At 41.0% G+C, this 144,179-nt stretch overlaps 7 protein-coding genes across 8 annotated transcripts; 4 read left to right on the top strand and 3 right to left on the bottom strand.

Moving 5' to 3' along the window:
- The first annotated feature begins 4,572 nt into the window (after positions 1-4,572).
- Positions 4,573-24,124, top strand: LOC133459590 (clathrin interactor 1-like). The gene is made up of 12 exons (XM_061739693.1): positions 4,573-4,800; positions 11,405-11,509; positions 13,511-13,607; positions 15,528-15,636; positions 15,929-16,105; positions 17,159-17,327; positions 18,847-19,063; positions 19,148-19,229; positions 19,321-19,398; positions 20,347-20,669; positions 21,019-21,202; positions 22,055-24,124. Exons 1-12 carry the CDS (start codon positions 4,760-4,762, stop codon positions 22,429-22,431), a joined length of 1,959 nt encoding a protein of 652 aa, XP_061595677.1. The 5' UTR covers positions 4,573-4,759; the 3' UTR covers positions 22,432-24,124.
- A 3,620-nt stretch (positions 24,125-27,744) lies between these two features.
- On the top strand, positions 27,745-33,417 carry prdx4 (peroxiredoxin 4). Its single transcript, XM_061740842.1, has 7 exons — positions 27,745-28,021; positions 30,903-31,020; positions 32,057-32,173; positions 32,335-32,457; positions 32,647-32,777; positions 32,958-32,992; positions 33,306-33,417. The coding sequence occupies exons 1-7, from the start codon at positions 27,826-27,828 to the stop codon at positions 33,351-33,353; spliced, it is 768 nt and encodes a 255-aa protein (XP_061596826.1). The 5' UTR covers positions 27,745-27,825; the 3' UTR covers positions 33,354-33,417.
- Positions 33,418-36,212: 2,795 nt separating this feature from the next.
- Positions 36,213-37,869, top strand: LOC133460250 (diamine acetyltransferase 1-like). Its single transcript, XM_061740841.1, has 6 exons — positions 36,213-36,447; positions 36,573-36,624; positions 36,715-36,795; positions 36,877-36,978; positions 37,090-37,130; positions 37,247-37,869. Exons 1-6 carry the CDS (start codon positions 36,382-36,384, stop codon positions 37,412-37,414), a joined length of 510 nt encoding a protein of 169 aa, XP_061596825.1. The 5' UTR covers positions 36,213-36,381; the 3' UTR covers positions 37,415-37,869.
- A 6,380-nt stretch (positions 37,870-44,249) lies between these two features.
- On the top strand, positions 44,250-64,158 carry LOC133459588 (zinc finger Y-chromosomal protein). Its single transcript, XM_061739690.1, has 7 exons — positions 44,250-44,513; positions 51,895-51,991; positions 52,143-52,457; positions 56,295-56,444; positions 57,216-57,344; positions 59,453-59,596; positions 61,541-64,158. The coding sequence occupies exons 2-7, from the start codon at positions 51,925-51,927 to the stop codon at positions 62,839-62,841; spliced, it is 2,106 nt and encodes a 701-aa protein (XP_061595674.1). The 5' UTR covers positions 44,250-44,513; positions 51,895-51,924; the 3' UTR covers positions 62,842-64,158.
- Positions 64,140-86,992, bottom strand: zdhhc23a (zinc finger DHHC-type palmitoyltransferase 23a). 2 transcript variants are annotated; one of them, XM_061739692.1, is made up of 9 exons: positions 85,356-85,480; positions 82,747-83,382; positions 80,648-80,815; positions 77,174-77,411; positions 66,136-66,275; positions 65,958-66,037; positions 65,034-65,144; positions 64,830-64,931; positions 64,140-64,368 (listed from the first exon to the last, which is right to left on the bottom strand). In XM_061739692.1, exons 1-9 carry the CDS (start codon positions 85,472-85,474, stop codon positions 64,349-64,351), a joined length of 1,614 nt encoding a protein of 537 aa, XP_061595676.1. In that variant the 5' UTR covers positions 85,475-85,480; the 3' UTR covers positions 64,140-64,348. The 2 variants fall into 2 exon arrangements, with proteins under 2 accessions (XP_061595676.1, XP_061595675.1); XM_061739691.1 differs by lacking the exons at positions 64,140-64,368; positions 64,830-64,931; positions 65,034-65,144; positions 65,958-66,037; positions 66,136-66,275 and adding an exon at positions 86,856-86,992 and having other exon boundaries at positions 76,758-77,411.
- A 5,432-nt stretch (positions 86,993-92,424) lies between these two features.
- Positions 92,425-109,283, bottom strand: LOC133459587 (V-type proton ATPase catalytic subunit A-like). Its single transcript, XM_061739689.1, has 15 exons — positions 109,184-109,283; positions 107,934-108,041; positions 106,433-106,561; positions 106,028-106,242; positions 105,801-105,938; positions 105,572-105,723; positions 104,207-104,369; positions 103,137-103,245; positions 102,888-103,010; positions 101,789-101,903; positions 101,520-101,583; positions 101,193-101,396; positions 100,491-100,585; positions 95,382-95,553; positions 92,425-94,608 (listed from the first exon to the last, which is right to left on the bottom strand). Exons 2-15 carry the CDS (start codon positions 108,013-108,015, stop codon positions 94,516-94,518), a joined length of 1,854 nt encoding a protein of 617 aa, XP_061595673.1. The 5' UTR covers positions 108,016-108,041; positions 109,184-109,283; the 3' UTR covers positions 92,425-94,515.
- A 3,877-nt stretch (positions 109,284-113,160) lies between these two features.
- On the bottom strand, positions 113,161-137,382 carry LOC133460249 (actin-binding protein WASF3-like). The gene is made up of 9 exons (XM_061740840.1): positions 137,161-137,382; positions 132,810-133,004; positions 121,000-121,134; positions 120,742-120,895; positions 120,535-120,652; positions 120,252-120,433; positions 114,855-115,067; positions 114,459-114,748; positions 113,161-113,668 (listed from the first exon to the last, which is right to left on the bottom strand). The coding sequence occupies exons 2-9, from the start codon at positions 132,940-132,942 to the stop codon at positions 113,511-113,513; spliced, it is 1,383 nt and encodes a 460-aa protein (XP_061596824.1). The 5' UTR covers positions 132,943-133,004; positions 137,161-137,382; the 3' UTR covers positions 113,161-113,510.
- Positions 137,383-144,179: the final 6,797 nt, after the last annotated feature.

Here is a 144,179-nt window from a genome sequence, read left to right as displayed (position 1 = left end):
TGACACGACCCAACTGCTGCTATGGAGCAGAACACAGTACCGTTTAAAGCACAGCAGAGAGAGACACCAGTGATACAACCCCAACAGCTAAACAAGTCAGATATCACACTGAGAAGAAAGTAGCAGCATTACAGACTTTAACATTAGAACCAATGTCCACAATCAAAACAATCAAAATGTTCAATATACAGTAGACTTCTGAACCTCATTTTAAATGAAAATATCACTTTTATACAAATGCATAAGATTCACAACAACAGTCGCCCATATCAGCATCTGGGCTCCATGTAAACCAGCTGTTGCATTTATAAGAACTTTATTCCTTCATTATTTTCTCTCTCTCTCTCTCTCTCTCTCTCTCTCTCTCTCTCTCTCTCTCTCTCTCTCTCTCTCTCTCTCTCTCTTCTCTCTCTCTCTCTCTCTCTCTCTCTCTCTCTCTCTCTCTCTCTCTCTCTCTCTCTCTCTCTCTCTCTCTCTCTCTCTCTCTCTCTCTCTCTCTCTCTCTCTATATATATATATATATATATATATATATATATATATAAATATATATATATATATATATATATATAATAGCCATGTGAAGAAAGACAACCCCAAGTTGGTTAAATATTCAGGAGGAGAGGATGAAGGGAGTGGGAGGGATAGTCTTCCTTCTCCCCATTCCTTTAATACGCTCACAAAAGGGAACTCTGATTAATCTCTTTGACAGCTTTCAAAAGACTCAATATTTTCAAAATCTACAACCTACACCCTCTGGCTCAGCAAGAATAAAACATGCCATCGATCATTTTTTCTTTCATTCTTTTTCATGCTCTTCATCCTATTTTTCTAGAGCAGATTGGGGATCTTAATAAACGAGCCGGCTCATAAATATTGCAAGCACTGGCTGGCTCAATGCATGACCCAGAAATTCACACAGGATTTGCTTGAGGAAAGAGACATTATACAGAAACCATTCTGCCATTGACAATTAAGTGATACTAAATAAAATACAAGCTAAATAAAATTGTAAAAATGGGTGGTAAAATAGCGGGGAAATCCCAGAAACCTTGACCAACAGACTGACAGGACAAGGAGGAAAGCTCAGAAAACCCTGCCGGACTGCTCCCATCCTCTGTCCTGTCATATTGAGCCTCTGACGTTTGAGAGGCGCTACAGGGTTCCTCTGGCTAAAGGTCATTTTAAAAAATCCTTCAAATGCCCTCTCCATACTGAATGTAACAAAGTAAACAATCAGCAAAGAACTCCTTTGTCCATCTGCTTCAGTCGTGTTTCATCAAGTCCTTATTGTGCAAAAAAATTACATCTGCTGCACCTTCAACTGAACTACTACGTCCTTGTTTTATCTTACTTTTAAAAACATGTCTTTTATCCATGCCTTTATTGTCTTTTATCTATGCTTTTATTGCCTTTTATCCATGCTTTTATTGTCTTTCATCCATGCTTTTATTGTCTTTTATCCATGCTTTTATTGTCTTTTATCCATGCCTTTATTGTCTTTTATCCATGCTTTTATTGTCTTTTATCCATGCTTTTGTCTTTTATTCATGCTTTTACTATCTTTTATCCATGCTTTTTATTGTCTTTTATCCATGCTTTTATTGTCTTTTATCCATGCTTTTATTGTCTTTTATCCATGCCTTTATTGTCTTTTATCCATGCTTTTATTGCCTTTTATCCATGCTTTTATTGTCTTTCATCCATGCTTTTATTGTCTTTTATCCATGCCTTTATTGTCTTTTATCCATGCTTTTATTGCCTTTTATCCATGCTTTTATTGTCTTTCATCCATGCTTTTATTGTCTTTTATCCATGCTTTTATTGTCTTTTATCCATGCCTTTATTGTCTTTTATCCATGCTTTTATTGTCTTTTATCCATGCTTTTGTCTTTTATTCATGCTTTTACTATCTTTTATCCATGCTTTTATTGTCTTTTATCCATGCTTTTATTGTCTTTTATCCATGCTTTTATTGTCTTTTATCCATGCTTTTATTGTCTTTTATCCATACCTTTATTGTCTTTTATCCATGCTTTTATTGTCTTTTATGCATGCTTTTATGTTATACTTGTGATTTTATTCTAATGAATAAGGTTTCTTTGAGTGCACCAAAATGTGACCGCAGACCTTTTTTAGAGCATATACAACTTAAAAGCAAATCCTGATCCAACAGGTGATTCATATTGTAATGTGAATTTTTTTTAAATAAGCAGTTCAGAGAGTTTAGGGTTTCAATGCTTTCTTGGCTTGCTTGGGGTAGAGACATCCGGGGGAGTCAATAACCCTGCTCTGATACCCATGGGGGGGTATTTGGTTGGATGAGGGCTTTATTGGTGTCGTCATCCTTATGCATGACCTGTTTTTGTCCTTGCCTGTACCGTCTGTCAGTGTTTATGATCCTGAGCTTCTCTGTTTTGTTTTTGTTTTACTGGACTGAGTGTGGATTTACCCCTAGTTTATTTGCCTTTGTGCCCCTGTGTCTTCCTAGCCTTTAGGGCTAAGTACTGATTTTTATGGACTGAAATTGCTTATTGGACTCACGTGTTCTGAGTGAGATGATATCCAGCATGGACCCTGCGGATCATCTATTGAAGATGTTGGAGAAAGGTAGCTTTTAAGATCAGTCTTCTGCTCATCAATACTTATTCTGCGTGTCAGACTTCCTGAGGGTTAGCTGTTGGTGATCCGTCCTCTCTGGCAGAATCAGTCAGGGGTCAAAATAAAGTATGTTAGATCGGGCTGGTGACGGACTCATTCACCCTCACTCCCACAAGTGCACAAAACTTACATCTGCTTTAAGATCAAACTACATATGAAAAGTTTTTTTTTTTTTTTTTTTGACAGACAGAAAATTAATGAAAGTAAAGAATTAAAACTAGAGATTGGAAACTGGAGATTGTGTAACCACATGGATCCAGATCACACACACATATTTTGGAGATGTATGAATGTACAGCCCTTCTGGGGGAATGTTCACTCAGTTCTCTGTAATGTACTGGGATATATGATTCCGAAATCCTGTCTTATTCTGTACCTTGGACATTTGGATGGATCGGTATATGTTGGAGACAGATATCTGGTCAAGATTCTCCTAGTGGCTGGAGAAGAAGAAGAAGGCAAAAAACTGAAAAAAAACAAAGAAACCAAAAACTGGCTCAAGTCTGATCCCCCCCAGTAGCAAGCAATGGATGTCAATTATAGATGATATACTGGTGATGGAACATCTCACATACAGTATAAGTTGAAAATGAAAGAAGATCTCTTTGTAACGAACTGGGGAAAATGGTTGTCATATAGGGAAAGAAGTGACTCTACATAACTGTGCACAGGCTCTGTTCGATTTCTTTCTGAATGGTTATTATATGTTTTTTTTGTATTAATTTGTTTTATCCTCTTTAGCATCATCATTATTGCTAGTTGCTAGTTATTGCTAGTGAATGAATGAATGAATGAATGAATTAATGAATTAATTGTTATTTATTAATGTGTCATACACCTAAGGTGCCCAGCCTATAAGGGCTTACAAGACACAGATACACTACGCCAGCAAACAAACATCAGCTGAGTACAAACAAAAAACACAAACACAAAATTATAAATTCCACTTATACATTACAGATCAAATAACAGATCCTTTCTCAGTTTCCATATAATTTGTCCTTTCTCTGTTTCCAGGCTCTCTTTATAAAGGTAGCTATAGAGAAAAACCTCCTCTCTGAAAAACCATTCCTTAGCATCATCCTCAGTCCAAAACAACTCAGGTTTACAATCTTGCATTTTCTGAAATAAAAGCTGCCTGGCTTCATCATATAACGGACAATAAAACAAAAGATGAAGTTCATCCTCAACAACATTTAAATCACAAACACTACATAATCGTTCCTCTTCAGGAACAGAGTTATACCTACCTGTTTCTATAGCCAGCTAGTATTATTTTCTATTTGATAGTTTCTTTCCTGATCCCTAGATCTGAGGAATTCGTCTTAAATGTGTTTGTTAGGTTGCCACCTTTCAGAAATAGAAATAAGGAACGCCCCGTTTCAGCAGTAATATACAGAATATAGATACAGGTGAAGGTCGGAAAATTAGAATATGGTGTAAAATGAATGTATTTCAATAATTAAATTTAAAAGGGGAAACTAATACATTACATAGTCTCATTACATGCAAAGCAAGATGTGTTAAACCTTTATTTGTTATAATTTTGATGATTGAATTGTTTATTGATTTCATATTTTTTATTTAGGGTTTTCATAAGCCATAATCACCAAAATTATAACAAATAAAGGCTTGAAATATCTCACTTTGAATGTAGTGGGAAATAATATATTTGTTTCTCCTTTAGTTGAATTTACTACGAATGAAGTTTTGCAATAAATAAGAGCATAATATGTGTCCGTATTGGTTCAATACGGAACGCAACTTTTAATTCCCAATTACGGAACAATTCCATATTTCAAGGGACGGGTGGCAAGCCTAGTAATTGAAATAAATAAAAATGTCTATAATGACAGGGCTGTAGTAGTGATTCGGTCCCAGGGCGCGTCACGACGCCCCGGTGACGTCGTCGGGACGACGTTTCCGTAGCAACCGGGCCGGTCCGTAACTCCGTTACCGCAGCGGCCGCAGCGCCTTCGGAGCGAGACCTGCCGTGGCTGTCGTCGGGACGCGGGCTCCACCTCCGGCTTGCGGGGCGTACAGACACGGGGGCGACGCAGTTCCTGAGGCGGCCGACCCGCAGTAGTTCCGAGCGGAGATGCTGAACATGTGGAAGGTCCGGGAGCTGGTGGACAAAGCGTGAGTAGATGGACGTGATGGAGCTGCGAGCAGTAGCTGCTGCTGCGTCGCTGGAGGATGATTTATGGTTCCGCGTTACACCGACGCAGAGCCTACGGCGAAGGGGACGCGGCGACGCACACCGTACCTTGTGCGTCGCCGCGTACCCTACGCCGTCGATTTAACGCGGACCATAAATCAGGTCTTAAACTGCTTCCAGGCGGCTGGTCCGGGCGTGCTGGCGGGTAAACCCCGGGCAGACCCCGGGCAGACCCCGGGCAGCATCAGCAGCTTTTACCGCTGACGGAGGAGAAGCTGCTGGCGTGACGTCACGGCCATAGCCTTCAGCTGTTTAGCAGCGGCTAGCTGCTAGCTGGCTAGCTGCCAATCCTCAAACGCTGCACATATCACAATATGTGCTTTGTGTGGTTAGGCATTTATCATCATATTCCTGCTCGCTACATTTAAACCAGAGAAAACCCAACATAATTGACTTAGGATGTGTTTTGCGTCTGATCCCGAGCGGATGCTACGTAGCTGAAGCCGCTAGCAGGAGCAGGTCAGGTGTGTGCTGCCCCTGCAGGTGCAGGTCCTGCATGTGCACCTGGGGCTGCACCTGCACCTGCAGGTGCTGCCCCTGCAGGTGCATGTGCAGGAGCTGCCCCTGCATGTGCACCTCCACCTGCAGGGGCTGCACCTGGGGCTGCACCTGCACCAGGTGCAGTTGCGGGGACTCCACCTGCAGGGGCTGCACCTGGGGCTGCACCTGCACCAGGTGCTGCCCCTGCAGGTGCAGTTGCGGGGGCTTCACCTGCACCTGGTGCAGGGGCTGCACCTGGTGCAGGTGCAGATGCTGCCCCCGCAGGTGCAGATGCTGCCCCCGCAGGTGCAGGTGCTGCCCCCCCTGCAGGTGCAGGTGCTGCACACACCTGTCCCACTCTCCCGCTCCAGCTGATGCCCTTATCAGCGCTGAGCGTGCACACGGCATCATGCACCGATGGGAAGACTGACCACGGAGCGTGGGAAGATGGCAGAGTGCTCCAGTAAATGTTGCAGCTGCACATGTAGCTCCCATCAGCAGCACCGGTGTTCCTGCCAATCCTTGCTACCTGCCGAGAAATGCTACTTTGAGGTTCTGCGCATGCGCACAGTCGGTTTTCAAAGTTTGATTGCCACGCCAATCATTTCTTGCACCATGTAAAATTGATAATATGGGATGTTGAGTATTTGATCCTTCAAAATACACGACCCATGACATGAATTGCTTTACACTTTGTAAAAATTATACGATAAAGAGGATTGTTGTTTTTTTTCCTATTGCTTTATTTAATATTCATTCAGTCATTGGCCTTTATTTAACCAGGCATTAAGAACATTCTTATTTACAATGACGGCCTGGCAAGAGACAAGCACCACTTGGGGGAAAAGGAAGTGGGTTAGGGAGTAAAACAGTAAAATTGTAGCTCTGCGAAGGTAGAAAACCATTAGGTAGCATTTTTTGGCAAAGCAGCAGAAATTGGCAGAACACCGGTCTGGTGAGGCCCACGTCCCCACGTCCCCTCGGTCCAGCACGACCAAGCCTTTCACCCACCGCACACACACATGTACTGGAGTGGTCTATGCTGCTGTTGCAACATACTACTACAGAGATCTGTTTGTTTACCCTGCAGACAAAGCATGCCTCTTTGGTATGCATATCTGTAGTAATATAGTCATTGTGACAGGTTCTATTACCTGTTTAAATGCAGCTTAGTAAAATTATTCTCAATGTTATATTTACATCAGTGTTTTGAGGTAATTTTTTTTTCGGTTTCCTCCTACTTCTTTTGTTATGGTTTAACTATTTAGCCATTTTTAACTTGTAATTTTGGCTAACAATATATAGATGATCATCTACTGACACCATGTTCATGAATAGTGTTGCAAAACCAAACTTCATGACATCACTGTGGACATGCATTCATTTAACATATTTTTGTTTTTGATTTGCAGCAAAAAATGCGATGATCATAATACTAATCTGAAAGTAAAAGTGGCTTAAAACCAGTAGAAACGAGGATAAAATTGATAGTTCGATAACAGTAGTTTTGTTGGACAGTGTAATATTCTTATTTTGTGTCTGTTATTAAAATACAATTTAAGCACACCGCAATTAATTGTTTACCCAAACTCTTATGTTATTACATTTTCTATGTTTCTTACTTACTATATAGTTTGTGTTGATATTGGACTGCACATGAGTATGTGGAGAGATAAAAATAGTAGGAATTCTTATCACTAAAGTCCAGAACAAAACAACTACTGACATCAGTAATTAGCTGATTGCATTGTTGAAATAACCAAACTGGGTATTGTACTGTTTGTGAGTCGTGACTACCACAGACGTGACTGGATCTTGAGTTTTGTTGTAATTAGATTTAAATTGAACTAGTCTTGATGTTTTTTCCGGTGATCCAGGCATGCAGGAATATGTTTAGATTGTTTAGTCCTTTGTTGTTGATGTTTTTTCTTTCAAACGTCTTGATTACTGTGCTTTGATTTTGTCACAATCATGGTTGGTAATTAAAAGATTTGAATCTCATACATTATTTTAGTTTGAGCTCGGAAGAAAATGCATATTATTTTTATATAGCCAACAAAGCCTCCAAGAGAAAGTGCTTCATGAGTCCTGTACTTAACATCCCAACTAACGTCTTTTGTTGGTTTTTTTTCACATTGACATTTCCAGTGCTATAAAACAAAAGCATTGTCCTAGCAGAAGTCCTGTGTACTGGATATTTCACTGTTAATTTGAGACATTGCTACGTCTGAATGGCCCGGCTCTTTCAAGTAAAGTAAGGAGGTGGGGTTGGAGGGTAGGGAAGGAGATAAGAGGATGAGTATCAAGAAGAAGCATAACATTTAGGATAGAGTAAGCTGTTGGTTGTGCCTTACTAGGCCTGAGGAATATATTATTATTGATTGGCAGAAGTGGTCTCTCTTTTTCCTGCAGATTAAGGAGTCACACTTGTACAGAGCACTTTCTGTTTGTATCCAGTAACAGTAATACAGTCAAGGGGTTTTGTTGTTATTTATAGATGCCTCTTATTTTACTTCAGAGGGGAGTTCTTTGGCAGATCTTAGATGTGAAATTCAATTCAAGGATGGACAGGAAAGTCAGGAAAAGAAATCAACTCCTTACTGCTTTTTTAGCTGTCTTTAGAGTAGGGCTGGGCGATATGGACCAAAAGTCATATCTCGATATTTTCTAGCTAAATGGCGATACTCGATATATATAGATATTTTTTCTGTGCCATAATTGGCGTTTCCCCCAAAGCATTATAGCATAGCATCTCTGTTAGCATCTCTGTTAGCTTCATTTTTTCTGAGGCAAACCCTTAAAAAAACTGTCAGTTTTAATACAATGCCTCGTGCCAAATGTCACACGGGTACCTTTATTAACAGAGGTCTGCACAATATCAAAATGTATAAAACAAATGAAATAAAAATAAACTGCCTGCATATATAGAATAAAAATGCTTCTTGAATAAAATAAAACAAATATCCCTTTCCTGCATAACAATTAAATTAAAATACACTGTGCAATTAATACAATGTAGACAGTAACAGGCAGACTTTTCCACTGAGGTTGACAGTTGTGCAAATAACAAAACATTTGTGCAAATCTCAAATAAAACATTCAAGTCCATTTGTCACAAAATAAGCTATATCAAAATCATTAAAAAAAAAAATGTAAATTTTTTTTTTTTTAAATCGATATAAACGATATTGTCTCGTACCATATCGCGTTTGAAAATATATCGATATATATTAAAATCTCGATATATCGCCGAGCCCTACTTTAGAGCAACCCCTTCTCATCACGAGTTCATGCTTACAGGAAAACAAGCAAAACAGGTGAACCACAGAAACAACATAACAACGAGGGGAGGAAGCAGACAAACACTCATGTAACGAAGAAAAAAAAATACAAAAAACTATAAGCTAACTGTTTTTATTCATTTAACAAAAACTAAGCTAAAATGACAAAAGCAGAATATCATAGCTAATAGTATAAACAATAGAAACTATATACACCTCATGATTCAGTAGCTTGTAGAAAGGCTTTTAGCAACAACAACTTAACTCTTTCTTTTATATATGACATTATCAGTCTCTTGAAATGTTGTGGTGGAATTTTGAACCACTCTTGGCCGGGTTTCCCAGATCCAACCTCTCTTAAGGATTTAAGAGAGGTTCAAAGAAGGTTTGAACTAAGAGAGAATCCTAAGATACGGGTGTTTCCCAGATGACTTCTTAACACCGTTCTTTAGTTTCGCTCTTTCGGAAGCTCTTTGGAGCAGCTGTCCGGTTCTGAAACCAAATGAATCGATGCCAGGCAAATCGATCACCGATCACTATCAGCGCATTTCCACACGCAGCACTGCTGCCTAACGCACTAATTCCCTGCTGCCTGTGCGTTATAATAAAAAATTAAGATGATAAATATAATTCAATGACCCTTTTTCATCCAAACGGTGTGTTACTCCGTTATTTCTGGCTACAGTGAGGCTTTTTTTCCCCACACACGGAGACCGGGAGTAAACGGGGTGGGCGTGTGTGTGCGTTCAAAAACATGAGCCAAGAGAAGGCGAGTTTCGCAAATCGCAACGTGGAATTACAGCAAACCCTGGTTTTTCGCAGGGGTTATGTTCCAAAAAGAACCCGTGATAAGTGAAATTCTTTTTACAATTATAGAGGGCTTCAGATTGCAGAGATCATCCCCGCCTCGCACGTATTCCTCCTCTTCTGAATGATGCTGCATCCCGAGAAGAGAGAGAAGAAAATAGTTATGGGTCGTTGTCTTCGCTCTTTTTTCTTCTGGGCAAAAAGATTCTTTAATATAAACCGACACCATTGATTATATTTGAGACTGTATGAACGATTCATCAAAGGATCTCGTTCTTCAGCTGCTGCTTCCCTGTCATCACATAGATGCGCTCGGGCACGGCGCAGGTGTCCCGGCTGCCTGGACAGCGCGGTCCGACACACGTCCAGGGGACTGAAGTGCTGACGCACGAATGCGTTCATAAAAACAGTTCTGCTTCGCGCACGGTGACGCGGTTGATTTGCAGCGAGAACATGCTGTATAGCAGCCAAATTATCAAATAAATGATATTCATGATGATCGTTTTATTTGTGCGCATAAAGCATATACAGGAACACACTTGTTATTCCTTATTTTTCTTTTTTTCCCCCTTTGCTGTCACCAATAAATGCTAAACAATATAAATCTAAAGTATAAAATAAATCAAAATTTGTGCGGGGTGCATTGTTTTAATATTTCATTGCTTGGTGTAATATTGTTTTGCCTGACGCGGCTGGATCTGTGAGTCTTTGTTCACTAAGATGGTTGTAAAGACTGGGTCAGCAGCATCTTTCATTTCCTTCTTAATGAAAGAGATACTTAAGCTAAGAGCAACTCTGGGAAACGCGATTTTCTTTCACAGGCTCCTTAAGAAGGTTTGAAAGAAGTCTTTCGCTGTTAAGAACTACTTAACTGATCTGGGAAACCCGGCCCTTGTTTACAGTGTTGCTTCAGTTCCATGATGTTTGTAGACATTTGTTTCTGTGCAGCCCTTTAACTTCCTGTTACATTATTTCAGTTAGGTCAGTGTGTTAACTTGGGTTAAGTGCATTGCACAGTTTTTTCATGACTTTTCTTTTTTTAGTCATTCTGTTGTAGGTTTGTGATTGTTTTTAGAAAGAAGCGACTCTTTCTGGCAATGCTTCCAAATCAGCTACATCTGTCTCTTTCTTGTTGTACTTTCATGACCTTTAGGCCTGTAGAGCAGGGGTATTCAACTAGATTCGGCCGGGGGCCACATCTGCAAAAGGACTGTATGGAGAGGGCCGCACAATTTGAAAATGTGGGGGTTTTCAAAATGTATTTTGCACTCAAAGACGAAGACTTATGTAAATATAATACATTTGTATTATACATTTGAATATATCTAGTTTACATATGAATTATGTATTAATTGTCTCCAGATTTAGTAATTGTGAATGTTAAATATAATATTCAGATAAAGAAATATTATTTTGAATGCAAGTTCATTTTGAAACCATGCATTGTGCAAACTTAATGAAGTTGATATTGACCTACTTTTAATAAAACACGCCATAATGACAAAGCACCACTTTCCACCAAGATTTCCTTATTTGAATATTATATTAAGCATTGAGCACAACCATTTTAGTCCATAGTAGCCAGTTATAAAAATATTATTAAAAAAAAAATAAATAAATAAAAAATTTCAACAAACACCCCCTTTTTTGAAATATAACCAGGGGCCACATAAAAGCTCCTGGCGGGCCGCATGTGGCCCGCGGGCCGCCAATTGAATAGCCCTGCTGTAGAGTCTGAGATCTAGCACTTGAGATTTCAGGTTTTATACAGGGATGGGCATGCTGGGATATTTAGGGGGCAGGGTGCTGGAGCCTGTCCAGCTCAGGGTCAGAGACGGGGTAAAACCTGGACAGATTCAGGCGAGTTCATTACGGAGACAAACAAAACAACCATGCGTTTGATCACATTTCCACCATGAGTCATTTACAAATAAAGCATGTGTTTTTTTGCCAACAGCACCAATGTGGTGATGAACTACTCAGAGATAGAGTCTAAGGTTCGAGAAGCCACTAATGATGACCCCTGGGGACCCTCTGGACAACTAATGGGCGAGATAGCGAAGTAGGTGGAACACACTCACACACATTGTTCATATATGTGCCTGTTGATTTGTGATTGTCACTTGTAAAGTAGTAAGCTATAGGGATGGTCGGTATGGACTACAAAATGTATCACGATAATTTCTGGCATTTATCCCGATAACAATAAAAATGACGATAAAAAAAATACCAATTCAACTCCACCTTTGTAACTATAAATCTATCACCACATTCAGTCTTTGGAGCCAAAACACTGCTCTAAAAGATACTAAATACTACTAAACTACACCAATTAAATTGAATTAATAAAAAACTATTAAATGAGTTACACCTGTACTGCAAAACTGGAATGACTCAGATCCGCCTTCTTTCTTTCTTTCTTTCTTTCTTTCTTTCTTTCTTTCTTTCTTTCTTTCTTTCTTTCTTTCTTTCTTTCTTTCTGGCTCATTTCTTTCTTTCTTTCTTTCTTTCTTTCAAGCTCATATCTTTCTTTCTTTCAGGCTCCTTTCTTTCTTTCTTTCTTTCTTTCAGGCTCATTTCTTTCTTTCTTTCTTTCTTTCTTTCTTTCTTTCTTTCTTTCTTTCTTTCTTTCTTTCTTTCTTTCTTTCTTTCAGGCTCATTTCTTTCTTTCTTTCTTTCTTTCTTTCTTTCTTTCTTTCTTTCAGGCTCATATCTTTCTTTCTTTCAGGCTCCTTTCTTTCTTTCTTTCTTTCTTTCTTTCTTTCAGGCTCATTTCTTTCTTTCTTTCTTTCTTTCTTTCTTTCAGGCTCATTTCTTTCTTTCTTTCTTTCTTTCAGGCTCATTTCTTTCTTTCTTTCTTTCTTTCTTTCTTTCTTTCTTTCTTTCTTTCAGGCTTCTTTCTTTCTTTCTTTCTTTTTTTCTTTCTGGCTCATTTCTTTCTTTCTTTCTTTCTGGCTCCTTTCTTTCTTTCTTTCTTTCTTTCTTTCAGGCTCATTTCTTTCTTTCTTTCTTTCTTTCTTTCTTTCTTTCTTTCTTTCTTTCTGGCTCCTTTCTTTCTTTCTTTCTTTCTTTCTTTCAGGCTCCTTTCTTTCTTTCTTTCTTTCTTTCTTTCTTTCTTTCTTTCTTTCAGGCTCATATCTTTCCTTCCTTCCTTCCTTCCTTCCTTCCTTCCTTCCTTCCTTCCTTCACGTACGTTGTGCATGGATTTAACGCAAAACCATTTATCGTTTTTACCGCGAGATGACAAATTCTTACCGTGGGGAATTTTTTTGACGGTTTAGTAAAATATCGCCCATTCCTAGTAAGCTGTAAATTTGTGACAAAATATGATGTAAATGTTCTGATTGTCCATAGCCTCTGCTCATTCTACACTGAATGATTATATTAATGAACTGGTATTTTAAGTTGCCATGGTAACGGTAGACGTAACCGGGTCTGAAGCTTTCATTGAAGCCCTTTAAAGGTTTTGCGCTGTCAGAGAAGCTTTAAGCTTGATGACAGATAAAAAGTTTCTTACTGCGTGATGCAGCCACATACTGTATTTCATCACCTCATTGTCACTCACTGCTGATCCGGACTGGTTTTAAAAGTCTCAATGTGACTCTTACTGTTGGCCAATTTCTTCTCTCTAAAAATATCAGATCATTACACTTTAAGGGGGTGGATATAGACTGAAGTTGTATTATATTATATCAAACTATGGACCGTGTCTGCGATAATTAGGCTACGCAGGGAAAGAGGCAGAAAAGCGGACAAGAGAGACTTGTTGAAAAAAGAGGATTCCGGCCCACACATCACTGCATTACTGACATGTGCATTCGGATGGCATTAAACGTATCTCATTACCTCAGTGTTAGGTGAAATAGGGTAGGTAATTTGCTGTGGAATTTTTAGTTTACAAATCACAGACATGGCACATTCAGACGGGTTTAAAAACACAGACGTCTTCTGTGATTATTACAAATTACAGCAAGTACCCAGATCATTTTAATCCTGTGCGAATGGTGCATTACATGGGTTTTTCTGAGCATCATTAAAAGTGTGTTACGTATGTGTTTTGTAGATCTACTTTTATGTACGAGCAGTTTCCGGAGGTGATGAACATGCTGTGGACCAGGATGCTGAAGGACAACAAGAAGAACTGGAGACGAGTCTACAAGGTATGACGGTGCTCTAGGTAGGAGGTTGGATGTATGTTGTTTTTGTCTTGTGTAGCTCTGTGTACTTTGTTTGGTCAGGTTTTAGTAATATTGAGTCTTATGACACTAGGGCTGAACCATTTTTGAAAATAATCTAATTGCGATTTTTTTTCCTCAATATTGCGATTGCGATTTAATATGCGATTATTTTTTCAAGGTCTTGTTCTCATGTATTTTTCAACTACAGCAATAAATCAGTCTGTTTTATAATAAACAATGTCAGATTTATTTAAAGCACAGATTACAACAATAAAGAAAACAAATCTGTGGCTTTACCTCTTTAACACTCATCTCGACTCGCCCTCGTTTCTTTTCAATACCCAGATCAGAAGTAGGTGGGGTTGGAGCGAAGCTGCTGTGACGTACTCGATTGTGCGATTGAGCCAATCCCCCGACCAATCGGTGGCGTGTAGTGTGATGATGTCAGATACAGCTGACTCAGCCGCTTAGAACCTCGGCAGAATAGTTACAGAAAAAGTATCTACTCGGCACGTTAGACCCCTGGTGGAAAGGTGCCAAACCGAGTGGAGGCGAGTCGGGTCGGGCTGAGTAGGTACTAGTGTAAAAGCGCCATTAGTGCATTGTTGTTCTTGCTGTCAGACACCCATAAGAATCCTGTGTTTTGACAAGGAATAGGCTAAAGGCACAGTTTTTTTTTTAAAGTGAATTCAAAGGAAACTATTTTCAGTCGTTTTTTCTCCCCTAATAATTTGTGTATTTATAAAATGCCTTAAATGTACAGTTCAAAAATCAAAGCAGTGCATGTTTTTTCTCTTGTATAATATGTACATAATCATACAAGACTGATATGGAGCATGCATAAACTGTGCAAGAACAGTTACGGTGTAAGTCTCAATCTTTTTAGGTGAGCATTAAATTGAGTTCATCAGGACGGTTTGAAAGGAACAGATTAACTACTGGAAAGGGAAAAATGAGTTTAATTTTAATTTAATGTTAAGATTATAAGTCTGTGAATGGTTTTGATTACATTTACCTCCAATTACTTCTCTTACTCTTGTTTTCATGCGCTCCTTCACCATCTGTCTAAAATCCTTTTCAGACATGCATCACTTTCTATTCACTGGGAAGCAGCAGCCGAACACCTCAGTGACGTCTGAATGACGTCATGTTTTCAGACGGCAGTCTGTCTTGGTCACTTTCAACACTGCGCAGTCTGAAGTGCAGCAATGTCATTTATGAACAGCCACACATGGGAGAGCTGGTTCCTGTGGCATCTGACAAGCTGCTAAAGGCAATCAGACAGAATGTGTTTAAAAAAAAAAACAACAACCAAAAACCTACTGTTCAAACCACCATTATACTCCAGGGGTTTACATTCAATAACAAGCTGAAACCAAATACTTTTTCTTTTTAAATCTGTCCCAGCATCTGAGCCAAATGAGTGGGGAGGGGCGGGGGGTCTTTTAGTTGCTTCTATCTGCAGCTGGCTGGTTTCACATGTTTTAATGTCAAATCAACATGCTGTTCTATGAAAACTTGAACTCTAGAAGGAAAAACTACACATACATGTTTCATGTATGTTTTATACAACCACTGGATGTTTGCAGTCGGATATTGTTATGGTAATAATCTGACATGCTGTGAAAAAAATGTAACTCCACAAAGACTTTTGTATTTCATCTTGATTAATTAAAGAAGGTGTTGAAAACGTTCCTCTTCCAAGAACGCGCTCTCCCTTTAACGTCCCGAACTGCACTTGAATGTCACCTTGGTAGCACTCAGCTGCACTTATTGGAATGCTGACTTATCTGCACCAGTTTTATGATCTACTTTTTTACTGTGGCTTAATTGTTTTCCTCTTTTGTGTGATGCTTTGGTTAAATGCATCTGCTAAATGTAATGTATTTTTCCCTCTTGCAGGCTTTACTCTTGCTGGCTTATTTGATCAGGAATGGCTCGGAGAGGGTTGTGACTAGTGCCAGAGAGCACATCTATGACCTGCGATCTCTCGAAAACTACCACTTCATAGGTAAATATCTATAAATAACTCTTCTTGTTCATTGATTCATCTTTTCTTCATACTTTATTTCTATTTGTGGCATAGTGAGCATGTATAATTAGGTATATTAATAGAAATCCAACATGAACAAAGAAAGTTGCCAGTAGGATAGTTGGTGGATAATAAAATGTTGGGATGTCACAAGAGCTATTATGCACTAGTAATGAACGGCCTTGCAGTCTTGATAGAAGTCTCGGACATTTTAAATATCTGTCTTTGACTGTGCTTGTTTTTTTTTTTTATTATTTGTGTCTTAATACAGATGAGAACGGTAAGGATCAAGGCATCAATGTGCGACAGAAGGTGAAGGAGATGGTGGAGTTTATCCAGGACGATGACAGGCTCAGAGAGGAGAGGAAGAAAGCCAAGAAGAACAAGGATAAATACATTGGTGTCTCATCTGACACCATGGGTGGAGGAGGCGGTAATTTTAAGAACTGTACGTAATTCACTGAGTTTTCTTTGACAGTACTGAGTGAACAAAATGATAATTCAAACTACAATACTTTCTATTTGTTGATGCAGATGTGCAACACTTTTTAATTTGGTAAAAATAGTTAAATTGTATGAACAATGAAATTGGTCTGTTGGTGCACTGACTATCTGGTTTACTCCTTCAAGACCTTAAGCGCTTAAAAAATGGGGAGAAATTAGTGTCTTTGTCGTCATACAAATATGTCAAATGCAGAAAAACATCTTCACATTGAACAATCTGTTACCAGAAAATATTAAAAGATTTAAGTGACCTTAAAGACCTCTCAATTTAACCTAAAAAGTTTGATTGCAGAAATTCTACTTCCAGAAGTTCAGGGTAAAGGATATTGGTTAAATATCTATTTGAAACCTTTCTGACAGATATTGTGATTGAAAATTGATTATACACTGTATAATACTTTAAAAATGACTATTTCCTAATTGGGCAGGAACAGTACTACTACTACTGTGTTTTTTTTCTCTCTCCATTTCTGTCTGAGGTGCTTTTACAGTTATTGGCCCTTGTTCCTTATAATCCTTCAGATAGCAGCCAAATTCCCCCCAAATATTCACTCTGAGGCTGCATTAATAATAGTAGCCGTCGCAAATTCTTAATTACATTGGTTAAAATTTCAGTTTTAATAAGAAATCTATTAATCCTCTAGTCCTAAACTTAAGTAAAAGCAATAGAAAAAAATGTACTTACTGGACTGATAAAATAGAACAGTATTTTGTATTCTTTGCTCATCTACTTACATTTAAATATCATTGTTAATCAAATGTCCTTTCATTTTGGGATTGCACAAAAAATAACCCCCCCCTACCTTCAGTAAATACAAGGTCTTGGTGGATATTTTCCAGAGTTTTGATGTCATCATTCATTTATCTGAAATTGATCTTTGTTGAATGGCACTTATTCCTTATTGTATATTGTTGACATTAAGATGATCATGTTGCCCATGTAGTTGGTGGATTTATGCGAAACTGGAATCTCTTGTGTTCTCACTCCTTCTTCCAGCTAATGAACTTGATCGGAGTAAGTGGGATGAGGACTGGGATAAGAGCAGAGGAGCTTTCCCCTTTAGTGAGAAGCTCGGAGAGATTAGTGATAAGATCGGCAGCACCATCGACGACACCCTCAACAAGTTCAGGAAGAAGGAGCGAGACGACTCGCCTGACAGAATCAGGTAAACATCATGGGCCAGCCAGTGGTTCAAAAGTAATCTGATCGGATTTTGGTTATCGGATTGGATCAAAGTTTGAAAATGGGTTGTTCAAAAGGGAAAGAAGGATTCTGAAATCGGATTAGATCACGTAATACAATCCTAGTTTTAATCTGGATCAAACCTTCAGTTTGTGTTGTTCAAAACTTTCCAGTAGGATTTGGAAAACTTTGATCCAAAAAAACAGGATTATCCTGATCCCAACAGGGGGTAGGATTTCAAGGTGGATTTCAGGAGGAAAATGACGAAAAGCTTTAAAATTGGTCAAATAATACAACATTTGTATCATTTAGTGTAAATACTTTTATTTATATTTTGCACTTGACTTGTTTAACCGTTACAGTTTTAAAGTAGATAAAGTAAACATAGGCTACCAATTAAGCCTTTCAGTATAGTGGAGTAAAAATAAAATAAAAATTATCTTGTCACCATGAAATAATCACCCAAACAGATTTCAATAACAAACAAAAATAATATATTCAATTTTTCTGTAATTTATCACTGTATATTAATATCAAAGAAACAATCATCAGAGATGAACCTGTCAAAAATAATTTCTAACCAGAAATCAGAAATCAGAAAGGGGGTTTATTGCCAAGTTTGTCAACACACACAAGGAATTTATTGTGGTGATTGGTGCAATACAGTAAAAATAAAAATAAAAAATAAAAATATAAAAGCAAACAAATATATATGGAGATAAACTAAGAGATAGAATAAAGTAAAATGTATAACAGAAATAAACACCATGAAATAATCCCCCAAACAGATTTCAATAACAAACAAAAATAATATATTCAATTTTTCTGTAATTCATCACTGTATATTAATATCAAAGAAAGAATCATCAGAGATGAACCTGTCAAAAATAATTTCTAACTATTGCATCCCTTACTACACGTCCAGTCAGTCCCTCATTCTGACAGAACAGAGGTTGGTCTGGTTCTTCAACAGCTCAGGTGCATCACAAACGTCATCGCAGAGAGGGACATTGTGCCTGGTAGTGATGTTGTGCAAGACAATACACTTAAAGTGACCCCACGTTGGTAGGCCACATTGTGATATGTTGTCCCATTTAGAGCACTGGTAATCCGGATTTGGTAATCTTAAAAACTGTGTATCTGAATCAGGGTGATCCAATGTTGCTTTGAAACACCGGCATGAAACTAAGACGGATTACCTGATCCTGGATAGCATAAAATGGGATTTCCAAATCCGGATCACTTTGAACCAGATTAAATAGATTAAATTTTTTGAACAACTGGCCCCATATGATAGAGTTATAATGTAGGATATTATATGAATATTTGCTATAAAGTGGTTTTAGTTTTGGTTGTGGTAGCCGTCTGGTTAATCAGACAGGTGGAGTCTCTTACCTATTTTACATCTGTCCTCTCGTCTCAAACATACAATAACAGCGGAGCAACAAAACAATAGCATGATCTATTCAGCACTGATGTCTCCCTCATTTTGGTTGCCATAGTGACAACGAGGAGGACAGAGCATCAAGAAACGGTAGGCAGGAAACGATTGAGTTCAAAGATGAGGAGGAAACTGTCACAACAAAGAGCATCCAGATTACACAAGCAACAGAAACCACGACAACCACCACAAGGAAACGCAGCGGAGCAGCAAGCAGCAAGACCCTGGACCTGGGCGCTGCAGCTCACTACACAGGAGACAGGAGCCCCGAGGAAAAGGTGCTCACATACTTTGCTTCTTTCTGATGCGACGCATTTTAATTGCAAGCATGTATTTTAGCATTATGTCTCTGACCTTTTCAGTCATCAGTCGGACAATCTTCAAGCAGTGGTCTCGCTGACTTGCTGGAAATTGACCCTTCAGCCAGTCAAAGCACCAAGACAGGTACCTGCAGTATGCTTTACATCACTGTTCATCAGGAAAGAAAGTTCTACATTTGTTTTGGACAAATGTATGTTTGTGTATATCCATGCAGCATGCAGTTCAGACCTCATTGGTGGCTTTGCTGATTTCTCTTCACCTGCAGCCTCTGCCACCCTCCCCACTTCCACAGGTAAACATCCTCTTCTTTACAGCTCCAGATGTAGTCAACCTGAATTCAGTTTTCACGTGATCACGATAGTCCATAGCAGGGCTGGGCGATATATCGAGATTTTAATATATATCGATATATTTTCAAACGCGATATGGTACGAGACAATGGCCCGGTTTCCCAGATTAGTTAAGTAGCTCTTAACAGCGAAAGACTTCTTTCACAGGCTCCTTAAGAAGGTTTGAAAGAAGTCTTTCGCTGTTAAGAGCTACTTAACTAATCTGGGAAACCGGGCCAATATCGTTTATATCGATATAGCTTATTTTGTGACAAATTGAAAAAAGTACCTTTGTGTGCTGAAACCTGACAGTGTTGACAGGTTAGTTTTCCTGTGTGTGTAAAATGTACAGTACTTGACTTAATTATTGTACGTAATTATTTGACATTTGCTCAAAGAGATGCAATATCTGTTTACACGTTTTATTTGAGATTTACACAACTGTCAACCTCAGTGGAAAAGTCTGCCTGTTACTGTCTACATTGTATTAAATGCACAGGATTGGAAGCACAGGAAGTATTGGAATTTAATTGTTATGCAGGAAAGGGATATTTGTTTTATTTTATTCAAGAAGCATTTTTATTCTATATATGCAGGCAGTTTATTTTTATTTCATTTGTTTTATACATTTTGATATTGTGCAGACCTCTGTTAATAAAGGAACCTGTGTGACATTTGGCACGAGGCTTTGTATTAAAAGTGACTGTTTTTTTAAGGGTTTGCCTCAGAAAAAATGAAGCTAACAGAGATGCTATGCTATAATGCTTTGGGGGAAACCCCAATTATGGCACAGAAAAAATATCGATATATATCGAGTATCGCCATTCAGCTAGAAAATATTGAGATATGACTTTTGGTCCATATCGCCCAGCCCTAGTCCACAGTCTAACACTCTCCTCTCCTGTGAACAGCTGCTGCATCATCCAGTGGAAATGGAGAATTCGGGGACTGGAACACCTTCTCAGGAAATCCTCCAGCTTCATCTAGCTCTGATCCTCCCCAGCCTGTCACGGACCTGTTCGGTAGCACTCAGTCTCCCAAAGCCCCAGCTTCTATACCTCCCCCTGTCCCTCCGTCTGCTGAGCTCTTTGACCTGATGGGTGGAGTTAACCGTCAAATGACCAGTCCACATACGACCCTCAGTGCCTCTCAGAGCATGACCTTCTCTCTGGGAGGGGTGACGCCAGGAGCGTCTGTTACTATGCCTACAATGGCCCACTCTCGCTCTCAGCAGGTAAGCCTTGCAGAAAGATCCATCCATCCATCCATCCATCCATTTTCTATACCTGCTTTATCCTTTCAGAAAAGTCTAATTTACCCCAAATTATTTAAAGATTTGAAAGTTATTGATGTAAATCCCATGAAAACAGAGGAACCCCAAAGCTCTATTGTGTGTTCTATGAGCAAATTTGGGTAAACTAATTGTGCAATAAACAGGGAGAATAATACCTTCAGTAAATACAAGGTCTTGGATTTAGAAAAATGTCACGTTTTGATTTTCTGTAAATATTCTATGGATCTTTGCATGACATAATAATGCAGATGTTTCAAAAGGTTTATCTAAGTTTATATTTTCTCCCCAGAATTTGGGAGGCATGACGTCTCAGCAGCCTATAGGACAGCAGCAAAAGGTTGGTGTCAGAGGGCAGGGATCATTAGGGTCGACCTGGTCCGACCCCTCCGTCAACATCAGCCTGGACTTCCTCTCTGCAGGACTCAACGCCAGCAAGACGCCCCCCACTCTCAACAATATTATCCAGCAGCAAGGTACGCTGCTACAAACTCCCGTTAGCCTCCTGTTCAGGGATTTGATTTATATAGTCGTACTGATTTAAATGGAACATTTAAGTATTGTACAAACTTAAAAGTTATTATGCTTTTAAAAGACAAACTAATTGTGAAGTCGTTTTAAGTCAGCTTGCGGGAAAAAGAAGAAATAAGACATTGTCATACTGTAGGTGCTTGTCCATGCGGATTTGCAATCTGGTAATTTGCAATTTGGTAAACCGATATACAGGACTGTCTCAGAAAATTAGAATATTGTGATTTTCTGTAATGCAATTACAAAAAAGTCATACATTCTGGATTCATTACAAATCAACTGAAATATTGCATTTTATCATTTTAATATTGCTGATCATGGCTTACAGCTTAAGAAAACTCAAATATCCTATCTCAAAAAATTAGAATATTCTGGGAATCTTAATCTTAAACTGTAACCCATAATCAGCAATATTAAAATAATAAAAGGCTTGCAATATTTCAGTTGATTTGTAATGAATCCAGAATGTAGGACATTTTTGTTTTTTTAATTGCATTACAGAAAATAAAGAACTTTATCACAATATTCTAATTTTCTGACACAGTCCTGTACATTTGTTGAAACAAATTTTTTGCATGCTTATCTTCTTATATCTTCTTTTAAAGATTGTTTATTACACCTAATTATTGGTTATATCAGTTTATTAGTATTTATTTGTAATTATATTATTCACTACTGTAGGTTTGAATAACTTGAATAACTGAGGTTCACTCATCAGCTCTACATGGGCTTTGGAGACTTTATAACAACTGCGTTAAACAAAGTGGATTCAAATGTACTCCTATGTGTCTGCACAGGAGTTCCTCCCGTCAACCTGTTGGCCCAGAATTTTGGAGGACTGACCCTCAGCTCACAGCCCCACGTGACACCGATACGACCACCCGTCACACCCATGATGCCGGGCAATGCCATGACAACCGGCATGCCTGCTTCCATGGCTGCAGGTATGCCATCTTCAATGACCACAGGTTTACAGAGTGGAATAGCTGTAAACCCAGGCCTGATGGGAATGAACATGGGCATGAATATGGGCATGGCCTCTCCAGTGATGATGAGCGGGATGGCCGGCATGGGGATACCAGGAGTAGGAATGGGCCTAAGTCACACCATCACCCCAGCTGTGGTCCCACCCAAACAAGATGCCTTCACTAACTTTGGCAATTTTGGGAAATAAAGGTTTGCAAGTGTGTGTGTGTGTGTGTGTGAATGTGTGTGTGTGGGCACGTCTGACAATGTGAGAGTGTGTTCTACAGAAGGACTGCTGTACTTGAAGACAACCTTGCATGTTTGGCTGGCTGGTTCAGATCACTTTGGGGAGCCGGCATCAGTGATTGTTCTCCATTCCAGCTCTGACATGATCACGGAGGTCGTGGAGCACTGACATCATCACACGGAGGAAACCAGAGGTGCTGTGAAGATGTCAGCACAGCCTCTTGTCATTTCCCTTTTCAGGAAACATCTCTATCTGTTTTATATGCCGACAGTATATCCCCTTTCATTCCGTTTCTGCACAGAGGATTCAGTCAGTACAATGAAATCAAACAAAATGGTACTGCTGCCTCAATTTGCAGTGTAGCCTGAGATTGTGTTTTCAATCAGAAAGTTGAAGCCATTTCATTATTGCCGGTAGCCACTCTAAAAAAACATGATAAAATACACTCTGGTCTTCCAGCAGAGGGCAGAATGAGCGCACATGTTCAACACTGGATGTTCAACACTGGATGTTTCTACTTGAGCCATATAAGCGTGGATGTGAATGAAATAAAGCTGAGGAGCCAAGAAAATGATATTGGTTATTTTAGCCTGAACTGTTCTATTTTCATTAGGTGGTGTCAGTTCAGAACAGATGGATTCTGAGTAGGTCTGCAAATGATGTTAAAAAGAACATAAACAAATGTTTACAACAACTGTGTGTTAAATTATTTGGATTACAATAGTCAACCACTTCCTGTTAAGATATATTTCTCTGCTGCATATTCTGGTTGTATTAGGCCAAGTCAGTATTTAAGTCAGATTACTATTTTCTATTACTTCAACTGTTGCTGTTTTATAACTTTTCATCTTTATGCAACCATGTCAGTGTCACTTCACAAATGTCACCATTGACACATCAAGCCGTCTTACGTTTCCATATGTACAGTGTGGACAAGGGGACAGAAGAAATCTCTCCTTAGATGTGGAAGGAGGAGGATCACAATCTACATGACTGAAAAACACAATCTACTAAATTTCATACAGCAATGACTCAAAGTAGAGTTTTCGGCAACAACTCACCAGTTACAAAGTATTTTTGTCAGCAAGCATTTTTCATTTGCAGCTCACTTCCTGCTCTCTGATACGAGTTGAATACCTGCAGCTCAACAACAACGTTGGAGAACCCATCTCCCCGACATTAGACATGAAATAAACACACCAGGGACATTTCACTTGCCAAGTTTTCAAATGTGATTTCTTGGGCTCACTCAGACCAATCCAGAGGGTTTGGGGTTTCAGAGGAAGGTTTGTGTGTGCAGTGAGTGAATGTGTGTGTTTGTGTGAGACGAAGCGAGAGAACGACTTTGTGTACGGTGATGGTTTTCTGTTTGACGTGCAGACACGGTTAAGCAGAGCCTCTTGTCATTTTTTGAGGCACTGCCCTCCAAATGACCAAATCTTTATTTTGTTACTCTCAGAAGGATAATTCCATAGCTTTTAGTTTAATATTTTATTAGTTTATTTGGAGGGTTACGCTCACATGGGAGAGTTAAAGCTAATGTGACTTAGTTACTTGAATCATGTTTTTTTTTTCTTTCAGTACAGATATTTTGATTTGATTGTTCTCTATATTTTCTGTACTTCATTCAACATTAAATTATAACATGAAACAACTGGTTTGCTATTTTTTAATAGAATTCAAGTCATTTCCCATCAAGATTTAATAAAGGTGAATTGAAATGAGTTCCTGTACAGCTTATGTTGGACTCTGAAGGGCATTTTCTAGTCCGAAGTTATGCACTTTTTGTAAATAAAATACATTGTCCTTTTTTTAATTTAAAAAGAGCGCAACAACAAAGTTATTTACAAAAAAAGAAGGTGACCAAAGCGCTCTGCAGTCTAAAGTTTACTGTCAAATGACATTTAGGCAGTAGAAGATGAAAAAACATGAAAACAACCACCTGATCTTCATGAGTGTCATACTTCACTTAACCGAAAACCAAGAGGAATCTTCAACGCTGATTTTATTACCTCTCTAGTCTTGAGCAGTGTGTTTATGAAGAGGTAAACTCCTTCACATGTCTGCAGCTGCCACTGCTAAAGCTCAGTCACCTCCGTTTTTAATCTGGATCCTGGAATATCTGGAAGCAGGTGGCTGGTTGATATAAGTGCTCTTATAGGGAGGTGAATGTGAAGATCTGATTTAAAAAAACAAAGATGACATTAATCCATTAAAAGCTTTGGAAAAGCAGTTGGGTATTAAAGCTTGGGTAGGAGATGTTGATATCAAACATTTAAAAAGTACAACCCTGTTCCTGCAGACCTGCCAACATTACCTTGACGTGAAAGTATGTAATTAAGTGCTTGCTTTCATTGTGTAAAAATAATTGTTCAGAAATGGCGCTGCTGCCCAACCTTTAAAATCAATTCATGAACAGATTTTCTTTATGTACCAGTTAAAGCAGCATAAGACCTTCATGATAAATATATTTGATTACATTGAGGGTGTGTCATAAGGCTCTTTAGGGCTCCTGTCCCTAATATTGGCTTAACCAGCCAAAGTAACTTTGGACTCCCTTCGTGGTCGACTCTTGTGATGACGGAGTGTTGCTTCACAGCACTACAGTATGTCATACATCAACAATGACTGAACTAAAACATGCTACAATTGACATCATCACAAAGGAGACTAAGAGACTCTAGAAAGTAAGATGGAAGAGATAAACGACAGAGGGGCTCAAGCAAGAGATTACTCAAATCATAGTTTAACCATGTCTTACCCTCTCGGCCAATAGGGAGACCCGCTGAGCTAAAAATTACAAAAGGTCCCTGGTGCTGCTGTAAAGGACTAAACTAAAAACCTTTTGCAAACACTGCAGAAAACACTGCAGCGTTTGCAAACCAACATGCAGCGAAATAAACCTGGATGTTACAAGCAGAACAGTTAAAAAGAAATGTTTCCTAAGATGGACCCTGAAGGCAACATGTGGAGTGAAAATGACTTTTGGTTCAAATGTATTAAACGCAAAAGCACAAGAAGGTCATTTTAACCTTTGTGTTCGTGCTGTACAAAATCTAATTGAAACTATACACGACCTGATGTTAAAGAACCCCATCCATCCATTGTCTAAACCCACTACTCCTACTTAGGGGTCATGGGTCATATAAGGAAACAACCGCATACAATCACTCCTAATGGTCATTTAAAATCATCAATTCACCTGACATACGATATCTTTGGACTATGCAAGGTTGCCAAAGTACCAAAGTAAAGGCAACAATGCTTGCTAAAGAAATATGAATCAGATTTAAATAGTCAGATTATCAGTGTGAAAAACATCTTGAAATGAGTTACTACACTGGATAAAATAAACAAGTAATCCCAATTAATAGTCTGCAGTCCACAAATGTAGCACTAGATGTCAGTCATCTGCCCTGTATCAGGAGACTGCAGAGATGCATCTGCAGAGACTGATAATCGTTTTAGGCTAAAACCCCTGGTCACTGCTGGCTACAGAGGTTTCCTTTTTTTATGATATATTTTTGATTATCTTTTATTATCATAATTATCTACAATACACAATTAAATATACTTACAAACATAAGTCAGGTGTCATATGAAAATACAATATTTTAGTAGAAAACAACAGTTTAGTCTGAAGGTATTTGAAGCTTTGCTTTTTAATGGGGGAAAGGTTTTTTGTTTCTTTCTCTCTTTTTTATATTTGTCCATGTACAAAAACATTTAAATGCCAAGTAAATATTTAAAGCCAAGATTATTGAACAGACAAGTCTTTCAGAATTATCTTGCGACTATCAAGTTGCTGCTTTTTTCTTGTCATGACTCCATAGCTGACACTTTCTCGATGATCAGAAACTCTTTATGAAACACAACCCCTTTAAGAGACAGGGCTGGACAATAGGATATAGATGTGACCAGAGGTGTCAAGTAACGAAGTACAAATACTTCGTTACCTTACTTAAGTACGACTTTTTACGACTTTTTACTTTTACTCCTTACATTTTCACGCAATTATCTGTACTTTTTACTCCTTACATTTTAAAAACAGCCTCGTTACTCTATTTCATTTCGGCCTTTAATAAAAAACTATCCAGTTAAATTGCTCCATCCGGATAGAGTGAATTTGGTTGTGGTTGTTTCAGATGTTCTTGTCCAGTTTTGTTCTTACATCCGTTCCCTCAGATTCCTGCAACTAAAACGTATTTTGAAACCAGTACTTTTATACTTTTACTTGAGTAAAAAACTTGAGTTGATACTTCAACTTCTACAGGAGTATTTTTAAACTCTAGTATCTATACTTCTACCTGAGTAATGAATGTGAATACTTTTGACACCTCTGGATGTGACTAACTTATTTTATTTATTTATGTGCTTATGTATTTATTTATATTTTGTTTCTTTCTTTTCCTCCCCTATTATTTTCCTTAGAAAAATAATTTCTAACTATTGCATCCCTTACTACACGTCCAGTCAGTCCCTCATTCTGACAGAACGCCAGAGGTTGGTCTATATATATATATATATATATACAGTATATTATATACTGTATATAAAAAATCTCTGCTTGAGAAAGGTCCTGTGGACCGAAACGTTGCTTTTTTGTTTACCCTATTAAAGTTTTTTGCATTTGACTTTACAGTGTGCGGGAGACCCCTTTTTTTTTTTTTTTTTTTTTTTTTTTTCTCCTTGATTCACTCCTACCTACTCCAACGCACCTGTTTCACCAAGTCTTGTTTTAGGTGTGCATCAGCCTCCAGACCTTTACTTATATTATATGTTATTGAAATCTGTTTGATTATTTCATTTTTTCATTTTCAATTTTTATTTTACTTTACTATACTGAAAGGCTTAATTGGTAGCCTATGTTTACTTTATCTACTTTATCACTGTAACGGTTAAACAAGTCAAGTGCAAAATATAAATAAAAGTATTTACACTAAATGATTTATATTATATATATATATATATATATATATATATATATATATATATATATATATATATATATATATATAATTATTTTTTATATTTTTTATGTATTATTTATTTTTTATATATTATTTGACCAATTTTAAAGTTTTTCGACATTTTCCTCCTGAATTTTCCTCCAATCCGATAACCAAAATCCGATCAGATTACTTTTGAACAACTGGCCTGTATTGCCATTCCTGATGTTACACTCCGGTCCAGTAGGGGGCGGTGTGCACCTAATGTTGGTCGCGATCCACCAATAAACTTAGAGAAGAAGAAGAAGAATGTCCAATGAAGAAGGAGGGAAAGGGAAACGGTCTTCCTCCTGCAGCAGCTGGTGACTGCAGGACTCAGCTACTACGTGCACCCCGAGCCTGCAGCATGGAGTCCCCCCCCCTGCCCGGAGGAAGGACCGGTCTGTCCTCCGTCCTGCTCGCAGCGCTGCTGCTCTCCGTCTCTGCGGACGAACACGTGAAGACCTCGCAGTGCCACAACTACGCGGGGGGACACGTCTATCCCGGGGAGGCTTTCCGCGTCCCCGGGTCCGACCACTCTCTGCACCTCAGCAAAGCCAAGAGTGAGTCCCTGCGGGGGGGAGACTTCATGCATTGACTGCTGGTTGTTAATTGAGATGAACATGTGCATGCAGACAGTGTTGTGGTTGTGGTTCCAGCTGCTGCTCTGCTGTCAGGACAAACAGCTGCCACCGATAAAAGCTGCTGCTTGTTCTGGAACTGGCTGTGTCATGAGGGTTAATTAGCTTCTTACCGTAGGACAGTATTTATCCATTTACATGTGAATCTGGGTGGTTATTGTAGGACACGTCATTAATAAGAACGGGATAGTTTGTCTTTCCCCGCCCCCTCAGACACGTGACCTGTGACGCTGCAGCAACACTCCCCCTGCACTTATGGCTCTTTCCCACTAGTACCTACTTGGCTCTACTCTTCTCAACTCGGCCTGGTTTCTTTTCCACTACAATTCAGCACCTGGAGCAGAAGTAGGAGGTTGGAGCGAAGCTGCTGTGACGTATTAGATTGTGTGATCTATCCAAAGAAGACAACAACACCAAAGATGTAGAACTTATAGGAGATGATTAAGTGCTGCTGGGTCTGTGGCTTGTGTTCAATATTAAGTTAGAAAATTAGAGTGAGAGAAGCTTCAAGCGGCAATGTTTTTTTGAATAAAATGAACAAGAAGCCGCCGTCATAGTCGCTCTTTTGCTGATTTCCACATCCTGACTCACACCGTGTCCTAATAACTGCATGCGACGCAAGCGAGCATCAATTCCATTGCTTTATTTTCTATTGGACTGTCCAAACTGGCCGCGAGCGACGCAGCGCGATGCGGCGCGCCGTTTTGAGCTGAACATTTGTCGGACGCCCGGTGTCTATTTTCTTCCTGTCGCTCGCGTTGAAAGCGCTGTAGGAAACGGTCATTTCAATACAAGAACCTCAATAAAGTGGCAGCTGCTGGAGGGAGATCACCAGGGAGCTGGAAGCTTCTGATAAAATAATAAGATATAATAATAAGATGATATATAATAACATTTCTTTCTGCAACTTTATTGAGGTTTTTGTAGTGAAATGAGGAGGTATCATACAGATAACTCATTTTGAATAACTGGATCAGCCGTTCCTCATCCGTGACCGTTTCCTACAGCGCTTTCAACCGGCTTTCAATGCGAGAGATAGGAAGAAAATAGAAGAACAATTTAAATATCACAATATCAAGCTTGTTTTCTGTTTAGAAAGTACAAACGTAGGAAGATTACAAGTGAAGTACTCACCCATCTTTTACTTGTCTCTTTACTCTTTTAGGAGTTTCTTTCAGGAGCGCACGGGCGGGTAGTGCGGTGAATAAAGCCTGATTTAGGGTACTCGGCGACGCACACCGTTCGGCGCGTGTCGCCGAGTACCCTACGCCGTAGGGTCTGCGTTGGTGTAACGCGGAACCATAAATTGGCCTTTCAAAAAGCGAGTTTCAGCTGTCAATCAAAATAACGTGGGGGGCCCATAACGCTTTCAGTGTGGACAGAGAGCGTCCGATGCCACGCAGTGCGACGCGATAGTCGGATGCTTGCATGCAGTTAGGACAGGCTGTCAGACGTCTGAATTGTTTTAAACACATTTTGAACATATATTGTTTTATTATACTGCGTTTCCTTTTGCGAAAGAAAAACACTATCATCAATCTCATTATACAGTTAGCCAAATGGCATATCCATAAATGTTGTTGTTAATCAAAAACTTCTTATCTTGAAAATGAAACCAAAAAATATATTAAGTCTATTAACCATATTAACATCAACAAGAAAGCTTTAAAAACCTTTATGCACACTTTACAATGTGTTTGTATGAAAGCTTGCCTCTGTGTTGTTGAAACCTCCTTACGGCCTTCTGTTGGTGTATTGTCTTGAATTTCTCCTTGTTGCTTTAATTTTTTTAAACTTGCATTAAAACAAAATGACAATACAAATGCATGCATTTGCACTTGTTTGAAATGTCTGAATTTGGAGAGAGCAAGGGCTGTCTTATCACGTTTCCCCTCACTCCATTTTCTTATTTATTTTTCCTGCCATATGGCAAGATAAGGTTTTAGACTTCATGCTAGTGTCTACTTTTGTGTGACTACAGACACATTGTTTGCTCTAGCAGTAACTGCATGTAGACTACTGCAAATGGGATAGAAGACTTTGGAAAAAGAGAGACCGCAGAGTGAGAAAATAAGCCATATATATATGTATAATTTAGAATGAAATGTTAATTTGAGGAGCCAAGTGCAAAGCATTTCCCTTTTCAGCTCAGTCATTAAGTTTTTTATTTTGCGCTGAAGAGTGGCAGATAAATTTGGATGCCACTGCAAAGGAAGGAACTGGAGGATTTATTAAAAAAGGAAAAGAAATTTACTGTATGCCACATTTATAATTTATAAAATGTTGTTGCAATATTTTTGACATACTTCTTAAAGGAAAGTTCGCAATTGCCTCACACAGTCATAGTTATATGCCTAATCCTTTGTGGTGGTCTTAACAGACAATATTCTGAAATTTGGCTCACTGTCCAATAATAATCATATCTGTGATGATCAGTGTAGTTACCGTTACTAGTTACTTCATTAAAAAGTAACTCAGTAACTCAGTTACTTAGACCAAAAAGTAATGTGTTACTATGAAAAGTAACTTTTTAGTTACTTTAAAAACTTTAAAAACATTAATTTAAATGCTCCCAATAATGCCCCTCTAGCCTTCATTTCAGCAGGTACTGTATGGATTTTCATGGTGCATCGTGTACTGTTTGGTAACGGTAATTGCGTAACTGAATTTAAAAAGTAATGAGTATTAGTTACCGCAAAACTAACAGCGTTACTGTAACGCGTTACTAAATAATGCGTTAGTCCCAACACTGGTGATGATGCATGTTGGCTCATTTGTGCATTTGTTTTTCTTCCCATTTAAGTTTCAAAGCCTGCACCGCACTGGGAAGGAACAGCCGTCATCAACGGGGAATTCAAAGAGCTGAAGCTGTCCGACTACCGAGGAAAATACCTTGTGTTTTTCTTCTATCCCTTGGATTTGTAAGTATAAAGTTTATATATGTAAATATTAGTGCTGTCAGGCGATTAAAAGAATGTATCTAATTAATTACAGGATTTATAATTAATTAATCTAATTAATCGCATTTTAATCTCATATCTGCTAAAGGTCCCCAAATAAAGAATTCTAATTCTAGGACATTACATAATTGCAGAGCATGACTAATCAATTGAATACACTGAAGAGAATGAAAAGAAGATTTGAAATCCACAATTTTATTGGTGAAGTGCGTTTCATAAATGAAATTCAAAAGAAAAAGCTCAAGCACATCAGCAAACCAATTAGGCCAGGTGCATTATTCAAAAATGCAATGCAAATACAGTTAAATAAATACAATTCAGAAATAAAATAAGGCTGAGTCTGAAATAGGCACTTAAGCAGACTCTCAATTCAAAATTAAAACTAAAGCTGACTCAATACAGCAATTCTTTTTTTTTTTTTTTTTTTACCTTGTCTGCACACATATTAATGGTTAATACCATGCTGGTAAGAACCTAAGGCATATATATGTGCATTGTTACTATATTTATCTCATTAATGTACAGGACTGTCTCAGAAAATTAGAATATTGTGATAAAGTTCTTTATTTTCTGTAATGCAATTACAAAAACAAAAATGTCATACATTCTGGATTCATTACAAATCAACTGAAATATTGCAAGCCTTTTATTATTTTAATATTGCTGATCATGGTTTACAGTTTAAGAAAACTCAAATATCCTATCTCAAAAAATTTGAATATTCTGGGAATCTTAATCTTAGTCGCATCCAGGTCTGTTACTGCTTTGTTAGTTTGACTAGCAGCAGGAGGGAAGTGACCTGCCACTGCCAAGTGAACTACGGGTCCCTCAATGGGCCAAATTTCTAAATGCTCGCGCATTTTGCCACTCATAATTAATTGCGTTAATTTTTATAACACGTCAATTAGCAGTGTAATTAATCTAATTAACGCGCTAAACTGACAGCCTAGTACATATGTATATTCTTATGTAAATGTCTTTGTTGCTTCTTTTTCAGCACTTTTGTCTGTCCTACCGAGATCATTGCGTTCAGCGACCGTGTGCACGAGTTTCAGGCCATCAACACCGAGGTGGTCGCCTGCTCCGTGGACTCCCAGTTCACCCACCTTGCATGGTATGATCACTGATTAGTTCACGCCAAAGCCAGTGAAAACAGTTGTCCAGGGCTTCCTGTTTTAATTTGATTTTAATTTCATTGATTGAAATTGATTTTAATAGACTTGAGTTTTTTTGGCTAAAGTAAATGTTTTCTGCTACCATTTTCTACTTTAACAGGATCAATACTCCCAGGAAGCAGGGTGGACTAGGTCAAATGAAAATCCCTCTGCTGTCAGACCTTACTCATCAGATTTCAAAAGACTATGGAGTCTACCTGGAGGACCAGGGACACACGCTAAGGTGACATTTCACATTTATTATTTTTCCTTGATTATTCATTCATCCAAAGCTGCTTATAATTGCAGAAATAAAGACCAGTACAGGAGATCATTTCCCTGTACTAATTTATTGTATGAAGTATTATTGATTTGAGGTAAATTGCCAGCTCGTTTCTAAAGCGTGTGGGTGATGTTTCTGTGTTTCCACTAGGGGTCTTTTCATTATCGATGACAAAGGAACCTTGAGGCAGATCACCATGAATGATCTCCCGGTGGGAAGATCGGTGGATGAAACTCTACGGCTGGTTCAGGCCTTCCAGTATACAGATAAACACGGAGAAGGTTTCCTATTTTCTTTCTTTTGTTTATGTATACTGTATATTTTCATTTTATGGAGAGAAAATTCAGCCCTTCCCTTTTGGCTATAGTGAAGTACTGAACCTGTTTCCAGTGCATTCTCTGAGCTCACTTTCTTTTAAAGATCTAATGGAAATCTTCTCTTTCCCCCTCCTCACACCACAGTATGTCCAGCTGGATGGAAACCAGGAAGTGACACCGTAAGTACAACAGAGTCGACATCTCCTTTGGTCACTGGCTAATATTTTTAGAATAACTCGGATAGGGTACTTTTTTTGTTAAGTCATTTGGAAAAGCAAGTTCTCTGACAAAAAAAGAAAAACAATATATTAACTAAAATAGACAGCTGCTGTGAGTCTCATTAGAATTGTGCCCTCAGAGTTTCTGATGTTAAAAAAAAAAAAAAAAAATCTTATCTTGACTTAAACTCATTTACTAGAGATATTCACTGTATTTTGTTTCTTTTTATTTAAAAAAAAAAAATGCACTAATTGAATCACTTCTTCCCCACAGATCATTCCAGATCCTTCAGGCAAGCTGAAGTATTTTGATAAAAACTGAATTGTTTTCATTCCCCAGTTTGTGAAATCCAGCCAAATAAAATGTGTTTTCCTAAACTGCTATATATGTTCATTCAGTTCTTTTAACAGAATGAAGAAATGACAGTTCTGCATTAGTTCACATCATGTATTTGAAATCTGAAATCCTGAGTAACTCGAGTCAACATGTGTCAGATGTCAAATACTGCATGAGGAAGTGATACATACAGTGGGGAACCTTTGGGGCCTTCTACACCTTCAGAGAAGGCCTAAAAAAAATAGAAATGATAATAAATGTAATAATTAAAGGTTTAAGCAGCGATGAACGGGCCCTCGCACGTGCAATAACATACAACAAGCAGTCGGTCACCTTTACATTGTCATACACATACATACATACATACATACATACATACATACATACATACGCACGCTATTCTCATGGGGATACATGTCAGTCCATACAGAAGTGGGTCAGTGGACATCTCTTGTGGTCACATACACAATCCATTTTTCCCAGTATTGCAGATGTTTTTCCATTTTTCTCTTCCAACTCTACAGGACTGTCTCAGAAAATTAGAATATTGTGATAAAGTCCTTTTTTTTCTGTAATTAGTTTAAAAAAACTCAAATATCCTATCTCAAAAAATTAGAATATTCTGGGAATCTTAATCTTAAGCTGTAAGCCATAATCAACAATATTAAAATAATAAAAGGCTTGCAATATTTCAGTTGATTTGTAATAAATCCAGAATGTATGACATTTTTGTTTTTTTTAATTGCATTACAGAAAATAAAGAACTTTATCACAATATTCAAATTTTCTGAGACGGTCCTATATAGCCCTCATCTAATTGTTCAGCAATGCTAATTCTGCCAAAAAACTGTAGCTTCATGCTGTTGTCAAGATGGCTACGGATACTTTCATGCCGTTTGCATTTTTCAGAGAGATGTTTCAGGTCTCTGACCCCCGTTGTTGTCCACAGACGTTCAGTGCCAACACTTTGAAAAAGCAAGCAGGGAAAGCAATAAAAAACATCGCTAACTTCACATCCAGCTAGCCAACTGTGTTTGGCATAGCACAGGCGGGAAAAGCCCCGGGTGTAACTCCGTCCACGGTCACTTGCCTGCTGCTGGATTTTTAGGTCTGGTTGGTCCAAGCTCCTTAGCTTCTTTTCCTCCGGCGAACGCCTCGTGAAATTATTTTGTCTCCTGTCTTGTCGTTGTGACTCCGTTTGTAGCGAGTGACAGATACAGTCGCGCGTCTACACTGTCAGGGGTGTGACTTTGATTGACAGCTCATGAATCAATCAGATTGGATGAAGAATGACAGAAAACAAGCTGATTGGCCACGGAGGAGAATCTTTGAGTAACCAATTAGAGACCAGCACAAAGTCACAGGGAAGAAAAGTTTAGAGGAGATGTCTATAAGAAATGTCCAAAACTGGTACTGCAGTCACTTTCAAAATATTGTTGAGCGGCGTGTACCCTCCCCCTCCTCCCCCCGACCAGAGGTTGCCAGGTAGGCTGCAGAATGCAGCAGGAACGTAGGCTGCCATGGCTGCGATAATTAGAGCCGAGCTGGCAACCCGGATGCTGAAACAATACTGACTTGGTGATTGGGAGATAGGTGGAGGGTGGAGCTTCAGGCCAAAACAAAAAATGACAACATAAACATCAGTTGAGGGCTGCAACTCCTCTTTTTAAACTGGAATATCCTGGCTTGAGTGCTGTTGTCAGTGACATAAGTATTTGAAATGAACATGATTTTTAAATGTCTGTTGACATATCGGGGTCATTTTATGATTCGTTTTATTATTGCTCTTACATACAGCTCCTTTAAGAACATACAATGCACACTCATTTGGCCGGCGCTCCTCGCCATTGAAACCTATGTATTTCAGTCTGCACAGAAAACAACTCTGAATAAACCCAGTTTGGGATGGGAAGGCTTGAAAAATTTAAAGTAAGACACATTTTATGAGTGCACAGATGTGATAATTACTTTTTATTATGTAATTTATGTGTACTGTGTCAATACTTTTTCCTGTAATTTTAATGGGGGCGGCGTCCTAGTGCCCCCTATTGACAAGCCGCCACTGGGTATGAATCAACCTGTGGTTGTTTTTTTGTTATAAAAATATTCCTAATAGATCAAATTCTTTGTACTCTGGTTTTCCGTTTGTTGAAATATTGCATTAAAGATGTAAGGAGTCTGACATTTATTTTTTTGTTATTTCTACCTTTACGTTCTAAAATCTTCTTATATCCATTGTATTTCATTAAAGGAGCATGAGGCTCCTTTTAAGAAATGACTCTCTAGCGCCACCCTTCACCACGACGGCTGTTGGGGGTACTGCAGCCAACAGCGAAGCCGGCACGGGAGAACGGGGGGAACGTGCATGCAGCGTCATGTGACGTCACATCTACAGCCCAGCGCGGGAATTTCGGCCCCACAATTGCAGCACATTTTGCAGCACACAGTCTGTTCAAGGCAATGGAGAGATACACTAGATGGCTCATTCTTTTTGATATGGAACGCTTCATCTGGCATTATTACATTATTACTAGGAAACTTAAAACGTATACGAATTTTTTTCATAAATCCTGCCTCAATCCTGCCTCAAGCTCCTTTAAAGGACACTTTTGAAGAAAAGCTAATTCACACTGGTTTTCAAATGTAGTTCATTTTACCACTCAGTTGCACAGACATAAGCATCTGTGTGGTTGATATTTACCATTTAGTGACCATTTATATGATGTCACAGTGAGCCGTACAAAGATAAGAAGCCAACAAAGAATGAAAAAGAAACAGGATGTAAGTCCATATATGGGTTTCCAGACAGGCGTGCCTCCTCTAGGGATATATAAAACAGCTTTCTGTTCCAACTGAACCATTCCACCAGCCGGGCCGAGGCAATTTTTTTGTATGCCGTGTTTTCATTATCAGGAGGGGGGTAAACTCCTGAGGAGCGGATGAAGAAACAGGTTTTGCTCTTGTTCACATTCCGAGGACTATTTAGCAAAGGGAAAAGAGGGAAAAAGAGAAAATGGACAATTTTAGACTACGGACAGCTGAACCGAAGGATGTGTCCGATATCCTCCGACTCATAAAGGTAAAACAGATTCTAAATACTAATACTTAAACAAAGAAAATAACATAAAAAACACACCAGGTCAGTGCAAAAATATTTTTACCAGTTCAGAGACCAATTCCTTGGATTGAATTCTGTTTTTATAGGAGCTTGCTAAATTTGAAGAGATGGAGGACCAGGTGATACTCACTGAAAAAGGTGCCCTTCTTTTCAAGTATTTACCAAATTTTTTACAATGATTTTTGAAAGAGTACTTTAAAGTCTGTATCCTGATATATATGTATATAGATCTGCTCGAGGACGGCTTTGGAGAACATCCATTCTACCACTGCTTGGTTGCTGAAGTTCCAAAGGAGCAGACCTCCGAAGGTTAAAAACTTCTCTCTTATATATAAAAAAGCACATTTATTTACTTCATGAATCAAAGTCTAACACGTGTGTTTCCTAAAGGGTACACTGTGATTGGCTTTGCAATGTACTACTTCACTTATGACCCTTGGATCGGAAAGCTTCTCTACCTGGAAGACTTCTTTATCATGCAGGAGTTTCGAGGTAAGGTTGCTGATCAGCTCAGATGTGATACTAAAAGTAAATTATTAATACATGTTATGCAACATTGTAAGGAACAGTCATAACTACTCAGTACGTTTAATGTTTCACCAGGTCTTGGCATCGGTTCACGAATCCTGAAAATGCTGAGTGAGGTATAGCTGCCTGTGTGCAATTGAAACTTTGCTGACTATTCAATGAAAAGAAAAGTGTATTCAGTGCTTTTCATCTCCTTAAGTCTCCTGTTCTCTCCCTCCCATGCTTCCACTAGACGGCAGTGCGGACTCGCTGCAGCAGTATGCATTTCATTGTAGCAGAAAACAACGAGGAATCGATTGCATACTACAAGAGAAGAGGTGCTGCTGATCTCTCTTCAGAGGAGGGCTGGCGTCTTTTTGAGATCGGAAAGAAGGAGCTGCTGAAAATATCTTCAAAATAGTTTGCTGATCATTGAATTTTAACAATACTAATAATGTTATTGTTCCATTGGTGCTTTGATAGTCATCAATTTGTTTACCAGTAATTTTTGATCATTAACTGCTTCTTATAATTCTGGCAGATATTGTGTTTTTTGGGTATAATGATAATATAAATATTGAAAATCTTTGAAGAAATGTTTAATGATTTAAAAACAATACCTAAAAATCACAAATGTCTCTCTTTTTTAAAGTAATATAAAATATTTGCATTTTTGTTGGATCTTTATTTCCAGGTTGAATTGTTATTTGAAGGGGTTATGTTTTTACTTTGGAGTATATGGTTTCATACTTTACTTTCATAATATTAAACAAAGCTATATGTTTGGGGTTTGTTTGTGTTTTTTTTTAGAATAGATTTTGACTTAAAAGTGGTCTTCAGCCTAACAAAGTTGTGTACAGCAGTGTTAGATTTGTTTTCTTCATAAATGTGTTCAGTGGACATAAATTATGGATTTATTAATTCATTTATTTGTGTGTGTGTGTGTATATATATATATACATACAGTACATACACACACACACTGTATATATATATATATATATATATATATATATATATATATATATATATATATATATATATATATATATATAATTTAGCTTTCAGACACATTCCTCTTTTTATTTTTTATTTATACACATAAATTAATCACTTTTGACCAGGTGCAATGAGATTGATCAATACAATTTTTAGAATATATCTTTATCTATCAAGAATAAATCACATTGTCAATGATTTCGTGGAAAGAGGTAAAGAATATTGTATTCCTTTCCTTACTTTATACACACACACACACACACACACACACACACATACACACACATATATATGTGTATATATATATCATCCCCCTTGTATTTACCGCCAGTTGTTTGTTTTCACCGGAATGTGGGCGTGGCCTAACTAGAGTACTATAGAGAGAATATAATATATTATATATAATATTAGTTAGAATATTACAATGATTATATAAATTTGACTTTTCCCCTAAAGAAGATTTCTACGCGTTCCCGGTCATTAGATTCTGATTGTGAGATCTTAACACTAGATGGCACTCACCTTGAGAGGGTTACCTCGTATAAATACCTTGGGATCTGGCTGGATGATAAATTGACCTTTGATGTTCATATTGATAGCCTCCTAAAAAAGCTCAGACCAAAGTTAGGTTTTTATTTTCGTGCAAAAAAATGTTTTCCTTTTGCTGCTAGAAAAAGATTGGTACAAAGACCATGAAGGATTTTATATACAAGTAAAATGTCTGCAAACTTATTCATATTTCCCCAGTTTACGAAACCATATGTAGTTAGAATATTACAATGATTATATAAATTTGACTTTCCCCCTAAAGAACTCATGTTTGAATCGCTTTTGTCCCCCCAATCCTTTATGGGGGGGTGGGCTGAAACTGTCCTCAGGCTGCTACAATAGCATTTGAGTTTGAGTTTGAGTTTGAGTTTGAGTTTGTTTATTTCGATCAGCAAAAAAATAAAAAAAAGTCCTTCCAACAAAACAAAAAAGGGTACATAGGTCTGACCGAAAGGGTTAGGGCTGAAGCTAACAAGCTTATAGATGCCCTAACTTTTATACCATCAAATCATATATAGCATGCGTATATACAATACGCACACATACACATTAATGCATTCATGCTTGCATCTACACCCATAAGTGCACAAACATACACATAGATTTTCCCACGTACACACATACATACCAACTATACATATAAATACACATACAGCCAATACCAAACATAATACCAGAGATTCAGTTCAATTTCCCCCAAAATCGTGATTATATACCACCATGTCTATAAATATCCAGAGTATTGTTTTTAAATTATTTTTTGAATTGCGCAATATTTTTACTTTCTTTGATGTTGTCAGGTATCTTATTCCACAGCTTCACCCCATGGACAGATACACACATGCTTTTCCGAGTAGTATGTACAATCGGTTGTTTGAAATTCCATCTCCCTCTTAGCTCATATCCTCCTTCTCTATTACTAAACATTTTTTGTATATTACCAGGAAGTAAATTATTTCGTGCTTTATACAAAATTTGAGTGGTTTTGTACTCAACCAAATCCCAGAATTTCAGTGCCTGTGATTTTAAAAACAGAGCATTTGTGTGTTCATGATATCCTACATCAGGGGTAGATTAGGCCGGGGGGGCCACATCTGCAAAAAGACTGTATGGAGAGGGCCGCACTGCATGCGCACACAAAGTGCGCAGGCGGATAATTTGGGGGTTTTCAAAAGGTATTTTGCACTCAAAGATGAAGATTTATGTATATATAATACATTTGTGCACAGGAATGAGCAGGAGAATAAATCTGTCTAGTTTACATATGAATTATGTATTAATTGTCTCCAGATTTAGTCATTGTGAATGTGAAATATAATATTATAATATTCAGATAAAGAAATATTATTTTAAATGCAAGTTCACTTTGAAACCATGCATTGTGCAAACTTAATGAAGTTGATATCGACCTACTTTTAATAAAACACGCCATAATGACAAAGCACCACTTTCCACCAAGATTTCCTTATTTTAATATTATATTAAGCATTGATTGAGCACAAGCATTTCAGTCCATAGTAGCCAGTTTGATGTTATAAATAAGCAACCAAAATATTAACCATAAGCTCCTTTATTTATGACACATCTGTGCATTATATCAGCAAAACAAAACAATCACATGAAATTATAGGAGGCTTAGAAGTTCCATCTGAAATGCAAAGTCCTCATTTAGAGATTCAAATGAAGAAAATTTCAGGCCAATCCTAGAAGCCTAATGATGTAAACAAGTCCTCTATAAACGGAGGTTAATAACAAATAATGTGACAAACATTATCACTGTGCAACACTGGCAAAAAATCAGAAGTAGTAAAAAACATCTCCAACAGAGATTAACATGTACAAACACTGTCCAATGAATCATTAACCAACTGAAAAGGCTACCAAGCATCTTAAACTTTTATTAATTAACAAAATGCAATATGTAAACCATGTTAGTTTTGCTTACTTCGTCACATTAAATGCAATGATATATAAAACGATTTATTATATATTATAACGAGGTATGAAATATGACCAGGTGCCACATAAAAACTCCTGGCGGGCCACAAGTGGCCCTCTGGTTCCTACATTATTTACTATTCTTATTGCTCTCTTGTGCATGTTGTATATTCTCTGCAGATTGCTTCTGTAGGTGTTCCCCCATAATTCAACACAATAAGTCAGATATGGTAAAAACAGAGTACAGTACAGTGTTTGCAGGGATTTGTTGTTCAGAATGTGCCTTATTTTGCATAGAATCCCCACAGATTTTATTTCTTTACCACCAGAAATAAAATCCCAAACAGAATTAAGGATGTTTAGTGCCAAACCTAAACATTGGCTTAAGCAGCAGCAGAAATGCGAACATTAACTTCTCTCAAGTCACTGTCAGTACAGTATTTTACTAATGTTTAATGTATTTAACTTGTGCAATTTTTAATCTAAATTTTGGAGCTGTGTTTATTTGTTTATGATATTTGTTCACTGCATTATTCACTGTATTTGTATTATTATATTTTGTATTCAGTATCTTTTATCCTTCTTTTGCCTGACCAGGGACAAAGACTGCAAATTAGCTGAAGCTAGACGTCTTGTATGCATCACATTTTTCATTCTTTGTGACAATGTTGTATGTATCGTCCCCAGTACTCGAGTTGAGGGGGGGTGAGGGGGGGTGGCATCCCCCTCTGAAATAAAAACGGTCCAAATCATCCCCCCTTTCCATCCCTTATGTCATTTCATCAATATATATATATATCCTTTATTTAACCAGGTGAAAGACTCATTGAGATTAAAACCTCTTTTTCAAGAGTGACCTGGCCAAAATGGCAGCATAAAAAGAATAAAACAATACATACAAACACAGACAGTCAGTCACACATTCCGGGGAAATAATAGTAAAACAATAGTAACATTTACACAACGGGGCAGTCGCAAGAACCGAGAGAGCTAATTTCTCTGTCTTTTAAAATGGATTTAAATTTACCCAAGGATACAAGCTCAACCAATTTCAAGTCCTTCTCTCATCATTCCAGGTTGAGGGGGCAGAAAACCTGAACGCCTTTTTACCCTGTTCAGTTCTGGCTCTCGGGACCTGCATCTGAATAAAGTTCTGTGAGCGCAGGCCATAATGGCTGATGTTTCTACACATGTGCACGCACAAATATGTAGGGAGACGTCCCAAAATGGATTTGTAAATAAAAGTCAGCCAGTGGGAGAGTCTACGGACAGGCAAAGAAGGACAATTGGCAGCAGCGACAAAAAACAGTGATGTACCTGATAGCTGCAACCGGTGATAAAGCGCAAAGCACAATGATACACGGTATCTAATTTCTTTAAATACTGCTCAGGAGCGTTCATAAAAAGCAGATCGCCATAGTCCAACAAGGGTAAAAAAGTTGTTTTGATCAAATGTTTCCGGACCCGAAATGAAAAACATGATTGTTCCTAAAAAAGAAACCTAATTTTAGTTTCAATTTAGAAACAATATTATCAATATGAGATTTAAAAGACAATTTGTCATCAATCAGAATGCCTAAATATTTATAAGAACTAACCAATTCAATTTCAATCCCCTGAAAAGTTAACAACCTTGGAAGGTGAGATGGAAGCTGCTTGCCATTTGAAAAAAGCATGGTCTTCGATTTATCTGCGTTTAATACAAGTTTAAACTGAGTCAGACGGGATTGAACAGCATCAAAGGCAGTTTGCAGACACTCAAGGGATTGTAATGCTGACAAAGATTAACAATAAATAACTGTATCGTCCGCATAGAAATGAGACACAGCATCAGCCAGATTTTCACAAATATTATTAACATAAATTGTGAACAGCAACGGCCCTAGTATAGAGCCTTGAGGTACGCCCTTTAGAACAGGAAGAAAGGAAGAAGAAGATCCAGCGGCCTGCACACACTGTGTTCTACCTGATAAATAATTTGAGAACCAGTTTACAGCCTGGTCAGATAAGCCAATCTTGTGGAGTCTGTCTGCCAGGATAACATGAACGACAGTATCAAATCGCTTTGATAAGTCGATAAAGAGAGCTGCACAATATTTTCGGCCATCTAGTGCCTCTATGATGTCATTTACCACTTTAATAGCAGCAGTTATTGTACTGTGCTGTTTGCGAAAACCTGACTGATGATTTGAAAGAAGACCATTAGCATTTAAAAATTCTTTAAGTTGTTCACTGACCAACTTTTCAAGAACCTTGGATAAAACACACAATTTAGAGATTGGCCTGTAGTTATTAACTACAGAGGGATCACCACCTTTTAGCAGAGGAAGAACATAAGCAGACTTCCATATGCTCGGAATCTCATTTTCAGAAATGGTAAGATTAAAAATATGACACAAGGGTTCTGCAATAAAATCTGCTGCTGACCTCAGAAAAAAGGGCTCAAGATTATCAGGTCCAGCAGATTTATCAAGATCTAACTGCTGTAACGCTCTGTGGACCTCGGTTACTTCAAAAGGAGTCCAATCAAATTGTGGAGCCATAACACTGATTGGTGAATGAGGGCAATCCCCCTGCACATTTGGTTGATTTAGATGTAGGGACTCAAATAGGGAACCTGAAGAGACAAAGTGTTCATTAAAACAATTAAGAATAGCAGGTTTTTCGGATAAAATATGTGCATCTTTTACTATGCAAGTAGGCAAATCATCTCTGGTGTCATCCCCAAATGAGGACTTAACTATTTTCCAAAACTTCTTGGGATCATTTAAATTACGAGTAGTGTTATTAATATTAAAATCAGATTAATAGATGTGGTATTACTGCTATTTCAACATTTAGAGTCATCTCCAGTAAAATAGCACCAGAAAAATAACTTATTTGACAATTTTCACCTGTTTCAAGTACATTTTCACTTTAAATAAGTAGGAAAAATCTGCCAATGGGACAAGATTTATCTTCTTATTACAAGCAATAAAATCTTGTTCCACTGGCAGATTTTTCTACTTATTTCAAGTGAAAATCTACTTGAAACAGGTGAAAATTGTTGTTTTTTCCCGTGATGAGTCTTGTTTTAAGTGTAATAAGATTTTTTTACTAAAATGAGCCATTTTAACTAGAAATAAGACAAATATTCTTGTTAAGATTTTGAGTTTTTGCAGTGATCCATTTTACTTATCCTGTGAAGGACAGAGTCATATTGATAAGTTCAGAAAACTGTTTTTTATTGTTGTGTTTTGATGTATTTGATGTAAGCCCAGTGGATATTTAAAGCTTACAGAAGGCTGCATTTAACTGCTGCTATGTCATTCCTGCAGTATTTCTGCAGGTGTTTTGGTCACTGCTATTATTTGTAATATATTATATTATTTGTAATCAGCACAAATTATCCGTCCCCATATGATAAAATCCACCATCCCCCCTGATATTTTTTTTACAGCTCGAATGCTGATCGTCCCTGTTAAATAAACATTAAAATAAATAAAACCAGTGAGTTGTGTTTGAACTAATACAGATGAACAGAGTACAGTACAGTGTTTGCAGTGATTTGTTGTTCAGAATGTGCCTTATTCTGCCTAGAATCCCCACAGTGCGTTGTGTTTGAACTAATGCAGACGAACAGCAGTGTTCCCGCACGGCCGTGTCCCGGCTGAACAGGGCTGCTGCTGGTTCTGCTGGTCCTGCTGGTCCTGCTGGGACCGTGGCCTGCTCGGTTCGGGGATTCCCACTCTGTGTTCCGCAGTTTCCTGCAGCCCGGGCTGTGACGTGTGTGTCTGACGGCGGCCTCGGCTGGAGCAGCTGGGGGCTGTAGCACGACCAGGCTCTGCTGCTGCTGCTGCTGCTGCTGCACACGTCCTGCCTGTGTTCGCCGGTGCTGCACAAGCACCCCTAACCCCGCCTTCTCCGCCGCTCTCCGGCCCGCCCAAATCACCCCAAACCCCCGACTGGAGCGAGCCCGAGCCTGGCGGAGACCCGGCGGCCTGGGAGCCGTGCAGCCGTGCAGAGAGAGACGCCGTCCCCGCAGCATTCATCTGGTACCCGACCCCCCCCGCGGCACAGCCGGGCTTGCACCTATCTGTGTTCGTGGCTGCTTATCTTGTGCATGCATTTGGTGTTTGAATGGAGTGGTTTATTGTCTCGGAGAGGCCGTGCGGGCCGGAGACGAGGCCCGTCTCACTAGCCTGCTAGCCCGCTAAGAGGAAAGCGGGGCTCTGCGCTTGCAGTTCATCAGTTTTTTAGTCTTTATTGGTTGTAATAGTTAGCCCCCTCAACGCAGCAGTCAACGTTTTCATATCGTAGCGGAACATTTGATTTAAATGTTAACATTAGCGCTCGTCCGGACACTAAGCTAACAAAATGGCGGAGGCGGGTGTGCTGGGAGGTGTGAAGGCTGATTTATGGTTCTGCGTTAAGAGGCGGCGTAGGGTACGCGGCGACGCACACCGTACGGTATGCGTCGCCGCGTACCCTACGCCGTAGGTTCTGCGTCGGTGTAACGCGGAACCATAAATCAGCCTTGAGTTTAGCTGTCTCCTGCTCGCTGTCTCCTGTCCTCCTGTCCACTGTCCCCCCGGTAGAGGACAGATAAACGTCCAGGGTTGAACCTTTCAGAAATAGAAATAAGGGACGCCCCGATTTCAGCAGCGCAGGCGCCAAAAAAAGGGACATCCCCAAAACTTCTAAAATGCATAGAAATGTATTTATTTTATATGAAAAAACAAAATGCTTTGATTTAAAGTTTAAAGTGCTTTAATAGCTTTGAACTTGCATGACTGTACAGACAGACAACCATACTAGTAACTGAAATATCCTCCTATGCTGTGTATGTCCATCAGCCAAGATGTAGAATATTATAGCCTACAGGTGAAGAATATGGTGTAAAAGTTAGTTTATTTCAATAATTCAACTTAAAAGGTGAAACTAATATATTATATAGTCATCATTACATGCAAAGCACGATATGTTAAGCCTTTATTTGTTATAATTTTGATGATTGAATTGTTTATTGATTTCATAATATATTCAAATTTTGTTTTAGATTTTTTTTATTTGGGGTTTTCATAAACTGTGAGCCATAATCACCAAAATTATAACAAAAAAAGGCTTGAAATATCTCACTTTGCATGTAGTGGGAAATAATATATTTTTTTCACTTTAAGTTGAATTTACTGAAATGAATGAAGTTTTGCAATATATTAAAATTTTCCAACCTTCACCTGTATATTATGACATCAATAAATAAGAGCATAACACCGTGTCCTAACTGGATGCAACGCGAGGTTTATTTTCTATTGGACTGTCCAAACTGGCTGCGAGCGACGCGGCGCGCCGTTTTGAGCTGCACTTTTGTCGGACGCCCTGCTTCTATTTTCTTCCCGTCGCTCGCGTTGAGAGCGCTGTAGGAAACAGTCATTTCAATACAAGAACCTCAATAAAGTGGCAGCTGGCTGGAGGGAGATCGCCGGGGAGCTGGAAGGTTCTGATAAGATAATAATAAGATAATATATAATAATAATAATAATAATAATAATAATAAGATATTTCTTTCTGTGACTTTATTGAGGTTTTTGTAGTGAAATGAGGAGGTATCATAGAGATAACTTCTCATTTCCACTAACTGGATCAGCCGTTCCTCATCCATGACTGTTTCCTACAGCGCTTTCAACCGGCTTTCAATGCGAGCGGCAGGAAGAAAATAGAAGAACATTTAAATATCACAATATCAAGCTTGTTTTCTGTTTAGAAAGTACAAACGTAGGAAGATTACAAGTACTCACCCATCTTTTACTTGTTTCTTTACTCTTTTAGGAGTTATTTTAGGAGTTTCTTTCAGGAGCGCACGGCCGGGTAGTGCGGTGAATAAAGGCTGATTTATGGTTCTGTGTAAAATCGACGGCGTACACTACGCCGTAGGGTCTGCGTTGGTGTAACGCGGAACCATAAATCAGCCTTTTAAAAAGCGAGTTTCAGCTGTCAATCAAAACGTGGGGGCCATAAGGCTTTCAGTGTGGACAGAGAGCGTCCGATGCCACGCAGTGCGACGCAATAGTCGGGCGCTCGCGTGCAGTTAGGACAGGCTGTAAGGGGGGACCCTCCTGCTGGAGGCCAGACTGGGGGAGTCAGGGACGTCAGCAAGCACACAGCAGACATCCACACAGGCATGTGGAAGCAGCAGCGGGATTATACACCTCTGATGTGCGGACACCCCCAAACACTTCACTTGTGTTCCCAAATAAGAGAGGGCTACTACTACAGGGCCTTACTTGTGAAATCAGTGCTTATTTCACTCCAGTTCTCAGAGATAATACCTTTAAGCATCTCCACGGGTTTGTATTGTGTGGAGAAGCACATGCATGATTAGCAAAACTAGTCCAGCCTCTTGAGTAGGTTTTTGTGTCGGTGGCATCTTTAAGAGCCCTAGTTCAACTTCTGGACACTTCTTCTCCTCGCACACAGTTGTCTCCCCATATTATTTATTTTTTCTCACCTGTATGTGGGGGATGGTGCGTTACATACACCGGTTTTTGTTTACATCGTTTTATCCCTGCTTTTTGTGCCTAACAAGCTTTCCAGTAAAAAAAACAAACAACTTATATCATGTAGATTTAACCCCCCCATATGGGCTTTGAAGGTTATATGCGAGAGAGATTAATTTAATTTTGGAAAGTGAAATTGTGAGGCGTTCATGGTAATGATGCTACTGGAAAATCCCACTCTGTTCTTTACCCGGACAAGCTAGAATCTTGTAAAATGTTCTTCCCCTATGGATTTTGTTAGTTTTTTTTATCAGGCCTTTTTAAACTAGAACGTCTTTTAGTTGCTACTAGGGATGCAAATTATCGATTATTTCATTAATTGATAGTTGATAACCTTATCGATCGATCATCGATTAGTTGATAAGCGGCGTTTTTCCCCCATCTGAGATACAAACATAATTTTTTTTGCTTATATAAAATGCAAAGGACATTTTAATGTATTCCTTAATCAAATATTTATTTGATACAAAAGTAACAAAAAGACATTTTTGTACCACAAGGAATATAATATAAAGTGCACTTACAGGCTATTAGTAGTAGCAGCAGCCATAATAGTGTCATTTGTGTCAAGCAAATTTTAAGTTCTAGTTACGTTTTAAGTTAGAGTTTTGGCAGTGTTCAAAATAAAATTATGAGACCTGCTGTATTGGAGCACATTTTCTTTTAGTTAAAACTGTAGCGGGAACAGATGTTTAGAGAAACCTGTACCGGGTGAAGGCTGATTTATGGTTCTGCGTTACAACAACGCAGAGCCGCCGCCGTAGGCTACGGCGGCGGCTCTGCGTCGATTTAAGGCGGAACCATAATTCAGGCTTTAGGGGAACATATCGGAGAACAACCAGAAGAATATAGAGTGTATTAAAAATAAAAGTTAAGCACTGAGCTACATGTGTCTCCCGTCTGGGCCATTGCAGACTCATTGCCTGAGCATGATATTAGTAAAACCAAACATATCCGTCTCTTTCTTCTAACTTTATGTGCGCGGCGCACCGCGTTGTGTCGCATTAAATGTGGTCCGGGCGTAATACCAGCTGGTGAAATTAAACGAAAAAATAAATAAATAAATAGATTAATTGTAATCGTTAATTTTAATCGGGTAATTTCATAACGGCAATTAATCGAAAATCGATTAATTATTAACATCCCTAGTTGCTACTGCTGGAAGATAAATGAAAGTGAAATTGTCATGTGAATATTTGTAGAAAGAACCGAAATGTATGTTTTTGAACAATTTCCTAGTTTAAACAGGATATAACATGTTGTCTCTTTTCTTGTTATATTAAACTGTGCTTTCTGAACATGAACTGATCATCTTCCATAAAAAAATTATGCAACGATGGTCATTGCCAGCTCAAATCATTTTGATCAGTTTGCTAGTGCAAGTAATTAATATCATATGGGTTGATTATTGGCTCTTAATTGGCTAAATAAGACAGGAAGCTAATGTGCCAATGTTAGATCTCAGATACATTTGTTTATCCACAAGTAGTAAATGAAAAGCTCATTATAATATTCTGATAGTATATCTCAAAAGCAGATACTTTGTGCAGTACTAATATACAGTTTTATGGGCCATTCACTCCAAAAACTATTGCCATAACAATAATTATAAGGTAATAGTTTTAAATATTGTTCATTCCACAACTATAGCAATAATATTGACAAAATATTTTCTTGAGATTCATTTTGGATTGATTTTATGAACATTTTAACATGATTTCACAAAGATAATACACAGTAACAATTACTTTAAGGAAAAAAACAGTCTTTGGTACCAATAGACGTAGTTTGCTCTAGTGATTTCCTTTTTGATGCAGAGGTTTTGCTGGGCTTTTGCCTTGTCTATCAACATGATGGAGATTGTATCTTAGGGTGCTTCAGACCTGTGGCCCGTTTGTTTTTTTCCGATTCAGGGGCTAAATCGATACAGTTGTTTCGTTTCTCGTTTGTGGAGTTTGTGTTCACAAGGCAAACGTTTCAAAGCTGATAACAAATGCCATGTGCGAACCAACTGTTCTCTGATTGGTCAGAAATGAACGTAGGAGGAGTTTCCTCTTCCGCACCCCAGGAAAAACAACACGCCCCTTTCACAGAGAGGGCGCAAAGTGCAGCCTGCCACCAGCTTTCCCATTAATTTATGTGCTAACGGCGCAGAGCGGACTGCTCTGCGGGCGAGAGGCCGCCTGCCGCGGCGTTTGCGCTGCGCAAACCCTGCCCGAATTGAACATTGTTTAATTTCACCGGGCCGTGCTGTGACGACATCTCGGCACGTCCAATAGGAGAGAAGGGGGTGGAGGCTGCACCGACTCTTCTCCTTGCGCTGCAGTCGCACATACACATGAATGGAGTTGTGTCGGTTGCTGTGTCGATTATGTTCTCACTAACAATAAAAAAAATGAACCGCTTCACGTCTCGAATGGAATCGGGCCGAGACCACTTCTCCTAGGTGATCTCGGCTCGCTTGTTTTGTGCCGCTTCCGAGCGCAATTGCTGTGTTCACATATACCAAACGATCCGATCTTTAGGGGGAAGCGCTCCCTGTTCCGGAACAACTGCTCCAAACGGGAAAGGTGTGAAATGTAAGCTGAAATATCCAAAGCACTGAACACTGGTTGTGCACGGTTGGGGGTGTGTATGAGTGTGTCCGTGTGTAACGTGGCTGACGATTCAAAGACATGCAAGTTTCCCAGCACACGGTTGGCTGGACACGGAAGGATATGTGCGAGGATCACTTACAGAGGGAAAACCATAGACGTTACAACACAAAGACAATCATGTACTTTTAACGGTGGCAGTCTGTAATAGGTGGAATCGTAGTTTTGTATTACGGTACGAGCCAATCTCCTTGCGTGATCCGTGAGCGAGGTCCGTTTCTTAACACAGCTGGTTGTGTGTGCGAGCGGACGTTAACGCAGGCTCAAAACAAGCAGCAAGTCCTGGGGAAGCTGCTCTGCCCCGTACCTGGAAGTTATCCAGGTTTGTAGCTTCTGCGCTGGTTTCTCAGGCGGCCGCTTCAACATGTTTGTTTTGTTCATGAGGGCAGCGGGGCGGGAGGGGGCAGAGAAGCGAACAGTGTCCCCAGCTTTTAGTGACCCCTCTGTGAGCATTTTCTCTAAAGAAAAGTTCATCTAGTTCAGGAGTTTTAAAAACCAGCGCTTTAATGCTGCCGCTACTCTCCGACGCCGTGTTCATTGTTTGATACTTCCACACCACGGATGTGTGAATTAAATGACGTGAATACTGGGATTAAAGTTCACCGGGCGAAAATGTCATGATGGGAAAAAAATCAGATCTTTAGACATAAGAATCGATTTTTAGGAATCGATTTAGAATCGGAAAATCGATTTTTATTTTTTTCAACACAGGCCTACCTGTCTCTAGTTCCACATGGAGTTGATCTGGGTGCTGTATTGCACATAAATGCACTAAAAAGAGACTTGTGGAAAGTAATTATTAGGGTTTTTGTTTTTGCCTCTGGCAGACTTTGCATGGCACATTTAATTTTCTTCTGGCGACTGAACCTCCCTCCCACTACCAACACTGTACATTGGAATTGTCAGCACAACTTTTTAGGTTGTGTTTGGAAGTCAGAAAGTATTTCTCCCAACACTCTGAAGTGGGGTTTTCCTTTTTCTCCAAGCACTTGCTTCCCTGGATAGAAACCCTGCAACTCGCATGCCCTCTGCACCAATAGTGCTTCTTCCCGTGACCCACAGTAAACATCTACTTGCTGCCAAACCTCCAGCCTTTAGTTTTTCAAAGTGTGGTAGCACCTGGATAGCAAGATGCATTGATATGGTCTACCGGCCAGCGATGAGGCCCACTACCACTCACTCTTAACACTCCTGCAGAGGGTTGCTGGAACACTCGCACAGTATATGCAAAATTTACTGCCTGGGATTAATTTTGGAGCCAAAGCAAAAAATCCTTTATTATAATTGTTTATATCATAATTTTCAACACAGATATTGGTAACATTTTCCTAAAATCTTGCTCTGAGTTATTGATGTTATGAATTATGTATTACAGTAGACAACCCCTCCTTTTTAAAAAAAAAAAAATAAAATCTGTCAGAAAAGATGCATTTCAGACGATAAGTTCCAGTTTTTTCTTTTTTTTTAAAGAGCCTGCCAAATTATTTTAGCTGACACACTTTCATACTGTAAGGATTGTATTGACTCCATTTATGGTAGGCCTGTGTTGAAAAAAAATCGACTTTCCGATTCTAAATCGATTCTCATATCAATTCCTAAAAATCGATTCTTATGTCTAAAGATCGATAATTTTTTTTTTTTTTTTATTATTATTTTTTTTCCTCCCCCCCATCATTTTCGCCAGGTGAACTTTAATCCCAGTAGTCGGACACACAGTTTGTCATGACACTTTTGAAAAATGCCAGGTGCTTCATGGCAACATGTGTGCGTGGTGACGGAATAAATTAGATAAGCTAAAATGATTTGTTTACTGCATGAACTGTTGCAATTTATTTCTTTTTTGCACTTTAAATTAATATTGAAAGGCCTGTTTGAGTTATTTATTTCTAGGTTATTTCACAATAATTATTGTGAAATGATTATTTCACTAGTTATTTTACAGTCATATAATTCAGGCAACAGCTCAAAAAACATTTTAAATAACACTAACCATAATCAATATCGAATCGAATCATGATAATCGATTGTGAATATTAAGAATCGGAATTGAATCGATTCTTGACATTTGAATTGATACCCAGCCCTAATTTATGGTAATTAAAACATAACAAAATAACTGGCTAATCAATGAATTATTCAAATTGCAAGGGCATTGGTCTTCTGTTCAGCTGTAAAAACCGCTTGTTGGTTTCCACATATCTAAGCTTTTTATCCTTTGGTTTCAGCTCTCCTGTAACAAATGCAGTGCGAGGACAATGGATGAGGATGTCACCAGGCTTACAATACATTCTGAAGAGCCTAAAATAATTATACACGGATCGGGTAATTGGCCATGCTTATATTATTTATGTTCCTTCATTCTATAGTTACATGATACTTGCAAGAAAACGGTAATCACATTTCAATGCATCACTAGAAATACCCTCATACAATGTTCCTGTCGTCTGGTTAACTGGTAATCCTGTTTTTTCAGATGAGGGTGGTGCTGGCGGGCAGGAGTTTGTTGTGGAGCTTCAAGAGACTGTGTTGGTGTCGGAAGGCGAGGGTGAGGGCATGGCAGTTCACAGGTTTGCCCCAGATGAGCTAGTCATCCAGGATGCTGTGGAGGATGTTGTTTCTGAGTATGTGCACTGCGATGAAGATGAAGATGTTGCTGTAGAAACCTGTGTGATGGCTCTGGAGGGTGACGAGGAAGGTGTTGCCATGGGAGACATCCCAGAAGATGGGCTGGACCCAGAGCAGCAGGACGATGACCAGGATGGCTGTGGAGATTATCTAATGATATCATGTAAGTTTATCGTTCTTCAAGCTATTATTCTTTTTTTTCCCCACATGTCTTTTTATTTAGCATTTAGACATATAGACATATATTCTTCATATTCCAGGCTCTCTTTGTCTACATACAAAAGTAGTGTTTTACAAAATGGCTATAGAAGGACATTGTACAAGTACCGTATTTTCACGACCATTCGGTGCACCGTGTGAAAAGGCGCACCCTCTTTTTGTGTGTGTAATTTTTGGATTTAAAACACACATACGGCGCACCTACCTAAAAGGCGCAGTCTACAGACACGGAGCTGCCCACACGCGCTCCGCAAAACACACACGCGTGCCGCAAAACACACACACCCGCTGCACAACACACACACAAGCACACAAGAGTGTTTATTTAAAAATAGAGCGGGAGCAAAACTTAGTTTGATTGTATTTTATTACAGTTTTTACATTAATCAAACCTTCAAAGTCCTCATCCTCTGTTTCTACATTAAAGAGCTCCGCTAATTCAGCTGTGCCAGTCCGAATTTCCTCGCTGTCAGAGTCACTTTCTGCGGCCCCTCTGAAATGCCGGCTTTTGCAAAAGCCCAAACAACAGTCCCAGCAGACACGTTAGCCCACGCATGATGTGTGAAAAAAAACCACCGGGTCGCCGCACATAGACCTGCCTCAGCCACTCGATCATCATGCCTTCATCCAGCCAGCCTTTTTATTTGCATTTATAATGACTCCGGCTGGAAACGTCTTTAAGCAAAGTTTTTCTTTTAAAAATCACCACCGCGCGGGTCCCGTCTCTCCCCGGCACGGGTCCCGTCTATCCACCGTAGGCATGGGGCGATATACGATATTATCGTATATCGCGATAAAAAACGGCCGCGATAACGTTATCGTGGGGTACTGTAATTATCGCCAAAAAAAAAAAAAAAAAAAATGTTATTTTTTTTTTTGGAAGAAAGTGTCAATTCACTCGCCCGGTTGCATATCCGGCCCAGACCGGATACGGATCCAGCTGTAGAGGCGGAGCGCCGGGCGGAAGTGAAGAATCCCCCGACGTGTGTTATTTTTGATGAGCAGGCAGAGCAGCCAGCCACTGGCAACCAGCCACTGTTAAAGTTTCAGAGTAATACAATCAGTGTGCATTTGGCTCTACTTTGTCACTTTATTTCTATTTGTCACTTATTTCTTTTGACTCTCAGGGAAGTATTTTCTTACAAAAAAAGAAAGTTCAAATAAGTACCGGTACCGGTACTATAGTTTACACTTTGTAATGCATAACATTTACAGTACACTATTTGTTCTCTACCTCAAGTGTCACTGTGTTGAGAATGATTTGAGAATAAATGTTCTGAATGAACCAGTAGATCCACGGTTAGTGTTTTTCCTTGCATTTTAAGAATTTTATAAGCGACGCAATATGAAATTTTCATATCGTCCCATGCCTAATCCACCGTGCTGGTCCCGTCTATTCACCGTGCTGGTCCCGTCTCACCACTGCGCGGGTCCCCGTTAACTCCACCGTGTGATTCACCGGGATGTGGAACGTGAGCGGCACCTCGTCCATGTTGGTGCTGGTCCTGGGCTGGATGTGTTTGTCGGTGATGTATCGGCTGCAGAATGAGTGGAAGCTCTCCATCTTTTCCATATAATCTGCCGGGTGCTGCTGCTGCGCTGGCACCGTAAAGCGAAAGCACCAAGACGGACCTCCATGAAAATGTTCAATTTTAATTTCTTCCGCCAGCGCTACTGCTTTCAGTCTGGGGATGGTCTCATTCACGTCCGCAACTCACGGGTGCTTCACCCGCCCCCTTCTCCCTTTACCGTTCTCATGGTGGCTCCGCCTCACATTACCGTAATACAGGTAATAGATACGGCGCACCGTTTCATTGGGCGCGCAGCACATTTTTAAAAAGAAAAAATAATTTTATGTGCGCCTTATAGTCGCGAAAATACGGTATACAGGACTGTCTCAGAAAATTAGAATATTGTGATAAAGTTCTTTATTTTCTGTAATCTTTCCCTTTTTTATGAATTACTATGATCATAGCTTCGGTTAAAGCTGGCGGCAAAACACCATTTGTCTGGGCGTGTTCAAATACTCGGATAATTTTTCACCACATGTTTTATCTAGTTCTCCAGGAAGACCATTGGGACCTGGTGTTTTATTATTTTTCAATGAGGCAGTAGCCCTCTGTACCTCTGCAATTGTAAGCTCAGCATTCAGTGATTCACAATCTTCCACACCTAATTTGGGAAGGTCACGTTTATCTAAAAAAAGTGCATTTTCTCTGTCAAGTATCTTGATATGTTCTTCTAAATCCTTTAACTTGGTCACATTTTCTTTTTTCTTTGGTGCTTCAAATGAGATGCTACCTCTTATATAGGCTTTGAACACTTCCCAAAGGGTGGAAGGTGAGGTCCCAGGAGTGTCATTCTTCTCAAAGTACAGGGAGATTTGATCATTCATAACCACTGGTCAGCATTTGAAAACCCTATTTGGCAATAACAAAGAGCATTGACCGTTAAATGCACGTGTGCAATTATTAGACATTGGTTTTGACAAAAAAGGAGAAACGCGGCCCTTTTTTGCAGCTTGGTCCGCTGCAAAATTAACTTGATGATTAATTAACCAACAAGAGAGGTTCACATGACATTGGAAAAGATGATGTGACGCAATGATGGGGGATCTGTAAATGTCTTGTTTTTCTTTATAACCAATTTCACCCCCCCACTCATCTACCAGGCCTTTTTTCAGGCTTTTAACAACTGCCGTTTAAGATTTATGCAGACAACTGTTTCTCTTGTCAATATCACATGATACACACAGTCTCCTTATTTGGTGAATAATTTTTTCCTGTCTTATCCCTCAAGTCTTATTGTTGAAACATCAAAGATGCATGGGGGCTCTTACAAAGTTCATCTACATTGAACTACTCGTTTCACTGTGCAGTGAGATTCTTTTGGTTTTTGCATTCCTATTCGTTTTGTCCCTCACGTGTCCCCTCAACCTGTTCTGTGATTTTAATGGGAAGTAGTTTACTGCAGTTGCTCAATATCAAATAGTTTCAGTATACGTTTGCAAAATGTGGCTTGTCAGCAGGCCTCATAAATCACAGTTCTGAAATAAATGTTGGTTACTACCCATCAAACACTTCTGATCTTGGTCATTTATTAGCCAAAATTTGTCTGTGTGGGACAAAATTGAGGTTGATGTGATGAAAATGTTGACGTGGCGAGTCTGGCTTGAAATACCTGCATTGCTGTTTTTGGTGGTAGGATTTTTAGATATGGCCTGAAAATCCTGAATGGATTAAAAAAAAACATGTTAAACTGATAAGTCTGATTGATTTTAAATATGATGTCTTTGCCTGGAATATACTGTATGGTTGCTGCAGATCCTTTTCTGCTGCTACGGTATTTCAAACCTTTTTTACACAAAAATATGTTCTAAATTCCCAATCTTATTGTGCTTATTTTGTACTGTAAACCTGTTTTACACTAAAGTGACACAATAAACATGACAAACCCACTACACTTATTTTAAAGTATAAACGATTGTCTTATGAGAAAACTTGCAACAATACTTTGTCCAGCTGAGCAGAAATGAATGTATAAATCAGCACATGTTTAGGTACTTGCAGGTTTGTTTGTAGTTATTGGTCCCTGAGGAGGTTTAAAAAAATTATACTATATGATAAATTGTTTTACGATGTACCGTAGTACTGACAGGGTATAATTTTTAACATTCAGATAACCTTTTTGGGGAAAAAAAGAGTAAACAATATCATAAAGGTATTTGTAAGGTCTGACAGAATTTCCTGACGTTTTGGTTGAAATGTTTGTGTCTTGCTAGTGGATGAAGCCGGTAAAATGGTGTCTGAGGATGGAACGGAGGTAACGGTGGAAGGAGCTGTCGAGGACCAGGAAGTTGAGAAAGATGAGGATGGACAGGAGGTGATAAAGGTGTACATTTTCAAGGCTGATTCTGGAGAGGACGACATGGGTAAGAATTGTTTCGTTAAAAAAAAAAAAAAAAAAAGCAAGCTAACAATTGTGCTTTTAATAATTCCCAACCTTTAAAACTATGTTCAATTTATACACATACAGTCACCACTGTATTAGACATGAGGCGTACCTAATCAATGGCCACTGAGTGTAATATATCTGTGAAGTGAGGTTACGGTTTCCTCATCCTCCCAACACATCAAGAGTATGTCCTCTTTCAAAAAATTCACAACACAAAATTCTCAACACCCGCCTTGATTGTATGTACAGGACTGTCTCAGAAAATTTGAATATTGTGATTTTCTGTAATGCAATTACAAAAACAACAATGTCATACATTCTGGATTCATTACAAATCAACTGAAATATTGCAACTCTTTTATTATTTTAATATTGCTGATCATGGCTTACAGCTTAAGAAAACTCAAATATCCTATCTAAAAAAAATTTGAATATTCTGGGAATCTTAATCTTAAACTCTTAGCCGGCAACAAAAAAAGTATATTTCCAGATTGGCTGAATGGTCGGTAACTCCAGACAGCTGCTCTGAGCTGAGAGCTCAGTCGTCTTAAAGGGGAATGAAACTAGCCTATCAGCACACAGTCAAAACAGACAAGAAGACGTTTATTAATTTATTTTTTATATCAAAACATCAAATTTACCGACATGGGAAAATTGACGTGGGTCATCCCAGTCTGTAACGGTAAATGTTGGGTTTATCGCCCGGGCCTATTTGGTATACAAGGTTTCAAGTATTTTGTGCCTGCAGGAGAGTCGGTTGATATCAGTGACGGAGACACTGAGAGTATGGCGTTAACCGAGTCTTCAGGCCAAACACTCCGAGAGAAGATGGTTTACAAGTCTGTTGGAGATTCTCATCGCAATCAAGGAAACCACAGTAAGCATTCTGTATCCAGATTGGTTAAACAGAGAGATTTCATGAAAGTGAGCATTACTATTTATTTATTTATTTATTGATTTATTTATTTAAAGGTTTAGTTATCAGGGACAATGCACATAAATAATACATTTAAACAAATGTAAAATATGCCAGAATTAGCCAAAAAGGCTATTTTGTATCTGCTGTCCCTGGACTGGTGTAAAATAGTCAACCTAAAAGAAAAAGTATTAAGACATAATCAATAAAACATTTCCAAATAAGAAGGCTACTTCAGAATAAAGATTAAAAGGTAAGAGACTACGCTAAAATACATACACACACAGGTTAACATAAGCTCAACAACAGACAATTGCTACAAACGAAAACGGAGACAACATGAAGCAGCAACAGTAACATCAGCATTAATAACACAAGACACAATGACACACTAACAGGCCAAAAACAAACAAGACAAAAGCACTAAACACAGAATAAAAAGCCATGCACAAAAAGCAACAGTGTAACTAGACAAACTAATAGGCAACATGACAGGTGGATCAGACAAACACCGACAGGCAGGGCAGCAAGCCAGGAAAATTAAGCACTAAAATTTTATGTTGACAGCCTTGGCCACTAATGAACCACTTTTTTAGATACAATTTAAAAGAAGCATAATTTGATTGGTTTCTAATCTCAGTTGGTATGAAGTTCCACTCACGAGCAGCCCTGATTGAAAATGCAGACTGGCTAAAAGCACTTTTCCTAAACTGGACCACACTAGTTTTTTTTTATTTTTGCATGTTGATCTCATCGACTGATGGGTGCAAAGTGACTGGTGAGGTTTAGATGGAGGTGATGCAGTAACTCACTACTGCTTTTGTGGTAGTGTATCTTCAAGTAAAAACTTCTTTCTGTGGCCTTCCTAGCTGCCTACGGTTAGCTGCCTCGTCTCTTACATTGCTCCATTTATGGCGCTTTTCCACCACCTACTCAGCCCGACTCCACTGGCCTCCACTCGGTTTGGCGCTTTTCCACTAGGGGTCTAACGTGCCGAGTAGATACTTTTTTCTGTAACTACTCTGCCGAGGTTCTAAAGCCTGGGATATACTTGCAGTTCAGACCGCGTACGCATCATGGCCGCCACGCGTATCCTGCGTTCATTTGACGCGTCGATGTGCACGTTCCCAAAAAGACACTGAACGCGTAGCGACCTGCAGTTCTGGCTCTGCCCGCGAGTGGCGCTGGTCCCGGTCTGATACCAGCTGGTCCCGGTCCGATACCAGCTGGTCACAAGTGACGAGGTCGCTGGTGCTGTTTCCTTTACCGAGATCACAACCAAAGAAATGTTATAATCTCCTACATCATCCAATGTTGTCACGTAAACTTGTTTGTTGTTCTAATCTGCTACTGCTACTACCACTGCTACTAAATAATCACTTTTTCAACTGTTGCTCTGTTTACTGCCCCCAATCGGTCACCGCCGGTACAACGCGTTCTCCTTGCGTACTACGAGATTGAAGTTGCAGTTGGTGGTGCACGCGAACGGACGCGAACGCAAGCACCAACAGCAAGTATATCTGGGGCTTAAGCGGCTGAGTCGGGCTTAATCTGACATCATCACGCTACAGGCCACCGATTGGTCGTGGGGTTGGAGTCAGATGTCTGAGTCAGGATGTGACATCATTTCAAGAGCAACTCGCGGCTTCTTGTTCATTTTTTTTTCGAAGAACGATGGCAGCACAGAAATCTGTTCCATGGTCAAATTCTGAGGTGGAGACCTTCTTAAACCTGGTGGCTGAGGAAAATATCCAGAGCTAGATGGGGCCACGAGAATGAAAAAATATACCATGAGCTTTCTCAGTCCATGTCTGCTCAGGGCTACAAATGTCACAACAGCTCCAACCCTCCTACTGCTGATCTGGGTGTTGAAAAGAAACGAGGGCGAGTCGAGTCGGGCTGAGTAGGTACCAGTGGAAAAGCGCCATTATTTATATTAAAAAAAAAAGAAGCCACCTCAAAAAACCAAACTGAAAGCCTGTGCAAACCCCACATCACTGTCTTGGTTAAAATTTTCCACATGTAGGTTTAGTTTGTTTTGGTTTTAAAGACATCCCCTCCTCCCACAGGTGCAGAGGACAGTGAGAGCTGTGAGAACCGGAACGGTGCAGCATCTGCTCTGCTGCACATCGATGAGTCTGACGGGGTCGATGAGATCAACAGACAACGCAACAAGACCAAGAGACGGTCGGAGCCTCGGCAGGTCCAGACAGGTACATCAACACAGATAACAGAAACATCATGAGCAGCTGTGCTGCCTGTGTTTATGTGCACTTCTTCCATTATTTGCCCTGTTTGAAGTATTACACTACAACTGGAACAAAATAAGCAGAAGCTCAAGCAGATTGGTACGCTTGCACTTTTGACTAAATTTGAACTTCTAACTTTCTTAAGCTGCTATGACATTTCTTCAAGCATCAATTTGACATTGAAATGAATATAAGAGAGGCGCTCTTACTTGGACTAGTTTTATAAATAGAAGTGTCAAGGCATTCTTAGTTTATAATCACACAGCCAAGCAAGTCTGAGCTCAGTGGACTTTTAATTTAACACAGCGTAAAATGATGCATGGCATTCTACGTGAAGGTGTAACCATTTGCTGCCCTCCTTATTTAATTGACTTTTATGATTCTTCAATTAAAACATGTAAAGAGGCATCTTCTGTTCACTTCTAGTATGATTGGTGGATGGAAACTCCGTCCTCTGACTGGAAATTAAAAAAAATAAAGGTGCCAACTTAGAGAAAGAAAAAAAAAGTAGAGAAATCTATCTCCTTTTAAAACTGCCCACTAAAAGTTCTCAGACCCGGGGGGAAAAAAAATGAATAAGGAGGTAAAGCATTTGACTTTTGGGTAGCAGGTGTGGCACTTCAGAGAAAAGTATTATTAAAATGTGCATAATGCTTGACCATTAATGGAACAGGATTTTAAATTTAAATATCCCCTATAATCTATTCTGACATAGTTTTGTTATCACAATCACACTTAAAACTAGCGCAAAATGGATTGAGAAACCTCAACAGTTTAAAACTTAGGAAAGGATGCTGTAAGAACCCTGACTCCAGTAAAAGGTTCTGCATAGTGATTGTGACTTTTGCATTTGTTTCTCCATGTTGTATTCTCTGATAAATGGTGTTAACCTGTGCTTTTTGGGTTGGAAATAAATACACCAGTATTGTTTATACCATTTTAATTTAAACTATTAGTATTTTAGAACAGTGGTCCCCAACCCCCGGGCTGTGGCCCGGTACCGGGCCGTGGGTCATCTGGTACCGGGCCGCACAGAAAGAAAAAATTATTTCTGTAGCCCCGACTGATGATGGATGACTCTCAAACTGATGGTTCACAATGTTTTTATTCCTTGGATGTACAGTAAATTACACTGCAAACACACAAGAGCTATAAAGGAATAAAATAAAATAGAGTTAGTCTTTCTACATTCATATAAGTTTCATTTAACTTAAATACAGACCGACACAGCTGCTCGGTCGGTAATAACAGCTATCGTTAACCACAATACATGAGTAACCATGGCAACCAAACTCAAGCTGGACATAAATACGGCATAGAATTTGCAAAGAAAACAAATCCTCATCAGCAGGTGCTTTTTGTGTCAGTTGGGCTCCACCTTAGCATTCCCGACACTAGTTTAGTCTTTCAGACACACTTTCTACTGCCATTAAACTTTTAACTTTAAATTCCGAAGCGCCGGATGTTGACGAGGTCTCGGTGAGAGAATATCGGTCTCTTTAATATATAACAAATACAATAAAAGCCTGGCTTTAAATAACGTTAATGCGAAAACAGACATAAAAACACATTAATAGAAATACTCATATTAAAGGTAATTTACAATTTCCATTATTTTATTTTTTTGAAAATGATGTTTTATTATTATTATTATTATGACTATAGAGAAAATACCACGGTTTTTAATGCCGATCCTGTCATTTTATTTTGTTTTTTTCAGCTACACCTTTAGAAAATATTTGTGAAAATATTGTCAGAAATTAAACCGGTCCGCGGTACAGAAAAGGTTGGGGACCACTGTTTTAGAACATTATCATCAAAATGGGAACCAAGTTAACAAAAGTGAATCTCTTTTCAGACAAGGTTGTCTAGTAAATTTGGTGTGTCTCTTGTCGTCCTTCCCTTCAGCCATCATCATCGGTCCGTACGGCCAGCCGCTCACCGTTTACCCCTGCATGCTCTGTGGTAAAAAGTTCAAGTCCCGAGGCTTTCTGAAACGCCACACTAAGAATCATCACCAGGATATTCTGACCAGAAAGAAGTACCAATGCACAGACTGTGACTTCACTACCAACAAGAAAGCCAGTCTCCACAACCACATGGAGGTGCACGCTCTGAGCAGCAAGGCCCCCTTTGAGTGTGAGATGTGCGGTAAGGAGTTCCACCAGCAGGGGGCACTGTTCTCACACAGACTGCAGCACCATCACCGGGAACCCAAAACCCAGCCGCCCCTTCCGCCCACCAAGATGCACAAATGCAAGTTCTGTGACTATGAAACTGCCGAGCAGGGACTGTTAAATCGACATTTGTTGGCCGTTCACAGCAAGAGTTTTCCGCACATCTGTGTGGAATGTGGGAAAGGTTTTCGACATCCTTCTGAGTTAAAGAAACACATGCGCACACACACCGGCGAGAAGCCGTACTCCTGCCTGTACTGCGACTACAAGTCTGCTGATTCCTCTAATCTCAAAACACACATCAAGACTAAGCATAGCAAAGAGATGCCGTACAAATGCGAGCGCTGCTTCCAGACCTTTGCAGAGGAGGAGGAGTTGATGCAGCACGGACTAACGCACGAGGAGAATAAGACGCACCACTGTGCCCACTGTGATCACAAAAGTTCCAACTCCAGTGACCTGAAACGCCATATCATATCTGTTCACACCAAGGACTACCCTCACAAGTGCGCCGTGTGTGGGAAAGGCTTCCACCGGCCGTCCGAACTAAAGAAGCACTCACTATCTCACCGCACCAAGAAACTCCACCAGTGCCGGCACTGCAACTTCAAAATTGCAGACCCTTTTGTTCTCAGTCGCCACATCTTGTCTGTCCACACGAAAGAGCAACAGGCCTCGGCTGAGAAAGCCGAGGCCAAGAGGACAGAGACACACACTGCTGTTGCCACACCTAAGAAGTCTGCACCTAGCGGCTCCAGCAGCGCTGCCCCCCCTGCCCGGGTCAGCGCCGCCAGCCTGGCCAGCAGTGTGACTGTAGTTATTGGCAAAGGACAGAAAGAGAGGAGAATCTACCAGTGCCAGTACTGTGACTATAGCACTGGGGATGCCTCGGGTTTCAAGCGGCACGTCATTTCCATTCACACAAAAGACTATCCACACCGCTGCGAGATCTGTTCGAAGGGCTTCCGGCGACCCTCGGAGAAAAACCAGCATATCATGCGTCACCACAAGGACGTGGTGCAGACAGAGTGACTCTGAGTCCAATATGTGCCACGACAAAGAACAGCAGTGAAGCATCCATCACACCCCCATCACTCAGCACATCATCTTTACTCTGGAACTGTGTGCTACGTGCTCCTCTTCAGTCCGCTGTTGTTTTACTCTTTTTGATCCTCAGCCTAATGTTTGTTCATAGATGTATACACATGTACATACCGTTACCTCTCTGACAGAGTTAGCAGACAAGCCTTCCCCCTCGTAGACTTGCACTTTTGACTGCATGTCCTTTGTTGGAGACAGTGTGCATGGCAGATTGTGCTGATGTCTTTTTTGTAGATTCACATTTTTGATCTCTTGAAGGTAGCAATCAGTTCTCAATCACAATGGTCCTAATTATTTGAACTGAAGTGTAATTTTCCAAAATGTTTGCATCATTTTGTTAAAATGTTCTTAACACAGAGGTATGCATTAGCAAGCTTGTCCCAGTAGCACTCGAGAAAGTGTGTGTGTGTGTCTGTCTGTGTGTGGAGTGAGAGTGAGTGAATGAATTTGTTTTGCTTGCTGATGCTCTGACCCCGAACAACTTGCTACTTCATGCTTTTTTTTATTGTGTTAAAACAACACGATTCTGGCTGTGTGCAGATGAAAGATTTATCAGATGCAGCCATCTACCACCATAGCTCGATGTCCAACATTGTCTTTACCCAAACCAGTGGAGACACAGCCTTGAATAAACATGTTTTTAATCTGTTATTGCTAACTGAGAAATCCCATGAATTTGGATCAGTTGGGTTTTTATGTAATAAGGAAAAACCTCCCTTCTTTTCATGTGTACGTTTTCAGCCTTTTACTGTTAAAACATGGCAAAAAAGCTCAAACCACAACTATCAGTATGTTACCAATATTAGGCTGGGGTTTTAAATGAAAAGTGCCACAATAGAAATGGTTGTAAGTGGGACTTGTATGTGGTGCTGCACGTATGAACCTATGGACTGAATGTTTCCCCATCACAGATGAACTCTTGCCAGTAGAAAGGGACTCGGTAGATGCAACTACGGTGACGGGTGCTGGTCCTCTACATGTATTATAGCTTTTTTTTTTTTTTCATATTTTGTTAACACCTGTGATCATTTGTTTTTATATTTATTTCATTTTACAACTCGTTGTATAGTTAAGTGTAACTAGACCTCTATGGGACGTAAATTATTGTTTTGTATAAAAAAACTGTACAAAGCGTGTAGATGTAAACAGTTGATGAAAATGCAATCTGAACTGTGTTGTTATGGATGTATGTCAGCGTATTTGTTAAAAAAAGATAATAAAGCAAAGTATTTTAACTGTTTAGTTTTATTAATATTATTTGCTAGCAATGTTAGCAAATATGGTACACGATTGAATCAAAGAAGACAAATACTAAATGGAGAATAGAAATTTGGGAATACAGAGGAATAGTGTGGAAGATGTTCATAGGGTCTTGGGTCTTGATAAATGTTGAAGTTTCACTACAAATGATGGTCCTGGGTCTGCGACGCTGACATCATTAGGCAGGTGGACACTCGGCTGTAGGAAGTAAAACCATGTAAACTGATTAGTCTTTATATCACTCAAATTCTACAGGACTGTCTCAGAAAATTAGAATATTGTGATAAAGTTCTTTATTTTCTGTAATGCAATTTAAAAAAAAAACAAAAATGTCATACATTCTGGATTCATTACAAATCTACTGAAATATTGCAAGCCTTTTATTATTTTAATATTGCTGATTATGGTTTACAGTTTAAGATTAAGAATCCCAAAATATTCTAATTTTTTGAGATAGGATATTTGAGTTTTCTTAAGCTGTAAACCATGATCAGCAATATTAAAATAATAAAAGGCTTGCAATATTTCAGTTGATTTGTAATGAATCCAGAATGTATGACATTTTTGTTTTTGTAATTGCATTATAGAAAATCACAATATTCTAATTTTCTGAGACAGTCCTGTATATACAAGACATTTCTCTAGTAGTGTAGACGTACGATTTTTGGGAAGAAAAACAATATTTTCAGGCAGAACCCCAGTGTCCAAAGAGAGCTGTCTGAACTTCTCCATCACATCAGCCCTGACGTCCTCTCCGCGCCCTGAGAGCCACAGGAAGCAGATCTTACCACGCCGTGTATAACTGTAACATTCAATACCATTCAAGTTGCAAAGGAGTGCAGCGTCACGCTGCGGGACTTTACCATATAGTTTGCTGACGTTGGTGATCTCATCCCCCTTGGTCTTGACGGTGTGAATCAGGGCGTACTCATCCTTCGCATCAATGACACGCATGTCGTTCACATTCCCCCAGCCTGGTGACGGGAGGACAGGAAAAAAACACTTACAGGCAGTACTCGAGTTGAGGGGGGATGGCATCCCCCCCTGAAATAAAAACGGTCCAAATCATCCCCCCTGTAAAACTGCCATCCCCCCTTTCCATCCCTTATGTCATTTCATCAATGAATGTGGTTTTACTGCTATTTCAACATTTAGAGTCATCACCAGAAAAATAACTTATTTGACAATTTTCACCTGTTTCAAGTAAATTTTCACTTGAAATAAGTAGAAAAATCTGCCAGTGGAACAAGATTTATCTCCTTATTTCAAGCAAAAAAATCTTGTTCCACTGGAAGATTTTTCTACTTATTTCAAGTGAAAATCTACTTGAAACAGGTGAAAATTGTTGTTTTTTCCAGATGAGTCTTGTTTTAAGTGTAATAAGATTTTTTTACTAAAATGAGACATTTTAACTAGAAATAGGACAAATATTCTTATTTTGAGTTTTTGCAGTGATCCATTTTACTTATCCTGTGAAGGACAGAGTCATATTGATAAGTTCAGAAAAGTGTTTTTTATTGTTGTATTTTGATGTATTTGATGTAAGCCCAGTGGATATTTAAAGCTTACAGAATGCTGCATTTAACTGCTGCTATGTCATTCCTGCTGTATTTCTGCAGGTGTTTTGGTCAGTGCTATTATTTGTAATATATTATATTATTTGTAATCAGCACAAATGATCTGTCCCCATATAATAAAATCCACCATCTTTTCTTTTTTACAACTCGAGTACTGCTTACAGGCACAAACTTAAAGGATGCTCAGAGTGGAAGCGTTAGTTCACTTACGCTGACTGATGTATGTGAACTTCCCGGGCAGACCGGTCTTCTTGGCCAGATTGGTCATTCTCCAGCAAGAGCCATCAGAGCTGCAAAGAGAATATTAAAAATCTCATTTCAGGATTAATCTTCCTCTCGTTTATGTTTATTTTTTGAATGTTACTGTTGAACATCCATGGCCTCTCACTTGAGACTGGCGTATGTCATGTCCAGATCCCCGTCTGCAGTCGGTTTGAACATCCCTGTGCCCATCTTCATTGTTGCTTTGCGGCTGACAAACCACGGGGCATTTGTGGCAAATCCAATCAGATACCACTTTCCTGCCATCTGAGGAAACGAAAATGAAGATATTAGTTTGAGAACCATATTAGCAATAACTCATGTTTATGGAAGACAGAAAATTAATTGTATAATACTCATTAAATGATTGTTTTATACATTTAAACCCTGTTTTTCTTTAAAAAAAAAAAGATGAAATCATTGATGTAATGTCTTAGTGTTGTTCGATGCAGCTGAATGAGTCGAATCGATAACGAAAACACAGCAGCTATTTTGGTTGGAGAGGGTTCAAAATCACTCGAAGCTACTCTGATGTTCAAGACACTATGGCCCTCTCATCTCACTGTAACAGATTAGAAGACAAATGTACATATTTCACCTTTTTTTTTTTTTTTTTTACACTAGTGTTCATTTCTTTTATGTACAATGTTATGTCAAATTTACATGTAAAATGTGAGATCATTTATGCATGTAGTTCTTGAATCACATACACTTCCTCTATAACAAACAATCTATAACAATCATAAAGAACCAAATGTTCTTTATGTTTGTCATCAAATAACTAAAATGCCTTTTCTCCACCAGCTGCTTAAGCTTTAGATGAATGATGTAAAACTAATTAAACCCTTACAAATAAATCCATAGTTGTCCTTTGGAGGAGTCTTGCAGAGGTGTCAAAAGTATTCACATTCATTACTCAGGTAGAAGTATAGATACTAGAGTTTAAAAATACTCCTGTAGATGTTGAAGTATCAACTTAGGTTTTTAGTAAAAGTATAAAAGTACTGGTTTCAAAACTACCTAAAGTATAAAAGTAAAAGTAATGTAAGGGGGAAAAAAGCCATTAAGGACAAAAGCCATTGAAAATGAATGCATCTTAGTATAATGTAAATATATTAAAGAACCATATATGTGTACTATTGAGCATTAACATGTGTTTCAGAGAGCAGCAGATATGATGACTAGTTGCCTATAAGTATTGTAATGGTGCAAAAAGTCAAACTTCAGAGGCATGTTATCATTTATCCTAACATTTATTGGAATGTACATCCAAGTTTAGTTGCAGGAATCTGAGGGAACGGATGTAAGAACAAAACTGGACAAGAACATCTGAAACAACCACAACCAAATTCACTCTTTCCGGATGGAGCAATTTAACTGGATAGTTTTTTTTTTAAAGGCCGAAATGAAATAGAGTAACGAGGCTGTTTTTAAAATGTAAGGAGTAAAACGTACAGATAATTGCATGAAAATGTAAGGAGTAAAAGTAAAAAGTCGTCTGAAAAATAATTACTCCAGTGAAGTATAGATAACCAAAATTTCTTCTTAAGTAAGGTAACAAAGTATTTGTACTTTGTTACTTGACACCTCTGGAGTCTTGTTTCTTACCCCCTGTACGCTGAAGTCTGCCTGAGGGAGGATTTGGGCTGAGACGCTCAGGGAGCAGAGCGACGCTCCCAGCAGGGCGAGCAGTGGAGTCATGGCTGCAGAAGAAAGGATGGTTGGAGCGTGGATGAAGATCTGCCGATCTGCTGCCGGATCAGCCTTTATATAGAGTGAGTGGGTGTAGCTGGGCTCTCCTACCCAGCACACACCCACTCATCTTCCCAAACAGCTGGGCTGGGATCAGACACGTGGAGCTCCAGGCAACACACATGCTTGCTTATGTAGCCACAAGGCTTGGCCTGCCAGGGCGTCATTCACTCAACTGTGTGAGAGGTCAACTGAGGAAAACATGCAATGAAAAATCAACATGGTATAAACAACAAATGGGTTCAGATCATGAATTATCCGTCACATACAGTAGATGATTTTAAACAGATATGTAATCTCTTTCTGACTCTTTAAATACACAGAGAAACAACAGAATCCAAAAGCAGTAAACAAGGCAGTAGCGGTCCTCCAGTGCTTTCTGCGGCGGACACCACAGAATCAAATTCATCCGTCAGCAGTTGCGATTATAAAAAACAGGGACAACACAAACACAGATTATCAGTGACGCTTCTCCTGTGCTCATTGTTTGTAAAACTATTCAGGGTTAGTGCAACTTTCCTCAATTGACTCTGAATTACATTACAATTTATCAGCTTAAACTGTATAAATACTGGAAGATGCATTATGAGTTTTTTTCATTTAGGTGTCACCAAGTTGTGTTTCCACAATTACTAGTAGTTATTAATCACTGCTGATTCAGCAAAATGTAACTGGAGAAGTTAATTAGCCGCATCAACTATTCACTATATATACAGGACTGTCTCAGAAAATGTGAATATTGTGATAAAGTCCTTTATTTTCTGTAATGCAAAAAATGTCATACATTCTGGATTCATTACAAATCAACTGAAATATTGCAAGCCTTTTATTATTTTAATATTGCTGATCATGGCTTACAGCTTAAGAAAACTCAAATATCCTATCTCAAAAAATTAGAATATTCTGGGAATCTTAATCTTAAACTGTAAGCCATAATCAGCAATATTAAAATAATAAAATCAGTTGATTTGTAATGAATCCAGAATGTATAACAATTTTGTTTTTTTAATTGCATTACAGAAAATACAGAACTTTATCACAATATTCAAATTTTCTGAGACAGTCCTGTATATATCACTGTTTCAGCCTGATCTGAATCATTCTATGTGGGTACGCAGAAAAGAAAAACCTCAAAATTATTTTCCACTTGTCATAATTTTATTTACTTGTTTAAGTTATTTCCAGCCAGAAGAAACCCATTGGTCACATAAATCTTGACAAAATTATCCATACGGGGCTTAAATTATCTTAAACTGAAACATACCGCATTATAAGAAGAGTTGTTATACTGTTTTTGAGTGTGGCCTCTCTACAGTATAATGCGTCATAGTTGGAGAGGAACATAGAGCACTTATTCAGTTATGGATGTCTATAAAGATGAGGGACTTGTACGGGATCTGCCAGATCTTTTCTCACCTTCACTAATTCAGCGGTTGCTGCAGAAGCAGTGAGGATAAATTGATTGCATTAGTGTGGTAACAGTGGGCAGATACATGTTCCAACACAACGTCCTCCATCACTCATACCTCACAAGTTTAAACAAGTATGTTCTTTCCCACAACAATAATGTGCCAAGAAATGTCTTAGACAACTACTTGCACAACTATGAGGTTACAGTTATGCAAAAGTTTGCAGCAGCATAAATGTTCACAACAAAATCGTAAAATTGTCAAAACACTTTATTGCAAAAGCAACATTTGGACTCTGGAAAAATGGATCCCTGGTATTATTAAATCAACTAGACACAACTTTATTGAATTTAAATGAAAAGTAATGATTTTTAAATATCAGAGTTTTAAACTGAGGAGATTAGTCTTGAGACAAAATTAATACATTTGAAGGAGGCAACACGATAAAGGTTGGTACGCTGTGAGGCATCCACTCCTCTTTTAACAACAGTTTACAGGACTGTCTCAGAACATTAGAATATTGTGATAAAGTTCTTTATTTTCTGTAATGCAATTGAAAAAACAAAAATGTCATACATTCTGGATTCATTACAAATCAACTGAAATATTGCAAGCCTTTTATTATTTTAATATTGCTGATTATGGCTTACAGTTTAAGATTAAGATTCCCAGAATATTCTAATTTTTTGAGATAGGATATTTGAGTTTTCTTAAGCTGTAAGCCATGATCAGCAATATTAAAATAATAAAAGGCTTGCAATATTTCAGTTGATTTGTAAGGAATCCAGAATGTATGACATTTTGTTTTTGTAATTGCATTACAGAAAATCACAATATTCTAATTTTCTGAGACAGTCCTGTATATCTGAGCAGCTCAACAGTCCAAGGTCTTCTTTGTCTTCTTTTTCATGTCATGAGGCATCAAATGTTTTCACCTGGTGAAAGGTGTGGACTGATGGCAGACAAGCTCCCTACCTGGCTCTTCTACTACAGAGCCATGCAACATGCAGTCTAACATTGTTTCGCTAAAATATACAAGTCCTTCTTTGAAATTGGTGTGTTTTTTTTTACATGGAAGCAAATATTGCTCTGTGCAGACACAAAGGGATGAATTAGGTCATACCCCTCCATTAAAGAAAGAAAACTCCACTTCACATTTGCTACAGTCTTCTTTTCTTTGAATACTTCATGTTTGCATCTGTAAACAGAGCTGGTGGGACTTCCAAAAAGCTGGAATTCTGTCTCAGTTGTCTAAAGGACATTCTCCTAGAAGCTTTATGGCTCGCCAATAAGCATTTTCAAAAAATCCAGCCAGGCTTTGCATTGATTTGCTTTAAACACCAGAGTTGTCCTCGGCCATCTCTCATGAAGTCCACTCGTCCAGTGACAGATGCAGCCTGACACTGATGCACCTTGACTTCGGAGTACATCTTGGAGTACATTGTTGTGCCACACAGTGGGTGCTGGTTCAGTTATCAAAAAGTTATTAAAGATTGTCAGAAGACAATCCTTAATAATTAATAAAGTAGATTATTTATCAAATTAAGGGTCCGTGTCCAATCAGAGTGCTGTTCCTTATCACTGAAGGGCCACGTCCGTTCGCGTTCACCCGAGACACGGACACAATAAAAGGCTTGCAATATTTCAGTTGATTTGTAATGAATCCAGAATGTATGACATTTTTTTTTTTTTTTTAATTGCATTACAGAAAATGAAGAACTTTATCACAATATTCTAATTTTCTGAGACAGTCCTGTATTTGGAACCTTATTACTGCAGTGCCCAGATCAGCACAAATGTGTATTCGTAAAGTCCCGTAAAATCACGGGATCATAAAGGCTGATTTATGGTTCTGCGTAACACCAACGCAGAACTTACGGCGTAGGGTACGCGGCGACGCACACCGTACGGTAAGTTTTGCGTCGATTTAACGCGGAACCATAAAACAGCCTTAAGTCAGACAAGTGTTGCGCAACGCGTGAAGACCATGGTGAAGACGCATGAAAGGCAAGTTTGATTTTCTTTTCTGTTCTCCCGTTCTACATGTAGCTGAAAAGCTTAAAGTAACTAAAGTAACGTATTTTTTGTTGTCTTAGAGTAACTATAACGGGATTACCCAAATTATAACTGTAACACGTTACATTACTGCGTTACTGGCGAATGTAATCTCGTTACAGTAACGCGTTACCTTGTACCGAGTTACACCCAACACTGTTCACCACCAACCGCAACGTCGTCGCTCGCGTAGTACGCGAGGAGAGCGCGTCGTACTGGCGGTGACCGGTAGGGGGCAGTAAGCAGAGCAACAGTTGGAAAAGTGATAAAATATTTATGTCATAACCTGGCCCATGGGCCATGACAAAAATGGACAACACAGCGCAAATAAATATATGCTATTTATTTTAAAGAAAAATACGGCAACGCAAAATAAATCAACTTGTGAGGTGTGGAGGTCAGCACCAGTAGTGTCAGTGTGTGTGAATGTGGAAAGTGTGTGGTGCGTGTTAAGAAAAATAGAATCAAAACCAAACAAATGAATGGGGCTGGCAGGGAAAAGCGAGCCACACTGAAGGCAGGGAGGTTTTATAGACTGGAACACTGTAGTACTGTAGTACTGTAGTACTGGGCCCAGGTGCTCAAAATCAGCCCAATCAGTTCATCTCACAGACTCCTCAAAGACAAATAGAGAGAGAGTTAGGCATGCCCACAATTAGACAGGGTCATCACACCCCCCCCATAAAATCGGGGTCCCAAAAGGCCCGGCACTCCAACACCGCTCCTAAAATACAAAATATAAACAATTTAAATTATTCAATATAAAACAATTTAAATTACTCAAAAGATCAAAAGGAAAAAAACAAATGTACACTTAACTTCCCCCTGCACCCCTAACTTGCTACTCCCCCACCCATCCTCAGCAACCTCGGTACCTGAGGATACAATTTAAGACAATAAGCAGAGCAATAACAAGTTTAGCATGCAGTATGAAACAGTATACACTAGCTCAAGAATTCAGCTGACGTCAAGATCATAGGCCTGCAAACACAGGCAGCCCTTTACCCAGGCATCTTAGGGATTGTAAGAAGGTCAGCCTATTCCTACAGCAGGAATAGGCTGCAGTGGAGCAACATGTATTCGTCTGCTGACACAGCAGCGTCCGCAGCAGTGGTTACCTTCTTTTCATTAATGCATGTTGCAATTTGGCCAGGGAGCACATTTTTTAACTGCTCTAAAATAACCACATCACACAAGTCATCAAAAGTGGTTACCTCAAGTGCAGTTATCCAGCGTTTAAAATGCCTAGCCAAGTCCCTAGCAAATTCAACATACGTCTGGCCATTTCTCCTCTCCCACGACCTGAATCACTGACGATATGCCTCTGGCACAAGCTCATAAATCCTGAGCACAGCAGACTTCATCTTCTGATAGCTAGCGCTATCTTCAGAAGTCAAAGAATATGCTTCCTGTGCCTTTCCTGTTAGAACACACTGGAGCATTAATGCACAGTCCGCATCAGACCAGCTCCTGGTCTTGGCAACACGTTCAAACAATTGTGGCACGCATCGCAGATTATTAATATCAAAAGGACGCACTTGTCTGCCCTGATCTTCAGACCCCTCACTATCTTTACCCAGAGACAGACGCCGTACCTCCAGATCTAATTTGATCTTTTCTGTTTGTTGGCAGATCACCTCCACCTCAATCTGCCTTTTCACCTCCAATTCATTAAAATGCAGTTGCAGCAAAAGAAGCTCTTTTTTTTTTGTTCAAAAGTTAGCCCATGCGTCTGGATAGGAATAGTAGTGGAAAAATGGAGGAAATGCCAGGATCAAAAGTCATCACTCCTACTGTATCTCAACTAACTTCGCCTTCACAGCCGCTTTAATATTCTCCTTGAGACGTTTATCCCCAACAATAACCAATGAATAATGCTAATCAATTTTAATCAACTGCTCCTTTGTGTATTTCTTTAAGGCGTCCTGAGACGGAGCAGCGAAAAACGCTTCAATTTCAGCCATTTCAACCCTGAATTCACACAACTAAGACCAGTCCACCAAACAACTTTATACGCAACAGGTGCAGCAAGCCAGTGAAATTAGCTGTGGGCGCTGAGCGATTACATCCCCAGCTGGGTTTGGAGCTTCCCCGCTATTTATTCAAAAACAAAGGAAAAGGTTAACCCAAAAGTAATGAACCAAAAGGAGATGGAGATCCCACTCTCTAGAACTAGGACTAGAACTGAGCCCAAAGTAACAAAACAAACAAACTTATGCAATCTACAAACCAAAACAATGCACAACACCTCGGCACAAATCTTCCAACTTAGCACACTCAGACAGCCAAAATGCACTGTGTCCCCAAACCAAAGTAACAACCCGACCGCGGTGCGCCACCAGCGAACCCAAAGCAACTTTAAGCACCAGATCACAAACCTGAACTGCAGGCCACAAAACAAGGCAAACATGTAACTAGTCAACAGATGTCCTAAGCTACCAAAATACATCTAAACTTTAACAGTTCAAACTAAATTACGCAGCATAACCAGGAACAAAACCGACGAGCCCCCATTTTGTCATAACCTGACCCATAGGCCATGACAGAAATGGACAACAACACAGAGCAAATAAATATATGCTATTTATTTTAAAGAAAAATACAGCAACGCAAAATAAATCAACTTGTGAGGTTTGGAGGTCAGCATCAGTAGTGTCAGTGTGTGTGAATGTGGAAAATGTGTGGTGTTTGTAAGAAAAATAGAATCAAAACCAAGCAAATGAATAGGGCGTGCAGGGAAAAGCGAGCCACACTGAAGGCAGGGAGGTTTTATAGACTGGAACACTGTAGTACTGTAGTACTGGGCCCAGGTGCTCCAAATCAGCCCAATCAGCTCATCCACATCAGACTCCTCAAAGACAAATAGAGAGAGAGTTAGGCATGCCCACAATTAGACAGGGTCATCACATTAATGGCCCTTTTGCACTAGTACCTACTCAGCCCGCCTCGGCTCGTCACGCCTCTACCCGTTTTGTCCCCGTTTGTTTTTCCACAGCCAGGGGAGAAGTGGGCAGGTTGGGGTGAAGCTGCTGTGACGTACTCGATTGCGCAACCGCTTTGTTCATGTCGGCGCTGATGAGAAATTAGCTGGAGCCACGAGCGGCTGAGAGTAAAACAGCCCGTCTACATCCCTTTTTTAATTCTCTCCTCAGCCACCAGGTTTATGAACATCTGGACCTCAGAGTTGGATCACCAAACAGACGTTTTGCGCTTTATAATAAAATCACCGCGAGCCGCACTCGCGCTGACTCCCGCTTCCTGATTCAAACGTCTGACGGCCCCGCCCCCCGACCAATCAGAGGCGTGGAGGGTGATGACGTCAGAAATAGTGCCGGCTCAGCCCGGTTAGAACCTCGCCAGAATGGTTACAGAAAAAGTATCGGCTTGGAGCGGCTCTACCCGCCTCAGCCCCTAGTGCAGAAGCGCAGGACGGGGCCGTGGCGGGTAGAACCGAGCTGAGGTGGAAAAGGGCCATTAGAAGTAGAGGTAGTAGCAGCGGTAGTATCAGCGATAGTAACAGTAGCAGATTAGAACAACAAACAAGTTAATATTGGATGATGTAGGAGATTATAACATTGCTTTGGTTGTGATCTCGGCAAAGGAAACGGCACCAGTGACCTCCGCGTCGTCACTTGTGGCCAGCTGGGATCAGACCGGGAACAGCGCCACTCGTGGCCAGAGCGAGAACTGCAGGTCGTGTACGCGTTTAGTGTCTTTTTGAGAATGCGCACGTCGACGCTTCAAATGAACGCAGGATACGCGTGGCGGCCATGACGCGTACGCGTTCTGAACTGCAAGTATATCCCAGGTCTAAGGCCTCCACTGTTCATATTATCACATAATCACATACTTCAGTAGGACTGTGGCCCAACAACATCTTGAATGCAATTTGAACGTTGTTCTGGGCTCTGCTTACCTTTCATGTTACCAGTTTTATTCTATTTGTCAGCATGTTTCTTCTTGTGGCCACTTTCAGGTAAATTGGCTACAGTTTCCAAGCCAGTGTCATTAGTTTTTTGTGGATTTTTCAAATGATTCTATTGAATCACTCAGTCAACCTTTTTTTGTGCCATTTACTTTTACGGCCTCTCATTACCAATGTCCCAACATTATTAACGGGTGTCTTTAACAACAAATTTCTAAATAAGCTAACAATTTTCATAAAATGATAAAGAGACTCACCTTTATCCTTTGTTATGTTTTCTGTGTTCTTTTGAGAATAAAAAATGGAATGAATGAGATTTGCTAATCTATGGATTCTGTTTTTATTGACATTTTACACCATCCCAACTTGTTTGGAATTGAGATTAAATACAAGATCTTCATTGACAGTTTTTTGGTCGTACGAAGAAAAAAGGACAAAGCATTTGAATACATGAAAATAAAAATATAGCCCCTTCATAACCAATTCGATCAGGTTTATCTGGAAACAGAGATACTGTACATGAACACAGCACCATCTAAATACCCTACTGTCAAATAAAATAAAAGTCTAGAAAAAAAGTACATTATTTGAAATGATAAGCCTAATTGTTATATGCTACATTTGTTTTTAATCTCAATCATAAACATTTCGTCAGGACAAAATGATTTCCCAAGCTGAAGCTTGACCCGTCAGAGTTATTCCTCCGGGTGGCAGCAGATAGTCAAGTCTTGACAGTTTCGTTTGCTGGGGGAACACAGACTTCATTAGATCTACCAAGTTTACCTGATAAAGTGACCAGGGAGTGTATGCACTGTAATGGTTTGAATTTGACCCTTATTTTGATACTAGAATACTAGAAGGGCCATTTTGCCTTTATACCTATTCATCTGTCATTGGTATGAGCCCTTCTTCACTGGAGGTCATAACAGAGCAGAGGACTAGGAGGAAGCTCAGAGCTATCCTGTCCCAAGATGATCATCCCCCTGTACAGCTTTTTTGCGAGAAGTGGCAGAAGTAGACGGCTTCTTTTGCCCAGATGCTCCACAGAGAGACTTAGGAAGTCCTTTGTTCCTGCAGTAACCAGACTTTTTAATTTGGACTGCTGATGTCATGTCTTGCTGCTATACTAATCCTTGTACATTGCACTTTAAACTGCAGCCACTCTTTTAGACTGTCATAACTTGCTGCCATATTGGCTTGTACAGGTACTGGTTATTTTGCTGTTGTATTGATCCACTGCTGTCCCTAGGTGGAGATATTGTTAATGTGTATTGTTGATTGTCTTATGTTGTATTGTTGTGGCCATGGTGGAAATTAAGTTTCCACTTTGGGGATTATTAAAGTTGAATCCAATCCAATCCAATCCAATCCACCCGAAGGCCCCCCTGTGGACACTTATTTGGTCATGGAAAAGGGGACACACCTTACAGCTGTGAAGTCATGTAGGCTGCTTGTCCTCCAGAGATCCCTACTTCAAACCTGGCAGTCAGGAATTGGTTCATCCCAAAGACAAAAACGGTGAAGCTGGACAACAAAACCTGTTCAGTTAACCTCCACTGAGTGATGCTGGCGCTCTTTTTATTTCTGTTTTTCATACTTGTTTTGGTGCTAGAATTGTCAAATTTTCACTTGGACTCAAAGTAATCATGTCATATTTTAGTTCATAATTCATATTTTCATATTTTAACTGACATGGTGCCAACATATCATAGATTAACAAAGAATAAACTGCATACACCTTTATTTACTTTATATAAATATTTGCAGGCTAACAGCCTTGCCTCCAATTTAAATGAAATGGATAAACAGTTAAACAGTTTGCCTCAAAGTCCAAAGCATGCTGCAGGCTGCTTTTCTCAACATGTCTTCACGCCCCTGCAATGTTTTTGTTAACTCTGTTTTTAGGTATAGCAAGATGATATTACTACTCTGCAATCCCAACCTGGAGGAAGCTGCGTTGACAGCATGTTGGGAAGCGTAGAGTGGGACTAGACCACGTCGGTGAGGCTGCAGCGCTGAGGCACAGAGTCCTCTGCCATGGTGAGGAACTCCACCCAGTTCTGGTAGAGGCCGTGGGAATACTCCCCCGTGGTGACGGCCAGCCCCCACAGGCGGCTGTGGCCCAGTTTGTTCCTCAGGGCCAGCTGAGCCTCCCGCTCCGTCACGTTGAGGCTGATATTCAGGACCTGCGCCACCAACAGGTACAGCAGTCCGCCGGTGACGATGCTGCTGTACCAGCAGCAGGTGAAGCAGAGAGCCGTGCTGGAACACAGGAAGAGAGGACAGGTCACTGCACCAGGAGGTAACCAACCGCTGAACCAGTTTAACAAGTGTGTGCGCGTGTGCGTGTGTTTGTGTGTGTCACACTATGATAAAACACATGAATACATGAATAAATAATGATAATGTTTGGTCTGAAATTACATGAAAAAACAGAATTCTTTCTTGCAATTGTTTTTTTTTTCTAACTACAAAACACTCATACTTTATATTCACCTGTGCAGTGACAAAGTGTAATACAGTTTAAATAATAATAATAAAAATCCCTAATGTATTCATAATGATACAAGAAAATATTTCCAAACCGTTATAAGACAAAATTGGGGGTGTTTTTAAATTCAATAAACAATTTAAATAATTTATTTTTTATTTTTATGTGTATTATTTTGTGCGTGTTAATAGAATAAATGTTATGACACTAAGTTTTCCTTTGTTTCAATTAACTTCTTATCTTTAAACAATGGACAATACAATCAATGAAGGTGACATTAATTGTAGATTCATGCTTCTCTTCCTACTGTGTGTCTAGATTCCAGCAACAGTCCTGTTAGCTCTGAGCAGGTCTGAGCAGGTATGAGCAGGTCTGAGCAGGTCCTAGCAGGTCTGAGCAGGTCTGAGCAGGTCTAAACAGGTCTGAGCAGGTCTGAGCAGGTATGAGCAGGTCTGAGCAAATCTAAATGTAGATTTGGAGGGCAGGCGTTCTGCTATCAGGCACCATTACTATTGAACCAACTTCATTTTTGTCCATCGTTCCTGTAGTTTCTTGTGCGGGCCCCCTTTTTTCTCTTTTGTGCATGTTTGCAGGCCGGAGCTTCAGGAGCTGCATGCTGGCCTGCGGCCCCACCCCCCCTCTGGTCATCCCGCTGCTGCTTCTACCTGCCTGCGTGGATGTCTGGTGTGTGCTTGCTGACGTCCCCGACAACCCTGGTCTGGCCTCCGGCAGGAGGGTCCCCCCTTATGAGCCTGGTCCTGCTCAAGGTTTCTTCCTTTGCCACTGTTTGGCTTAAAGCTTTTCTCCCACTAGGAGAGTTTTTACCTGCCCTTGTTTATGTAATACGTGCTCTGGGGTTTATGTTCATGTTTTGGGTCTCTGGAAAGAACCTACAGACAACTTTTGTTGTAGACGCTATATAAATAAAATTGAATTGAATTGAATTGAGCAGGTCTGGGCAGGTCTAAACAGGTCTGAGCAGGTCTTAGCAGGTCTAAACAGGTCTGAGCAGGTCTAAACAGGTCTGAGCAGGTCTGAGCAGGTCTGGACAGGTCTGAGCAGGTCTGAGCAGGTCTGGGTAGGTCTGAGCAGGTCTGAGCAGGTCTGAACAGGTCTGGAAGGTCTGAGCAGGTCTGAGCAGGTCTAAACAGGTCTGAGCAGGTCTGAACAGGTCTGGAAGGTCTGAGCAGGTCTGAGCAGGTCTAAACAGGTCTGAGCAGGTCTAAACAGGTCTGAGCAGGTCTGGGCAGGTCTGAGCAGGTCTAAACAGGTCTGAGCAGGTTTAAACAGGTCTGAGCAGGTCTGAGCAGGTCTGAGCAGGTCTAAGCAGGTCTAAACAGGTCTGGGCAGGTCTGGGCAGGTCTCAGCAGGTCTAATCAGGTCTGATCAGGTCTGGGCAGCTGATTTTCAGAGTTAGTTGAGCTCCTTCAACAGAAATACTTAGGATTTCCTCTGAGTCTGCATGAACATTGTCAACCTTGTCCGTCTTTTTGGGGATTTTTTGCACCAGTTTGTTCTTCCATCCAACACCTACTGTTATCTCATTATACCGTATATATTAAGTTTTTTTGTGATACCATGTGATTCCGGCTCTCGGTGAAGGCGGACGCTTTTCTTCTCCTCTCCCTTCCTATCTGCCCTGCTACTGCTTTTTGTCCTGTCCTGTCTTCAGAGCCTCTCTTTTTCACTCCTCTGAAATTCTACAATCATGGAATTGATTAACTGGTCTCTCAGCACAATTGACCAAATTTTTGCGAAGAGAAGTCAGGGGGTTAGGGAGCCCTCTTGCCCCGATGGGACATTTTTTGCTGGATACACAATGGATTCCTGGAAACATTGGAAACCGTTGTGTTTGGCGATCCTGTCTGTCGAGGACGTTGAAGATGCCTTCATAATTGGATCTATGATAGCAGGATTTCTTCTAATTGGAGCGGGGGGATTCCTAGTCTACCGACAAACGCGTAAGTCGTCGAAAGCTGTTCTGGCCCTTTTTGAGCTACCCAACGTTGCTGAGGGGATAAGCACGGCGATCAACACTCAGACTTTAACGTTGGGAGAGCAAGACCGCAAGCTGCATGCGATTCTTGAACAGAATCGCAGGCTGGCGGCGGTCTTTGAGCTCATTGGCAAGATGGATAAGACCTTGGAGAAGTTGGAAGCTCGGCTTGGCGGGAATTGATCACAAATTCGTCTGTTTGGAGTCGCCATTGATGAACCAGAGACTTAAGGCAATCGGAAAATTACTGAGTCTGTCTGTTCTTTGCAATTTAATTGTTGATTCTATAATCTGGCCTTGACAGAGCGGTTTAGCCGACCGATCCAGTCACAATCTCCCTGGTGGAATGTAAACAAGTGGCTCTGCCCCCACTAACCCTCCCCTCTCCAGGAACATCTGTGGACCTGTTTCAGAACTGACCGAGCCGTTTGATAACATCAAGGACATTGGCTGAGGAGCAGCTCTGAGCGATAAAAACACCATCCTTTATAGTCAACGCCTTCCTCGGGTCCCCCTCTTATCAGCCCCCCTAACACAGTCAACAGGTTTGAGAGCCATGCCAATAGCTGCGGTGCTCACTTGGGGTACTGTGCCGGGATCCCCCCCCCCACACACACACATGTGCAAGTCTTGTGATGATGATGTTAAATTGTTATGTTGCTTTCTGTGCTGAGGTGGTTTTTTCGCACTTTCACACTGTTTATTTATACACAGTGTGAAGATGCCTTTTTTTCCCTCCCTCATCCCCAATGTCATCCTTTCTCTGATCTGATTTGTCTTTTGTCTTGATGGGTTGTACTGGTCCAAATTTCACGGTGCTTGGATGCCAGCCCAGTGACAATAAAGGCTTTCTGATATTAGGGGATTTGTACCATTTACTACAGTGTCTTTTTTAAAAATCCGTAAATCAGTATCAGCATGAGCATAAGTTAAACTGCATATTGAAAAAAAAACAAAACAATTTTTGGTACTTTCCGTTTGAGCAGACAGACTGAGAGGAGAGTTGAGTACCTGGACTGGCTGTAGACCCCGGGGCAGTACAAAAGAGCTGTGATCAGATGCTGCCGAGGACAGAGGCTGGCAAGCACCAAACTGATCCCGTACACGGAGGTTAACATGAACACACACAGGGTGAGCAGGAAGCTGCGGTGGTTGGCCTGTCCAACACAGCTGTTTATCCTGCAACAACTCAACACACACACACACACACACACACACACACACACACACACACACACACACACACACACACACACACACACACACACACACACACACACACACACACACACACACACACACACACACACACACACACACACACACACACTTTAGTGGCACACTTCAACACAGACCCAGTTTTAACAGTTTTTTCCTTTCAAACATTACTCAGTTCAACTCACAGCCACTGTTTTAACAACAATAAGTCCTGAATTGATTTCAGACAATTTCAGGTTCATAATGTTTCATTCCTATTTTTATGATTTATTTTTTCTGTATTGATCAACAAAATACTTTGAGATGGCCGGCTTATCTCAATTTTCGTTGGACAGGAGGCAGAGTTCGGCCTGGACAGGTTGAACACATCTACCTTTATAAAACGTGACATTTACTAGTGTAGCTAAGTCTGAAGAAGAAGACTTTCCTCATAAAATCAGTTAGTAGTTTACTAACAGATACCTGAACAATTCTAAAGAAGCAAAATCCTGTAATGGGATGAAAGAAAGTGTGGAGTGTGGAGGAAACTGAGCACTAGAATTAACTCATTTACCCCTCTCCTACAGTCAAACGTGGTGATGGCAGCATCATTCTGTGTGGACATTTAGTGGATATTCATTTGGTTCTAATCCGTGCTACTTTTGGCACCTGTGGCCAGATATGTCCAAAGCTCATGAGCAGGACAAACTTGGATTTTGTCATGCATCGTATGAGTCAGATATGACCCAAATTCCATAAATTACTTTTGGTCTGCATACATCAAATCTTACGAGGGCCAGTTGTGGCTCAAATGCCCAAAGAAAATGAAAAAGTGGACCATATTTGGTGGATATGTGGCCGAGTGCAGACAGCCACACTCACCTGGAGTCAGTGGTGTCAGTTAAAGCCAAATGTGGGCCAAAGAAAATTGCAGATATCGGCCTTAACAAGAAATCAATCAGGCCGCTGCAATTGATCCAGAACGCTGCCGCCAAAGTCCTTACAAACACAAGGAAACTGCTGGTCTACAAAGCACTGAATGGCCTTGGACAAAATGCAGCTTATACATATATATATATCTTTTTCTTCCACCGCTCGGGGTGCTCTAACCGGAATTAAAATCAAAACTAAGACAGAATAAATGCAGGGAAGGATACGCTACTTCTTCTTTAACAGATAGAAGTAGGTAGAAATAGATTTCAAACAGATAAATAGATAAATAAATACCGGTTATTTTCTCTTGGTTCTGTCCCGTTTTAATCAGCAAAGTTGCTGCCGTGTTAGTAAATATCTAATCTAACTACATAAATATCTGCGGCTTGCATATCTTTTTTTTTTTAACTAGAGCGGATGCGGCTTATATGCAGGTGCGGCTTGTATATCTTTTTTTAAATTATTTTTTAAAAATAGAGCGGCTGCGGCTTATATGCAGGTGCGGCTTATAGTCCAGAAAATACGGTAAATGTAATTCTCGTCAGCTGTGTGAAATAAGACCTGGAAACAGGCATTATGGCATAGAATTGTCAAATTGGTTTAATTCACCGTACGATTACTTTTGTGATACTGTATTTGACCCGGTCTTTGTACGTTTTGACCGTATAGAAATGTAATTCTTGCCATTTTAAGAATGAGATGTGTACCTGCTGTACTCTACTCTACTATTATTTTACCTCTTTTCTTATCATTGTATTTCATTTTATTTGTTATTTACTGTTTACTTGTGTTTTGCAGCTTTTAATGTTGATGTAAAGCACTTTGAATTGTGTTGAATTGTGCTATACGAATAAACTTGCCTTGCCTTGCCTTGCCACCTTTTAGCCTGACGTTCTTAGTTATCTGAGTGATAGAGAAAGTTAGAAGAGATCAACCGACACAAGAGTGGTACATGAACGTGTCTTTCAAATGAGACCCACCAGACACAGTGGTGGTCCAGCCGCTGCACACATGATCCGCAGGTCCGGCAGTGTCCAGCCCGGGGGGGGCGCAGTATTTTGCACAAAGGACACATGTTCCATTTTGCAAAATGGGCTTCTTTTTTCTTCAGCAGCTCTGATGAGGTCACTGAGGGAGAGGTTGTTGATTGGTCAGAGCCATCCTGGTGTGGACAGTCCTCTTTCGTCTCCTTGTTTGGGTTGCATTCCTCATACAGGGAAGCAGTCACAAAACCCGGACCTTTCTTGGTGCGAATAAGAGAAAGTATTGTCAAAACCATCCCAGTGGTCACAGTACACACCTGCAGCTGGCTGACATCTCCACCGGGTAAGATCTCTGTGATGAAGAGGTAATACATGTAGGCCAGAGAGTATAGTGTGAGGGTGAGGAAGAAGAGGGTGCGTCTCTTCTTCCTGTGCGTGGCGTAGTAGTACCACAGCACCAGGCCGGGCAGAGCGGTCAGGACGGTGATGCCCAGCAGGTAGTGCAACGCTGCTACCCTCAGCAGAAGAGGCAGCAGGAGCAGAGTTGGGATCATGGAGATCTCCAGGTTATCAATCATGGCCCAAAACACAGGAAACTGACATCCACTTGGAGGTGATTTCTCTTTTAGCCACCTACAGAGAAAAGTGGTCATCAAGTAACAGCTACATCAATGCCACCAACACAGTTTTCAGGCAAAAGTAAAGCTCTGGGGCCTCATTTATAAAGCTTGCTTACGCACAAAAGAAAAAACTAACCGAAAAATGTGCGTATCCCTACGCCAACCCCGACCCTCCCGTAGGAACATACTTAAGATATGGGGAACAGGGGAACCGCGACGCAGACGGTGAGGTGGTGAAATGAAGCCAGATTCATGTCATACTCTTAATAATGTCATCACATATCAGACTTATAATACAATAGGGCTGATCGTGTCCCTCTGTGTTTGAAGCTCAGCGTCAGTCAGGACTCTGCTGCTGCTGCTGCAGAGGCGGTGCAGGACACGCCGGGAACCTCCTCTTCACCCACCGCGACAACCGTAGAGTGACTGAGGACCGAACAAATGAGGGGCTCCGTAGAGCGTTTAGGGGCTCTACGGACCCCTAAAGGGACACAGATTTTTTTATATATATAATGAGTTTTACACCCGCGTGTAAACCTAAATTATGGTTCCGCGTTAAAACGATGCGCACCTACCCCGTAGGCTCTGCGTTGGTGTGACGCGGAACCGTAAATCAGCCTTGAGCAGCACTGAGGGGTGCGGGGCTGCCGGGCCGTTCTCGCATCGCCTTCGCAGGGTGTCTTGATGATTTGCAATCACAGGCTGAGCTAGTTTTTAAACTGTAAAAAGTGGGGGGGGCAAAAACATGATTTTGAAAAGACGGGGGGACATGCCCCCCCTGTTGCGCCGGGGCACTCACGGCGTTTAGCGCAGCAACGCCGTGCTGCCACTCACTCGCTTTATTTTATACTATTTATATACTTTTTCTACTTTTACTGTGACCACCAAATAATGTTGTTTTCCTGTCCTCCACCTCATCCACAACATCTCGTTCTCAGTCTCCGTGAAATTTAGTGGCACGGTGGCTCGACACGTTTCATTCATCCGGACGCACAAACAGGCTGCAGGAAGCCGCTGCGCATGCTCAGCAGGCTCATTCATATGCAAATACTACTTTGCATTGTCCATTTATGGTAGAAAGTGGGCGTGTAGAGGGCGGGATATGAGGCGAATTCAGCTGTGCAACCTTCCAGCTGGACAGTGATTTTTTGCGTGCAAGTGTGCGTGCACGCGGTTTTATAAATCCTGATTTTTTTTTGCGCCCGCCATTTTCGGCTTTTGGCTTTACGTGCACTTTTAGTATGAATCCTACGCACTCTTTTATAGATGAGGCCCCTGGACTACTAGCAGGTTGGTGAACATCTGTGCAGTGCTGCCGTAGAAGGGGGTTTGGCATTGTCTTGCTGAAATAAGCAAGAGCTTTTGTTAAAAAAGTTATAGTAATCTGAAGTGTAGTGTAAATGATAAATGCTTTGAACTTTATTTGGAAGGTTATTTGGCCTCGTCAGACGTGGAAGGAGTAACGTTATGCTGAGCTGTAACGGTACAATCTCCAGTTTTAGGCTTCGTTATTGTCACAAATTTATCCATCAGGTCGAACTAGTGTTAAATATGAAATAGCCAAGTCAATTTCAAAACGAATTTTCTTTTCTTAAACAGCTAGCTAGCTCATTTTTCCGCTCTAAAGTCGACATTAGTTATTTTTATTTATTTATTTATTTATTTATTTTTAACTCAAAAATTATTCTGGTTAATTTTTTTCTTTATTTCTTTTGAAGTTGGAGGACCCCCTGTAGTACCTCCACGGCCCCCCTTAGGGGTCACGGACCCCCGGTTGAAGACCCCTGATTTACAGGATGTATTATTGTGTCAGCTGGATAACAGTAAGACCTGACAGTAAAATGGTAATATCAGTTCTACAAAGCAAATATTATAATTTACATGCCATACTTTTCCTTTATTCCCTCTTTCATGGTTCAGCGTCTAAGTTGGGTTTACTATTCGGTACACTAAAGTTGCTGAGCCTCGTGTTCAGAAAAGCCATACCTGCTGAAGGCTTCGTCCAGATCCTCACAGTCACAGCAGTATCCAGACTGGTAGACGTCACAGTCGCAGCAGCACATCGGCTCGTCCAGCTCTGGAGGCTTCAACTTCTCCCATTTCATAATGGCCTGATGAAGTTGAAAGTTAACTGTCACTTCAACACAGGAAGCCATCATTTAAGAAACAAAGTACTACATTGCAGTAGGTTTGTTGCAGGATACATTTAGAAAATAATGCAACGCAAAAAAAAGGCTGAATCCAACTTGACTAACAGATCATGGTAGAGCCAATACTCAATTATTGTCAGAGGTCACTTTAGCCCCTTTCACACAGAGATTCCGCAATATTGGTGTAAAGAAGTCCTGCCAATACGCCGCCTTTGTTGGTTCACACAGAACCATACAACGCCGGCATAACGCCGCTCCCGTCTGTAAATTCACACAGCATGCCGGCGTTCCGCAATCAGAGGCGTGACGACAGCGTCAGCGCTGGCCCCGGCTGGCCCCGGCATGCCGGCTGTGTCATTCACACAGACCCCGTTTCGGCTCTGTGACTACCTCCGCTGCCGGCTTATTGGTGGGGCCACTTGGCCCCCCCATTCCGCCTCCGTGACTTTCACACAGAACAGCGAGGCGGCTTAAAGGCGCAACGTTCCCGCCTCGAACTGGCTGTGTGAAAGGGGCTTTTGTCACATGTTATGGTCTGAGTCAGACCTAAACATCCTAACTGGCTGAGCTCTGCTTCTTTTTCTCCATATATGATAAGAGATATGAATATAATTCTTATCTCGTTCAAACAGCCGTTTACTTGTAATGTATTACTTATCATATTTTTTTGTTGGTATATACATTTTATGTATTCTGATTTTTTTTGTTTTTGTTTTAACCTGTTTGAATAAAAAAAAAAAAAAAAAAATTGTACCGGATACACTCTGAACCATTGAAATATCCTGTGTTTAAATAAAAAAAAAGGAATGATCATTCACATTCAGATTCCTTTTATTTTTCATTGAGTCAGCGTCCCGACACAATGAAATTTCATTCCAGTACCACCATCCAAGAGAAGAAAAAAACCAAAAGGAACAGCAGCACAGGACATGGGTGGAAGGCAATCAGAAGAGTGTCGTTGTTAAAACACCCCAAGAGATTTGGATGTAATTTGTTGAAACAAGGACACAGAGTCCTCATGGACTAAATATCTGGGCCAGAAAAAGACCTAAACACTCTGAGATGTTCTTCTCGTTGGATTTGTAATAGAGGTTATAGCCGTATGACTGACCCACATCTTAACAGCAGAAATCAGAAAATACATTACGGTAAAAGCAAGACAACACTTTACTGTCCTGTAGTTACTTTAACAGTTTTTGCATGACTTTGAATACATATTTACTGCTATATAATGATCACTATTCCCAAAACCAACAATGACTTATCCAACACTAGTTCTGAAAAAGAAGGGAGGCACATTCACAAAGCAGAGGTGATTGTTTTCCTGTTAACTTACCTTTTGTCTGCAGTTGAAAAAAAACTAAATCTATATGGGGGCTTCCCAGTAACATTTAGTGATTCCAGTTGAAGATTGAGCGATCTCCAGCAAATGAAGATGACAAAAATCATTAAGAGGGGGACAACTTTTCACCAAGCTCCTTCCCAGAGTGATTAAAAGAGCAGCTCAGTTTCTCATCACTCATTTGTGTTGAAAAAAAAGAAAGAAATTGGCAGGATTCTGTCACGGCGGTGCTGCACCGACAGCCAGTCGCTGCACTGAGATGCTTTTCATTTCTTGGATTCCCATGGCGGAGATGTCCCCACAGAAGGCAACTTTAATGCCTCCTGACAAGTGTTTTGATATTGAGTTTCAGAAGGCTATCTTTCTCACATAACATTAAATAGTTTACAAGTTGTCCTCTGGCATACATAGCCCGCTTTTGCTTTACAGCTTCTGTCAGGTACCATTTTAGCCACATCCACTAGTGAAGGCAGCCGAGAGCCAGGAGCCCCTCATAGCTCTGCACAGCTGAGGAGCCGCGGTGAGGGGTTCAAACGCTGCAACAGCAGCCTGGATTATCCACACTGATGAAGGCAGGAGAAACATGACAGGCACTCAGAGATGAGAGAGGGATCCACGGGGCAGCCCCACCCTCTGGGATCAGGTTTCCTCCCACAAGCAATCTGACCTCTCTGCCCAGAGAAAAGTCTGGAAGAGCACATGCGTGATCAGGACACTGATGTGGGTTCAAGCCTCCATGTCTTTACAGCCAGCCGTTTGTGTCATATTTGTTAAAACACCAGATACCCACAGTGACAATGTGGTAAGTTAAGCCTGCAGGGACACTTAACGATTCTCATTAATAAGAGGGTAAGTTTTACTGTAAAGGACACACACATAGACCCAGAGGGAAGATATATAATATTAGCTCTACACATTCAAAATATGAATGTATGTATTGCTAATAATGTATATGGTCCAAATGTTGATGACTCCTCGTTTTTTTACTCTTTTTTTCACCTCATTCTCTGCTCACCTAGACAACACAGTCATCATCGGAGGAGACCTCAACTTGGTGTTGGACTCTGGAATGGACGGGCTCAGTAGCGCAGGCAGTCATAGGAGTTGGCAGTCAGCAAGTATTATTAAGCAATATATGAATGATCTGGGTCTTTGCGATACATGGCGTTCTCTTTTTTTATTTTTTTATTTTTTTATTTATTTAGCACAAACAGTATCATATAAATAAACAACATGAACAATCAACATTACTGGGATGTGCAAAGGGGAGGTATGAAACCCAAGAGGGCTTATATGAAAACCTCACCCAACATATTCAAATATCAAATTTGTTACAGTTTAAAAACAACAATGGAAATTCTCTCCACCCAACTCTCAGGGATTACACTTTTTCTCAGCTGTTCACCACTCATATTCCAGGTTAGATTACTTTTTAGTTAGCAGCTCTCTGATGAGAGATATCTCAGAATCCCAAATCCATCCAATTACCATTAGCGATCACGCACCAGTTTCTTTCACTCTGGGGAAGAGGGGGAGCGTACCACCCTCTAGAAATTGGAGACTTAATACATCATTGCTCAAAGACCCCGACTTTATACATTTTTTCAAAAAAGAATGGGACATATATCTGCAAAAAAAACGATCAACCGGAAACATCAGCAAGCCTTATGTATCGCAAAGAAAACCATTCTAATGAATTGGAAACAAAAATCCAATTTATGTATTAATCACTTTAGGAATCTTCTATCAGATCATATTAGTAGTGAGATAATGTCTGCCTCCACTGAACAACATTCGGCAGAACTACATTCTCTCTGGTCCCTGATTATGAGGGGGTTACCTCATGGTGGTGGGGGGGGGTGGCTGGGGAGGGCCCGGGTGGGGGGCCGGGGCCTGGGCGGTCCATTCCGGGTGGGCTGGGCTTTGGGCATGGGGGTCCCGCTCGGAGGGCCCGGCTCTACCTGGGTGGGGGGTGGGCTGTCTGCGCTGGGGGGGGCATTGCTGCCTTGGTCAGTCGTCGCTGGGCTGGGGCAGCGTGTCTGCCGGGGAGGCACGCGGGGGGGTGGGGCCGGGTCTGGGGGGCGGGGCTCCCCTGGCCGGGGGGGAAGCGGGCGGGCGCGGCGGCGGGGGGGAGTCATTCTCAGTATGTCTTATGTCATCAGTGTGAATGAAGGATGTTGTGCCGTTTCCCCCTCCACCTGGGGGCTCCGGCGGCACCGAGCGCGCTCCTGGAGGTGCGGTGGGGCCCTGGCCCGGCTCGGTGGGCCGGCCCCCGTCGACCTGGATGGCCGGCAGGGGAGCGTGGGCGCTTATCAGGGCCGGCTCTGCTGGCCCTGCCTCCTGGCTTTGGCCTCCGCTCCCCCTCCTGCCCCCCCTACATGACTCACACATCCATAGGTCAGAGGGATCGGGGGTCCGGGGCGTGGGGGACACCGTCCCACGTGCCCCGGTACTCCCCGCCCCACGATTTTAATAACATCTTAGACACTGCACACTCAACATTTAATAGATACACTTTACAAGAATACTTGTTATAGAATACCTCCGTTGTCGGGCCCGCACGGGTGTTGCCCTGTTGGGGGGTTCCCTCTCTCCGGGCAGGCTGGCCCCTCGCCGGGTGGGGGTCGTTGGCCTGGGGGGTGAGGGCCTCCTGGCCGCATGTCCGGCCCAGACGGGTGGTCGGGGTTCGCCTGGGTCCCGGTCTGCCGCCGTGGGTTCCCTGGCTGCCTCTTCCCGTAGTCGTGGGGGCCCCCCCTCGGCTGCCGATGGGGGGTGGGGGGGCGGACCTCGCTGGCGGTGGGTTTCCTCCCGCCCCCTTCTCCCCTCTGTGGGGTTGCTGGTGGCCTGGGTTCCTTGTCGGCCTCTGGTCTCTCGGGGGGCGGGGTTGCTTCCCCCCCCTCCCCCACTATAGATACACTTCAGGTGGAGCATTGATAGGACTATTACACACACACACACACACACACACACACACACACACACACACACACACACACACACACACACACACACACACACACACACACACACACACACACACACACACACACACACACAGACATATAGATCGACCCGTTCACCTGCATGCTCGCTCTGTAGTTTTGGGGGTTAGTTAGTCGCGGTAGCTTAGCCTAGCTGTGATTGCGTCTCGGGACCTGGGACGGTTGCTGCTCGTGTTTCTGCCGGTTCTGTGTCTGTTTTGTGTCTGTCTTTTTTTTCTTTGCTTTTTTTCTTTCTTGTAGATTTCCAGAGACTGTGTAAAGTTGGAGCTTTGAATGTTTGTACAAACGCACGAGCAGACAGACTGAATCGATGCATAGAGCAGAGCTGGGCCTGCGGGTTCTGCTTCCATTAGTCTTAATGGAGTCCGGAACCTGAGAAAGCAGCTCTAAACTAATTTGAAAGATGTAATGACGGGCAAGACACTAAACCAACAGTAAATGCAGACGATTACACATCAGCAAACTGTTAATACTGTTTACGTAGCAAGCAAAGCATGCTGAATAATTGCGGTGAACAGATAAAAAATTGTGCAACACGTTGATGAAACTCATTATAAAATGCAAGGCGTACAGGTGCATGGTCTGAAGCCCCAACGTTTAGGATTTTATTAGAGAAATGATTAAGCGGCTTTAGAAAGGGTAAACAAGGTCACTTTTTCCTCACGATAACTTGTATAATTATTCCAAGTATCTTGGAGAAGGGGCTAGTTTTCTGTGAATTCAGGCTGACTTGATGTCTTTAGCCTCTTAAAGGAGCTTGAGGCCGGATTGTGGCAAGATTTATGAAAAAAAATCTGTATACATTTTAAGTTTTCTAGTAATAATGTCAGATGAAGCGTTCCAAACCCAAAAGAATGAGCCCTCTAGTGTATCTCTCCGTTGCCTTGAACAGGCTGTGTGCTGCAAAATGTGCTGCAATTCGGTCCCGAATTTCCCGCGCTGGGCTGCGGATGTGACGTCACATGACGCTGCATGTGCGTTCTCCCCGTTCTCCCGTGCCGGCTTCACTGTTGGCTGCAGTACCCCCAACAGCCGTCGTGGTGAAGGGTGGCGCTAGAGAGTCTCATTTCTTAAAAGGAGCCTCAAGCTCCTTTAACCCCAAAGCTTTTTGAACACATTTATCTCTCTGTTGACAGCTGTCTGTGCTTGTGGCCAGTGTAATGCTTCAAGAGTAAATGTGGGGCCAAACAGTCAATTCAATTCAATTCAATTTAATTCAATTTTATTTGTATAGCGTCTAATACAACAAAAGTTGTCGCAGGCCAGCACGCAGCTCCTGAAGCTCCGGCCTGTAAACATGCACAAAAGAGAAAAAAGGGGGCCAGCTCAAGAAACTACAGGAACGATGGACAAAAATGATGGCTATGAGATACTTATAATAAATAAAAATGGAAGAGGAGAAGAGAAGAAGGGTGAGAGGCCCCGCCCAGTGGATCATGTCGGTGCCTCCCTGCAGCATAGGACTATAGCAGCATCTACCACAAAGCTATATTTGAGACTAACTATTATAGTCTTGTTCTATAGCTGCAGCTATGACTATTGCCTCTAACACACTAGAGCAGGGGTCGGCAAGTAAGTTTGGCCTCGGGCCAAATTTTTTCGGAGCAACTGAATGGTGGGCCAGAACATCACATCAATCAGGCGAAACATGTTTTTTTCCTACTAAACAAAACTTTTTTCCCCTTATCTATAGGCTACTATTATTATTATTATTATTATTATTATTATTATTATTATTTATATTATTATTATTATTATACTATTATATCTTGTACAAAAAAGTAATTTAAGAAAGTCATTCTTGCATTTTAGAGTCCATTTTAAGAATCTTTTATTTGTTATTAAACCTTTAAATGGTCTGGCCCCGCTTTACCTCTCTGAGCTACTGCTCGGTGCCTCAGGTCAGCTGATCTGCTGCTCCTGGAGGCTCAGAGGGGATAGAGCTTTTTCTGTTGCCGCTCCAAAATGATGGAACGAGCTTCCTTTAAACATTAGACAAGCCTCCTCACTGTCCATTTTTAAAACTCGTCTTAAAACCCACTTTAATTCCTTGGCTTTTAACCCTGCATGAGACGCTGCTCCTGTTTTAGTGTTTTTATGGTTTGTTTTTAGTTATTGTTTTTAATTAGTTTAAAAAACAAACAATTATTTTAGTATATATTTCTTGTAAATTGTCTCATGTTCCTGTGTTGTTTTATTTATTTCTGTACAGCACCTTTTTTCAGCTGTGGTTGTTTTAAAGTGCTTTATAAATAAAGTTGAGTTGACTTGAGTCGAGTCAGTGGTCAAGGTGCCTCCTGGACAACTCCCTGGGAAGATGTCCAGCAGGTCAGACCCGGGACCGGCTGCAGACGTCAGCACCTCTCTGCTCTGGCTGCAGATGGATGGATTCATAGCTATAATTTGTATAATTTGGAAATAATTTAGAATGGAAATAAACAATTCACTCAACTGGCTGGATGTGATTTAAAAGCTTCATGATTTCATGAAAATTCATGAACCAAATGAGGTCTGAAAAGATTTGATTACCAGAGTTTATAATCTGCTACTCAAGCTACATGTGCGCCCATGCGGTGTAGAGTCCTTTACCGCATTAACATGTCTTCGTGAAAATGCTTCAAACACCTGATTTAAGATAGGTTAAGACATCAAGTTTGAACAGTTATGAATCAGGAAAATAAAAAAGTATTGGTATAAATTATACTATGCAGTAAAGAAAATGGAATTCCAACGACAAAACCACTAAGTACATCAGAAAGGTCAAATATTTTTATACATTGCGATGATTAAAGTATTTCTGAGACTAATACTGTATGTTCAGTCATTTGTGTTCATTTATTCAAGGAAACGGTAAGATACCATGAATAACAATGAAGAGACACGTCTATAACACAAACTAAGATTCATTACTTCACAATTTTATACATTATATCAAGTATATAGTCCAGAACATCGCGATCACACCTAAGAGGTAAGAGGTGGAAGAATGCTTTAAACTCCTCCTCAGTGAAGCACAGTACTCTGTCCCTTTATCCATTTGTATGTTTCTATTTAATGATCTGCACTGATCAGTCCCACCTGGGGGACAAGAAACAACTAGTTCCACTCTTTGCTGCAGCTGATAGTACTTAAGTGCATGTGCAGGACTTGACCCCCCCCCCCCCCCCTCCCTTCTCCAGATTAAACACCACATCATAGTGTGCTGGGGCCTCATTTATAAAGCTTGCTTGCGCACAAAACAGGGCTTGAAAGATGCGCACGCCACCTTCTACGCAAAGGTTGAAAATGAAGCCAGATTCATATAAGTCTGGTATGTCATCACATACCAGACCAGATAGATCCATGTACATCCATGTACATCCAAGCCGGTGTTCTGCCTCGGCAGAAAATACTACCGTACGATCCCCATTTCTTTTATCTCAGTTTCTTTTTTTTCAAAGGCTTTTTCATGCAAATAGACGATTTAACAGCAGGAAGACAGAATGTGCTTCCACATAGATCTATGTGTACGACGCTTCGGCGGAAGAAAAAATCTGTCAAATCACGCTTCCACATAGATATTGGCAGGTAGGATGATTTGACAGATGAAAATACCCTGTCAGATCACGCTTCCACATACTGTAGATAAATGTTGATGTCTATGTGGAAGCGTGATCTGACGGGGTATTTTCATCTGTCAAATCATCCTACCTGCACGCCGTGCCGGTGTCGTGCCAAAAAGTGATTGCCTGCCAGAATCTGATTTCTCCCCTGAAAATGGGTCTTTTCACCTGCCAAAAATTGATTGAAGGCCAAATACAGTTAATGAAAGGTTGTTTCTACCTAAATATGATTTGATCTCATTCTTGAGCTTCATAATATGAAAATCTGACGTTTCAGCGCTATCGCTCAACAGGCTGCTGTGCGCGCTCCCGCGGCCAGAAATCAGGTTCTGGCAGGCGACTCACTCGCTTTATTTTTGTTAGTGATGCCATTACTGTGACCACCAAATAATGTTGTTTTCCTGGCCTCCACCTCATCCACAACATCTCGAACTCAGTCTCCGCAAAATTTCGCTTTCTGGTCTTCCCTGCCGTGATTTTTGAGTGTAAAACACAGTTGCTCGGCAGGTTCACTCATATGCAAATACAGTCGCCAGGTGCTTTGCATTCACCATATATGGTAAAAAGTGGGCGTGTAGAGGGCAGGATATGAGGCAAATTCACCTGCGCAACCTTCCAGCTGGAATGTGATTTATAAAGCGAACATGCGTGCAAGTGTGCGTGCACACGGTTTTATAAATCCAGATTTTTTTTTGAGCACGCCATTTTCGGCTTTTGGGCTCACGTGCACTTTTAGTATGAATCCTACACACTCTTTTATAAATGAGGCCCCTGATCTGTAAATGCTGTGTAACATGCTGAGATGAGGTTGCTGTGTCTGCACAGCAATATGCTTTTGTTCTTGTTGCTGACATTCCAGTTGTATGGTTTTCCATGATTGTCAAAAAACAACTAATCATAATACGAATCTGTGAGGGTCATGGAATGCTTTAAGGGGATGTAAACACAAGAATACAGGAGTTCATATGACTGAGGCAGATATTCAAACATGGGCCAGACAACCAGCACTGTCACACTGCAACAGGGCTTGAGAGATGAGGGGCAGGGAAGTCATTCCTCCAAAGTCCTGAAGGCGTTCTGCATGTCCTCCAGCAGCTGGGCCATGTCCGCCTTGATCTTAGCTTCACCATCTTTAACAGGGTCCTAAAAACAACATCAAAAACAACATTTTTTTTACATTTACAGACACAAAATCTTATTTGTCTTGACTGAATAAAAACTTAAGGAAAAAAAGAGAGAAGGGGATGCCACGAACAGCAGATCAAAGAATAAGTGTGTTTACACGGGAAGTTTAATTCCTCTTTAATTCAGAATTAAAATGAAATCCGATTTAAAATGAGTAAAAATGACCATGTAAACACCTAATTCCGAATGAAACTTAACTCCGAAGTAAGTGGCTGGTTTATTCCGATTTTAAATCCGAATAGAATAATTCTACGATCATGTAAACACTCATTCCGCTTTAAATTAATTTCGGTCTTTCTGCGCTGCTTGTTCCCTCGCCCGTCTGTCTCCATGACGCTTATATTCCGCGCTGGGCTTGTTTTAGAAACAAAGTTTCAAGATGGCAGCACGCAGTAAACGCTGGTCAAGAGCTGAGACCATTTATTTAATAAATAGCTTGGAGGACCTGGAAATAATTAAAAGAACAGATGGCAGGAAACAGAAAGCTTGTTTTTCTTCCGGTAGACGTAACTTCGGATCCGCCCCCCTATCCAATCAGAACCTTCCCAACCCCCAGACCTGTAGAGGAATTGGATAAAGCCGATCAAACGCGTTTTCCATGTAAACCTCAATTCGGAATAACTATTTCCATGTAAACTCGAAGGAAAATAGTTTAATTCTGAATGATTTAAATCTGAATAATTAATTCTGAATTAAAAAACCTCATGTAACCGTGGCCAGTAAGTGTGTACCTTGAACTTCATGGAGCTGAGCTTGTACAGAGTGTCTCCCATGTGTTCCCGGATCATGGCCCAGGTGATCTTGTTGTCGCTCTGAGCCGTTGTCTCCACTGCATGTCTGGCCATGTCGTAGAACGCTATCGTGTTTGACAGGATGCCAACAGTCTTATAAAAGGGGCAGAACCTGTGCGTGAGGACAGAGAATGTGTGAAGATCACTTCTTAATAAACAATAAAAAAAGGAGATGAAACCATCTGCAGACACGCAACTCCACATCCACATACTTCTTCCTTTTATCTCCACAGAAATCAATGGATGGAAATAATACATTACTGTCTGAAATGTGGAGTGTCTGAATCACAATGAGGCTCATGGCTGGTTTGTTTTTTTTTTTAAATTGTTGTTACATGATTAATATTCTCTTAAAATAGGAAACATTAACAAAGCATTTGTCTTTAGCTTTTGAAAATCAAAGAATTTATCTAATGCAACATTTATGGGATTTAAAGTGTTTTTCACTGAATTTCGTGTCAGTCATGTGTGCATTCCTTCACAGCTGCACCTCCATCCATTCATCCATCCATTGTCCACCGCATTATCCGAGTCCGGGTCGCGGGGGCAGCAGTCGGAGCAGGGATCCCCAGACTTCCCTCTCCCCGGACACTTCCTCCAGCTCTTCCGGGGGGACTCCAAGGCGTTCCCAGGCCAGCCGAGCGACGTAGTCACTCCAGCGTGTCCTGGGTCTTCCTCGGGGCCTCCTCCCGGTGGGACATGCCCGGAACACCTCACGAGGGAGGCGTCCAGGGGGCATCCTATACAGGTGCCCGAGCCACCTCAGCTGGCTCCTCTCGATGTGGAGGAGCAGCGGCTCTACTCCGAGCTCCTCCCGGGTGACAGAGCTCCTCACCCTATCTCTAAGGGAGCGCCCCGCCACCCTGCGGAGGAAACTCATTTCGGCCGCTTGTATCCGGGATCCCGTTCTTTCGGTCATGACCCAGAGTTCATGACCATAGGTGAGGGTGGGAACGTAGATCGACCGGTAAACTGAGAGCTTTGCCTTTCGGCTCAGCTCCCTCTTCACCACGACGGACCGATACAATGACCGCATTACTGCGGCCGCCGCACCGATCCGCCTGACGATCTCGCGCTCCGTTCTCCCCTCACTCGTGAACAAGACCCCAAGATACTTAAACTCCTCCACCTGAGGCAGGAACTCTCCCCCGACCTGGAGGGTGCAAGCCACCTTTTTCCGGTCGAGAACCATGGCCTCAGACTTAGAGGTGCTGATTCTCATCCCAGCTGCTTCACACTCGGCTGCAAACCGCCCCAGTGCATGCTGAAGGTCCTGGCTCGAGGGAGCCAACAAGACCACATCATCTGCAAAAAGCAGAGATGAAATCAAGTGGCTCCCGAACCGTACCCCCTCCGGCCCCTGGCTGCGCCTAGAAATTCTGTCCATAAAAATAATGAACAGAACCGGTGACAAAGGGCAGCCTGCCCTGCCGGAGTCCAACACGCACCGGGAACAGGTCTGACTTACTGCCGGCAATGCGAACCAAGCTCCTGCTCCGGTCATACAGGGACCGTACAGCCCTCAGCAGAGGGCCTCCGACCCCGTATTCTCGGAGCACCCCCCACAGGATGCCACGTGGGACACGGTCGAAAGCCTTCTCCAAGTCCACAAAACACATGTGGACTGGTTGGGCAAACTCCCATGCGCCCTCGAGCACCCTGCGGAGGGTGTAGAGCTGGTCCAGTGTTCCACGACCGGGACGAAAACCGCATTGTTCCTCTTGAATCCGAGGTTCGACTATCGGCCGAATTCTCCTCTCCAGCACCCTGGAATAGACTTTCCCCGGGAGGCTGAGGAGTGTGATTCCCCGGTAGTTGGAACACACCCTCCGGTCCCCCTTTTTGAAGAGAGGGACCACCACCCCGGTCTGCCAGTCCAGAGGCACTGTCCCCGACTGCCACGCGATGCTGCAGAGGCGTGTCAGCCCCGCAACATCCAGAGACTTGAGGTACTCAGGGCGGATCTCATCCCCCCCCGGTGCCTTGCCACTGAGGAGCTTCCGAACTACCTCAGTGACTTCAGCTTGGGTGATGAATGAATCAACCTCTGAATCCTCAGCCTCTGCTTCCTCGACGGAAGGCGTGTCAGCGGGATTGAGGAGATCCTCGAAGTATTCCTTCCACCGCCCGACGATGTCCCCAGTCGAGGTCAACAGCTCCCCTCCTCCACTGTAAACAGTGTTGGTGGAGCACTGCTTCCCCCTCCTGAGGCGCCGGATGGTTTGCCAGAATTTCCTCGAGGCCGACCGGTAGTCCTCCTCCATGGCCTCCCCGAACTTTTCCCAGACCCGAGTTTTTGCTTCCGCGACCGCCCGGGCCGCAGTCCGCTTGGCCTGCCGGTACCCGTCAGCTGCCTCGGGAGTCCGCCGAGCTAGCCAGGCTCGGTAGGACTCCTTCTTCAGCTTGACGGCATCCCTTACTTCCGGTGTCCACCACCGGGTTCGGGGATTGCCGCCGCGACAGGCGCCGGAGACCTTACGGCCGCAGCTCTGGACGGCCGCGTCAACAATGGAAGTGGAGAACATGGTCCATTCGGACTCAATGTCTCCGGCCTCCCTCGGAATCCGGTCAAAGCTCTCCCGGAGGTGGGAGTTGAAGACCTCCCTGACAGGGGAATCTGCCAGACGTTCCCAGCAGACCCTCACGATACGCTTGGGTCTTCCAGGTCTGACCAGCTTCCTCCCCTGCCAGCGGATCCAACTCACCACCAGGTGGTGATCAGTTGACAGCTCAGCCCCTCTCTTCACCCGAGTGTCCAAGACATACGGCCGAAGGTCAGATGAAACGACAACAAAGTCGATCATTGACCTCCGGCCTAGGGTGTCCTGGTGCCACGTGCACTGATGGACACCCTTATGCTCGAACATGGTGTTCGTGATGGACAGACTGTGGCTAGCACAGAAGTCCAACAGCAAAACACCACTCGGGTTCAGATCGGGGAGGCCGTTCCTCCCAATCACACCTCTCCAGGTAACACTGTCGCTGCCCACGTGAGCGTTGAAGTCCCCCAACAGAACGATGGAGTCCCCAGTTGGGGCACTTTCCAGCACCCCTCCCAGGGCCTCAAGGAAGGCCGGGTACTCTGCACTGCCGTTCGGCCCGTAGGCCGAAACGACAGTGAGAGACCTATCCCCGACCCGAAGGCGCAGGGAAGCGACCCTCTCGCTAAGTGGGGAGAACTCCAACACATGGCGGCTGAGCTGGGGAGCTATTAGCAAGCCCACACCAGCTCGTCGCCTCTCACCATGGGCAACTCCAGAGTGGAAGAGAGTCCAACCTCTCTCAAGGAGTTGGGTTCCAGAGCCCAGGCTGTGCGTGGAGGTGAGCCCGACTATCTCTAGTCGGTACCTCTCAGCCTCCCGCACAAGCTCAGGCTCTTTCCCCCCCAGCGAGGTGACATTCCATGTCCCTAAAGCCAGAGTCGTCGTCCGGGGATTGGGTCGCCGGGGCCCCCGCCCACGGCTGCCACCCAAATCGCACGGCACCTTCCCCTTATGAACTCTCCCGCGGGTGGTGGGCCTACGGGAGGGCGGGCCCACGTCGCTCCTTCGGGCTGCGCCCGGCCGGGTCCCGTGGGCCAAGACCCGGCCACCAGACGCTCGCCTGCGAGCCCCGACCCCAGGCCTGGCTCCAGGGTGGGGCCCCGGTAACGCCAGTCCGGGCGACGTACACTTCCTTGATGGTTCTTGCTTCATAAGGGGCTTTGAACCGCTCTTTGTCTGACCCGTCACCTAGGACCTGTTTGCCATGGGAGACCCTACCATTAAGCCCCGGACAACATAGCTCCTAGGATCATTCGGGTGCTCAAACCCCTCCACCACGGTAAGGTGGCGGTTCAAGGAGGGGCTGCACCTCTTATCCTCCAATTCTTACCATTTTTCTTAACTTTCAGTTTTCCAGATTTGAATTTAGCCAAATGCTTTTTCATTGCCTCTTATTAACATTTTAATTTGACGGCACTGCTGTTGCTTAGTCATTGAAATACACAATAGCAGAAATCCAAAGACGTCACAGGTATGTGAATCTCTGACATCTGAGATGAGTTCAGACAAACAAAGCCTTGGTCGCCCACCTAAACAACAGATAGTCATGGGACAACATCCTGATTATCTACAAGATATCACATATCGGCATCTCAATGACTTGTGTAGCATCTTACAAAAATGTATTCTCTACATTGTTGTGAGATTCGGGATTCCAGTTTGTTGGGTCGGGTGTTTATTGTTAAAACTTTTTAAACATTCCTAACAAACACCTCCAGAAACTTCAATTCATTCAGAACTGTGCTGCCCAAACTCTGAAGAATAGGGCTGATATGGTCGTATTTGCCAGTTTTCATCAGAACCTACACTGGCTTCCTATAACCTCAAGAATCCAATACAAGATTGCCCTCATCACTCACCTCAACATCTACAGCACTGACCTCAATACCTCAAAGACCTCCTGACCCCTCACTCATCCACCCGGAACCTCCGCTCACAAAGCACCAACCTCCTCTATCAGCCCCGCACACGACTCCGCTCCATGGGGGACCGAGTCTTCTGCTCCGCTGCCCCCACATCTGGAACTCCCTCCCTGAACAGCTACGTCAACCCCAGACTGTAGATACTTTCAAAAAAGGGGCTTAAAACGTGGCCTGTAGTGTGATGATGTCAGCTACAGCCGACTCAGCCGCTTAGAACCTCGGCAGAATAGATACAGAAAAGTATCTACTCGGCACGCCTCCACCCGCCTTGACCCCTAGTGGAGAAGCACAAAACCGGGGCGAGGAGAGTCGCGCCGAGTCTCTGTGCTTTTACGCTTTTACTTCTGGTTTCTTATGTGTCTTGATTTTATTCCTTTTTGTTTATGTTGTTTGTTGGTTTCTATAGCACTTTGAGATTATTTTATGAAAAATGCTTTACAAATAAAATGTATTATTATTATTATTATTATTATTATTATTATTAAGTATTGGGAATATGCTGCATTCTAAATTGTCTTCAGGCACTGTTAACACTGTTCTACAGTTGGAATGGAAATAAAAGCCATGTGGAGAGTTTTTGTTACCTGTCGTAGGGGGTGTAACCGTTCTGCTGCAGGAAGTCATCTTTAATGAGTTTAGCAACCTCCAGAGTAATTTTATCAGTCTCTGCGAGAGAAGCCTGTGAGCAAAACAAAAACATGGATCCTGTTTGTGGTTTCCAATAATAGCAATGGAATACACCAAAGTCCTGAGATTATAAACAGGAGCAAATTATAACACATTAAAATGCACTAATTAACAAACTACAATACAAGTGTGTATACAAAGAGAACAAAGACTGAGGAAAGGTAATTAAGGGTTTGGTGGTCGCAGTCAGTGGACAGGTATAGATTGTTCTTGTTTGTTAGCAACAAGAAGTTTCCTCCTCTCTGCAGATTTCTGCTTTATGCTGATAATCAGGAAACTTCTTGTGCAGCACTTTTTAATCACTTAACACAGCATTGTTTTATCAGTGTGTCACAGGCGTAAGCAAATTATAATACGTTCTGTTAATAGAACGTATGATAATTGTTATTATAGTATTATAGTATATATTATTTACAATAATTCCAACAAGTAATAAAACGTCATTGATAAAAGGAATTCAGATACAATTAATATCAGGACTTTACTGTGGTGACTGTAATCTTAGTCACAGACACAATTTTCTGCATTTCCCATGACTTCATGTATTTGTGCATCCATTTTTGACCATTCTAGGAACACTTTAACCTGTCCTGTCTCACCTTGCCTACAAGCTGCACAATTTCAGCCAGGTCCTCCTCCTCCTGCAGAATCTCCTTTGCTTTTGTCCGAAGAGGGACAAACTCAGGAAAGTGTTTGTCATAATATTCATCCAGAGCTCGCATGTACTTGCTGTAGCTGATGAGCCAGTTTACAGAAGGAAAGTGTTTTCTCTGAGCCAGCTTCTTATCCAACCCCCAGAAAACCTGCAGACACAAAAACACAAGAGGCTCGTGTACAGTCAGAAATAATCCAGAGGAAGAATTACTGGTGGTGAATGAGATTAAATGTTAGTATAAAAGGGTGAGGGCTTATGGCCTGTAACTCACCTGAACAATTCCCAATGTGGCTGAGGTGACGGGATCGGAGAAGTCTCCACCAGGGGGCGACACACTAGCAGGAGTTCACCATATTCAGAGAAAAGGTCAGCCTAATAAATTACAGCTGGTCTATTCTGGTTGAAAAACTTCTTAATTTAAAAAAAAACCATCCAAACCCCTAACATCCAGCAGAAGGGGGTAGGATACAGTTACCAAGTCGATCTTATAATTCCCGCACTACCACTGAAAAAAACCTGCTAGTAGAAAAGTCCACTCACGCTCCAACGATGCTGACGCTGCCTTCTCTCTCCGGGTTCCCCAGGCACTTGACACGGCCAGCTCGCTCGTAGAAGGAGGCCAGCCTGGCGCCCAGGTAGGCCGGATACCCACTGTCTACAAGCAACAACATTCACAATGGCCACGGTTACAGGATGTTTTTTAATTCGGAATTAATTATTCTGAATTAAACTATTTTCCTTCGAGTTTACATGGAAATAGTAATTCTGAATTAAGGTTTACATGGAAAACACGTTTGATCGGCTTTATCCAATTCCTCTTAAGGTCTGGGGGTTGGGAAGGTTCTGATTGGATAGGGGGACGGACCGGAAGTTACGTCTACCAGAAATTACAGGACTGTCTCAAAAAATTTGAATATTCTGGGAATCTTAATCTTAAACTGTAAGCCATAATCAGCAATATTAAAATAATAAAAGGCTTGCAATATTTGATTTGTTGATTTGTAATGAATGTTTGACATTTTAGTTTTTTTTTTTAAATTGCATTACAGAAAATAAAGAACTTTATCACAATATTCAAATTTTCTGAGACAGTCCTGTACATCTACCGGAAGAAAAACAAACTTAGCCGCTACAACTTTGAAAAGCTCACTATTTTTATGTTTCCTGCCATCTGTTCTTTTAATTATTTCCAGGTCCTCCAAGCTATTTATTAAATAAATGGTCTCTGCTCTTGACCACCATTTACTGCGTGCTGCCATCTAGAAACTTTGTTTCTAAAACAAGTCCAGCGTGGAATATAAGCGTCATGGAGACAGACGGGCGAGGGAACGAGCAGAAAGAAAGACCGGAGTTAATTTAAAGTTGAATGAGTGTATACATGATCGCGGAATTATTCTATTCGGATTTAAAGTCGGAATAAACCAGCCACTTACTTCAGAATTAAGTTTAATTCGGAAAGGCCATTTTCATTTGGAATTAGGTGTTTACATGTTAATTTTTACTCATTTTAAATCGGATTTAATTTTAATTCTGAATTAAAGAGGAATTACACTTCCCGTGTAAACGCACCGAGTGGCTCAATTCATCTACTATAGTGTCTTCTTGAGTCTTTGGAAATCCATACAACCGGTGAACTCACCAGCAGGCATTTCAGCCAGTCTTCCAGAAATCTCTCTCAGAGCTTCAGCCCATCGAGACGTGGAGTCGGCCATCATGCTCACATTGTAGCCCATATCTCTGAAGTACTCCGACAGCGTGATCCCTGCAGAGGCACGTTACTGACACTGATCATTTCTCCAATAATAAATAAATGAAGAAAAGGTATTGAATGCAAATCATAAAAAAGGATTTCTGGTAATGTTAGACTCCTTTCTGGCATGTGTGGTACCTGTATAAATGGAGGCCTCTCTGGCAGCCACAGGCATGTTGGATGTGTTCGCAACTAGTGCTGTTCTCTTCATGATGCTCTCAACTTTGCCATCAACTTCCATAGTGAGCTGTCAAGACAAGAGCAGCGGACCGGGTCAATGCCGGTCCTTAACCCAAACATCTCTGCTGAAAACCTACTTTCCTTTCATCGTATTTTTGATCTCAAGTTTGTTTACCTTGAATTAAAAATCACAAATATCCGGCCTGTAGGATTTTTAAGATCCCTCTTACCAGGCATTGTAGTTTTGACTTGTCACAATAGCTGTAGATACAGTATTTCAAACATTATTATTGGCTTAATTTATTGTACATGCGTGGGCAAGACTTCACACTGGACTTTGGTTCAGTAAAATGTTAAAGTTTGCACTTACAGAAGGTCCAAGAGTCTCTTCCATAAAGCCAGAGAGGCTGCAGATTTAAAACTGCGTACTTCTTTAAATTTGGCCTCAGACTCTCTTCCAAAACGGTGCTATAAGATACTGTATTTAGATGCTTCTGTCTTCTTTTCTCTGTGATTTCCAACATGACCACAGATACCTGCAACCTCTTTTGTGGAAACTTTCATTCAAAAATGATAACATTTTATTGGGAAAGGCATAATATGAGTTTGAGGGAAATTCAGTGATTTTTTTTTTCCCTCTCTTCAACCTGGGGCATGTAGAAGAGTATGTTTTTTTGGGTCACACCAAAATCTTTGCAATCTGATTGCAAAGCTCCAACCTCCAATTGTTATTTTGAGGGACTGACATTATGGAAGGGGATCGCCACTCAATTTCACTTCAGGAAAATATTTGTTCTGGCGTTTTAAAGCAGGTAGGTTGTTGACGCAACATTTCTGATACAAGTATAAAACATGATTTAAGATTGAGAAGAACCGGACAACAATATCTGTATCTTATGTCCAACTGAGCTATTAAAACGTTGAAATGGCTTGTTATACTAAGCTTTATGGGTGTATAAAACAGCAACAGCAAAAACCAAAATGCAGATACAGGTAAGACTCGCAGAACTTAATATTCTTCCACCAACCTCAGGGAAATCTCGCAAAACTTCAGACATTTCATTCCCACGCTCTCCACAGCCGACATAGACGATGACATCACTGTTGGAGTACTTGGACAAGGACTGGGAGATGACAGTCTTTCCACAGCCGAAGGCCCCGGGGATAGCGGTGGTTCCACCCTGCACGCATCTGTACGGCACACAAACATCCCACAGTGGATTAGCGCAGATTGCTCCACACTAGGAGTGGGTGATATGGACAAACATTCACATCCCAGTGTTTTATATATATTGATACAATAATGATATTGAAGTGGGCTCTTAACCAGTTGGATATTAGATGAATGATGTTACTATTATGAGCTGCATGTTGTTGCAGGATGAGAGCTACTGTCCCTTTCAGAGTCTGAGGATTTGATTGCATTTGATTGCATGTTGCCAGATCTTTATTCTGTTTTTGGAGGTTTTGTTACAAGTAAACAGTACACCCATTCATTTGACCACTTCTACCATATACAATATAAACTGGTATTTTATATCATTTGGGTTAAATGGTAAATTGTAACTTGGTGCCATGCATATTCAACAAGCATTCAGCATAATATTTCTTGAAATATAACAGAAAATATAACCTAAAAATTAGTGATGCACCGAAATGAAAATTTGTGGCCGAAACCGAAACTAATAATAAACACTTGGCCGAATACCGAATAATACCGAACAATGGTTCTTCGCAGTTTTTCATTTATTTTGCCAATTTTTTCACCATTGCATAAATCAAATAAATGTGCAGTGAAATACCCGCCACTCACAATTTGTCTTACTGTACTTATTGTATTTTTTCCTCATAATCCTTTTTCATTTTCTCCCGTTCAAATCCAATTAATCGGGTCGCAGTGGGGCTTATCTATGCAATTTGAAGCCTTGTATAATAATTGTAAAAATCTGGGTTATTTTCTTGGAGGATCTCGTCATATCAGACAGTGAGGGTTCTCCACCGCGTCTGTAGTACGTGCCCTTTTCTCTGCGCTCTCTCGCCGATCTCCTGCGCTGTGCGTCACGTGACCGTCTCCATCACCAAGCGGCTTTCCCAAATCCAACCCAACTTTGAAATACTTCCACACTGCTGACATGTTTGCTGCATTTAACACCGCACGCCCCTCACTCCACGGTGTTTGATTGCATCATCACACGCCGTTATTAATTGTTCGGTTTTTTCCCCACTTATTCCACCGAACACCGAAAGTGTTTTTTTTTGCTATTTTCGGCCGAACAATTTCGGTTACCGAACAATCGGTGCATCACAAATTTTTTGTCCTCAAAAAATAAGAATAAGCTATAGTTATACATGGTAATGAGTTCATGATTTTTCTTGTGGAGAGGAGCACTCACGGAAAAAGTGCATCAAGAACTCTCTGGCCAGTTAGCAACGGATGATTGGCTGGTAGTTTCTCTGTTACGGGACGGATTTGTCGTACTGGCCACATCTGCATCATGGTGAACTTCTCCTTTATGCCTTCAAATTCAAGCTCCAGAACCACATCCTTGAAAGCAAAAAGTAGGAAATGCATCAAAAACTTTTGCCAAACAAGGGAGGATTTAGCCTCATAACAGGACTCACAGAAATGTCGTAGTTCCCAGGTTGGGCCAGGTAGGTGACGGTGCCTCTGTTCCGAGGTGGAAGCATCAACTTGTGTTTGATTAAGGAGTTTTCAAACACAATGCCATATATATCGCCACCTGTCACATGACTGCCAGCCTGAAGAGGAGAAGTAGTTAAATGAGTCAGACCAGTTGACGAGTCCATGTGTACATCAAAACACACATTATACCAGAATTATTTATTACCCGAAGGTTCTGGCTTGGAGAAAACTCCCATTTGATGTCTCTGTTAAGAGCACCGATGTTTACTCCTCTGGGGATGTAGATACTTTGAGTGAGGTCATTTATATCCTTTAGTGGACGCTGGATACCATCAAAGATGGAGCCCATGATACCCGGCCCCAGCTCTACAGAGAGGGGTTTCCCCGTCCGGAGGACAGGATCACCCACAGACACACCAGCTGTTGCAGAAAGTTAAGGCTACCAAAACATGACACAAAGGCTTTATTCCACCAGCTGTTGGCAGTAAAGTAGGCCAATAATACAAGTTTTGTAGCACTTAGGTTTTGGTAAAACAAAAAAAAAGTTCTATGACAAGTTTTGCTACATGTTCAATAACATAGAAAAGCAATATTGAAGTGGAAAAGATACATGTCTCCTCGTAGACCTGGATAGTTGCCATGTCCCCCTCTAAACGGATGATTTCTCCCACCAACTCGCTGTGACCGACACGAACCAGCTCATACATGGCAGCTCCAGCCATGGCAGTCGCTGTCACCACTGGCAAGTAAGACAGAAAGCAAAAGTGGAAACGGACTTTAAAAATAACAAACTACTCTTCCTCCAGAATTCACAAACCTCACTATCACAGACAATTGCACTTATAGAGGGATTTTCCTCTCTGTCTGATTATTCTATTAATTGGTCTAAATCCACAGTTTTGTGTATTAACTACAATTTTAGGAATATAGCCAATACTAAATTACAATCAGGGAACATTAGATATTTAGGCATAAATATCTCCCCTAGGCTGTCAGAGTTAATATAATTAAATTATGTTCAGCTTTTAAAGAAAATAGAAGATGATCTTTCCAGATGGAACTCTCTTCCCATTTCACTCATGGGAAGAATAGTCACTATTAAAATTATGGTTTTACCAAAAGTAAATTATTTTTTCTCAATGATACCATCCAAACCCCCTCCTTCTTGGTTTAAGTCATTGGATTCATATGTATCAAAATTTCTGTGGAAGAATAAAACACCACGTATTAGTTCCCCCCCAAAATAACATGAAAATCTAAGCATGAACAAAATTCAAGTCATGGGAGTAATAAAATTCAAGTAAAAAAGTCTGGATTAGCTGGTGAGAATTTCTAAGACATGTGTAAATTTTAATACGTCAAGAAAATTGAAATGGGTGCATATCTAAAAAATATATAAATTATAGATTAATATTCTTTTCGCTCCTCCACACACGGGCATACCACGGGACAAACATGCAAAGCATTTTTCCTTCTCCATGGATCTTAGAAGTACAGGACTGTCTCAGAAAAATAGAATATTGTGATAAAGTCCTTTGTTTTCTGTAATGCAAAAATGGCATACATTCTGGATTCATTACAAATCAACTGAAATATTGCAAGCCTTTTATTATTTTAATATTGCTGATCATGGCTTACAAACTCAAATATCCTATCTCAAAAAATCTGAATATTGTGGGAATCTTAATCTTAAACTCTAAGCCATAATCAGCAATATTAAAATAATAAAAGGCTTGCAATATTTTCAGTTGATTTGTAATTAATCCACAATGTATGACATTTTTTTTTTTTTTTTTTTTTTTTTTTTTTTTTTTTTTTTTTTTTTTTTTTTTTTTTTTTTAAATTGCATTACAGAAAATAAAGAACTTTATCACAATATTCTAATTTTCTGAGACAGTCCTGTAGGTTAAGTCGTGTCAAACAATCTTAGACCTTCAATAACACTGGTAGGCATTTAAATATTGGTATGTGTCATTGATTTAAAGAAAATCAGGACACAACTATGGCAATGTTGGATAATGTAAAAAATTGTGTTAATCCATTTCACGATACAGCACTACATATAAAATGATAAATGATTCAAAATACAATCTAGCAACAATAAACCAGACCTGGTCCAGAAACTCCATGTACAAATCCAAATCGGCTTTCTCGCTCCTCATCCTGGATTTTAGGAAGTTTTGAGGTGTCCATCTTAATAGTTACTGTCCAGCAAAACCCTTTAAGAGACGAAGAAGAGATACAGATGCTTTCAAGTTATAATTCAAGACTTTTTTTTTTTTTTAAACTTTATTTCAATTCCAGAAAATACAATAACATTAAAATAAATGGCAGGCATCATTCAATAATATAAAAAACAAACATACATAGGCATCATTATAGTCCAAAAAAATATAAAATTGTTGTCTTCACAAAAAAAGCTACAATAAAGTGCTAGTAGTTTGTGGCATTAACAATTACACTAAATAATAAAAGGAAGGCAATACATTCAGATATCCGTAAACATTTCTTTTATGAGGTTGACAGTGGTATTACATTTTTTGTTATTAGTCAATTGTATTGTCTCAAAATACATTTTGAAATCAACTTTAAAGGGAACTAAGGATGGACAGGATTTGGATAATTTTTCCTTATGAATGTGAAACTTAGCAACAAGAATCATTAAGTTGACCAGTTGTTGAATTTTGTAATTTTGGTTTTCGTAATAAAGTAAGATATCTTTAGCTTCTAATTTAATTACATTGTTAGTTTGAATGTCAAAAAATTCTTCAAATCTTTTCCAGAAACCTAAAGTATTCATATTCATAAAACAAATGTATGATGGTCTCTTCGTCATGTTTACAAAATACAAATCTTCTATCAATGTCTACAAATTTGGATATAAGTTGGTTGGTGGGGTAAATATGATTAAAATTTTATATTGGACTTCTTTTAATTTGTTTGAGATTGCAAATTTATAGGAGTTATAATTCAAGACAGGATTAATTTAAAAGGATCAGTGACGGGGCTGAAGTGCTGCTGATGTTTTGGTTTAGCTCATAAATGAATGACCAAGTCAAGAGCTAAACCAGTTACATCTGCAAACCGTTTAATGTTTTACCCTATAAGAAAAACCTGCTCATCGAAGACGAGCAGGGCTGAACAGATGAACAGATGTCAGCTTGTCACTTAGAGAGATTCTGCCGCAAAGCTGATTTGTACGTAACAGTCAGGTGATAAGCTAGCGAGGAACAGCAGTGTTTATCATCATTACCACATAGAGGAAAAGTGAATAGCATCAATGTTAACGACTCGTCGTGCAATATTTTGACAAAACGTGGAGGAAAACATAAACCACATTTTGTTAACTTCAGTATCTTACCTTATATTGATATGCGGCTGTTCCAAGTTGGTGTGTATTCTAGCAGACTGAGGAGGAGCTTCTCTGAGCTAATCACCTGCTCAGCACCGGACGGTCACGAGCATAGCGTGTATCCGTATCCGCCCCATGGAGCTGCTCTGATACGTCAAAGTTGCCGCCATATTGGATGAGGCAAGACTGTAAACTAATACAAGTAAATTGACTTATTTTCATAAAGCGCCTTTCTAGAAAGAAATTTACGTTTTACGTCTCATTTATTCATTCACACACGCACTAATATACTTGGGAAACAGTTAGGCACCAAATATAATATATTTAATTTTCTCAGATGGCAAACATAAGAACTTTATTGATCTCACATAGGAGTAATTCATGTTATATCAGCATTTTCTCATCAACAAAACATATTTTAAAATTTTCAAGTAACAAAATAACATAAAAAAGAAAGTCCAGATTGCTCAGAAGGTTCATCTAAATCATGTGACAAAGGTGCTCTTTGGTGGGAAAAAGGATGTCAAAAAATAAGAACAATTCAAGGCACTCTTCTTCAAATATAAAAAACCTTTATTTGAAATGGCTATTTCATGTAGAAGATTTTAAAAAGTCATCTTCTACATGAAATAGCCATTTCAAATAAAAGCGTTTTATATTTGAAGAAGAGTGCCTTGAATTGTTCTTATTTTTTAACAAAATAACATATTTGAACCATTTTTCAGACAATAAAATAACATTTGAACCATTTTTCAGACAACAAATAACATTCTTATTTTTGTGAGGGGGGATATACAGTATATTGTTTTTCGGCACTACCTTGTTCTCTATAGCTGATATAACATGAAATACTCCTATGTGGGATCAATAAAGTTCTTATTTTTGCCAACTGAGAAAATTAAATATATTATATTTGGTGGTCACGAGGAGAAAACGCCGCCATTTTGGCTCCGCCGTGTCTCTCTGCTGCAGCCGTGGAGGCCGCAGCCCAGTCTTCTCTTCTTGGAGCCAATATGGCGTCTGATGGTCAACAGTTTAGTTGTTCTCGTACAGTTCAGTTGAACCCCACTACACACTTTCACTAGGCTAGTTACTGACCTCTGCTGAATACAAGTGAACGGTTCAACTTAAATGAGGGATTTCTCAAAATGTTCAACTCCCTGTATTATCACATTATATATCCAGCTTTATTTTTTCTGCTTTTGGGTTACAGATTTCATTGTTAACCCCAACAGTAACCATATCCTTTATTATTTGTCTCCATTCACCTCTCATAGATTGCACCCATGAAATAGGTCTACTTAATAACGGATGCAATCATGCTGTCTTAAAGGTGGCATACTATCAACAATCAATTTCTATGCAGATGACAAGTACATTTCAGTTAAAAAGGAAAGAGAAGAAGATGTACAGAAGAATGCATTCACAGAAGGACTTTCAGGAAAAATCTCCCCACATTTCAAAATCACACAAAAAACAAACAATATAATGACTGAAAAATAACACCCTACACAAACTGAGGTAGCAATTACAAAATCTCACAAAATGTGACAGAGTAGGCTATAGGGGGTTGTACATAAGGGGAAGTTACATAGTCATAATAGTTCCTTCTCTTTGTAACTGGAATGTTGTGGGAGCGTTGTTTACAGGCGTGAGCAGCTGATTGCACGTGTAAAGCCGTGCCGTTGCCTGGAGACAGACTGCGGTCCGCAGGGGCCACGGAGGACAAGCAGGTCTGGAGCAAACGGAAGGAAAAAAGGAGAAGACACAAACCAGCGGTCCCAGCGAGGTGTTTGGGGAGTAAAAGGCCGAGCTGGCAGGGCTGCTGAAGCCCGGAGGGAAGACCGGGACTGGAGCACATGGCTTCAGTGGAACATGGGTGCACATCCCAGACAGCAGCTTTGAGGTCCCAGCTACACGGGGGACAGAGACTCATGAAGAAAAAGGGTGGTGGACCTGCACTTTATGTAAGTGAGAGGTGGTGCAACCCCGGACATGTTCATGTGAAGGAACGTCTCTGCAGCCCAGACATTAACTGCTGGCTGTGGGAATGAGTTGACGTCCAGCTTAGGGTTGCCACCTTTCAGAAATAGAAATAAGGGACGCCCCGATTTCAGCAGCGCAGGAGCCAAAAAAAGTGACGACCCCAAAATTTGTTTTGAAAAAACAAAATGCTTTGATTTAAAGTTTAAAAAGAAAAAATTAATAGCATTGAACTTGCATGACTGTACAGACAGCCAACCATACTAGCAACTGAAATAGCCTCCTATGCTACGTATGTCCACATCAGCCAAGATGTAGAATATAGCTACAGGTGACGGTCGGAAAATTTGAATATGGTGTAAAAGTTAATTTATTTCAATAATTCAACTTAAAAGGTGAAACTAATATATTACATAGTCTCATTACATGCAAAGCAAGATGTGTTAAACCTTTATTTGTTATAATTTTGATGATTGAATTGTTTATTGATTTCATAATATAGAGATTTTTTTATTTGGGGTTTTCATAAACTGTGAGCCATAATCACCAAAATTATAACACATAAAGGCTTGCAATATCTCACTTTGAATGTAGTGGGAAATAATATATTAGTTTCACCTGTAGTTGAATTTACTACGAATGAAGTTTTGCAATATATTCAAATCTTCCGACCTTCACCTTTTTATTGCGACATCAATAAATAAGAGCATAATATGTGTCTGTATTGGTTCAATACGGAACGCAACTTTTAATTCCCAATTACGTAACAATTCCGTATTTCAAGGGACGGGTGGCAAGCCTAGTCCAGCCGTCAGCTGGTGCAGCCTGTCATCAGCCCCCACGCCGCTAAACTACTGACTGGACACCCGGGCACATTCAGGGTTATTATTACGGGTGATTTTAATCATGCTTCACTGGACAAAACTTTAAATAAACTTTCAACAGTACATGGACTGCCCCACCAAAGAAAATAAAAACGCTGGATCTCCTTTATGCCACTGCCTTTTTATATCACTACAATTTCTCAGCTTGGGATAAATAAAGTATATCTATCTATCTAATACTAATAGTAATTTAAAATACGCCATAATATGTTTTATAATTTGACTTGTCATGACAGGAAAAGCACAGGTTTCTGCAGTGTTCAAGTACTTCAGACTGCAGTGACAGTGAACCGGTATTCATGATGCAACGATCCTGAAACTGAAGAAGCTACTTGGAACCCAGTTAATCAGTGTATACATAATTCATACCAGTGTTTTTACTACACTCATATGTCTGAATGTTTTATGTCAAAAAATAGCTGGTACTGCATATAGGTATGGTCTGTTTATGCTGTCAGAGAGATTTAATATGGGCAGAATAATAATGGATGAAAACCCAGCACATCATTTGATTCATATTCTGCTTTTAATATATGCAATAGATACAAATGGTCACCTGAACATAGATGAAAAGTGTGCAATTGCAACATTTCCACATTAAATATTTTTGTGGCAATGCAGAGTGAATAGTATTCGGTGCAGTTGTGGCTCAAGAGGACATAGGATTGTGGAGTGTGTTGGATTTATTTTATTTATTTATTGGTTTATTTGACAGGGACAATGCACATCAATAAAACATTGCTGTAAATGTACCAGAGTTAGCCAAGAGGCTATTTTTCATCTGTAGTCCCTGGACAGATGTAAGAATACAGAAAAAGTACAGAAAGGTACAGAAAGTACAGAAAAGTACAGAAAGGTGCAATTAAGTTTTAGTGCTGACAGAGCTGAGTATTAATCAACCATTTCTTTAAATGAGCTCTAAATAAACTATATGTGTCCAGTTCTCTGATAGTTGCAGGGATGGAGTTCCATTCTAGTGCAGCTTTAACAGAGAATGCAGACTGACTGAAAGCACTTTTTCTGAGTGGAATAATACAATCCCTTCTTGCTGCACCTCTTGTGAACCGATCGACAGTTCTAATGTTGACAAAGTGTCTGAGTGGAAGAGAAGTCAGGCCGTATATAATCTTGTGCATAAGACAAACATCTACATATTTAATCATATTTTCCCAACTCAACAAGTTATATTTTTTTAGTATTGGACAATGATACAAAAATGTACTTATTTCTTATCAAGGATTTTGAGTGTTCGTTTATACAAAGACTGTAATGGTTTTAGAGTAGTGGTGCTAGCCTGCGACCAGGTTGTTAAGCAGTAAGTGATATGGGAAATGACCATAGAATGCATATACATCTTAGCTGCCTCTGTTGACATGTAATCTCGAATTACAGAAACAGACTGATTCCCAATAATTTTGCATGTTTAGATAGACCCTTGAAGAAAATGGTCTTCCAGGTGCTACACCTCGTCAGTCTGACCACTCATTTTCGTCGAGCTCAGAGTCGTCTTCGGAGTCACTGTATTCCACTGCAATGCGTCTGGAAAGGATGGTGGCTACGTCATTGCCGACTGGCTCCCGTTTGCTCTGCTGTTCCTGCTGCTCCTGAACTTTCTTCAGCTGGATGCCTGGTAAGGGTTTACACATGACATTTGGTGAAATACTGTACCCCTGTCTCACATATGGTCAGAGGTGTCAAGTAACGAAGTACAAATACTTTGTTACCTTACTTAAGTAGAAATTTTGGTTATCTATACTTCACTGGAGTAATTATTTTTCAGACGACTTTTTACTTTTACTCCTTACATATTCACGCAATTATCTGTACTTTTTACTCCTTACATTTTAAAAACAGCCTCGTTACTCTATTTCATTTTGGCTTAAAAAAAAACTATCCAGTTAAATTGTTCCATCCGGATAGAGTGAATTTGGTTGTGGTTGTTTCAGATGTTCTTGTCCAGTTTTGATCTTACATCCGTTCCCTCAGATTCCTGCAACTAAACTTGGATGTACATTCCAATAAAGGTTAGGATAAATGATAACATGCCTCTGAAGTTTGACTTTTTGCACCATTACAATAATTATAGGCAACTATCTCCTGCTCTCTGAAACACATGTTAATGCTCAATAGTACACATATATGGTTCTTTAATATATTTGCATTATACTAAGATGCATTCATTTTCAATGGCTTTTGTCCTTAATGGCTTTTTTCCCCCTTACATTAATTTTACTTTTATACTTTAAGTAGTTTTGAAACCAGTACTTTTATACTTTTACTTGAGTAAAAAACTTGAGTTGATACTTCAACTTCTTCAGCAGTATTTTTAAACTCTAGTATCTATACTTCTACCTGACTTTTGACACCTCTGCATATGGTCCTGCACAGAGTAGTAAATATCTTTATTTAAAACTCACCCATGCGGATGGCAGACAGCAAGTCACTTCTTGGATCTCTCACAGATTTAGTGCCTGGTCCGTTTCCGTCAGCGCGTCCTGCCAGGTAAGAGGATGCAGCCTGAGAAGGGAGAGGAGGAGGTGGGGGGCCTGGGGGAGGAGGGACCATGCCAGGCCCTGGATGAGGGACTGGTGGGAGTGGGTAGCCTGAGCCAACATGTGCTGAGCATGGCCCTGCACCCAGAGGAAAACCAAAGGCCGTCTGGGCTGATGGGATGGCCGGGCCAGGGACAGGAAGTGGGGTGCCTGGGCTGTTTGAGAACAAAAAGGAATTACATGAGGTGGCAACCCCTGAAAAATCATATTATATCCGTCTCTTTCTCAGATAATATGGTAAAATAATGATAACAAGCGTACTTGTAATCTGCTGGCAGACGCACTGAACCGTTGAGGCGGTTTGCCGCGCGAGGATCTGCAGTGGGGTAGGTTGCTCTGTTGTAGTTGACGTCAATGCTGTGATATTCATGTTCCACAGGTGGCGAGGGGTTTGCATTTCTGGAGACATAATCATGGGACTTGGCGTAGCTGCAAGCAGCCTGGGCAGGCACTGGGTAGTCCAGGAGGTCGGGCCTGGAGAAACAATGAGACACGGAGGGATTTAGTGCAGATTCCACTACATATTCAATTCAATTTTATTAATGTAGCGTCTATTACAGCAGAAGTTGTCTCTAGGATCTTTCCAGAGACCAGAACATGACCCCGAGCAATTATTACATAAACATAACAAACAATGGCAGGTAAAAACTCCCCTAGTGGGAGAAAAACCTTAAGCCAAACAGTGGCAAGGAAAACTCCCCTTTAGGAGGGAAGAAACCTGGACCAGGATCATAGAGGTGGGGAGGGGGGAGTGCACTCCTGACGGAGGCCAGCTGGGCAGAGCAGGATGGTATAGTTACTGTTACTGATACTAAACCTACCAGAAGCTTTATACAACAAGGACAAAAAAATGTTGGCATGCTGAGTGTCATGACAGGGCTTTGCAAAATCTGACCTTTGAGTACACCTAAATGTTTAATCGGCTCTCCCATGATGTCCAGGGTGGCTCTGTGAGCCAATGTCATCGTTGCTGATGTGTGATGCACATCGGCGGACAATTGGGCCGGGAGTCAAAAGCTGTTTACCGCCGATAGCAGGGACAGAAAGTCATGACCGCTTTGTGCACGCAGGCGGAACATTTGAGGGTTTTCAAAATGTATTTTGCACTCAGAGACGAAGATTTATGTATATATAATACATTTGTGCACAGGAATGAGCAGGAGAATATATCTGTCTAGTTTACATATGAATTATGTATTACATGTCTCTAGATTTAGTCATTGTGAATGTTAAATATAATATTCAGATAAAGAAATATTATTTTAAATGAAAGTTCATTTTGAAACCATGCATTGTGCAAACTTAATGAAGTTGATATTGACCTACTTTTAATAAAACACGTCATAATGACAAAGCACCACTTTCCACCAAGATTTCCTTATTTTAATATTATATTAAGCATTGAGCACAAGCATTTCAGTCCATAGTAGCCAGTTTGATGTTATAAATAAGCAACCAAAATATTAACCATAAGCTCCTTTATTTATGACACATCTGTGCATTATATCAGCAAAACAAAACAATCGCATGAAATTATAGGAGGCTTAGAAGTTCATCTGAAATGCAAAGTCCTCATTTAGAGATTCAAATGAAAAACATTTCCGGCCAATCCTAGAAGCCTAATGATGTAGTGATGTAATGAAGTCCTCTATACTACGGAGGTTAAAGGTATTGTGACATCATTTTTAACATGCTTTTAACACTATTAAAAGTCTTGGCCAACATCCCTCAAATGTGTCTAAAAGAGTGTAACAAGAAAAACTTCACTCTAGTACTCCATTCCTGGCTTTTTATGACAGTGTTTTTTTGCGCCGTGAAAAACGCTTCCTTTTCCCCCTTTCCTGTCAATCATTGCCCCGCTCCTCCTCCAAACCTCCTCCAACCCAGCCATACGCTCACAGCGGCGTCGGAGAGTTAAGCCGGGAGCGACAGGCGAAGCATGCACGGAAAAGCAGCAGGGCGAACCACAGCAAACAATCATAAAAATAAAGGCATGCAAGCAGCAGTGTCCCCTTATCTTAAGTCCAGTCAGTGGCCGCGGGTCTTCTTAGCAGTTTTCCTCCGGTGACGAGAACAAAAGAGGCTCTAAACAGCTCCGTGTTAAGCCTGATTTATGGTTCCGCGTTAAATCGACGCAGAGCCTACGCCGTAGGGTTCAGCGTACGGTGCGCGTCGCCGCGTAACCGTACGCCGTAGGCTCTGCGTCGGTGTAACGCAGAACCATAAATCAGCCTTTATGGTGCGCTGGAGAGGAGAGGAGGCAGGGAGCTGGGTGGAGGGGGCGGTGATTTAGCGGATCGTTACGTAACGATCCGCCACCAAACCTGATGCGCCGTTTTTGCACAGTTATGCGGAAAATCCCAGAAAGCACACAATACACTGAATGTTAAAAGTTTGTTGTTTTTTGGGCGTAATTGATGTCAAGACACCCAACAAAACACAAAAAATCAAGAAAAATTTGTTTTTCATGTCACAATACCTTTAATAACAAATAATGTGACATTATCACTGTTCAACACTGGCAAAAAATTCGAAGTAGGAAAAAACATCAGAGATTAACATGTACAAACACTGTCCAATGAATCATTAACCAACTGAAAAGGCTACCAAGCATCTTAAACTTTTATTAATTAACAAAATGCGATATGTAAACCATGTTGGTTTCGCTTGCCGACTGGAAGTGACAGCCGATCGATGGGACGGCCGATCGATCGGGACAACACTACTTTACCCCCCTTTTTTGAAATATGACCAGGGGCAACATAAAAGCTCCTGGCGGGCCGCAAGTGGCCCGCGGGCCGCCAGTTGAATATCCCTGCTATAGAGGGAATGCGCATGACGTCACAGATTCAACTTCATAGCAGGTTACGCCCACTGAGTGTCAGAAAGACTGAGTGGCAGAAAGACTGAGTGGCAGCGTAAACTTTCAGTTTGAGCAACTCGAAAACATCTAAAATGGGAAAGAACTGTACTCATAGATTTAGCAAGAAATCTGAGTTATCGTTTTACAGACTGCCAAAAAATAATCTTAAGAGAGAGAAATGGGTCGCTGCAATTCACAGAAACAACTGGATTCCAGCCACCGAAACGTGGATTTGCGGTTCCCATTTTGTATCAGGTAATGTTGGATTTTTGGGTAGCTAACGTTAAACGGTCAAATCATAAAGTTCGGTGTCCTCATCACTTTAATTTCTGCAACAAATCCTGCCTTGAAGTAGGACCAAGCGTCAAGACTTTTGTAAGCCTTCAAGCTTTGCTTCGTGTATTTCCCCGGCATAGAAATTAAGTACATATAAATATCGGGAAACTGGATTCGTGGCCAAATATTAATGTCCATGGACCACTGGTTCTTGGGGTAACTGTACGGGTCACTGTCAAGTCCAGCTGCCTTTAATTTAAGACGATAATCGTCTGTTATCCCGTCTTCTCCACTAGTTGCAGCTGTTTTTGCCACTCAGTGTGAGTAAGGGGTCTGGTCCAGTGGGGAAGTAACGTCAACGCAGACCCTCTATAACGGACGGGGAGCCAATGAAGAGCTGCAAGCTCAGGTGTAATATGGTCCCGCCTTGGCGTTCTGGTGAGGAGGAGCTGCAGACGGGACAGGGAGGAACAGCTAACGCCTGCACACAGTGCACTGCAGTAGTCTAGGCGGGATAACAAAGGCGTGCCGCGTGTAGAACTTTCTCAAAGTTTTCGAAAGATAAAAAGGGTTTAACCTCGGACAAAAGCCTCAACTGACATGCATGTTCAACTTGGCTGGCGGAAAGTAGATGCAAGGTTAAAATCATCCCTAATCTCCTTTGTGAGAGACATTTATCATCTGAAAATCCCTGATTGTCTATATGAACAACTTACACTCAGTGCTGACACACACTCATATCCCACCAGACATGCAGTTAGTGGTAAATACTGTGTTCCAAAAGCAAAAACAAATTTCAAACAACAAACAGTACTCTACAGAGCTATTGCTGAATGGAATTCTCTTCTGGGTTACATTTCTAAAACCCAGAGCAAGGTCAGTTTAAAAAAACAAGTGAAGAAACACATAGCTCACAAAAGGTAGTGTAAAATAAATGATTTATTTACGGTTTGTCTTGCTGTATTTGAGTGTGTGTTTTTTGACACTGTATATGTGTGATGATCCCCCCAAAATCACATGGACTATATCTGATTGGATGTTAAGACTATGCTTTGCTGCTATTATCTTGCTAAATGATTTGCTAAATTTGCTGATTTGCTAATAGCTAGTACTTTTATAGACTGTATGTTGTCTATGTAAATCTTTTTGTGATGTTTGTTAGTGTATTTCTGAACTGTATTTTTATTTTCATCATATTGTTTTTATTGTTTTATTGATCGGACCCCAGGAAGAGTAGTTGATGTAAACTACATCAGCTAATGGGGATCCAAATAAAATAATAAAAAAAATCAAATCAAACTGGAAGAAACTAGATTTTACAACTGCATTAATTTGTTTTCTCCATTTTAAAGTTAGAGTCCAAAATTACACCAAGGTTTTTTGCCTTGTCTCTTGCAGAAATATCACACGCTCTTACTTTTGATGATGTTCTGTACTGTAGATGACGAGATACTCAAAGTCTTCACAATTCTACACCAAGGGTTATTATAAAATTGTTTCACAATTTGTGAACAGTCTTTCAGCAGACAAATTCACTTCTTGTATTTACTTTTATTAACCTCTTCCTGTTTTATATACTCTTTATATTCAATTATGTCACTGACCTGTTGCCAATCAATGGAATTAGTTGGCAGATGTTCAGTGTTTGGAGATGAGGTTGGAAGGAGAGAGAGGAAGTGCACTTATTAATTCAACAGTGCTACCCAAGCATGTTGATATTTGATTTTTAATTTCCATACTTTTATTGTAAGTACATTAGAAGCTTTACTCCACTTTGGCTTTATATACGATCCAGAAGAAGCAACAATTGCAAAAAAGAATGAACAACATATTTCTGCATTCCTACCTTTTTTTGTTAAAAAAAAAAAAACTATAAATAAGTACCGTATTTTCTGGACTATAAACCGCATCCACTCTATTTTAAAAAAAAAGAATAAAAACAAAGATATACAAGCCGCACCTGCATACAAGCCGCATCACACCCTAGTTAAAAAAACATACATGCAAGCCTATATATATATGTATATATATATATATATATATATATATATATATATATATATATATATATATATATATATACATATATATATATATATATATATATATATATATATATATATATATATATATATATATATGCAAGCATTTATGTTGTTAGATTAGATATTTACTACATGTACAGAAGGATTTTGAACTGTAAATGATCCTTTCCTAACAGTGTCTTTTAACACGGCAGCAACTTTGCTGATTAAAACGGGACAGAGCCAAGAGAAAATAACCGCTATTTATTTATCCGTTTGAAATCTGCTTCTACCTACTTCTATCTGCTAAAAAAGAAGTAGCGTATTCTTCTTTGCATTTATTTTGTCTTAGTTTTGATTCTAATTCCGGTTAAAGCGAAGAAAATTCCACAGAATAGCCGCACCTTTGTATAAGCCGCATGGTTCAAAACCTATGAAAAAAGTAGCGGCTTATAGTCCAGAAAATACGGTAAGTAAATTGGAGGTAGACCTAACCTGCAATCTGGAGAGAGTGACCCTTCTGAAGATCCTCGCAGAAGAGTCTGTGGAGGTCTGTGATCTGGACGAAGCTCTTTATCCAAAGCCATCATGTTCCACTCTTGTCTTCGGTTTCGAGCCTTTCTGACCTTTTTGACTTCACGTTGAAGCGTGCTGCATTCCACAAATCGCTTCTGTTCCTGAAGAGGGTGCACGGTAAGGGTGAGGATGAAGAAGGACTGGATGAGAAAAACTTGCAAACATAAAGGCGTAGAGAGCACTGAGCAGGTTGAGTTCTCACCCTTTGCCTCCGCCTTTCTTTCCTCTTGTCCTCTGTGTCTTGAAGCATCTTCTCTTTCCACAAATCAAAAAAGTATGACGGGTCAGAGTAGAATTTCATAGCGTCGATGGAATCCTCTCTGTTTTTATAACATAAATAAAAACATTGTGACATCACAAAATAATTTCAATTGTAAACTGACTGTTTGGCTTAAAATGGCTAGGTCACCTGTAACCGGTGAGGGTGCTGAGAGGGGGAGGCTTGTCACAGCGGGTAAACATGTCATCCACACAGTTGGGGGTACTGCTTTTTAATAAGACCTGCTGGTCCTGTGCAGCAGAGCTCCTGAATGCCTTCCTCATGTTTATGTCCCGAAGAGAGACTGAGAAACAGCAAGTTAGAAGATTTAAGTTTTTTATCTAAGTATGCAAGAATAAGCATCAGAATAGACAATTCAATGAACAGCTGGTTTTCCAGTAAACTAACCCTCCTCAACACTGGAGTCAAGCTGGGTTACTTTGACTGCCAAGCGGTCTATGCGATCCTGCAGACCGTTTGCACGCACGTAAAAGGTGTTTGCCTCATTGAAAAGTTCCCCAAAAACATTTTCTGCATGTTTACCTGCAAGCAGAAGAAACATTGGAAAGACAATCTCTTAATGAAAAACATATTTTTTTTATCCTTAAAAGCACCTACTTCTGGCGTTAAAAGCTACGTACAGTACATTTAGTGCTCTGGGTTTTACTTTAGCATTAAGTGTTTGTTCCTTACACGTCACAACATTATGAGAGCTGAGATCCACTTAATGTGAAAGCCATCATTAAGCGTGCCGGTGTTTGTGTCTCCGCCCACCTACTCTCCGTCTTATCTAGCAGTTGTAGCTTTACGGTAAGCTCTAAGCCTCTGTTACATCACTAAATCCCCTCACATACAAATACACACACACACACACACACTCAGTTGCTCACACACATGCACAGATCAGAGAGTTCATGGACCAGATGTCCAAGAGAAAATTTGCCCCCTCTGCATGTTTTTTTTTTCTTTTCCGTCTCACATATTTTAAAGCAGCACATTTTATGTGCCTTCCCTTCCACAGATATTACACTAAACTAAATATTCAAGCCATTCAAGACCTATAACCAGTACTCGAGTTGTAAAAAAAAAATAAGGGGGGATGGTGGATTTTATCATATGGGGACAGATAATTTGTGCTGATTACAAATAATATAATATATTACAAATAATAGCAGTGACCAAAACACCTGCAGAAATACTGCAGGAATGACATAGCAGCAGTTAAATGCAGCCTTCTGTAAGCTTTAAATATCCACTGGGCTTACATCAAATACATCAAAACACAACAATAAAAAACAGTTTTCTGAACTTATCAATATGACTCTGTCCTTCACAGGATAAGTAAAATGGATCACTGCAAAAACTCAAAATCTTAACAAGAATATTTGTCTTATTTCTAGTTAAAATGTCTCATTTTAGTAAAAAAAATCTCATTACACTTAAAACAAGACTCATCACTGGAAAAAAACAACAATTTTCACCTGTTTCAAGTAGATTTTCACTTGAAATAAGTAGAAAAATCTGCCAGTGGAACACGATTTTTTTGCTTGTAATGAGAAGATAAATATTGTCCCACTGGCAGATTTTCCTACTTATTTCAAGTGAAAATTTACTTGAAACAGGTGAAAATTGTCAAATTTTTCTGGTGTTATTTTTCTGCTGATGACTCTAAATGTTGAAATAGCAGTAAAACCACATTCATTGATGAAATGACATAAGGGATGGAAAGGGGGGATGGCAGTTTTACAGGGGGGAAGATTTTGACCATTTTTATTTCAGGGGAGATGCCGTCCCCCCTCATCCCCCCTCAACTCCAGTACTGCCTATAACAGTCCATCAGATTGATGTTAGAGCTGCAGGACAATAAAGGCAAGGAAGAACGTGATCCTTCCACGGGCTACGTCCGGCCGGAGAAACCCCACCCTGTCTGGTGAAAAGAAGCGGCCTCCACGCTCCTCAGGATAAGGAGACCTGAGCTCAGTGCAGGGCCCTCCTGGGGTTGGCAGAGGGGAGCAATGCCCAGGACTGTCTTAGGTAGGAGCACTGGGTGATAAAATGGGTAAAAAAAAAATACTTGGTGACTTCATTATTCATATGATGGCAATAATACCTTTACCAAAGACTTTGGATCCTGTCTACGTCATTTCGAACTACAACAATACATTAATGAGGTCAAAAAGGTCATATTCTGAACTTGGTTTGCTTCTCTGTTGTTACTTCTACCAACTGAAAAGCCCATTTCATTCCCTTCTCTGTCCATTAATTAATATCTTGCAAAATAGGTGTGTCTCTCTCCAAAATCCACTCTCCCCATCACATGTCTTTCAGGAAACTCACTATAACAACAACCTCAACAACCTTGCTGCTCCATGATTCACTCCCACCATGTGCCAACTCAAAGCTAAAGGGTGCCAGCTTGAATGCCTTGCCAAGAAAACTGGACTCACCATTCACAAGGATATGTAAAATAACCATATTCTGTTATATAAAGCCTCTATTGTTTCAGCAAAATCCACATTCTGGTTTAATGTGCACCAGTGAAGGAAATTCTAAATCTCTTTTTTGTCTGCTCAACATCATTACAAGACCTCTGGACCTGCTCCCTCCCCCTCTATTTAACAGACTTCCGCAATTCCCTTTTTTCCTTCTTTGCGTCAAAAATCTCCAACATTCACTGAAGGAGCTGCCACTCCCCCCGACCTTCATCTTAGTGCACCACCCACCTATTCTCAAGCTTTACTCTCCTTTTCACAACTGATATATCCAAGCTGTTTCAGAAATCCAAACCTTCCATCTGCCTACTTGATCATTTCCCTACAATTTTTGTCAAAGACTTTCTCTCTTCACTGGCTTCTGTCCAGGGTGTACCCCTGCCTCTCGCCTGAAAATTATCTGGGATAAGGCTGAATTATGGTTCTGCGTTAAATCAACGCATAGTGTACACCGTAGGGTACGCAGCTACGCGGGAGTCTCTCCGTAGCCTACGCTGTAGCCTGACCTGCACCTCCCAAAAAAATGTAACTACGCATCGAGGTGACGCAGACCCAACGCAGACCAGGAGGGCTGTGATTGGTTCGCTTGGTAGCAACGCATTTCCGGTTCCGGTTCGTAAAGCAGTAGTGAACTTTCAGCACTCGTTTCTTCGTGTGTTTGATTTACAGTATTTTCTGGACTATAAGCTGCTACTTTTTTCATAGGTTTTGAACCATGCAGCTTATACAAAGGTGCAGCTATTCTGTGGATTTTTCGGGGCGCTCTAACCGGAATTAGAATCAAAACTAAGACAAAATAAATGCAAAGAAGAATACGCTACTTCTTCTTTAGCAGATAGAAGTAGGTAGAAGCAGATTTCAAACAAATAAATAGATAAATAAATACCAGTTATTTTCTCTTGGTTCTGTCCCGTTTTAATCAGCAAAGTTGCTGCTGTGTTAAAAGACACTGTTAGGAAAGGATCTATTTAGGTACAAACATGTACATCATTTACAGTTCAAAATTGTTCTGTACATGTAGTAAATATCTAATCTAACAACATAAATATCTGCGGCTTGCATATCTTTTTTTTTTAATAGAGCGGATGCAGCTTATATGCAGGCGCGGCTAATAGTCCAGAAAATACTGCATTTATTTTTTTGTTTGGGTTGGTTTTTTTTCTTGCACAATAGTTGTCCTTATCTCTTTGATTCACTGTGACCGGAAAAGCCGGAAGCTAAACAAAGTATCAACTAGCGCTCTGGGGGGGTTTATTGCACCGCGGAGAAATGGAGTGACGGAGAAGTCCGAAGGGTTCACAACGGCGTCACGGCAACGGCTCTCCGTTGGTTTAACGCAAAACCTTAAATCAGGCTATAGGCTCCAGCAGACCCCTGTGACCCTGGAAAGGATTATACGGGTATAGATAATGGATGGATGGATGGATGGCTTCTGGCATTACTGCCACTATTCACTCTTCCCTCATGTTCCATCAGCATTCAAGCCACTGTCACTTCCTTTATAAAAAAACCTGGTGCGGATCCATCCAACCTAAACAAACTTTGTCCAATGTCTAATATCTCTTTCAGCTCTAAAATTCTTTAAAGGGTTGTTGCCTCTTAGCTGCAAAAACACCTTAGTTATAACAACATATACAAACAATTCCAGTTTGGTTTCTGCCCACTCGCAGCACAGAAAAAGCTTGTTTGAAAATGACCAATGACCTTTCAATGGGAGCGAACTCCAGTCTTCTCACCATTCTTATCCTCCTAGATCTTAGTACTCCGAAACATTAACCGACTGCTTTCATCCCAGAATTAATTTCAAGATACTGCTTCTCACTTTCAAATACATCCATAATTTGCCTCTCCTTATCCATCCTATTTGCTCCACATTGCCACTCCCTCCTGTACTCTTAGGTCATCCTGCACCACCATGGGGAGCAGAGCCTTCAGTTGCTCCGGCTGTGGAATTTAGTGCCATCTGAGCTTCAGGACATAGACTCTCTTCCATCATTCAAATCTGAACTTCAAACTCACCAGTTCAAACTGGTTTATTCACTTTGACCGTGCTATCTATGTAACGGCCCGGTCAGAGAACCCAAATGCAACACACGGAGCACACAGCGGTAGCTTGTCTGGTTGGAACGCCTCCGAAACGCCCTCCCATTCCATGGTTTCAGCAGGGAGGAGGACGGAGGGTGGAAGTCCTCCTCATCCCTCCCCACATTGGAGCCCGATGGGGAGGTAAGCTTATCTGGTTCACTTTATCTACCACAACAGAGGCAAAGAGCAGGCAGGAATATAGGACCAGAAGCAGGAAATAATCAGTGTCAGGTTCGGAAGACCAGGTCGGGTACCGGGGAACAGGAGACAAGGCACAGTCCAAAAACAGGCAGGGTCGGCATTGGGAAGTCAGAACGGAGAACGCTGGAGAGTCTCGCATTGAGATGGCTAAGACCAATCTGGCAAAGAGAGCGAGTGGACAGGGGACTAAATAGTGGCAGAATAATGCAGCAGGTGTGTGCAGGTGGATAGCAGGTGTGTGTGATCAGTCCTGATGGCAGTGAAGAGTGGGCATGGCAGTCAATGAATGAATGAGTGACTGGGGAAGCAGAGTGCAGGTTGCGACAATCTATCTGGTTAAGCAACGTTTTTATTGTATTTTTTATTTATTTTAATTCCTTTTACTTTTAAAATAAATTCTTAATTGTTCTGTAAGGTAATAAAATGATTATTATTAAATATTAATAATAATAACAATAACAATACTACTACTGTCAGGCCTTTGTCAGGCTGGTGTGGTGAGGATGCAGATACAGGAGAGAGAGGGAGGCCGGAGGCAGGAGTTCTCAAAAAAAACAAGGATTTATTCCACAAAAGGAGGAAAAAAAACAAAAGCGCTGCTTGGCAGGATAAAAACTAACAGGAACAGGGATAAAAAAAACTGGAGCACATGGAGGGAAGCACAGTACGGACCGACAGGGAACAAGGGAATGACAAGACCAGATATACTCAGGGGATAACGAGACACGACGAGACACAGGTGCAGACAATCAGGGCAGATGGGACACAGGCGGGGCAAAACAGAAACTGAAAGACTGGAGGGGAAGTGTCAAACCCTGACAGTACCCCCCCCTCAAGGGACAGATCCCAGATGTCCCCTACATGGACATATCACCCAGGGCAGGTGGAGGGGGCCTGGAGGAGGGCCCAGGCCAACCCACGGCCAAAGTTCCGGGGGCCGTCAGGGGACTGGGCAGACTGGCGAGACTGTGTATATTATATTAGCTGTTATTTTTAAAGCAAATTACCATGAACAGGTTTACAATATGTCTGTTTTTCATAGTAATTTATCGTAAACAGAACAGTTCTCAACTATGAAACGTATGGTTGCCTGAAAAGCATACCGTAATGTCATATACATTGTTTCGTATTTTTTAACGGTGAAATTCTGGCAACCACAGCTGCCAGTATTTTACTGTAAAGTTGAACCTTGCACTAAAATATAATATATCATACAGTTGTACTGTTTATCACTGAGATAGACAGTAATTAGGTTTGCAGTATATCTGTTGTTTTTAAAATAGTTAACTGTAAACAAGTTTAGATAACTGTTGTTTTTAAAGCAAATAACTGTAAACAGGTTTACAATATATTTTTTTTTCATAGTAATTTACTGTAAATAAAACAGTTCTCAAATATGAAATGTATGGTTGCCTGAAAAGCATACTGTAATGTCATATACATTGTTACCATATTTTTTATGGTGAAATTCTGGCAACCACAGCTTCCAGTATTTTACCGTAAATTTCAGGTTTTTTTTTTTACAATCGGTCACACAACTTTTACTTAATTCAAGATCAAAGAAACTGGTGTTCCAAACGTGTCACTGATGATGCAAGGTGACCTAAGTAAACATGCCGGTGACATCACAGGGGAAGACATTCCGGAATGCCCATACTCTGCTATATAAGACTTCAGCCACACCCAAGTCAGTCACTTCTACTCAGATTCTGAACAGGAACCAGCATTCTGTCCTAATTTTATTAATTCAACATTTAAACCTCTAAGCCGCAAAAATGTTTGGAAAGTTATTTTCTCGTAAAAAGAAACAAGTGGTGACAGGTGAGAACACCAACCTTCACCTAAGGGTCCCAGACTGCTCTGATATCCCAGTAAAGCATGCAGAAAACGAAAAGAAAAAAGAAAAGGAGGGCTGGACAAAACGCTTCTTTGGCTACATTAAGAAGCCAAAACCTGAGCAACCAGCTCCACACACCACCACAAGAACCCAGGAAACAAAGGCCAAGAATAGACCAAGATGGTGTCCTTTCACCTGGTTCAAGAGAAAACAATCAAATAATAATAATAATAATAATAATAATAATAACAATCAATTTGATTTATATAGCGCTCTTAAAAGATCTCAAAGACGCTTATTAAATGAACAAAACAAATTATCTACAGGAAATGTAGAAGATGTTTTGGAGTCAGTTCTTAATATTGAAGAATATTTCAACTTTAAAAACGACAATTTTTTCAAAGAACTGAAAAATAACATGATAAAAAGACACAATAAGGTAATTAATGTAGACAGGAACCCCACCGACCCCTTTGGATTTCCAAATATTGGGAACACCTGCTACATGAACTCCACCCTGCAGAGTCTCCTCTCTTTAGAAGGTTTCATCAGCTGCATCAGCAGCATGAAGCACATCTGGGAGTCTGTCCCGTCTGCTCAAATCCTGAGTCTACTGACTTACATCAAAGATTTCCACACCTCAACAGACTCCAACACCAAGAGCAGCCTCCTCAAATCTTTGAAGGATATTATTAGCGAGGAATCCCCCAAGTTCCGTGAAAATTCAGAGCATGACGCCCATGAGTTCCTGACCGTACTCCTGACGAAAATTCAGAGTCTGTCGCCTCAACTTAAAGAGAAGGCAGCTATTTTCAGAAAAAACTACAAGTGTCCAGTAGAAGACCAACTGGCATTTAGTATGGAGAACACCAGGACTTGCAAAAAGTGTGGATTCCAGTCAGTACGGAAGGAGGAATTTACCAACCTGTCTCTGGACCTGATTCCTGGAGGGTCCATTGAAGAGATGTTGGAAAATTATCTCAAAGAAGAAACGGTGGAATACAATTGTACATGTGGAGGGAACGTGTCAGGCATCACTCCAGCTTTTGCAACCTTGCCAAAAGTCCTGACCTTACACCTGAAACGTTTCCGCCTGACTCCGTATTATACTCTGGAGAAGGTGGATGATCCTGTACAGCTACAGCGGGACGTGGTGGTGCCGTCAAAGCTGGGTGGAGGCTGCTACAGTCTGGTCAGCACCATCAACCACATGGGGAACACTGAGAGAGGACATTATATCTGTGATGGCATCCATCCAGAAGACGGTCCAGACGAGACAACAGATCGCTGGCTCACGTTCAACGACTCCACAGTTTTTGAAACAACTGGGTCAGACGTCTGTGACACTCGACAGCAGCTGGGATACATTCTCTTTTACAAGAGAAATGTCTAGAACCACATGTAAGAGCGGAGACCAGTACAAAACGTGCAGCGCACAAAAAACCTGCGTACGCCACTTTCTATGCTCACGGTCGGATGTTCTAAAAGTGATTTGAACGTGGAAAGTTGCGGTTTTTCACGCACGAATCATGTCTGGCGTACGCACTTTTCTGAGGTTTTGTCCGTTGGCGACACAAGCCCAGAATATGAGGAGATGTGACGTCAATAAGTTCACAACCACGTGAAGGACACGACACGACAGTCCCCACATCACCAAATAAGTTACACACGAGTGGAACTGCAACAATCTCACAAATCAACCACATGAACATAAAAAGGTAGGAGCACAACGATGGAACCCGCTAATCCCAACGGTTTTGGGCGTACGCACAGTTTTGAGAATCTGGATTTTTTTTGCGCACGCAAGAATCCCACGCATGGATTCACGTTGAAATCCACGCACTTTGTACATGAGGCCCCAGAAGACTAGAAGAACAGAGGATAAAAATCCCTTAGTCCTACCAGGTATAAAAGCGTCACGTACCAGCTTGAAATTTGAATTATCCAAGCCATTTTAAGGTACTTAAAATTTGCAAAAAGAAATTCCATGGGTTTTCTCCGGGCACTCCGGTTTCGTCCCACATATAAAAAACATTCATGTTAGGCTGACTGGTTACTTTAAACTGACCCTAATCTGTATTTGGTTAAAGAACAACACTGATGATTAATTATTTGCTAGTGATGAAAATCCAGATTCACTGTTGCTGAAGGAATAGTTTTGCCACTACATCTTATTTTCCTGCTTAGATCTTAAAGCAGCACAACGTAGCTTTCAGCTTTTCTGAGTTTGGCGGCATCTTTAGCGGTAGTGTTTTACCAGAAAGAACACTATGTTTCCCATGAGCACCAGCGCGTACTGCCGGAAAACTCCTGTCCCGTCGCGTGCATTTGTTTTGATGAGAGAAGATGGGACGCTTTTCTGTTTCACCAAGTGAACAGACGGAACGCAAAAAAAAAGATGTTAAACTGCTGGAAAGGAACTGGAATTTACCGGGATACCTTAAAGGAGACCTATTATGGCATTTAATGTATATTTTAAACAGGCCTTGAATGTCTTAAAAACAATCTTAAGCTTGTTTTTTCTACATAAATCATAAATCCAGCCTGTGGGCCATGTCTCTAGTTTTACCGCTTCTAACCCCTTTTTCTGTGCTCCATTCTAAGGGAAGGGGGGGGGATGATAATGAGGCTCTGTGCTGATTGGCTCCCTGAATGACGTGCAGCAGGGGAGGAGAATAAACCTCGCTCCGCCAGAGCAGCCCGAGCCTGTAAATAAATCAACACTGAATTTTCACAAATGGCAACTTTATTGTTAAAAAAATAAAATATGAGTTGTATAGCCTATAAATAACATTTATGCACTATTTCAGCCGGATCTGCCCGGCGGATGCTGAACGCTGGCCCCGGAGCCACGCCGGGCGCCCAGCATGGCTCCGGGGCGCATCGCGCATCACCGCGGCTTTAACCGGGAAATCTGACCGGTTCCGACCGGCCGGGACCGCAGAAACCCGCCTGGACTGGTAGCTGGGACTCCCGGGGACCGACCAGCGGAATTTCAGCCGGATCTGCCCGGCGGATGCTGCGCGACGGGCGCCGCAGCTCCACGCCCGGCGCACAGATCGGCTCCGGAGCGCATCTGCGGCGCATCGCCCGTTACCGGGGATCAAACCGACAGATCTGGCTGAAAATCTCGGAGGGTGAAGCTGGTCCGACCTGGGACGGACCCCCAAGGACCCAGCTCCCAAACCACCCGGGAACTTGGATGATTTAACCCGGATCCGCTCCGCCGCGGCGCCGTCCGACTGGCTGAAGGGAGCACTTTATATATGTTAAAACAAGAAAAAACGTGTTTTTCATAATAGGTCCCCTTTAAACAAGGAAGCCAGGGAGCGGTATATGGAGAAAATAATGATTATTAATGGTCTGGATCCATATGAAATCCCTACTAAAGAATGAAGCTCCTCGTCGGAGTGCCACTCTTTATAAGGTATTACTGCCGCAGTTCTGCACAACCCACGTCTCCGGCTACCTTGTTTAGGAGTGTTTGGCAGCTGCTTTGGTAAATGTTTGACTCGCCATGTGTTTCAATAAATTAGTATAATAGTACAACATACAGTACATGTTTTGTATCCCTCTTACTTCTCTTTTCTTTTTTTTTGACTGCTATATTATGTTGAAGAGGCTCCGAGGCGTGAGCAATATTTTTGTTTTCCTCGTGAGATTATTTTTTTCCTCTGCAGCTACAAATAAGAGTTAATATTTTTTCCTCAACAAACTAGTTTTATCTGAAGATTGGGGTTAATTGCACCGCAGAGAGCTGGCCAGCAACTGCGTTTAGCTGGCGAAGTGGGGAATAAAACCCGTGTTTTGATCCGACCCGGTCTGTGTGAGTGTTTGTGGTTTAAGGCTGATTTATGGTTCTGCGTTAAATCGACGCAGAGCCTACGGCGTGGGGTACGCGGCGACACGCACCGTACGTTGCACGTCACCACGTACCTTACGCCGTAGGTCTGCGTCGATTTAACGCAGAACCATAATTCAGGCTTTACTGTGTGTAAGGTGTTTGGTCGTTACAGCCGCGATCCAAGCGAGCCGACGACTCTTTCACTCTTTTACTTTGTTATATCAGATACTTGGCCTGCGTGGTTCTGCCTCCGAGCAGGAAACCGGTGAAAAGTTAAACCATTAGCGATCTTTTCCCCACGTCTGTTGTGTGGAGCTGCTGCAGCCACAACGCAGCAACGGGTTACCAGCTTCTGCGGAGCTGCGCTCCAAGCCCCGCCCATTTTCGTCTCGACTATGAATCGGGAAGGAGGGGGAAGTGACGTATGCCGTAAAGCAGTCAAAGCCGTAAAGATTTGTAGTTTTTTAGTGTGGCAGTGTTCCTACCATGCTCCTCAAAGTTACATAGTGCCAGTGAAGGCGATACAGACCCCTCAGATCATGACAGAGGTTCATTAAACCTGTTGGAAGTTGATGTTCCATCACAATGACTCTGGAAATATTATATTAAGGTGGAAAAGTTACGTAGTGTCGCTTTAATGTGAGGATATGTCTGAAAACACCTGTGACTTCACATACAAGCAGTTACTCTCGACCATTTCTCCATACATTTTGTCATATGTGTCATGATTTTTCTTAATATTTTCTTTTAGAAATTTAACAATCATTGCCCTTCATAGATTTTAGTAATGATATTAAATCAAATCAATCTTTATTAGTATAGCGCTTTTCATGCAAACAAAAAAAGCAACACAAAGCGCTTTTCATAAACCTAATAATGCTCCCCACACACACACACACACACACACACACACAGATGCAAGCACATACAGTTCACACTAGGATATATGGCTGAACACTGAGGATCCAGGTGAGAAAACGGTATCAGGTATCATCCACGCCAAGAGGTCTCATAACCCGCAACCACGGGGGGGGCCCACAGAGACCATGCCGGCCCGGACGGATAGAGGAGTCCACACCACAGCGGTAAAGCCGTGGTGCAGAGCTCCACCACCATCCAGGCCAGAACGACCCCCTGCAGGCCAGAGTCACTCCCAGCATGGAGGCTTCCCATGAGGAAACACTGGAGATAACAGCTACAAGAAAGCAGGAGAAGATAGGCTATGAAGTCAAAATACATGCTAAAAGAGTTTAAAAGTACAACATAAAATCCTAAAAGTAGGTCTAGAAAGCAAAACCTGCTAAAAAAAACACAAGAAAAACTTAAAACCATAAAACTTGGATTAAAACAGCAAGAACAGCCAGTTAAAACGAGGTTATACAAGAAAGGCTAAACGGAATCAGCTAAAAGCCAAATTAAAAAGGTGAGTCTTGAGCTTTTAAAAGCATCAACAGTCTCTGCGGGCCTGAGGTCTCCGGCAGGCTGTTCCACAGACGTGGGCTGTAGTAGTGAAATGATGCCTCACCGTGAGTTATGGTTCTAACTTTGGGAATGATTAAAAGGCTGGTGCCGGAGCACCTCAGGGAGGGTTTATGGGTTTCCACCCTAAGTCCAAACGCAAAAATACTTGTCCAAATCAGCCCCAGGTGAGAATGTAGATTACACACACATTTCTTCTGTACAGTAACGCCCCCCCCCCCCTAATAGTTTCAGGCTAAAGAAGCATCACAACATTTCATTTGAGCAACTGTGATCTTACTCAGACTGCTGAGTTGACGGATGATGGAGGACAGGGTGTTGTTTGTTACACATTCCAGCTCACTGCCAATCCCACCGGGCACGGTACTGCGGCACAGATGCCGGGGCTCAATATTTCTCTTGACCAGAGGCATGACCCTTTCTCACATCTCGACAAATGCACCTGCGGCGAGACGGAGCATGCAGCTGGCAGATGCTGTAAAAAGAGACCAGAATAATCAGCTTGTTAATGAATAATTTTACTAAAAAGTGATCCAAGCCCTAAATAATGACAGATGCATAACAATGCAAGTGTGTCTCTATGACATGTCTTATATATACGCTCACATATATATATGTATATATATGTATATATATATATATATATATATATATATATATATATATATATATATATATATATATATATATATATATATATATATAGATACAGGTACTATCTATCTATCTATCTATCTATCTATCTATCTATCTATCTATCTATCTATCTATCTATCTATCTATCTATCTATCTATCTATCTATCTATCTATCTATCTATCTATCTATCTATCTATCTATCCATTTTTGGTTCTCTCCCTGCTGGTTTTTAAGTAGAGTATTCTTTGTTTTTCAAGTGAAGGACTTTTTTGTGTTTGCTTTGGATTCTTGCCTATGCAACGTTTTTTGTTTAATAAAATACTTTTGTTTGGAACTCCTGCCGCCTCAGTGTCCTGTACGTGAGTCCTGCTATCAAGTCCTAACACTTGATTTACCGATAGTCTGATAAACCTCCACAATGGACTTGATATAAAAGAATCAAAGTATTCACCTTTGATTTAAAAGGTTTCACAAAAACATTAGCATTTTGGAGTTGCAGCTATTTTGAGCAAAGTAACCTACTATTCAACAACTCAAAAGTATGATTGGAAATCATGATTGTAAATATGATAATAATATTTTTAATACTTGATTATTTTATATATATATATATATTATTATATAATGATTATTATATCTTTTGCAGTCAGGGACTGCCTGAAGTCTGGAGACCATGGACAAGAACAGTCTCTGGGCTTTTTCCCGGGAGGTGGCTACAGGCTACAGTCAGTTGCTGCTTGTCTGTGGCTCCTTCTGCCTTCAGCTTTGTCTTCAATTCTTGAAAAGCTGCTTTGTTGGGTCAAGATCGGGTGACTGCCTTGGCCATTGAAGATTATTCAATTTATTTACATTCAGAAAGTCTTGATTTGCTTTTGTGGATTGTTCAGGCCATTTGCACTGTGAAGCTCTGTCCTATCAGTTTTGTAGTATTTGCCTGAATGTAAGCAAATATGTAGCTCTGTAAACCTCAGAATCCATCTTGCTACTTCTACCATTAGTCATTTCAAACACCTGTTGTAGAAAAAATGTATTAACACCTCTGCATAATACGTTTAAACCACTAGGTGACTATTTGGACTAAAACTGAATGCATCTATGTTACCAAGAATAAGACTTGAGAGACTTGACAGATTTCAGTAGATTTAATTAAGCAGTCGCATGCAAGTGGATCAGAACATACATCATGCATTTTGATGCAGGAAATGACATAGAACAAAGGATGCACAATGATTTTAACACCACAAATGATGACTAATCCTTACAATTCTGGTAAACAGGTCATTGTAACAGCAGAGCTAATCTTTTAGGAACAAAGTATCAGTACTGTGTTCCCAGGCCAAGGCTTAGCCCAGCAGTAGGTTTAGTTAATCAGATGGCCAAGGCTAAATTTCCATCACTACACCAATGAGCATACTCCTTTGTCAGCCATACAGGCCCCCACAATAATGCAGCCTCCACCATGTTTGAAACATGATGTGGTATGTTTTTGGATCATGCTCTGTTCTTTACTGCCCTCTCTCTGTCATTGATACAAATGTGTTCAATATGTTAAAGAATCAGATTTCAGATCAAATGTTTTCTGGAAGTCTAATTGGCTGCATAATATTTCAATAATATATTTAAAATTGTATTAAAAAATCAACATGCGCAGTATTAGTATTGGAAAATATAGAAATTATCATCATAAATGGTTGTCTATTATTTTGAAAATATCATCCATCACTCTAAATAGCAATATTGTGTTTCAATTATCATTATTTGAAATCCAATGAAACCCCATTGCCCGCGATGCCAATTTAGATGCGACCTTACATGGAGAGTTTTACGAGTATTGTAATGACAGAAGGGAGAGAGGGTGAGGGTATTTTGGACTAAGAAGTTAGCTGCTAAGCATAAACACATTTACTCCAGTTAATAAAGTATTTGTTTATATATTGCAAGTCATATTCATTGCACTTTTCACATATGGTATGGTTTATTGCACCTTTTCTTAACATTGAGCAGCCGAAGTTGCATTTGATTTTCTGTTTTAAATGTTACCAGTTGTTTGCACGATTCTCCTACCCTTTGCAGCAATTATTAACTGTTTCACGTGATTGTACTAAAAAACTTTATACCCGTGTTAAAAACTTTATGAGAAGTTAACTACAGGTAGTCATAGGCAGATTAAAAACAGTTTTATAAACTGTATTACATAAGGGAGATTCAAGGTGGGAGTCCTTGTTCCTTTCAATGTTAGACAGTGATGTTTCCAACCACTCATGTGTGCATCCTTTTATGTCACTAAATGTATTAATTTTTCTTTTTAATTTAACATTGACGCTTTCCAACAATTCCTAATCAGATGTAATCCTTTGCTTCGAAAAAGTAATTGAACCCCTTGCTCAGAGCTCCTTCAAGGGACTTGGAAACTTAAACGACTGCAGGGTATCTCATTGTATTGTTTCAAATTCATATACTTGTCAATGTCAATGTCAATGTCAATTTTATTTATAAAGCACATTTAAAAACGACCGAGGTCGACCAAAGTGATGTACAGCATACAAGAAAATAAAACCATACCAAAAGAAAAACACAGTACACAGTGTAGAAACAATAAAATCACTAACATACTAAAATGATCAATAAAATAGTAATAAAAATAGAAAATAGAGAATAGACGACAAAGAACAGACACATAAAGTGCACAATCACTTCACACAGATGGGGGGAACTAATTTGTCACACACTAAAAGCCAAAGAAAATAAATAAGTTTTCAAAGAAGACTTAAAAACCACTAGGGTCTGAGCAGATCTAACATTTAGTGGCAAACTATTCCACAGCTTAGGGCCGGCCACCGCAAAAGCTCGGTCACCTCTAGTTTTGAGCCTGGATTTCGGGACGTCTAAAAGCAAATGACTTGACGACCTGAGTGCTCTGGCTGGTGTGTGAGAGTGGAGAAGTTCAATAAGGTATTGGGGAGCCAAGCCATTCAGTGATTTAAAAACAAGCAGCAGAATCTTAAAATCAATTCTGTAATGAACAGGAAGCCAGTGCACACTGGAGGAGAAATCACCCAAGTGGACAGAATGAGAGATACCCACAGATACCCACTTTGATACCCACAGAGTTCTCCAAGCGTGACAACAAGGTCCTATGATCAACGGTATCAAAGGCAGCGGTCAAATCTAAGGTCACCAGAATAGCAGCACAACCAGAATCAACAGTTAAAACCAGATCGTTGAACACTCTTAAAAGAGCAGTTTCAGTGCTATGACGAGTTTTAAAACCAGACTGAAACTTCTCATAAATATCATTCTTTTCTAAAAATGAGTTTAACTGAATAAAAATTACTTTCTCCAACACTTTAGACAGAAAGGGCAGTTTAGAGATGGGCCTGAAGTTAGAAAGAACGGAGGGGTCCAGATTTGGCTTTTTGATTAGTGGCTGCAATAGCATGTTTAAAAGGAGCTGGAAAACACTCTGAGCTAAAACAGGCAAGAATCAAGAAGAGAATAAAACAACCAAGTGAAGAAAAAACCTCTTTAAAAAGACGAGAGGGAATACTTCACTTCACAAACTAACAACAATTAGATTCACAATTAAATGTGCTGCTTAATAAAAAACATTTTTGGTCAGCTTCTTTACTTCAGCTAACCTGCATAGAAACTGGTGAACACTTCCAGGAGACATACTGTGTTGCTTATAATCATTATACAATTTCTTTTTTTTCCTGTCTTTGGTTTGCTACCTTTTATGGGTAGAATATTTTGTATGGTCAATATCTGAAAAAAAAAATTCTGCACTATTCATTTATTTATTTATTTTCATTTGAATCTCCCCCCAGTGCTACAGTTAACTGCACAATCCACAGACACAGACAAGCTCTCTACATTAGCTTCAATCACAGTTCTTCAGACGTCTGCTCAGTCCTGGCAGTATCTTCTTTATAGAGTTTGAGTATATAACATAAGAAAGCAATACCATTACTGGTAAACAACAATAAAGCCTACCAGGGCTCCAGTGGACGGTCACACAGCTGTGTCTCCTGGGAGAGACGTTCCCTTGCTCCAACCATAGACTGGATTGTTGGTTTTACATATGCCTCTCTTTTCTTCACGTCAGCACGTAAAGAAAGACGTTTCCAAGTTGATGTCAAGCTGTTTCATCCACCTTAAAGAACGTACCTCATTGCCTGCCTCAGGCTACAATGTGTTCCTCATATACAGTCATCTCTGCAGAGCGCAATTCACTTTGAACAAATCCCCAGTTTAAATCACACCCTGAGCTAGGAGGGGATTTAGCCTGAAGATTTACTGCCGCCGTCCAATCAGAGTCGCTTAAGCTGGTTGTTTGACATTCCCTGTTTTATTTCAGGATGTATTATTTTTAATAGAGCACAAATCATTGGCTACCTTCTATGACTTTAACATGACAACCTATTAACAAACCAAATTCACACTGAACTTAAAGAAGCCTGATTCTTTCATTGCTGCCTGTAAAGACCCAGGGCTTTCTCTAAACACATTGATCTTTAGTTCCTGAAGGAAACAGCTAAATGGACCACCGACCAAAGAATTACTTTTCACTGGCACATTTATACCCATTTTTTACAGCTTTTCTTGTTTCCTCTCTCTTCTTGTTGCAGGGCCTCCACATTGCGTAAACAGCAACATGCAGTCTCAGCTGACCAGTTATCATCTCGGTAGGACCAACCTGGATTCATGATGAAATGAGACGCTCACAGTTTGATTTGAAAGCTATACATCCACTCACTCCCCCACCACTATATATGGTTCATTTTCTCACAGATGGCACAGTCTGGATTGGGGGGGGGGGGGGGGGGGGGGGGGGTAGTGGTGTAACCCAGATTCGGGGGCTTTAATCTTCATAAGCAGCATACTATGAAACAGTACTGACATTAATTACATAATAATTGATTGAGGCATTGTTTAACACAGTGTATTATGCAGTTAGATGGATTCAAAGTTAACTCTCCAAGTTTGTGTACGGACAGCCACTGTGGATCTTAAAAAGGAAGCATAAATGAAAAGAGAACGCAACATATACACCGTCTTTTTTCTTCATCAAAAACAAGTAACCACATGAGTGAATTGCTAACTTGAAATACTCATGCAGCCCAAATGTTGCATTGTTTTTTTTATTTTAAAGGAAGTGTACTCTACATTTTTTACTTTCACGTGTCTTATTGTACACAGCAGTGTGTAAATAATTTAATATCGCAATACAGTATTAACCATCAAGCACATTTAACTGATAAGGTATAACGACACATGATAGCATGGTCATGTCTGTCAGTCAGATGGCCACACAAACCAAAACAGATAGCAAAAGAGACCAATCCATGCCAAAATTCCTGGTATGTTTATATTTATTTATAATTCGTTCATCACTATTAGGTTGAAGACATCTGGACAAAACTGGAAGCAGTGTGAGGATCATGCTTTTTGGTATGTTCAGTGCATTTAACATTATTCAGTCATCATTAGTCTATAATATACTGCAGAAGACACAGGTGGATGTCTCCAATATCCTCGATTATTGACTACAAATAGACTACAGCATGTGAACAGGAGAGCTAAATATATGCTCTGGCCAGCTCTCTTAACTCCCAGTATACTGTAAATCATTGTGTCAGAAGTGGACAGGAGTGGGAGTACAAAGAACCAGAGGACTGATTGGTGGCACAATATGGGAACAATAATCTAATTGTAAATGTAAACAAGACAATGAAAATTACTGAGGATTTTCGGAGGACCAGGAATAAGGCAAACACTCTTTCCATCATGGGGGAAAGGGTGGCGGACAAATAAGAATGAGTATAAATTTGTCAGTGTTCACCACCACAACAGAGTGGACCGGAGAAGCAAAAAGTATAGTTTTATAGTTATCATTATATTATATTATATTATGTTATATTATATTATTATTTATATTATTTTATAGTTATTTTATAGTTTATAGTACACGGGAATTCAAAAAGGGAAACACTTGAGGAAGCTGAAGTATTTGCAGGGATGTTGTATACAGTATCTTCTATAAAGATGTGGAAAACGCAGTTTAATTTAAGCCATCTGTTGTGGTAGCAGCATCAGAGTCAGCGACTTAAAACAGATGAACAAACTGAAAAAGAAGGCTAGCTCTGATGTGGAGCCTCTACAGCGACTATGCAAAGACGGATGCTGTATAAATGTAAAAAATGTAACTGACAACACTGAGCATCCTCCTCACAAAACAGTAATTCAACACCAGATCGTCTTCAGTCAGTGGCTGCTCGCAACATCTGTCGCAACATGGACTACCATAGATCCTACCTCCCCACTGCTATAACTATCTAGAACGACTAAAGAAACTAAATTACTGACATCCATCCATCCATCTTCCCCGGGGTCTCGGTTTTGGAGGTGCTAATTCTCATCCCTGCCGCGTCGCACTCGGCCTCAAACCGCCCCAGCACATGCTGAAGGTCCCGGTCTGATGAAGCCAACAGGACAACGTCATCTGCAAAAAGCAGAGACGAAATCCTGAGGTTCCCAAACCGAATCCCCTCCGGCCCCTGGCTGCGCCTAGAAATCCTGTCCATAAAAATTATGAACAGGACCGGTGACAAAGGGCAGCCCTGCCGGAGTCCAACATGCACCGGGAACAAGTCTGACTTACTGCCGGCAATGCGAACCAAACTCCTGCTCCGATCATATAGAGAGACAGCCCTTATAGACAGCCCTTACTAGAGGGCCCCGGACTCCATACTCACTGAGCACCCCCCACAGAATGGCACGAGGGACACGGTCAAATGCCTTCTCCAGATCCACAAAGCACATGTAGACTGGTTGGGCAAATTCCCATGAACCCTCGAGCACCCTGCGGAGGGTGTAGAGCTGGTCCAGTGTTCCGCAACCGGGACGAAAACCGCATTGTTCCTCCTGAATCCGAGGTTCAACTATCGGCCGCATTCTCCTCTCCAGTACCCTGGCGTAGACTTTCCCGGGGAGGCTGAGAAGTGTGATCCCTCTATAGTTGGAACACACTCTCCGGTCCCCCTTTTTAAACAGAGGGACCACCACCCCGGTTTGCCACTCCAGCGGTACTGTCCCCTTCCTCCATGCAATGTCGCAGAGGCATGTCAACCAAGACAGCCCTACGACATCCAGAGACTTGAGGTACTCAGGGCGAATCTCATCCACCCGGGGTGCCCTGCCACTGAGGAGCTTATGAACCACCTCAGTGACCTCGGCTTGACCCTCTGCTTCCTCAGTGTAAGGCATGTCAGTCGGGTTGAGGAGATCCTCGAAGTATTCCTTCCACCGTCCGACGATGTCCCCGGTCGAGGTCAACAGCTCCCCACCCGCACCATAAACGGTGCCGGCAGAGTACTGCTTCCCCCTTCTGAGGCGCCGAACGGTCCTCCAGAATTTCCTCGAGGTCGACCAAAAGTCTTCCTCCATGGCCTCCCCGAACTCTTCCCAGACCCGAGTTTTTGCCTCCAGGACCGCCCGAGCCGCGGCTCGCTTGGCCTGCCGGTACCTATCTACTGCGTCAGGAGTCCCACAGGCTAACATAGCCCGGTAGGACTCCTTCTTCAGTCTGACGGCATCCTGTACTTCCGGTGTCCACCACCGGGTTGTAGGATTGCCGCCACGACACGCACCGGAGACCCTGCGACCACAACTTCGAGCCGCCGCATCGACAATGGAGGCAGAGAACATGGTCCACTCGGACTCGATGTCCCCTGCCTCCCCCGGAATCTGAGAGAAGTTCTCTCGGAGGTGGGAGTTGAAGATGTCCCTGACAGAGGGCTCGGCCAGACGTTCCGGTTTGGGCCTGCCCGGTCTGTCCAGCCTCCTCCCCTGCCAGCGAATCCAACTCACCAACAGGTGATGATCAGTTGACAGCTCAGCCCCTCTCTTCACCCGAGTGTCCAAGACTGGTGATGAAATGACAACAAAGTTGATCATCGACCTACGGCCTAGGGTGTCCTGGTGCCACGTGCACTGATGGACACCCTTATGCTTGAACATGGTGTACGTTATGGACAAACTGTGACTAGCACAGAAATCCAACAACAAAGCACCGCTCGGGTTCAGATCGGGGAGGCCGTTCCTCCCAATCACGCCTCTCCAGGTATCACTGTCATTGCCCACGTGAGCGTTGAAGTCCCCCAGTAGAACAATGGAGTCCCCAGTTGGAGCACTATCCAGTACTCCTCCCAGGGACCCCAAGAAGGCCGGTACTCCGCACTGCTGTTCGGCCCGTAGGCACAAACAACAGTGAGAGACCTTTTCCCGACCCGAAGGCGCAGGGAAGCGACCCTCTCGTTCACCGGGGTGAACTCCAACACATGGCGACTGAGCTGGGGGGCTATAACCAAGCCCACACCAGCCCGCCGCCTCTCACCCTGGGCAACTCCAGAGTAGTGGAGGGTCCAGCCCCCTTCAAGGAGCTGGGTTCCAGAGCCCAAGCTATGTGTGGAGGTGAGCCCAACTATCTCTAGCCGGTTTCTCTCAAGCTCACGCACAAGCTCCGGCTCCTTCCCCCCCAGCGAGGTGACATTCCATGTCCCTACTGAGAGGGTTTTGGTCCAGGGATTGGGTCGTCGGGGCACCCCGCCACGACTGTTACCCAGTCCACATGGCACCGGCCTGCCATGGTCCTTCCTGCGGGTGGTAGGCCTACGGGAAGGCGGGGCCACGTCGCCGTTTCGGGCTGAGCCCGTCCGGGTCCCATGGGCAAAGATCCGGCCACCAGGCGGTCGCCAGCGAGCCCCAACCCCAGGCCTGGCTCCAGGGAGGGCCCCGGTGACGCCGATCCGGGCGACGTTATGGTCCTTGCTTTCCTTCTTCTCATGGTAGGCTTTGTGAACCGCTCTTAGTCTGGCCCGTCACCTAGGACCTGTTTGCCATGGGAGACCCTACCAGGGCCGTATTGCCCCCGGCAACATAGCTCCTAGGATCACTCGGGCACACAAACCCCTCCACCACAGTAAGGTGGCGGTTCAAGGAGGCACTTACTGACACTTACAATGAAATATAATTCCTTATTTGGGGATTGATAAAGTATAATTGAGTTGAAAAGCCCAAAGAAAACGAGGACTTACTGGGAATACATCTCTGTCATCATTTAGGGGAGTAAATAATGGATATCCAAGTTGAAATTTTTATTAAAACATTGAAAACGAAATGGGAAATTGGTCCTTTTATTATTTATACTTATATTTAGCTATTTGCCGGGAGACTGTTATTCTTTAATAGTGCATATTTGACAGTTTTCAAGATAAAAACAAAAAGTTATAGACATTTCCATTTTTGCTACTTTTTGTAAATTGAAAAGTTGTTTGCATTTGAATGTTTGCCAGAAATCAGAAAACAGATGTGATACCTATACATAATAGAATGATAATGATAGAATTATATATATATATATATATATATATATATATATATATATATATATATATATATATATACATACATGTATATTAGTACATTAATTAGTACGTACTCAATAGTATGCTTTATCCATACTCATTCCGGAGAATCGCGTCATGTCTTCATCCGTTAATACGGCCCGAACCGTAACGTGCACCCAGGTGTGTTATACATCAAAATGTGCGTCTCCATCCTACGACGACGCACATTACTTTTCTCAGTCAAAAGCGTTACCGTGGTTCATCTGGTTGGTCCATATTTGATAGTTCCTACTTTCTGCCATAACTTTTGAATGGTTTGATATAAAGTCATGGGTGGTGTCATCGGAGTTGCTAGAGTTCGGGGTCTACCTGTTTTTTTTTTTTTTCTACATTTTTGAACTCCCCGCTCAGAGTTCTGAAGTGCGTCTTTGGTTTTACATGTTTCTATTATTTGTACACCTGCAGACCCACAGTGCCACACACATTTGATCAGTCAGGAATAAGGGAAGCTTCATATTTTCTTTTCTGATGGCAGGTGGGAGCTGCCTCACTTCATTACCGCCATCCTGTGGCGCCAGGGCGGCATTGCTGCCACATTCTAGTCGATAGTCACATACATTCATTGATTTCCTGCTTTTGAATGATTATTATGAATGACTACTTTTTTCATAATTTCTTAATTTGGACCCCGGTCCATTTATCAATGACAGTTTGCACCAACTGCTCTGTCAAATTATAAAAACATGGAATTTATCATTATAAAAGCATAGATATGGCACAATTTTAGAGCTAAAGGACCCAACCTAAATCCAACTTTTTCACAGGGTTGTATTGAAGAGAATATATGTATATATTTTATATAAGTAAAACTAACTTTATGGGACTTGCCATAAAATCTCCTTGGTTCAACTAAACTGCCAATGAGCTATTGATCTCAGTCTTTCTGAGCAAGGTATGAAACAGAAATGCTCTGCTTGCTGCCTGAAATACCGATTCAATATTCAGAGAATATTTTAGATTAAGTGGTTTGAGGTGCGGTAGCACAATCGTCTTTTTGTTGGTACTGTTGCCTTACATCAAGAAGGTTCCTGGTGTATTCCTGGTATTCTGTCTTCCATCCATGGTAAAAACAAACAAAAAAACAGATGGCAGCTGGGATAGACTGAACAGAATGAAATAGGGACAGAAGACAGATGAAATGAGGGTAATGCCCTAAATCCTCACCAAGAACACTGCTATCCAGAATATTTAGGTACAAGGTTTCATATTCATTGTAACTTATAAAAAACAAGTTTTCTTTTTAGTGCCTTTTTATGATATACTTTGAAAACATGTTCTTCATTGTCCGCTGCTGCTTCCACCTGCCTGCGGTCCCCCCCTGTCCTCTGGTCATCCCGCTGCTGCTTCCACATGCCTGCTGTGTGCTGCTGACGTCCCCGACCCCCCAGTCTGGCCTTCGGCAGGAGGGTCCCCCCTTATGATCCTGGTCCTGATCCAGGTTTCTTCCCTCCTAAAGGGGAGTTTTTCTTTGCACTATTTGGCTTAAGGCTTTTCTCCCACTAGGGGAGTTTTTACCTGCCATTATATATGTAATAATTGCTCGGG

This window comes from Cololabis saira, chromosome 14 (genome assembly GCF_033807715.1).
Source record: "Cololabis saira isolate AMF1-May2022 chromosome 14, fColSai1.1, whole genome shotgun sequence".
NCBI lineage: Eukaryota > Metazoa > Chordata > Actinopteri > Beloniformes > Belonidae > Cololabis > Cololabis saira.
The sequence above is the reverse complement of the archived record's forward strand: the minus strand, read 5'-3'. Positions and strand labels throughout refer to the sequence as shown.

What these genes read in the sequence shown, in the direction of transcription:
- LOC133459590 (XM_061739693.1), top strand. Translation starts at nt 4,760, where the DNA reads ATGCTGAACATGTGGAAGGTCCGGGAGCTGGTGGACAAAGC. An exon ending in AGGCGGTAATTTTAAGAACT is followed by an intron (nt 16,106 to 17,158) that starts GTACGTAATTCA and finishes TCCTTCTTCCAG; the next exon opens with CTAATGAACTTGATCGGAGT. An exon ending in ACAGGAGCCCCGAGGAAAAG is followed by an intron (nt 19,064 to 19,147) that starts GTGCTCACATAC and finishes TGACCTTTTCAG; the next exon opens with TCATCAGTCGGACAATCTTC.
- prdx4 (XM_061740842.1), top strand. Translation starts at nt 27,826, where the DNA reads ATGGAGTCCCCCCCCCTGCCCGGAGGAAGGACCGGTCTGTCCTCCGTC. An exon ending in GACCAGGGACACACGCTAAG is followed by an intron (nt 32,458 to 32,646) that starts GTGACATTTCAC and finishes TGTTTCCACTAG; the next exon opens with GGGTCTTTTCATTATCGATG. An exon ending in GGAAACCAGGAAGTGACACC is followed by an intron (nt 32,993 to 33,305) that starts GTAAGTACAACA and finishes TCTTCCCCACAG; the next exon opens with ATCATTCCAGATCCTTCAGG.
- LOC133460250 (XM_061740841.1), top strand. Translation starts at nt 36,382, where the DNA reads ATGGACAATTTTAGACTACGGACAGCTGAACCGAAGGATGTGTCCGAT. An exon ending in ATATCCTCCGACTCATAAAG is followed by an intron (nt 36,448 to 36,572) that starts GTAAAACAGATT and finishes CTGTTTTTATAG; the next exon opens with GAGCTTGCTAAATTTGAAGA. An exon ending in AAAGGAGCAGACCTCCGAAG is followed by an intron (nt 36,796 to 36,876) that starts GTTAAAAACTTC and finishes TGTTTCCTAAAG; the next exon opens with GGTACACTGTGATTGGCTTT.
- LOC133459588 (XM_061739690.1), top strand. Translation starts at nt 51,925, where the DNA reads ATGGATGAGGATGTCACCAGGCTTACAATACATTCTGAAGAGCCTAAA. An exon ending in AGATTATCTAATGATATCAT is followed by an intron (nt 52,458 to 56,294) that starts GTAAGTTTATCG and finishes GTGTCTTGCTAG; the next exon opens with TGGATGAAGCCGGTAAAATG. An exon ending in GCCTCGGCAGGTCCAGACAG is followed by an intron (nt 59,597 to 61,540) that starts GTACATCAACAC and finishes CCTTCCCTTCAG; the next exon opens with CCATCATCATCGGTCCGTAC.
- zdhhc23a (XM_061739692.1), bottom strand. Translation starts at nt 85,474, where the DNA reads ATGAAATGGGAGAAGTTGAAGCCTCCAGAGCTGGACGAGCCGATGTGC. An exon ending in GGGGTCTACAGCCAGTCCAG is followed by an intron (nt 77,412 to 80,647) that starts GTACTCAACTCT and finishes CCTGTGTTCCAG; the next exon opens with CACGGCTCTCTGCTTCACCT. An exon ending in TCACCATGGCAGAGGACTCT is followed by an intron (nt 66,276 to 77,173) that starts GTGCCTCAGCGC and finishes TCGTTTCCTCAG; the next exon opens with ATGGCAGGAAAGTGGTATCT.
- LOC133459587 (XM_061739689.1), bottom strand. Translation starts at nt 108,015, where the DNA reads ATGGACACCTCAAAACTTCCTAAAATCCAGGATGAGGAGCGAGAAAGC. An exon ending in ACATGGAGTTTCTGGACCAG is followed by an intron (nt 106,562 to 107,933) that starts GTCTGGTTTATT and finishes CTTACTTGCCAG; the next exon opens with TGGTGACAGCGACTGCCATG. An exon ending in AGCGTCAGCATCGTTGGAGC is followed by an intron (nt 101,584 to 101,788) that starts GTGAGTGGACTT and finishes AACTCCTGCTAG; the next exon opens with TGTGTCGCCCCCTGGTGGAG.
- LOC133460249 (XM_061740840.1), bottom strand. Translation starts at nt 132,942, where the DNA reads ATGCCTCTGGTCAAGAGAAATATTGAGCCCCGGCATCTGTGCCGCAGT. An exon ending in TGACTCCAGTGTTGAGGAGG is followed by an intron (nt 120,896 to 120,999) that starts GTTAGTTTACTG and finishes GCTGTTTCTCAG; the next exon opens with TCTCTCTTCGGGACATAAAC. An exon ending in AGCACCCTCACCGGTTACAG is followed by an intron (nt 120,653 to 120,741) that starts GTGACCTAGCCA and finishes TTATAAAAACAG; the next exon opens with AGAGGATTCCATCGACGCTA.